The sequence below is a fragment of the Syngnathoides biaculeatus genome, chromosome 15, assembly GCF_019802595.1.
Source record: "Syngnathoides biaculeatus isolate LvHL_M chromosome 15, ASM1980259v1, whole genome shotgun sequence".
NCBI classification, from domain to species: Eukaryota; Metazoa; Chordata; class Actinopteri; order Syngnathiformes; family Syngnathidae; genus Syngnathoides; species Syngnathoides biaculeatus.
Window position 1 is genome coordinate 9,549,614 of NC_084654.1, and position 121,146 is coordinate 9,670,759.

The 121,146-nt window shown below is 39.6% G+C and overlaps 3 protein-coding genes across 16 annotated transcripts; 2 read left to right on the top strand and 1 right to left on the bottom strand.

Annotated features, from left to right (window-relative positions):
- Positions 1 to 22,693: 22,693 nt before the first annotated feature.
- fndc5a (fibronectin type III domain containing 5a) lies at positions 22,694 to 56,688 on the top strand. The gene is made up of 7 exons (XM_061844355.1): positions 22,694 to 22,722; positions 23,245 to 23,618; positions 46,708 to 46,823; positions 48,105 to 48,303; positions 51,426 to 51,515; positions 52,919 to 53,052; positions 56,505 to 56,688. The coding sequence occupies exons 1-7, from the start codon at positions 22,694 to 22,696 to the stop codon at positions 56,553 to 56,555; spliced, it is 993 nt and encodes a 330-aa protein (XP_061700339.1). The 3' UTR covers positions 56,556 to 56,688.
- An 8,837-nt stretch (positions 56,689 to 65,525) lies between these two features.
- On the top strand, positions 65,526 to 73,572 carry LOC133513180 (S100P-binding protein-like). 13 transcript variants are annotated; one of them, XM_061843687.1, is made up of 8 exons: positions 65,526 to 65,637; positions 65,988 to 66,045; positions 66,807 to 67,708; positions 67,798 to 67,847; positions 69,933 to 70,033; positions 70,126 to 70,216; positions 70,832 to 71,009; positions 71,645 to 73,572. In XM_061843687.1, the coding sequence occupies exons 2-8, from the start codon at positions 66,012 to 66,014 to the stop codon at positions 71,672 to 71,674; spliced, it is 1,386 nt and encodes a 461-aa protein (XP_061699671.1). In that variant the 5' UTR covers positions 65,526 to 65,637; positions 65,988 to 66,011; the 3' UTR covers positions 71,675 to 73,572. The 13 variants fall into 13 exon arrangements, 9 of the variants coding, with proteins under 9 accessions (XP_061699671.1, XP_061699679.1, XP_061699678.1 ...); XM_061843692.1 differs by lacking the exon at positions 65,526 to 65,637 and having other exon boundaries at positions 65,680 to 66,045; positions 70,832 to 70,886; positions 70,973 to 71,009; XM_061843693.1 differs by lacking the exon at positions 65,526 to 65,637 and having other exon boundaries at positions 65,680 to 66,045; positions 70,832 to 70,886; positions 70,973 to 71,013; positions 71,645 to 71,779.
- ldlrap1b (low density lipoprotein receptor adaptor protein 1b) lies at positions 73,115 to 114,965 on the bottom strand. Of its 2 annotated transcripts, XM_061843697.1 has the most exons (10): positions 114,693 to 114,965; positions 96,110 to 96,252; positions 94,892 to 95,004; positions 91,865 to 91,979; positions 91,262 to 91,334; positions 86,393 to 86,488; positions 82,637 to 82,770; positions 80,723 to 80,757; positions 74,357 to 74,388; positions 73,115 to 73,975 (listed from the first exon to the last, which is right to left on the bottom strand). In XM_061843697.1, exons 1-10 carry the CDS (start codon positions 114,775 to 114,777, stop codon positions 73,929 to 73,931), a joined length of 873 nt encoding a protein of 290 aa, XP_061699681.1. In that variant the 5' UTR covers positions 114,778 to 114,965; the 3' UTR covers positions 73,115 to 73,928. The 2 variants fall into 2 exon arrangements, with proteins under 2 accessions (XP_061699681.1, XP_061699680.1); XM_061843696.1 differs by lacking the exon at positions 74,357 to 74,388 and having other exon boundaries at positions 114,693 to 114,963.
- Between the last annotated feature and the right edge of the window lie 6,181 nt (positions 114,966 to 121,146).

Here is a 121,146-nt window from a genome sequence, read left to right on the forward strand (position 1 = left end):
TTGATTCCGCACATTTCACAACGCAGTTAAAGCTGACATTAATAACCCTGGCAAGAGAGTGAAATAAAATGAAACACTGACCAGATTAATTCTGTCATTCAGATTCATTCTGTAATGGATTTGTTGTTTTTGTGTTTTGGCACAGATTATGTTCAAATTTTAATGTTTCCGCCTATCCCAGATGACTCTGTGTTGAAGCAGTGTAGCCCCCATTCACACTTACATGCACGTCTACGGACAATTTAGAGTCTTCATTGAACTATACATGTACGTATGTGTTTAGAACACGGGAAGAAACCTGAGTACCCAGAGAAAGCCCACCCAAGCACGGGAGAACATGAAAACTCCATACAGGATAGCCAGAGCCCAGATTTCAATGCTCAACCTTTGAACTGTGAAGCAGACGTGCTAACCACCATGCTGCCCTACAGAGAATAATTATGTGTAATTTTAGAAAAGTATTACAAAAGAATAAAAGTAAAAGTTACGACTGTGACCCTCACAATAAGCATGCAATGCAGGTTGTGTTGATGTGTGTGTTTTTCTTTTTTGCACGGTTGGAGCTGAATCCATCACAATGAAGCACAATCAGGTCATCCTGAACTGATGTTGCCAGCAATTACAAAAGCTGAGTTAGATTGAATGAGAAGAAGGCTCGGAAAGGTAATGGGGTGCTGAAGTGCAGGCAATGTTAAGGCAACATAAACATTAGCTGACAGAAGGTTTGGGACAGTAGCCAGGTCCATTTGGATCACGCAGTACGTACATTTGGCTCCTCTCTCAATTCCGAAGTGATGAAGGTGACGTTTTTATGATCTATTGGAATGCACAAAAAATAAAACTTGAAATAGTATCATTAAAAATACGGACAACCTTCAAGGTTAAATTGTGACTGTTCATTTAAGAACTGCTCTTAAGACTGCTGAAGCAGATGCAGCTTTGTATCGTTGTAGGAGGCCGACATTTACTTTCATCACTTTTCTATAGCAGTGATACCAAAATTTATTGACCCAAAGCACTTATTTGAGATGAGAAAACTCTCACAGCACACCCATCCATTCATTTTTCAGACCGCCTTTATTCACTAGGGTGACGGGTGTGCTGGACCCTATCCCAGCTCTCTTTGAGAGAGAGGTAGGGTAACCCCCGAAACTGGTCGCCAGCCAATCACATTTCAACAAGCATTCATTCAGAGTCACACACACCTACGGGCAATTTACAGTTTTCATTTAGCCGAGTGGACCTGACAGTCGACAGTAGAATAGTTAGAATAAAAAAGAGAATAGACCCCACACACTAGCACCTGCACCTGCATGAATGTTTTTGGAATGTAGCAGCAGAGTACCCAGAGAAAACTCACACAGGCACAGGGAGAACATACAAACTCCACACAAGCTGGGCCAGATTTGATCCAAGGTCCTCAGAACTGTGAGGCAGATGTGCTATCCAGTTTTCCAATGTGCCGCCTCGCAGCACACCAAAAAACGAAAATATTGAAATAATCTCACCAATTGGTTTACTGAATCTGGGCCTTTTTAATTTAACACTTATTCCGTTTCATGAACGGTGACAGGTTTGTTGTACCCTCTACTATATCATGGAAGAGCATTTAATTAATTGTGCGATCTGACACTGTACCTCACTTGTATAAATATGTTAACAAGGATGTATTTGCAATTGAGAAAAAATAATTTTCAGGCAAATGAGGTGAAATTGGATAATGTCCAGGCTTATCACTGATGATCTATTAGAACACAACAGAGTGCCCTAGAACACTGCTTCGGATTTACTGTTCTTACGATTAGTCCTTATTAGGGTCATTGGTGAGATAAAGCGTAGCCCAGCCTGCTTTGCTGAAGCAAATATGTCAAAAATACACAAGGAAATTGTCTCTGGTAGATAGAGCCGCTGTAGTGCAACAACATAGATACATAACTAATACGGTGATAATCTGATCCAGTAACCATTGTGCAAATGGTGCAGAAAGTTCAATTAAGTTAAGCAGTTTAAAGTGACTGGTCGTCGCATACTCTGGAACACTATCAGTTGTGCAAATGGTACAGGTAGTTCTCAGTCAAGAGTGGCTAGTATTGGTCAACAACAATTAGGCAAGAAGCGGAGACGATTACACAGAGTGTCATTAACAAGGTTGGACCACGGCCAAGAGGGGCGTGGCCTGGCCACCGCTCTGACCAGTTTCACCTCTGACACCTGTCACCGCTCACAGCTGTGTCACATGAGGCACTGTATTGTTATGTATTTTATTGGAGTTTTGTCCCTGGTTTTTGCCAGTTTGTTGAGAATGCTTTCACGCATCCTTGGTTACTGCGCCACTGCGCCATTATAGTCAAGTCACGCTTTTGGTTATGCTCTTTAGTTGACTCATAGTTATCTGACATTGTTTCTTGTGTTTTGGATACTGCCATCTTGGACTGTGTTGTTGGGCACAATTTTCGTTTATAATAAAACCCACTGATCATCATGTCCTCGTCTTGGAGTCCTGCATTTGGACCCGCCCGTGCATCGTTGGTTCGTGACACTGAGTGGATGTATAATGTATAATTTACTTGACAAATATGGGAGAAAAATCTCAAAACAAAATCAGCAGCTTGTTGCAATGGAATTATAAATTAACTGTTTAAGAGGGAAGAAGCTGTTGGAATGTCTACTGAGTGATAGCAACTACCTGAAGGAAGGAGCTGGAAGAGGTGCTAATCAGGAAGTGGAGACTCCAAGAGGATTTCCAGAACCATTTTCTTGGTTCTGGACAGACCTCAAGTTCCCAAGGGTAGATTGGAGCGTACCGACAACTTCAGCAGTTTGGCCATTGCTGTCGGAGTTGGCCTTTTCTGTGTCAACACCAAACCAGACTGTGATGGATGAACACAGGACTGATTGGATGACCGCTGTCTAGAACTGCCCCAACTGGTCCCGTGGCAGGCTGTGCTTCCTCAAAAGCTTCAAGAAATAAATCCTCTGATGGGCCTTTTCGAGGATGGAGTCAGTCGATGTTAGTCAACCAGACCATAGCTCCAGCGGTCTGCTTCTTGTCGATATGCGGACTCTTCAGCGCTTTTGAAGAGGCCAGTGACTGTGGTGTCGTCTGCAAACTTAAAAGAGTTTCACAGCTGGGTACAGCCGTTCCCAGAATCTGATGCATGATCAGATCTTCAACAGATTGATATTTACTGTCAGACTAGCAATGCAATTTTAACGTGCATACAGAAATGGCACGTCTTAAATTAAAGAAGTATGTATTTATTTTGCTGCACAATCAAAATGGGCTTCTGGATTGTTCCTTCGTGTGCACCATACAATATAGAGGTAATGTCTACATATTGTCCAGCAACAGGGGTGCTTCATTTCATCTAACTCTCTGCAACTGTTCATTGGTTTATAAAATTGATGCCATGGTTACCGTGGTTGGAATCCAATGAAGACTCAAGCATTAAAGAAAAGCTCAGTTGGAAATGATCATCTGAGGCACATTAAAGACATATTATTGCAGCCGTGTGAACAGATAGCTATGTCTCAGACACTAATGCTCAGATTTTATGGTACTTTTGTTCAGCTTGGAACATTCACCCAAGAAAAAAAAAACATCATTCAAGCAAAGATGGAATGAAGTTGTCAAGTACTGGATATAGCAATTGTGGTAGTTAGTTTCAAATACTGGAGAAAATGATGAATCAGAAATACTTTTGCACAGCAAAATTAAGTGTATTTTCTTAACAAGAGTTCATATACAACATAGGTAGCATTTACCTTCCATAACCACATTACAGTTAGCTTTGTAAGTGCAATAATGTATTTCCTTCAAAGTACAGTGCTCCATTGAGGTTGACAACAGTCCTCTCCATGAATCTAGTGGACCTTTGTTGGCATTTTTTCATACAGGAAATATATGAACTTGAATTTAAATATTTTACTGTATAGCACCACTGTGATAATGTGGTCAGTAGATCTGCCTTACAGTTCTGAAGTTCCGGATTTAAATCTTGCTGTTGTCTTTGCCATATGGTGTATGCATATTTTTCCTATGCTAGCAAACTTCCTCCCACTCTCCAAAAGCATGCATGTGAGGGTGAATTGTGCTTTGGTGTGAATATGAATGTGAATGGTTGTCTGTTTATGCTCTATGATTAACTGGCGGCCAGTCCTGGGTGTACCCCGCCTCTTGACAAAGGCAGCTGGGATACATTCTTGCTTACACTCATCCGTCATGAGGAATATTGTAGAAAATCTCTAATGAGGAATATTGGAGAATAGATAGGAATAGGTAGATACAACACACCATTTTGGATCTGCTGCTTTCATCATGTTTATGTTTGTAGGTAATATGAGTACATATCACATCTCGGGTTGAAATATGTATAAACTTCACGACCATATGTTAATGTGGAAAAGGTTGCTCTTTCAGATGTAACCATTCGCAGGAATGTCACTGACATCCTCCAGTTAACCCTGAATATTTGCATGCATCCAGAACTTAAAAAGGTAATCAGGAAATAAAAGAAAGGAAAGTACTTCTGTGCATCAGTGCAACTCCAAATTCATCCCTTCAATTACAGTATTTTGATAAGTCACACGAATGAGGAAATTTCGACAATTTGGGTGGAGACTATGGGGATGGATCCCAGACAGTGTTAATTTAAACCCAACAGTCACTCCCTGTCTTAGTGTCCAGCCAACCATGAGAGGATATTTGTCTGCTTTATGCTGCATCGGGTTAACCGGAAAGTAATTAACTGGCACTGTCATTGGGTACAGGACAGGCAGGAAGTAACGTTAATGAACAACTTTGTTTAATTGCTTGGGCCACAACATTAAGTGCGTCTGTACAATCTATAACGATCTTGCGCTACTATTCTGCACCATTGTAAATTCAACCTATAATAAATGTTGAAAATGATCTCATTATATTTTTACTCTGCTCTCCATTAACTTCTTTCCCATTTTGTAAAAAAAAACATGTTCTGAGATTTCCCTTGCACGGATAGATAGATAGATAGATAGATAGATAGATAGATAGATAGATAGATAGATAGATAGATAGATAGATAGATAGATAGATAGATAGATAGATAGATATAGATAGATAGATAGATAGATAGATAGATAGATAGATAGATAGATAGATAGATAGATAGATAGATAGATAGATAGATAGATAGATAGATAGATGCAACCAAGGAGGTACAAATCGATGCAGAGTGTTCTAAAATCTTTACTCTCCTGCTCTTCAGAATAAGACCGCTACATGTTTGTACATAGTTTCTAGCACCAGAATCCTTAAGGGAACCATACTGCACCACTCTAGACTCCATTGAATGAGGATTCTGGAAACTCTGAATATTTCATACGACAGTATACCATACTGAACCTAACTGTCTGGCGCAAAACCTGTGGGAACTCTGCATACACCTACATGTTGCTCTCACTGGCTCTTACTGTGGCAACAGAAAGAAGAATCGTCTATTTTGTTTTTGTGAAAGTGCCTGCCAATTTCAAAACTCTTTCATCTGACTCTTTGACGGATGGATTTGGGAAATAATCCATCTGGCTTGTCAGGCCAACAAATTCTTAATCAAGGTGCCAAGATAACAGTCATTAGCTGATAAACCTTTGCAATTTGTTGTATATTCTGGCAACATTTATAACAATCGCACATTCGGCAACGTACTTTATTGAACTGGTTTCCCGTTGAAGCATTTGCCAGTGTCTTCTGGCAACTTTGTACTCATTAGTGAACAAACTGGTGTAAGAGCTTCTCCATCTGGCAGTCCTTAGTTGCACCCAACAAACTGAGCTCATCATAGCACAATTCAAATGAAATACCCCACAGTATAAACATTCAAACAATGCAGATTTACATAGCATAAACCAAAATGGCTTGGTGCAAATTGTTGTTTCCCCACTGCGATATTACTCAAGCTAAATTATAAGAGGAGTTTTATATTTACCAACATGAGGCCAACACCAGTTTTCTCATTACAGTCTCTGTAGGAAAGCATAATTGTTTGAATAAGAGCATTTCTCTTTCTCCAAAATACCTCGCAGGCAGAGTTCAGTGTTTTTACAAACTTGAATTTTTCAGTGCAGTGTGTTGATAAAAAAGAATGTATAAATCAGGACCATCTGTTAAATGTAGCAACAGCAGTTTTGAGTGTGCCTGAGGTGCCTGTTAAAACTTTCACTTGGCTGATTCAATACAGCCTTGCTGAATGAATAAAAAACAACCGCAATTTGACATTTGCATGTCCGCATTGAATGCTGGTGACTTAGCTTCATCAAGAGATATGGGTCTGAGTTCTTGGCTTGGGGGAGCGGAATGTGGTTGTGCAGGGACAATGGACAAAACACGAAGACCATAAAATAGTGAATAAAAAATGTGACTGGTTGTAAGAGGTATCACTTTGCTTTGTGAAGAGTGCTACACTGCCCTTGACCTCAATGTCTTCCACATTAGAATGTGTAGAGTCTAAAGGGTTACATTTAGAGCTATTATCCTGTATGAGATTGGGGACCACGACTCCTGTGGGGGAGCAGGGTTCCTGTCATATTGGTTGCGGGCTGCAGTCCGGGATAGCGCAACACAGATATCCAGCCAGACATAATGGGCCCACCACAGATGCCGATGAATGCAAGGAATGCTCACATCCCTTTCCTGCGATGAGAATGGTAGCCACATGCAATTTTCAATTGAGACACAGTGTCATACAAGAGATTTGTGGGTGTACTCTACTTAGGAGATGTGGGAAGACCAGGAAGAGGGATGCTAGTAGCAGACATAGTGCAGAGCTGCTTCAAAGACCTGGTTTGCTTATTCTGTCTGGCCGTTAGTCTGAGGGTGGACCCCAGATGAATGGCTGGAGGAGGCCAGAGGGCTCTCCAAAATACCTTCCAGACTTGTGAGTAGAACTGCGGACCCCTGTTTGAGACCAAATCAAAGGGTATGCCATTTCGTGGGGAAGATGTTCGTCATCAAAAGATCAGCAGCCTTAGGGGCAGACATAACTTGGGAAGGGTGACAAAGTGGACCATTTTAGAGATCCAATCCACCACGTCTAGGATGGCAGCGTTATAACATAAGACAGGGGAAGACTAGAAACAAAATCCAGAGTGATATGGAAACCTGGGTAGAAATGGATGGGAAGTGGTCAAAGAAGACCATCAGGCCGACAAGATTCTGTGTTGCACACAGGACAGCGAGCAATGAATTATTCAATTACTTTGTTCAGACCAGGCAACCAAATCCTCTGGGCAATGAGGATATTGGTCCTGATGACACCCAAGTAACATACCACCAAAGACCCCTGTCCCCATTGAAGGACCTCTGAGTGCAGGAGCTTCAAGAACTTTTAGAACACTCTGCATCGATTCGTACCTCCTTGGTTGCATCTATCTATCTATCTATCTATCTATCTATCTATCTATCTATCTATCTATCTATCTATATCTATCTATCTATCTATCTATTATCTATCTATCTATCTATCTATCTATCTATCTATCTATCTATCTATCTATCTATCTATCTATCTATCTATCTATCTATCTATCTATTTAAATACAGGTATTATTATTCAGCACACTCTACCATAACGTCTCCTGTGTTTATCTTGTTCCTCAGAGCCAAGTCACTTCTTCCTAACCATACAGGATTAGGTTTAGCCTGCCATTTCATTTTAGCTCATAAATAATTTGCTCTTGTATTTCTTTCTCCTCCTCTAAATGGAAATTACCAATGTTGTCAATGGCGGCACAATTATGTTGCATACAGTAAATCTTGATTATTAAAAGTGAATGTCATAGGCATAAAGTCAAGTGTCCCATTGAATTCAATGGGACACATTTCAAGTGAATTTTCTCCTGGGAACTCTGTGAGAAAGAACGAATGATAAAGTCTGACAAAGTTACCATATGTGGAAGGGTCTTCGTCAGAGGAGAGAGAAAGAACAGGAGGGTTATATTTAGAGCTACAATCTGGCATGAGGTGGGGCAGGATGTGTGGGCGATAGGGGTTATCTGAATGATTAATATGCTCCACTATAACATTGAAACTGTACTTTAAGTAATGCTCCTCAAGGCCACTTGGGAGTCTTGAGGCTCAGCTAATCACTGTTTCTCCTCAGTTAATTATTTTAATTCAATGACGCAATTAGGATAAATCTGAGTGGAATAAAAATGATGAACAATACGAAAGACTTTCGGTATGTCATGCAGAAGTTCATAAAATGGCCTCCCTTATTGGATGACTTTCCCAGCTGGCCCACCACCAACGCATAAAGGTATATTTAGCATGCAAAGTGAAGACCATGGAACTGCAGTGCCAATCAAGAAGGCAATGAATTAATGGAGAGATGAAGTGCTGACAAATGAGAGGAAACTTCTTCAGAAAGGGAGAAATAATTTTCTGGTATAGGTTTAAGCACAGAGCAGTAGCTGAAGTGAACGCTTCACCTCTGCTGTTTTATTGCTTGAGCGTGTGCACACTATTAGTAAAAGCAGCACTTATATTATGAAGAGCCTCTTCATTAGTGCTAAGGGCTTACTTCCTAGCTCTCATCCTGCTGATCTTGATTTCTTTAGGTGCTCTGATCTGTGGTATCCATATTGGTCCAGGTATGCACGTGGTACGGGAATGATGGTCGACTGGGAAGCACATAGTAATCTAGGCCCGATAGATTTCGTGGTGTTCAAGTACTTGACTTGACTTGAAAGTGAACCACTACAGCATCAGTGAGAGGAGAGACATGGAGTACTCAAATAAGGGCCAAAATGAATTGCTTTTACTGAGGTCCACTTACTTAGGTGTACCAGACCACATGTATAAAACTGTTATATTCAATGCAAATGTCCAATTCATTCAAAACAACAACAACAAAATCCAAGACAAAAATTACATTTTCATTGCCCTGTTGACATAAATTCAAATACATTTAAAAAAAACTGAGATGGGGGTATTTAGTCAATTTGAGCTGCCATACATTATTTTTTTAGTTTTGAGAATGGCTTATTTTGCTTTCCCAGACTGCACCCCACTTGCATTTTGTTGTTGTGTAATAGATGTGCCAACTAGAATTAAGCTTACAGCTTGTTATGAACATTTCAGTGCATTAATTCGATTTTCATATACTGTATTATATATTGAAATTTCTTTACATATTTCGATTTCGCCATCTCATACCGTCATTTCACACTGGAAATCCTCATCATGCTTGTAGTCTACCAAAACATTAATTCACCTCCATGGTTGGAGGGACAATGAATGCAAAATTTCAGTCCATTCTTCCTTAAATTGATCATTTTTCACTGTCTATATCGCAGCAAACTTGGAAGATGCCAGCTAGGCTCCTACAGCCAGTAAAGTGTCAATTATATGGCAATTGTTCCAAAAATGTAAGTGAAAATTAAACACCCAACTCGCACCAAAGATCTGTGTGTGACACAGTAACAGGCTGTAATGTTGACTTGGAGACACGTCCCAGTGCCCACATGCTGAGCCGATCGAAACACATCGAACTAAAGCTGGCTGGTTTTCTGGGCTCTTGCATTGTGTGTGACGCCCACTTCGAGCACAGTTGAATCGTTGCACCATGGCAGTACATACACAATGCCGATCGATCGCGCAATGTGCTAAGTGCAATTGGAAAAGCCTTTAACAGTTCGGGGGCTACAAATGGGCTGCCGGCGAGCTATTGGGAGGGACCAATAAAATTAGTTGTAAATTTGGTATAGTAGCTAAGTTTAACTAAAATGTACTCCAATTGTAATACTTTGTAGTAAAAAAAACACATACAGGTGCCAGCTCTAACGTGTGTCGCTTGCTTAAACTTTGTTCACTGCAATTTGACCTTTCAATGTTTTTGTTGGAGCAGCGTCACTCAAGCAGGCTAACAGCAGCCTGTTTCAGCTCCAGAATCAGGAACGTAAAAGAACTTCAGGCAGGAAAACACCCCTGTGACTGGCAAACTCCATTTTCCATTCCATTCCACATCACTCATCCACAAGTCAGCAAGCAGAGCAGTATATTTCAACAATGATGTTGACAGGTTGCTTTAGGCCGGTGCACCATTTCAGCATTTTGCTTTTTAGGCCCCATGAGTAGGTTAAAATACATCAAAGATTGATTGCCTGCCAGATGTACATCATATTTCTACTGTGAATGCTTCATGACTTGGACTGGTGGGAAATGAACCCCAGATAGTAATTTTTTTTCATTTATTGCTAATGAGGTTTTTTTTTATTATTATTATTAGGCTAAGGGCTAAATATTTCAACTTTCTTCTATGAGTCTGATCAAATCAATTTACTCATTTATACGAACATATCCTGGGATTTTTTTTTCATTATACAATTAAGTCTGATAAATCAATAGCAGAACTGCAGCGGGTTGAACTGGAAGAAATTGTGTTTGTCAGACAAATCTGTGGTGTGTGTCAGTTTTAGTAATCAGCAGCTCGAATCATGCAATAAGAACAGTAATTAAGTAAATGAATGGCCAAATAATAGCTGCCAAACACAAACACACATAGATACAAACAGACACACAAACCTAGTCACATTTTATATATATATCCTGTATATTCAGTCATGTCATTAAAAAAAGACAACTTTAATTAAAAACCTTGTTGGACATGAATGCTTGTTAGACCTCAGTGATTTTTTTATGTTTTCAACATTTATATTGGGCACCGACCATAGCACTGAGGCTGTGAGCAGTGAGCAGTGAGTTTTTTTGCTTGATTAGCAAATGTTGGGCCAACAGGTCTGCAAGGATTTGCAATTTTAACAGAAATACAATGTATCCACTGTAATTACGAGTGTACAGTATGTACATTTGCATGTAGAACGTGAGCATACTGAAAAAGTTAGAATTGGAGAAGCCTTTTGGATTAAATATGAATTATCTTCAACTGACAATAACAGTCCAGTTGCCTTGTTTCAACCTTTGAGATGATTCATCACCTTTTTTCTTCACCCTGCTCCCCAAATCTTTATTTTCTTTCATCCCTTTCCTCTGCGGCTTATGTCATCAATATATGTCACCTACGGAACAATTTCCATCCTCTCATTTTTCACTGGCACCCCCCGTCTGAGGACATCCATCACTAGCTGAGGATCTGTCTGTGAATCTACTGTGACCCTACTTTGGGGTGGGTCAGGGGAAAAGTGTGCTCCTTTTTTTACAAAAAAGTTTTTGGTCTGCAGAATTTTGCAATATAATCATCAAATTGCTTTCTCTCTGACTCACCTTTTCCACACATCATCCAGTTTTGAATGTAAAGAGACTGAATCAGCATGATTGCATGTGTGGGGGTGTCCAATCCTCGGTGACTGGATCAACGTGCAGAAGGCTGACATGCTGAATCAGGGCCAGTCGGAATATCACACTGAGGTGTTGGAACAAGATGAACAAAAGAAAAGAGGAAAACAAAGTGAAAAGGTTTTTCTATATACTGTATGTAGAATATATAGAGACCTTTTGTGAACCAGCACAGTAAAACTCTAGTCAAGTTCTATTTTTATTTTTTTTTCGTTTGTTTTTCAAATGAAGTGACAAATTAACATCGTCCACTTTGGTAGAAAACCCTGCAGATATAAATGAACAACAATCATCTGAGTGAAAATGATCAAAAGCAGATGGGAAAGAGACCTCAAAGGTAGTTCTGTGCCTGAGTATGATGGCGCTAGAATATATTTTTTTAATTAAAAGTGATACAGTCACTACATGTGATGGACATATTATTTAACAACTCAAGACATTTATGACTCTACTTATGGTTGATCCTTTTTTTCTTTCACGGCACATTTTAATGCCATTTTACAGACATGCTATCATTTATTATAATATAATTATATATAACATCTATTCATGATCAGATGATTGATTAATTGACAGTCTTAATTTACATTTGACTGTCACACAAAACAAACTTTATGGTAACAGGATATTATGATCATAGCAGAGCAACACCATGAGAAAAAGAGCCATAAATAAATGTTTAAGTAGCTGTACAGACAATAGCTTTTTTCTTCAAAGGATAAAAGAGAACAACATGAATGTGATAACAACCTTAAACACAAAACACCTCCACTGTAATTTTCTTTTTGAAAGATGAAAACTCTCAAATATTTCAGACAAATGAATAATAAATAGGATACAATAGGATTGACAATGTATATTAATTGTTTGTTGGCTGTCAGCTGCAGCCCTGCCGTGATAATGATGACTTCACAGTTTTGCATGATTGCACATTAATCGCAGCCTATAACATAAGTTGACTCGTGGTGTTTCACTTGCGGTTCCTGTTTTTATTTGAATGTATTATTGTTCCTGCTTAAACAATGAAATGTGTGAAGGGAACAACCGGGCATGCATCATTATCACAACCAAAACAACAATGACAGATTATAGCGCCATTGTTGTGTTTGTCTTGCTCGAGATAATGAATTTGAAAACCCTTCTCGACCAAAATGTACATTTACTGCGCCACTAATGTGACCACAGAGGCACATTACTAACATAATTGTAAACCGCATCTGGATAAGACCTGCTGCTGTGCGTGCGCCAATGGTGACAACTGCTAAGAAAGGAAGGTTTGGCTCTCCCAAAAGTCTGTATTTTCTAAATCTCATTTGCATGTATGAGTATTTCTTTTGGATGGTTAATGTCAGGGAGACAACCGGTGAATGAAATGTACCACAAAAGGCAGTGGACTAGGGTTGGTAGAGCAATTTACAACAACACTTCACCCAATTATAAGAAAATAAGCAATAATAAAGAATCTTTCATCTTTAAATTATGTTATGCAGTGTTGCCAAAACACTTGCACTACTACACTGATAAGTACTACCCAACAACAACGCAAATCGCAAGTTCAGTAGGCGTGTGAAAGTGAACTGTGACATCCGAGGTGGGCATTGCAGTCACACCTCTTCCTTCACTATTGTCATGCAGACACGCCGATAAAACACAAGCACACTATGCAGCTGCACTGTTAGCACTGGCTGCAAAATGTATCCAATAAAATTGCATGCAATGTAATGCAAAAAAAATGTATGTAAAATGCACTGTACGCATACATTGCATTTTTCACCATTTTGAAATTCCTTGCTTCACGAGAAATCTCTCCTTGGGTATGAATGACGGTGCTTAGAGGTCCATTAAGTTGAGAGAGATACTGAGCGACAGCTGAAAAGGATGATGATGATGAGGAGGAGGAGGAGGCAGCTGCCAGACTAAGATGGAAGTACAGGGAATTCACTCAGCTTTGGTACACTTAATTTACTGACCTGCCTCAGATGTGACAATGAGAAAGAGAGACAGAAAGAGCACATGGAATTCAAGCCTCGGTATGGTAGTCTTGTTGATCCATAGGGAACTATAATACATGGCATAACAAATTCTACACTCAACAATAATCCAAATGTAACACATTCATGTTTGCTCATTTTCAGTGAAATGTGTGACAGTTCTGAATCGATCTCCCTTTGCCGCCGCAGCGTGTCTCTGATCCGAGGGACCACCTCAGCCTTCTCTCCCTGACCGTGGTTTCTACCTTAGCATGTCTTACTTTCTGTTTGCATGCTCCTGTGGCCATTTTGTGTTTTGCTGAAATGACATGGAGTCTGAGTTTGCCCGTCTTGCTACGGGCGGATTCCTGAGCATTGAGACGCTTGCCTGTCCTGGCCCAAGAATCGCTTCCAAACCTGCAGAGACTCTTTATTCAAATTTTTATTTGAACCACGTAGATTCTCTCCTATTTGTCTGTGAACCTGTCGAAGCTGATATTAAAAGTCATTCCCAAATATTCTTGTGTATTCCATTTGGGAGCTACACACTTCTGTTACAGAATTGAATTGGATATTTTCCCCTAAAACAACAGCGATTGGTTTTCGTTTACATTTCACAGAATGTGCTGACCTCATGAAAATTGGGATTTGTAAAATAATATACAAAAAAAATGCACATTGCGTCTCCGGCCTGGATTTCAAGCAATTCAAATATTTCTAAGCCTTGGAGAAACTCTGCCATCTTGTCAAGTCTTTTTGCCATTGTTTTGACTTTGTAAGCGTCGTACAGAATGAGTCAGTATAGGTGTACATGATTGCAGCCCCAGAAATTAAAGTTAGACATCCTAATTTTTTATTCTGTTTATGTGCATGCATGTGCGTTGGAGACGGCGGGGCAGGTAAGTGGCCTCACTGCATGTACTATTCCGGGACGTTAAAATGACCTTTTCAATGTCAATTACATACTTTGTGTGTGTTTCTTTTGGCTTGTCCCTTTCGGGGTCGCCACAGCGTGTCATCTCAGATGAACGCATATATACGTTTGGCACAACTTTTTACGCCGGATGCCCTTCCTGATGCAACCCTTCTCAGGGAGTGGAGGCCCCAGTGGGATACGAACCCACAACTCCTGGTTTACCAAACCAGTGCTCTACCCACTGAGTTACGGGGCCTCATATCCTTCAATCATGGTTTTTATTCATTTGGGGATTTTTCCTTGAAAGAACGCATGCACACAACCACACACAAATTCTGCTTAAAAAAAGTTTTGACATCCTGTATGACAGCCTTGTCCTACCGTTCCCACCCACCGCATGACCCCCCACCTCACCCCACCATTCATATCTGACAGCCTGGCAACTCTTCTGGCTCTGAGAATATTCAGTACTCCAGGGTGTGCTGTAGTGTCTTTTAGTCACAAATGGGCTCAGGGATCTTGAAATGTCTGAGAGACTTCCTGGGGACTTGAGACATGACATCGTCAACACGGAGAAAACTGAATTTTTGCTGAGTTGCATAGTAAATGCGCAAATCTGCTTTTAAGACCCCAAATCTTTGAAGAGTTTAGCACATCACACCTCAGCTACTTTCGTGGTTATCTAATGATCAATTAAGGAATGCATCACTAATCCCGAAAGAATTTCATGTGCAGTTAAAGAATAATGCTCTGCCTCCCCTGGGATTGTGGTTCTGACCTCATCTATTACGCTATATATATATATATATAACCCTTTTCCTTATGTGATGATACATAAGTACTGTAGGCCATTCCCTTCACCAAGTAAGCATTAACGCTCCCATTAATAAAAGCCTAATAGTCTTGATTAAAGGCAATAGTGAGAAAGTAAGAAAAGCCCCCCAAAAGGAAAAAAAAAAAAAACAGAAAAAGACTAAAACACAACCAATTGAATTGACTTCTTCACCAAAGGGAAGAGCTATTCCCCCTGTAAGTGTAACTATTTCATCAAATCCAATCATTTGACTGTAGCTAACGTGAGAGTAAGGCGCCTGTGGCACTCATTTTAACACAAACAGCCCACACTATAATTTTATCGTCCTCTTAACCGAGCAACTCAGACCAGCAAGGTTGGTTAAAGGCAGAAGTGCTGACCGTGGTGCTGAATCCGAGGCCTGTCTCATTCACGCGCTGATTCATGATGTTCATTATTCGGTTGGACTGCCCGCCTGCCTGCAAGGACCAGGCTGAGCAGACATGTCCTAAGAACCTTCTCTAAATCTCATTCCCTTGTGAAGGCAAGAGCTTAACGACCGTAAGATCGCATCACACAGGCATTCTCTAAAGATTGCAAAAAGTGATTTGGAGGAAGGAAATAAACATGAAAGCGTTCTTAGATGTTGAAAACGATAACTAAAGGAGGAAAACAATATATGAAGATGTCTAAAATGAAATCCAGAATGTTGGCAATCTGTTCAGTGATGAGACAGGATGGGCTGTAACTCCTCAGGTTAGACAGACGTTGCGCTTCAGGGAGAGAAACCTGAGAGGGGAGGGAGGAAAATGACACACTAGTGGGGATGGGGATGATGGTTTCTCTGACCCAGGGTCAGGTGGATAAGGTCTCCTTGCTCAGGTCAAGTGCGGTGCTTCTGATGATTAACTGCCTCTTGGTCCCCGGACATCTGACTGCTGATACTGTAGCCATGGTCATATTGCACATTATCAAATGTGATAGGCTTAGCGCAACACTGCATGGGTTGGATGGGATACACATTCAGAGGAAGACGGTGGTAATGTTTTGTTTCACTGACTCTTGTGCAGCTGGCGTGGAATCAATGCCCACTCATTCTAGTATTCATAATTGCTCTTCCTCCAGATTCTGAGGAGATACTAGAAGGCTGGTGTCATTTGTGATGTGATTACTATAACAACAATAAGACCATGATTTAAACACAATACAATAAACAAAAGTCTACACACCTCTGTTCAAATGTCAGGTTTTTGTGACAGACAGTATATACAGTAAATGAGACTGAGATAAATCCTTTCAAATCTCCCCCCCCCCCCCATTTTTTTGGCCTACAACCTGTACAAATCAATATTTTTTTTTCAAAAAGAGAAGGTAAAATGTTGCTTAATTGTCCACAGCCTTTTATAACCAGGATGTGGATTTCTTGTGTCAATATGTGCCGTACAAGACCGTACAATTGCCTATAACGATATCCAAAAAGCTGATTGACGTGAGACTAAGAACTCAACCTTGTATGTCTTCCGCTTGTCTTGTTCAGGGTCGTGAGGGCCTGGAGCCATTTCCAGCAGACTGCAGGTAAAAGGAAGATTACATTCTGGACTGGTCACCAATCAACCAAAAGGCATGAAAACACAAACCTTTTACACTCACATCCACACCGATACTGATTGGGAACTTTGCCCAGGCAGCCTGTACAGATGAAAGGGAAGTAAGCCACAATGATCCAAAATCCAAATCTGGTAAACCTTTCTGTTCTGTTTGTTAAGAGGTTCGTGATTGCTAAGACCATTTGAGTCAAGAGAGCTGCTTCCATTTCAGAGTTCACTCATTTTCAGACAACAGCATTGCACTAAATATACAAATGCACGGACTCCATGTAGCTGTAATTCGACTATAAGCAAGAATGAAATCATCCAAGAGCCCAAGAAATCAAAGCTTACTATAACACAATATATATACTAAAGTCCAAGGAAACCAATAACAAAATCATTTAAGTCTGAGAATGATACACAAATAGGGCAAAACAGGCAGCTACATATGTGGCGTGGTTATTGCAAGTGCAGTCTGAAGGCATAATTGAGCAGTGAGGGATATGACTGTCATACAGTCATGCAAATTGTCTGATTAATTTGCCTGAATTTAGAAAGCTCTTTACAGTAGGAGGACATGATAGGTCAGCGTCGAAGCATGTGGAGGATGCAATTGCAGATAAACAGGCAATGTCAAACAGGAAGTCTAAAAAGGAAATTTAATACCAATATCAAGGTGCACAACAGCAAAATTTCATGTAGACTTCCAAGGGCTGAAAAACTAGGGCCTCTTTTAGCAGTTCCTCATTTGTATCAAATCTTTGTTGGTGTGACCTTAGACAAAAAGGTGACTGCATAGTTTGGTTTGCTATCTGCAGGCATGCCCTTTACTATGTATCTATAAACTAGGTTGTTAAATATCATGGGATGATATAACCCGTTTCCTTCATGCAAACACGAAGAACTATACCATACAAAAAAAAAATTGGTTAGCTCCACAAAACGGTGCTCTCTGTGCATGTTGTACTGCATTTTCACATGGGGCAATTTATAGAGCTGTGTTAGTTGAGTGTAACTTACATAGGTTTGGACTAATGTTCCATCTCATACTTCCTCTGCCTTCTCCTTTGAAATATTACCTTGGGGAACAGTCCGGTCCTTATTCCTTTGCCAAAGTCAAACATTACGTCTCTCACATACATACAAAGACAAATAAACTGCATCGTCTTTCACCAAGAACATTCACTATATGAACAAGGATTATAGATATCCAATTTACGTTTTCTTTTTTACTTGCTCTTAATATAAGGGAGGAGAAATGAAGATCTCAGGTAGGCCAAGTCTGAGAAATGGAATTCTTGCTTGGGCTGAGTTCTGTGTAAGTTTGCCTAAAGCTGGGAGGCCTTACGACATCCCGTGATTTTTACATGCTATAAAACACTGATTTGTTTCATAGGTCAAACTGATAGATTAGCCATAATATCTGTGAGACCTCTAGTTGCTATAATAGAATTTATGGACATAGCAGGCATATCTTTTGGAATAGGATGTAGTTATAGTGTATATCTGTGACCTGGAAATACATCAGTCCCTTTTTCTACCTGCACACTTTTAGGCCTACATCAGTGACCGGATGAATTGGTTGTCATGTTGTCTGGAGACATCTTACTGGTGAGAGCGCACACGATATTTAGGTCTCCCGGGTCCCAGAGTCACCGCAACTGAGCAGTCTTGGCAGTTTCAGCAACGTCTCTGGTCGTGAGATAGGGGTTTTCATCCACTGACCAAAATGTCTGCAGTCCGAATTCCTGTTCCAACTGTGTGTTGTTGAAGTGTCCTTGGGAAGGACATTAAACCCTATGTTGTTGTAAATTTACAGTATATTAACAATAATAAATTAGTGTATAGTTACACATTGAAAGTTGTAAAAAAAATCATCAGATATAATGAAACAAAACTTAATAGATTTGTGTTTGATATATTTATCTGTCCATCTTGTTTCTTCCATGTTATTGATAAAAGTTCAATCGTTGAGTCACCAAAGACAGAGCAAATCGCCACAGCAGAATAAGCTGCTGGATAATCGGCAGTGAAGATTTGGCATATTATACATTGTCACATCACACTGATGAAATGTTGGTCTGTGTCATTAATGTTACATTTTTAAGGCGCTTTATGCCGAACTGATTCATGGAGAACAAGGAAGCTGTTGTGTGTGTGCATGTGTTAGTACATGCGTGTGTGCACACGTTATGATTGAATGCAATGTGTGAGTGGAGTTTTTTCCTCTGGCCAAATAAAAGAGTTACGTTCGCGGCAGGTTACAGCCGACGGTAACCTACTGAGCGGTTCCAATAAACCTCATCAAGACAGCAGTACCTCTGTGTTCCTTTCAGGACCCTAAAATATGATACATAAAACCTCGCAAAAGTCTGACTATTATTGATCATTTAATGACAAGCTACTGCATATATAGACATGATAACTGAACAGTAAAAATGCACGTTTTACCCATTGATACGTACCTTTCTGTGTAATTGACATTTAATGGTGCATTTTAATGTTGGCAATTTACCGTACATCAAATAAAAACATGGGGCCATTGTTCCTTCCTTTGTGAGCTACGGCAGCTATGAATAATAATATAGCATACCATAATTATGCAGACGCCACACAAATACATCTGTACTTCTCTTACAGCAGGTGTTTATGGATCCACTGAATGACTTTGTCATTGCATCAAACAAATGAAGGGCTGGAAGCGTCAACATTGCCGCAAATTAAGACGAAATAAAACAGAGAGATTTGTCTTAGAAGAACAGAAGGACGGACGTAAGTAATGTTTGGCCTCACCTTCACTCCAGGACTCCCATTAGCCAGTGTCAAGCCAGAAATAGAGGCAGTACTTAAATTTCAACCGTCCAATCCAATGAATATTGTCAGTCTTTTATCACATCTAAGCAGCAGTAAACTACGGTGGGATAGCCATAGTTTGTTCAGAAAATTTTAGGAATGTGGCCGCACAGTGGCCAAATGGTTATGGCACGGATCGCTGTGATTATCCTCTCATCATCCTTTTTTCCGCGCAGTCGTCTCAGTCGAAACTATCAGTTGCGCCATATTTAAAGGGAATGAGAGGAGCTGCTTTGGCAGCAAATATACAGTAGCTGGCTGGAGACTCAACCAACACCCTCAGAACAGCCAGACTGTGTTTGTCTGAGAGATTGCCTACACTGATCAAACCCACCTCTGGTGTCCAGTTGCATTGTATGCCGTAAAAGATTTCTACAACTCACAAAAATGTGTTAGCAAAGTGTTTTAGTTTATTATTATTATTATTATTATTGTTGTTGTTGTACACGTTTATTTTTACACCTGTGTTACAGTTAAGAGCATGCATGTGGAGATATTTTTGGGATGAGGGCTCAAGCCTAAATAAGGGCACCCATCAACAAAATCAAGTAAGGAAAAAACAATTACATATGTATTTAATGTAGTTTTTCTGTTCATAAAATCAACAATCAAAAATAGCCCTATTTAAAAAAGGAGATGAAAGGAAGCTGCAGTGGATATAAAAACTCTTTACACCTCTGCTCAACCATCATGACACCCAGATAAATGATTTTCATACCTTTTCCTACAATTAGTCTACCTATAACCTGTACAACTCATCAAAAAAAAACACATACCTGTTACTATTTATCTCAAATAAATTAAGGTGGGACCATAAAGTTTCTTTTGGCTTGTCCCGTTAGGGGTCACCAAAGCGTTTGTTTGGTACAATTTTTACGCCGGATGCCCTTCCTGACACAACAATTATTTCAAGGACTTAAAGTGGGACTGTCATCCCTATAAACATTCTAAAATCGATATAGATAATTGAGTGTCCCTCGACATCCAAGTGGTCGTTATATTAGTCGAGTCCTCTGGCCTTGCCGTCATCGTCACTTCCGCCGTTGAAAACGCGCAGTGCCTGCTACTATGGAAGCCGAACAACAGAGATATTTGGATTTTTCTGACACCCATTCTGACACCGAAGCTCTTTTCGAAAAGGACAGAATGACACAACAGAGCGAAGTTACCGGGGCAATATTACACCGTTGTTTCAAGCCCTCAGGGCGATATTACACTATTGTTTCGAGCCATATTCAGATGATATCCAATCTCGGCCAAACCGCATCCCGTCCGATCCACTTCCGTGGCGGAGATGAGCCATCGCGGCTCATCGCAGCCGGTGTGGCTTATGACAGAGCCGAGTGGTGCTGCTTTAGGGGGGTGTTCACAGTCGAGCTGGGGCACTGTATGCGCACATGCGACTGAGTAACGCATTCTCGGCTGGGTTCTTCAGAGCCGCCCCCGTCGCAAAGCCCGCCGCGCAGCCTTCGGAGAACGCGGCGCTTCAACCGGTGTGGCTGAGTTTCGGCGCCCGTGGTGGCACATAAGGAGGAGGTGGAGCCGAGCTAGGCTGTTTTTAGGGGTATGTTCAAAGTCACCGCAGTACACGATGAACACCATCGAGACGAGGCTGAGTGAGACATTGTTGGCTGGGCGACGCACACAACAACACATTTCATACGCGGATCTTTTGCTACGTTATGAGAGAGACCAATTACGTGGTGTGCCCCAATGTATTGTTTTTTTTTAGCAGCTGTATACACACCTACCTGTTATTTGGAACCCACAAAGCTCTCGTCCTCTGCACCCGTGCAATCCATTTTTCACAACGAACAGGGTCTCTTTCAAACTTATGAAGGCTAAATCCATTCTCGCGAGAGTTCAAGCAATGTCCAGCAATGCAATGAGCCGGCATTTTGGGTAACACGAAGGAACAACGAGCTACCTTCCCGAGGTAAAAATAATGGAAACAAACGAGTCCACGAGGGGGCACCGCTGTCCTTTACGTCACTTCCTGCTTTTTCTTGAAAACAAATCCCTGAGAGGATTTTCATGGCGGGAGTTACAAAAAGCTGTATACGTCAAAATCATATTTTGTGGTGGAAAAAAAACACATCTGACTATATTGGCTGTGGCTTTTTCATTAATAATATACAAAAAATCATCCGTTTGACGACACTTGACCTTTAAATCCCCCCTGTCATGCTCATGGCTTCCTGCCCAGGCTGGGCGTGGCCAGCCAATTAGGCAGCACACACCTGCACCTTGTCCTGGCTGATGACTCTCAGTATATATAGGACCTGGGGGACGACTAGTCCTCCGCCAGATCGTTGCCCTTGATGCCTCGTTCCCGCACTGGCGTTTGCCTGACTTCTGCTCTCCGTGTACCGACCCACGCCTGTGCCTTGACTACCCTCGTAGGCCTGCCGTTAAAAGTACCTCTGCTTGTTTGGACTGTCTGCCTGATTCCTGACCTTGGACCGAATAAAGGTTACCTCTGTACTGCCTGGTTGTCTGTGGAGTCGTGCATTTGGGTCCGCCCTCGAGCCCCGTTCGTGACACCCCCAAATATCATTTTAGGATGAATTTATAACAGAGAGGGTAAATAAGAAAGAAAAAATGAGCTGCACTAAAAAAGGACACTTTTTCATCCCAGGCAAACACGCAGTTGCTTGATCAGCACTTGGGCTGTATGTGTGCATGTCCGTGGTTGGGGGAAAAAAAATGTTAAAACATTACTTTACAATTTTCTATAGAAGTTACTAAAGGCTCAAAGGTTTGATAATTTTAATTATTTCCTTTTATTTTCATTACAAGAAATTGGGAGCTGATGAGTGTCTGGCAAGAGATTCTGTTCACCTTCAAAGGTTCCACTGTTTTTGCAGTGCTTGTATTATTTCACACCTCCAGTCTAGGGCTTAACCTGTGTAAGGTCACGGGGAGGTGGAACCCTATACCATCTAACCCTGAGCCAGAGGTGGAGTACATAGGTGATTTTCATTTTTGGTAATGGGATGTTTTAGTAAATCTGTCTCTGTGAGACACACACACACACACACACACACACAGAAAGAGTACAAAAACGACATTCCCTGGAGCACGTCACAGGCAGCTGGCTTTGAATCGAGGTGCAAGGCAGCATGTGAAAAACACTTCTTGGAGAGCTACCCCAGGCACAGATCATCCAGTGCCCACCCCCTCACCCCCTCTTCCTCAAGCATAGGCGCTTACACACATAGACACACACTCTTCTAAGACAGCATGCTGCAGGAGATCAACCTGAGCTTCAGGTACGGTAGTGTTTGTAAACTTTTTTAACAGCCCTGGAAGTATGTGAGTTGGTGAAATTGCAAAAATGATTGTGCTTGTCTCTGTTTGGCGGTGGAGGGGGGCATTGGGATGGCGAGGTAAAGCAACTTGTAAGTAGGCACGTGTTTGATTTGGAAGAAGGAAAAACATCTTCAAAGCTGGGCTACAGAGATGGACTGCGTGGGTTGCTGTATGCATATTTAATATGTGAGTGGGCAGTGTTGTTTCAGAGATTGTAGAGCAGGAGAATGAGAGTGCAGATCAGTCTTGATAAAAAAGCTTCTGATGGAAGTCTTTATATGTAACCTTTACAATTTTGTTCATCAAACTTGTGTAATGGGCTGCTACTTGTATTATTGCTGAATGCAAACTAGTAATGTTGACGTTTAAAAGCTTCAAAGTGATGATTTTCATTAGAAAAATAGAGTAAGTTAGTGCCTACAATTATGCAATACAGCTGGTAGAGGTTCTCATAAACAACACTAGCACGTTTCACTCTGCAGCAGCCACCACCTCCAGCATCACAACGAACCACCACCACCACCACCGTCATCATCATCATCATCAGGTGCAGCTCGAGGATTCTTTGGGAGCTCCGCTGGTACACAGAGGAAGGAGCCCACACGCGACAAATGCTCGTGGGCACAGTCGAGCGTGTCGAATGAGGAAGCAGCTACGCGGACTCCTCGGTGTTCTGTTCCCATCCAGACGAGCCTCTCACTTGGGGCGGGGGAGGGGGGTCATGGCAGCCCGGCGCTTAACGGAGCCTCGTTGGCAGGAGGAGTAAATGGGAACGCACATCTTCCGAGCGTTAGAAAGATGGAGCGATTTTTTCTGCTCGTTCTCAGCTGCTTTGGCGTCTCGCGGGTCTCAGCGGGTAAGTTCATGATCAAGTGCGATTGGAAAGACGGTTGTTTCAGTGCGGCACCATCCGTGTCTGAGTGCCTTTTGGCGGTGCCGCGAAAGGTTCCACAGCGGGGCAGCGGCATTCGTGTGCATGGGTGAAAGAGCGTTTGCGGTGATGCGAGCATCGTTGTGCAATGTGGACCCTGCACGAGCACGCTGTGCATTGTCTTTGGAACCTGTGGAGAGTATTTACACCAAGTGGCAATTTATCTGTTATTAGTTAGTGGACTATATTACGATGGCCTACGTGGAATGGCTTTGATGGGCTTTATTAGAAATGTAATTGGCTGTCATATAACACAGTGTGTCCGCGCGTGTGCGTGTGCGTGTGTGTGTGTGTGTGTGTGTGTGTGTGTGTGTGTGTGTGTGTGTGTGTGTGTGTGTGTGTGTGTGTGTGTGTGTGCGCGCATGTGTCTGGAATTTATCAAATCTGTGCAAATGTTATTATATATTACTAAGACTTGAAGCTTATCAAATGTGTCAATTAGGTACAAATTTTATAATATACTACACTGTTGGAGTTTAGCAGGTCCAAAAGGTAGATTAATGTTCACCCCACTGGCAAACATTGTTCTCTGTAATCTGCAAAGACGTACTGTAGTTCATTATGGGAATGACAATAAACATTCTTTAAGTAGCCTAGAAATGTGATCCTAAATAAATCAGCATTATTCATACTGTATACAACACTTATGTACACGAGTTCATGCCCTCATCGTTAGAGCAAATAAGATAAGATATGATGCTACTCATACAACTTCAAATCAGTAATTTAAGCAGTATACTGGAGTGCCTACAAATCCCTGCTGCCGCACATAAAAAGAAAAAAAAAAACACTTGGTCAAACTTTTCACGATATTAAAATCCCCTTTACAAAGACATTAATTCTCTGTTTTGACTGTCAAAAAGGGTATCAATTTAATCACAGGTTCATGTTTGAGGTTGTAGTTTGCAGAGGTGAAAAACTATCCATATCACTGAAAGCAGTTTCTAATACTTTGGGTACCGGAGTCCAAACAATTGCATGACCAAACTTTATGAGATCATGCAAGTGCTCATTCTCTTGTGGCCATTACGTACATGCTTTACAGAAAGCGATTGTTTATAAAATATTTTCATTATTTTTATGGAATCATTAGTGATATACATATAACCGCTGCATGAAAATAATCACGTTTATTTAAGTTGCATAAATAATCAATGACATCACATCTCCTACAAACTAACCTAGAGAACACATAAATTGTATTGAGCTTCTTAAAAAAAAAAAAAAACACTTCACTCATTCATTGTTTGATAACCAACAAGCACAATTGGAATAACATTTCAAATTGTTCTGGCTTCCTTCTATATACCTTTGCATGAATCAGCTCATAAATATCCTTATCTATTATGTAATGGCCATATATAGAGATCCTCATAGTTAATCAAACATTCATAACCTCGTCATATAACCTTTGGATGTACATTTAAAGCATATACAAAATGCATCTATAGCCGCACATAGCAACATCAATTTTACTGTGTATTTACGCAAGGCCCATAAGTATCAAAAAAAAAGGTGAAGGCGTTTTGTTTTTTTTGTTTTTTTTTCGAAAGGCAAACACTAGAAACTCCAGGACGCTCTGGTGTCACGTCAAGTCTGAGTGTCGGCCTGGCAAGAGTGAGTGGGAGTGCAACTATAAAATTTACACCGCGCTGACGTCTTTACTGCATCTGTGTTTATAGGGACTCATAAACAGCTGGTTGAACCTGGGTAAGGAGAGGTAATGTTTCAATTTAAAATGTAAATCGCCTCCCTAACACATTCATGGCAATGAGTCTATAAATTCTCATGGGCCATTTTCCCAGGGCTATTCCAAGAAAAAAGTGGGGGGATCAATAAATCATTCAACAAATTGAACACTGATGCAGAAGGCAAAACGACTCCAACCTTCTCCTTTGTTTTGTCTTGTTTTTAATTAGAATGCAGGTTTATGAGAGCACAGTGATTATGTGTGTATGCTGCATGAAAATATGAACGGACTTTTGGGGCTCAGGATGATAAAGATGCAGGTGATACATATTCAGTCATCATATGGATTACAGAATTGAGAATGGATGTCCAGATCACAATATTATTATTATTTTGGATACGACTCCTTGATTTTACAGATTCGGAGTCCCAATCCGATACCATTAAAGAAGAGCGTGCATCCAAATTTTCTTTATTATATACATATGAGTATGTATATGGTTATACATCATATATACATACAAAAATATATACCAAGAACATATATAGCGTATGTATTACTTGTGCCATTCACAAACCTGCGCACTTAAAAGTTTATTTAAGTATACATTACACGTATTGATCAACTTAAAAATTGTATTGGCGCAACTCTGGCAACTTAACTATAAAAATAAAAAAGAAAGAAAGAAGAGTGGGTTTCGGAACATATTAGCACATTAATGAAAATTGGGCAGATAACATCCATGTTAATAGAATATTAACACTAAGCAAATTACAAATCAATGTGCAGGATGCTTCATAATATTTTCATGGAGCATTTGCACACTTCATTTCCTGGGGTCTGCAAATAGCACCAATTTCCGAGCGAATACATTTGCATCATTATTTATTAGTTTTGTGTGTGTGTTCAGGCTATAATGGAGTTGATGGGATACGTTGTGTGCGTCACTCTGCTCATCTATATACAACCCTATTGCCTTATGACCACGAGCTTACTTGTCACAAAATAATTGAAATGTGTTAAACTTCTTCCTCATGTTAAGTAGTTTGAATGGCACAATGGCTACCATGTCTGACGTTCTCTCGTCTTGTTGACGACGCCCTTCATACAAGGCAGATTTATTTAGAAATACAGTGCCTTTCAACTTGAGATGAGGGTGGGCGGTTGGTGTCTGTGGAATCAGATGTGCGCCAAAAAGAATCGCGCAAAACATATTCGGTCGCAAGCAAAAAACAAGAGAATCAAACAAAATTTCTTGAATTGCAAAAAAAAAAAAAAAGACATTGACAGATACAATCTAGCTTAAAACAATAATAATGTTAGTACTTGCAATATATTTGAAAATAGTGCCCGACTTTTTTGCTCAAGTTTCTATCTCTGTGCGTGGACTGCCTGCGTTGTTCCATTTTCTGTTTGGCATAAAGCTCTCAGGTGGGACAGGCTTTATGAGGATTGCATCCTCGTTAGATCATTTGTTTTGAGTGACAGTTAACACTCCCAGGTGTGATTTTATTTATTTGTATCAATTTTTCCAGCAACAAGAATGTATGATTCAGTTTGAGTTATCTTAACAGAGTTTGTCTTTCATATATGTTGTCAATGCCGTACAAGCAAGAAGTTATGTAACATTATGCTCGTAAGATGTTGGAAGCGTACAGCCAGGTTATCAGTAAGAGCAGCTAAAAAGGGTTAGATACATTGCTAACGTTGGCAACCAGATTGACTTAACAGTACTGTGTACTATATGGCCATTGGCCACATTCCTTTATTATCTTATGATGACCTGAAAATTACATTACTGAATACAATTAAACACATGACCAGTAAGGCTTAAAAATGGAATAAGCATACAAGGGAAGGACAAAATCCTAAATAACTCCTGGAAAACCTTGTTTATATACAATATCCATCCATCCATCCATTTTCTGATCTGCTTATCCTCACAAGGGTTGCAGGAGTGCTGGCAATCGCTGCTAATGATAATGATAACAACCCTCATGAACACTTCCTAGGTCATCAATGAAAGGCAAACAACTATTGTATCTTGTCATCTTGGTGACCCGTAGCGGACACAAATAGCACGAGTGCTTCAGCTGCCACCACGATCCCTCTGCAGCAATGTTTTGTTTACATGTCAGGAGTGGTACAGAGACTCAACGTGATACTGCACATATATTTCACTTGATATCGTGCTTTCTCTTCTGTTAATTTTTCATGGGTATGCCCGTCTTTGTTTTAATATCTTTTCTAACTGTTTTGCAGACTCGGGTTGTTTCCCAATGTTGACGTGCCCTTTTTTTGGGACTATTTAGAGTTCACCAGTCACTAGCATCTCCTCTACGTTGGGGGAAGTCTCATGGAGTAGAAAAAAGTACCGAAAATAATATTGATGACAGCCTTTTTCCATATCGAACCTTAATAAAATATTGATTGAATCCAGCTTCTCGACAAATGGTCCAGCACGAGCCTCTTATAAACCCTAATTCTCTTCACACAAGAATAGACTCCTCTGTTAGATAACATTCACCTGTTCTAACCTGCTTTGTTTTTCTTTTGGTTTGTTAGAGGGTGATGTCATACTTTAGAGATGCATTACCGCCCTCTTCTGTGGTGGAGTGTGGATCAGAAGACATGTGTCTATACATAGCAGGGAGCAAAATATATAAGTAAAAACACAAAAACTTCAAAAAATTGTTCTCTTTGCTAATCCTGTTTGATTTAAAAACCAAAACAAGGCTTTGATCTTAATTTCTTCAGTATTCAGTACATTTCTAATATTAAATAATATAACCCCACTTTTCTTCATGACATCTGTTAGCCTCCCTCTACTGATTTCATACCTTTGACAATAAGAAGTAACGTGTTTAACACTCTCCTCGTCAACTACACATTCACACGAACCTGCTTCCAATTAAACGCATTGTTCCATTTAGCCCATGATTTCCTAATCGTAATCATTCTAATTGTTTGTTCCCTTCTGTTCCTATCCATTGCCCCCATGCCACCCACCATCTGCTGTGTTTCATATAAATGATGCCCTGTGTGACCTCCATTGAAGGTTTTTGCCATTCTGCTTTGATTGTTTTTAATATAAGCCTCGACCTCACCCATCCCAAAAGATATTCCCGATCATTCTTCTCGTTTAAGTGCTTATTTAGCAAAGTAATCAACTTTTTCATTCCCCTTTCTTCCTTCATCTGCTGTAACCCATATAAACCTGATGCCTGTCTCTAATTTACTTAATCTATACGGTATCTCATGAATTTCCAATAACACATCTGACCTAATTTGTGATACCCTGTACTTTACGGACAACAATGCCGATGATTAATCTGAAAATACTAGAACCCGCTTTAAGCAAGACAATGCATGTGTATTTTAAAATCTCTGTCTGACTACTTCCTCCCAGTTTCCTCTTCCTTTATCACTGTGTACTCTTTGTTGTACTACATATGAATGAATGTTATGCCGCTTCCTAGCCATCCAAGCCTTTCCCTCACCTCCTTCTTCTGGTTCACTTCTTTCCACTGCCTCTCCCTTATTGCTGATTTACCACCCTTACAGCCTCTTCAAATTATTTTATTTTTCACCCTGACCTGTTGTACCTGTACCTCCTCTTTCATCACTTCACACCCCCCACACACCACGCCGTGATTCCCTCCGCAATCACAACACTTGGGTTGTTCATCATCCTTTGTACTGTACATATCATGATCCTCCCCAGACCTTGCACACCTTCTCTTTCCTTTACATGTCATTGCTGTAGGACCAAATCGCTGACAGTTGGTTAAAACACTTCACTGTTTTGGGCAAATATTCCCTCACACTGTATGTCATGTAGCCAAGTGACACTCTCTCTGGGAGTCACTCCTCAAAAACCAATAACATGCTCTTACTATTAATTCTAACATCTTTCCTTGATCTTTGCTACCTCCATGCCTCCCTTTGTGCTCATCACCTCAAATTTAATTCAATTTCCTCCAAAAGATACCTCCAACCCATAAGTCTTCTTAACCCCTACTTCAACCCTATTCCCACTCATGACCTTATCCCTTCTTACCTCCTTCATCCTTTACGCTTTTTTCAGTAAATTCCCAGCCGTTAACAATCTCACCATTTTAATATCTCCTAATTGGTTCTAGAAGTGCCACTGACACCAAAAAAACTTGAAATAGTGTGTTGTTAACCAAAAATAAAAAATAAAAATGGAATCATCCGTTTGTTCACAACATGTCAGAATGTTGCCGTCTATTGATTTTTTACTCTCGTGCCGTGAAAAATCTGTGGACTGTGTGGGGTTGTAGAAGAAGCCAGAAATGACGTATTTTGCATACAACTTCAGCTGCAGGATCAAGTGGGTTTACCTGTTGTACAGGCAAAAAAATTAGCTGTTTTCCTCTGCGTTTTTGCCAAAATGCTGGCTCGTTGTATTGCTGGATTTTGCTTGAACACTTAGGAGGATGGATTCCCCCTTCCCACGTTTCCAAAAGACGTTGTGGAAAAAATGGATTGCACAGGTGCAAAGGACAAGAGCTTTGTGACTTCCAAATGACAGGTAGGTGTGTATGAAGTTGGGGGACTAATTTGTTTCACAGTTTATAGCATATGTTACGTGTGAATTTCGAACAAATCCCGTTGGTGACACCAGCAAAATATAAGAAAGTACTTGTATTGTGTTGAAGACAATTTAATCACACACAATATAATACAACACAAAACAATAACAAAATAGTACAAAGTACTAGTACAAAGACAGTTTAGTAACGTGTAACACAAGCTAACTAGCGAAACAACGTATAGTCACCAAAGTCAAACAAATGTTCCAAATAGGCGAATGTAATTTCCAGCGAATGTTCGAAGTCAAGGCAGAAGACAGCGTGGCGTTCGTGTACTTGTGTACTTGTCTAAAAGCAGCAGTGTTAGTAAAGAAGCTCCGTCGACAGCCATCCTCCTGAACATTCCAGACATCTGATGTTAGACATCAACCCTAAACCCTAACCCTAACCTTCTCTCAGAACGTGACAAAAGATCTGCGTCATAATAACTTAATAAAGTACGTAAGTCAGGGGTGCTCAACGTGTTGATGCGCACGGGCCACCGTCAGCGTTGGCGCGGGCCCCCGTTTCCCCCAACATGGAGGTCGGACGGGTGGGGAGGCGGGCGGGCGGGTGTGTGCGGTCACACCAGGGGCGGGGAGGAGAAAAGAGCCCCCCCACCACTGGTGTCTGGGCACCCCTGACGTAAGTAACAAAGTACGTTAAAAAGGAAAATAAAGAGAAGAATAAAGAATGAATAATATCAATAACAATGTAGACACACATAGCACATAACTCTAGATTAATTTCAATAACATCCATGATATTTATTTTGCCCAGCATGGGTCCTCCTGAGTACGCTACATACACAAGACTTGTAAAAGGGTTAGGAAATTGAACAGTTACAGGCCAGTCATTTTGAATATTTCATAGGGTCATTCGTCCTCTTCGTCACCCCACTCGTCTGTCTGTCGGGGTGTCTGTTGTTAGTGGAGAAGTGATCCACATATCGTCTAAATATGGCTCAAAATGATATGGTAAAATGGCCCCAGTCGCTTCACTTGCTTCTGAGGTGTTTTCTTCCTCAAAAAAAGCTTCAGTCTCAGAAGGGGTGTCAGAAAAATCTGATAATTGCTCTCATTCATCTGCCATTGCATTCAGCACGGTGTGTTTTCAATGCCACGGCCCCAGTGTGATGCCTACACATGACGTCACAGACAAATATCGCTGCCACTGGGATGCGCGTTGTGTCGAGTCAGACTTACACAACTTTGAGCTTTTATAAAACACTCCCAGCTCACTTTTTCCGACTGGTGTTATCATTAAAGTGATTAGTATTATTTGTAGTTTTGTTAACAACACCTATTTTAAAATGTGATTTTTGGTGGCACTTTAAGGATCAAATTCAGTTTAACAGACAAAAAAACTCTTTTCTTGTCACTAAACTGTAGAATCCCTTTAAATTCCCTCTCCACCACTACATTGTTACCATTTCCAACTTTTTCAACCTTTGAAGTCATCCTTTGATTTTTTTTGTACCTTCTCCCTCAAAAGGATTGTCCCTTTTCCCTGCATTCCCATTACTGTCATACTTCACATCTATGTCATCGCGACTGTCGTTTACCCAATTCCCTCACTATAACACATTCACAGCACAGTTAAGCCTACCCACCAACTGTTTCTTGGACTTGCAGACTTTTTTTTTTTGTTTTGTTGAGGATCGATCCTCGGCTCTGACCACCCGGACCTGGCCGAGGTATTGCCTGTATTCCACCCGTGGGCTCTTCCATTCGCCTTTGTCCAATATCTTTCACCATAACACCATGCTGCTCAGTTCTGCGCTGGACCGAGACAGCTGAGCTCCTTGCTGTGACACATCAAGCAAAAAAAAATAGGCAATGTTTTCATATAGTATCACTTCACTTCTTCTGTCGCAGTTTCACTTTAGAAATGGTGGCATTTTCAAGATGCAGTCATGGATGTCTTTTAACTACTAACTATTTGTTTTTTAGCTAACACACTGTGTTAACATAGTATCCATAGTTCTACTTGTTTCATATTCATCCACAGATATGAAGGTGAGCTCTGTCAGCGCTATAGCAGCCCCGCAAACGACGTGCCATCAAAGTCAATGCATGGACATTAAAATTCATCCATAACTTGCTTATTTCTCAAACAATTTTCATTAGGTTTACTTTTCCTCAATGCAAAAATGTGTTTTATTATAGCATAACATTTGGGGGAAAAAAGCCTCCCAAAATATTTGTACTTGTTGAAAAGTCGCTTCCACTTGCCTTGTTGTAGTTCTGCAGCATTTTAGATAAATGTATGCAGCACGATGTACCAGCATCGTGGCTTTTGGTTTTCTTACTGTCCAAACACATGCGCTGATGACTTTGACCTCACTAGCTTAGTGTCACTGTAGGCATACAAGCGATATGATATGATATGATATTCATCGACCAGACTCAACATTGTTCTTCATCTCTTATTTCTTCTCCATCACTTACGAGTATCTATGTACTATTTTTACATAGTGGCCCCTAGTGTTTGGACTGAGACACTACAAATAAAATGCCTTATGTTACAGGCTGTATTTAAATGTGTGGGAGGACTTGGTTAATAATGTAGATGGATGTTAAAATGTCAGTAATGGCAATTTGTTACTCTAAAACATGTATTTTAGTGAAAGACTGTTGAAGAAAATGTGGTACTTCTTTTTTAACAATACTAGGTTAACAGAAAATATTTTCATCACAATCGCAAAGCATCCTGGCATTATCAAGAATCAATCGTCAGTGTGTGTGAGTACTCTAATGTAAGTAGTTGTACTTGGTCTCAAAAAAGTGGTACAGTATTGGTGTATACGTACAAATTAAATTGACAGATTCAACTATTTACACTTTTTTTAACCCATCCATCAATGACTGATAAACTCACCTATTCGCCAAAGTATAGTATAGAAAAGCACAGTATGTCTGCTGCCACCCTGTGGCATTTCAGTGCAAGTAACTCCAGGTAAGTAACCTGAAGACCTTAATGTAGTGCTTTGCCACCATCTTTTGGTATCTTGGGACCAAGGAACTATATTGAAGTGAATTGAGAAGCATGGTAAGTACATTGCCACCATCTTGGGCCATCGACAGGCAATTTTAATCCTTCCTAAAGTGGGTATCAATTACTCGATAACGTTCGCTATTTTGACAGGGCTCGATCCCTTGTAGCATTTTTAACCAAGCTTACCAGACTTTAGCCTACGAACTCAAATGAAGCAGCATGACTTTGTTTAGGCCTTAGTACAATGAACCAATAGATCATCGAAAATCAGAATGGATCTTAATTAGCACTTGATGAGTTGAATTAAAGCAGAAGAGAGGAGAGGCCATTTTTTAAGCATCCTTTCAAATTCCAACATACTGTAGATGGTTTGTAACATGGTTGTTCTTTTCTGAAGCACATTGTCACCATTCTCTGCACTTCATATAGAGTCCTTAAGTTGTCCGTTGAGCTCATAGAAGGTTTAGTGAAGCACACTTGAATGGTGAGAAGACCTTGTGTTTTGTGGAGAGGGCTTGTGTGCTCATGGTAGCGTGACAACTGAGGCCAGGGGATATTTTGGGCAAGACATTATCAAAGATTTAATCACATACAGTCTTGCGATGATACATACTGTATGTAGAATGTGCACGGCGCTGCTTGTGGTATGACTGCCTAAACATTTACTGTATACGAGGGCTTGTGCGAGATTTACTACTCCACAATGACATCTCGAAATTAACTAGTTGCTGATCACATGTTTTGAAAAAGATGAGTCCATCAATCCATCCATCCGTTTATCCTCACGAGGGTTGTGGCAGTGCTGTAGCCATTCCCACTAATCGGGCAGGAGACAGGGTGCACCCTGAACTGTTTTCCAGCCAATCGCAGGGCACATGGAGACAAACAGCAGCACTCACAATCACACCTAGGGCCAATTTACAGTGTTCAATTAATGCACGTTTTTTGGATGTGGGAGTGCCCGGAGAAAGCCCATGCAAGCACAGAAAGAACATGCAAACTCCACAGGCGGGGCTGGGATTTGATGTCCTCAGAACTGTCAGGCTCTACAGCTGCTCACCGTGCCGCCAAAGATGAGTCCACTGAATGAAATTATTGTGGCAGTCCAATTTGTCTTTTATTTCCAAATGCCAGGAAGAGAGAAAACAAGATAAGCTTTAGCAGGATTTTGTACCGCTTTTCTCCCCACAAAATCAAAATGAAAGGAGAGCGGAGAAATTGTTGGAAGTTTTTTTTCCTCCTAATTCCTACTTTAGTTTATTATTTTATTTTTATTTTATATATTTGTTTTATTACTGTACAGAAAATATACCAAAGATGTGTTCAGTGACGAGTCAATGTTGACTCAAGTTTCATCATTACTGTTTAAAAATGAATAAAAAAAAACAAGAAAATCCTCCACTGTCATACAATCAGGGTTGCAAAGATTATTTTGGAAATGTAGATGGTTACAGTTACAAGTTAAACCTGTTGAAATTGTAATAGTAGCGTAACTGTTTCATTTACATTTTCAAAGTAACATAATTACATTTGATAACATTTAAATTACTTTTCATAATTTTGAATGGCTGCATAACATGTGTTTGTTGCATTTTAATCTTTTTCTATGAAATTTGTGAATCACCAACACTGCATACAGTGTAACTATAGCATTTTATATAGTATTATGTGAGGTTGTGAAGTCTTCTTTCTCACCAAAGGATCTAAAAATTGATATGTGCTGCTCACCACTCGTACAAAAATTGCAGGCTGGTATGGGATTCTTTAGATGAACGCTCATATTTGTTTGGCACAGTTTTTACGCCGGATGCCCTTCCTGACGCAACCCTCTGCATTTATCCGGGCTTGGGACCGGCCTACAGATTGCACTGGTTTGTGCCCCCATAGGGCTGCATTAGGCTATAGGATTCAATATTGGATTCAATTTAGGTCAAACTAGTAGGCTGACGTGATATTAAATGTAAACTTGAGGAGCATGAGGCACCGTATAAGGCAAGGTAAACAGGAGCACTAATTGAGTTGAGAAAAGTGGACAGAGGCAGGAGAGCCTGGACAAAACTCACGTAAGCACTGGGACAACATACACGCAGGAAGGCCTGAGGTGGGATTGGAACCGCAAAATCAAACTCTCAGAGGTAGACAAGCTCACCATGACACCACCATGCTGTCCAGTTTAGGTTGATTTGATTTTGAAGATAAGGAAAATCATTGTACAAATGGTTGAATATAAGTGTGATATTTGGAATTAAGGATAGATTAAACATGGTATAGAGGTCGTGCAGCTAAAAAAGCTAAAAAAAAAAAAGTGGTATCGGTGTATCCTTACATTTTATACTCACACATTCAACTACTCAAAGATAAAGTATATTTTTAACCCATTATTCACAGATAGATTTGCTGAATTAAAAAAAAAAATACTGAAGGAGAGCAGGACATGACCCTTGAATCAGTTGTTTTGCACATACTGCCACTTTTGTAGTAAAAAATCGACCGAATACGTACATATACTGTCATAGCCCACTACACCAAGCAACATGGCTGAAACCAACATTACTGTTGTGCAGTGTGTAGAGTTCTGCCACTAGTTTTCATGAGCGGTCGACCATTGACAACTGGTTTTGACGGCAATTCAAAATTAGAATCGGCATTAAACGGTGTTGCGGCGTTGCCGTGGTAACATCTAATCAAAAATCCAGCAGTACAGTTTATCAAATGTCTGATGAAAAATAGGTTTCATACTGAGAAGTCACCAAATGCACCACAATGCGTTCCTTGCAAAGCTGTCGAAATTTTTACACTCTACTCAATGTGGCGTCTGTACAGTTACATTTTTATTCTGATGGGCACCAAAATGTTGTCACCAAAGGCATATTGAGACACTTTTTAGAATGACCTTTTAAAATTGCATTTTTAGATGCAATAAAACCAGACAGACGTCCTAATGTTACAATGCAATAAATGTCACACAAAGGCAGCATTCAAACACGCATGAAGGAGCATTTCTAAAACTTTCACTTGACCATTCAAATGAGATACATTAATGCCTCATGTTTGCTTCATTTTCAATCATTCTGACTTTAGTGTGAGTGTGCCGTTGACTTTTGTTTGTGTGCTTACGTGTGTGCCCATATGTGCGTAGGTGCATGCGTTCATTTGCCCCTGCATGCACGCACAAGGACGAGCCCAAATGCTAAGATCTCTTTTGACACACGTGAATGCAATCTCCAGGTCATAAAGGCCTGATGGTTCTATCATGGCACATCAAATATAAATGAGGTGAGCGGCCCTCTGCACTGAATGTGTGTTAACCGCCAAGCGCAAAGAGCAGCTACAGCCCACAGGGCTCTCACACTCACAAAGCTGTTGGTGAGGTGAAATAAGTAGCCCTGTGATGTCATGGGTCAACATTTAAAATCATCAACTTGTGTTAATTTACTCCTTGTAATTTGTACTGTAATCCCTCAAACAGAATAATAACGCTATTTCTTTAGTAATTAGCATGTACATGGTCCACTGGAAACAAACGAGTGCCTTTTTTCCTTTGGGTAAAAAGAATAGTTGTGTGGATCCGTATAGTCTTTATTATATTATGTTTATGCTATTTAGTAATGTCGGAGTGCAGGCAAGACGTGAAACCAAACACAGGGAAGCAGGAGAAGCAAGTCAGGGAAGCAGGTGTACTCTCCAAAAAGTATGTCTTGAAATAAGGCAAAAAAAAAAAAAAAAAGGTTAATGGAAAAAGCTGAACACTAAATTCACAAAGTCCCCGAAAATGAACAAAGAAAGACAAAGAAACAAAATGCTCACCACTCCAGGAAACAACAATGGCAACAACAATGTAGCCACGCAAAATGCAAGAACGCAGGGAAGTACCTTCAAAGAAATTGACGAGAAAACAACGCACTAGTGGCTAGAGGAAGATGATTGGTAGACAGAAGGAGCGCAACTGACGGAAACATGACAAGTTGGCAAGACATGAACAAGGGACACAGAAAAACATGACATAACATGAAACAAAACCAAACTCAATGACAAAACCAAGCATTCTATTTAAAAAAATCTATATTTAATTTTTTTTTTAATCTGCCCTAGTAAATGTCTGAATCCTTTTTGCAGTTGAGCACCCAACTCTTTACTCACGTCACAAATTGTCTCCCATCATAAAAATTTATTCCTTTTGCAAAGATTAAATATATTATAATAAAGGAATAGCCCTATTGTTTTACTATCTTGCCAAATATCGTACTAGACTGTTGCGTGGAACCAAGCAGTTACTTTAAGAATTAGGAATTACAACTTTGCAGGTTGTTTGGTTTCAATGAATGGGTACCAAAAAGTGGTACATATATTCTGGTGCACTTTTCTCAGCTAAAAAAGCAGAACCAAACTGTAATGCTTAGTAGAATTTGGGTTTTATGAATTAGGCGCACAGTGATGCAGAAAGTAAAAGGAACCATCAGGAGATGTAAACACAAGAGATTTATTTCTGCTTCTAAATATAATGGACAACACGCAGTTATGAAGCACTTTTCCTTGCAGGTTTATTCATTAGCATCCCGAGGAGCAGAACCACCATGACTTTGACTAATGTTTTTCCAACGCTAGTGGAGCTGTGACAATCCGCAATAGCTTCTCTTGGGGGCTGATAGAAGCCGGTGGAGGGAACCACCCTGCAAGCTTTTACGGCTCCTCGGTCTCTCAAACTCTGAGTGGGTATTAAAACACAACCTCTTTCACCCTGTGAGCCTTGCACTGTAATCAGTGGGGGCAACAACAGATTTTTCATTTACATTAATTACATTAAAGGGTATGGAATGTCGAATTTCTAACACAAATGATCCTATCTAGACAAAAGTATATGTTCAATTGTTCCATAAAATGCATATTTTGTTCGATACTTTTACCAAAAATATAAGTGTTTATGACTTAAGTTCCGCAAACTTTGACCTAGTTTCTCTTGCCTGCAAAACGACTGATTTCATGGGCGGACCTCTGATGTCACAAGTTCTGGGATGGGCTGTTTTGGAACGACGATAAACTGGGAATCTTTTGTATTCAAGCTGAAGAAAAACCCATCCGTTTCGAGAACTCCTCAGTGGTTGTAAGATAAAACCAATCCATAATAATGATTTGTTGTTATTTTTATTTTCTTTTATTATTATTGTTAAAACTGTGCCAAATAAATATGACCGTTCATCTGAGATGACATGCTGTGGCGACCCCTAACGAGACAAGCCGAAAGAAAGCAGGATGATAGTATATTATTACTTAGTTGTGAAAATATGCCAACTTAGACTATGTTATCAACTTCTGTGTGTTTTGGTGCAATAAGCATTTTACACGCAAAATGGTCACAGTTGTCCTATATCAAATCACTAAATACACGGTTTGCATAATTTCAAAACAAGACCGAAAACTGTATACATTCAGGATATCGAAGCCTTTACTATTTATCAGTTTATGACAAACTAAACCAAATGAGAACTTCAGAATCACTTAACATTATGGTTAATTGAAGACTCTAATTTGTCCGCAGGTGTGAATGTGAGTGTGAATGATTGATTCGATGAGCCCTGTGATTGGCTGAAAACCAGTTCAGGTGTACGCAGCCTCCTGCCCAAAGCTAGCTGGGATAGCCTCCAGCATACCCACAACCGTAGTGAAGATAAGCGGTGTAAAAACAGATGGATGGGTGGATGGATGGATATTAATGACTATTTCATTGAATTCCTGTTTTCACAAATGTGTAATATACATCCAGTGGGTTCATTCTTGTGGTGAATTTCAAGGATTCTGAGCAATCCAAAAGATCAATATGCTGAGCACATTGTCTAGGATGGCCTTTAGAAAACAGATCTTATTGAGGACGGGTAGCTTGATTAATTAATGAATGTGGTAGGAATGCCAAAATTATAGAATATTCCAGATGTGATTAAATTACTTGACTGGTACAATTGGTTATCACATCTGCCTCGCAGTTCTAAGGGTTTAAATCCCGTTCCCGGCTGTGTGGAGTATGCATGTTCTCGATATACCCGCATGGGTTTTCTCTGGGTACAATAGTGACCTCCCACATCCCTAAACCACGTATGGCAGGCTGATAGAGCAACATAAATCATCAACATGTGTGAATGTGAGTGCAAATGCTTGTCTATACTGTATGTGCCATGAGATTGGTTGGCAACCGCTACCCTGCCTCTCGCCCAAATATAGCCAGGATAGGCTCTAGCACGCCCATCACCCGAATAAGGATTACCGGGCCGGAAAATGAATGGATGAAATTCCATTGTTACTTATTCCAAATACCGTGAATGCACATTTCCTGACTAAATGTCTGGGGTCCAGTGTGCATATTAAAAAGAACTATTTAAAGTGGATGTTCAGACATTTAAAAATATTTACTCACCGGCTACATCATTTGGTATAACTGTGCAATCTAATGAGATTCAATCCAAGAACTGTATCAAAATTGCTACCTTCTTAAATGCATGAATGCTCAATTTGCATTCATTCTATGACTGATGTTGTAGGGTCTAAGAATAATAATGTGCATTTCACACAGCCACAGTAAGGCAATGAAGCAGACTAAACAGGAAGCGTAATCCTTTTTAAATACCTAGTTACATTGATTTGTTTCCTTCAATTCAAACACTTAACAATTCATAGCAAGGCTTAGCTATTCCTTGGCACTTGTTTTTTGTTTTTGTTTTTGTTTTTTTTACTTCACCAAATCAGTAGATGCAGGTGAGCTTTTCTGCTATTCCACTGCATGGCTCAAAATTTTATGCTTGTGATGCGTTGTTGTCTGTATGTAAACCGTCCATTGTCAAAGTGAAAGCCAAGAAAGATAGAAACAACCACAGGGGAAAAAAAAATGACAAATACCCAAATTGAAGTAATAAACCCAAAGGAGTAAATGTATAATGCGTTCCCATGTGGTCGGCATAAAAATGAGGAAGATGTTCATTAAATAATGATGAGCCAATACTGTGTTCATATTCCCAAGGTGTGTTTGGAACTTCCTTCCCCTTTGCCGTCTGTAGTTTCACACAAACACTCCTTATTTTCGTGGCTTCTCTAATGAACAGAGATATTGGAGAGTTGTCACCCTTGACTCCACTCAGTATACTAGCTTCTATCTATAAACAAACACACTCTCACCAGGACATCCAGCTTGGCTCAAAGTCACAACCATATCTCAAAGCGATCCACACAAGTACGCTCACAGAGACTTTATGAAGACATATGTCTGCTGTTTCCTTAGAGCCAACTGTCATGAGTATATTTAAAGTCTGTGGTCACTGGTGACCCTCAGTGTCTTTTAAAACACAATGAAATCGAAGAAATGAGGTGAGTAAAGACATGAAAGCAATGACCGGAAGCTTTCAGATGTGATGATCGCGAGGGTGGTCGCTAGAGAACTATGATGGCTACTGTATACACAGGCATGGCCATTTTATACAGCTTAATTCTGTTCTCAGGGATTCAACTCAACTTAATTTATGGAGCACTTTAAAAACAGCCACAGCTGAAACAAAGTGCTGTACATTTATATTCCTGTAAATATACTTGTCAATCCTGCACCACCTCTTCTGGCTTGTAACCAAACTGTCAGTCTTTTGCCGGCAGCCTGCTGTTGCACCAGGGGCCTGTTAGTGGTCTGGTGTGAATGGGTTCAAGGTGTATCAAGTTGTGGTTTAACAAGATAAGTGAGAGAAGTGCCTAATCTCATTTGATTTTGGTATACTGGAACTCCTGGAGGTTGCAGTTTGACTGGAAACAAACTACTGTGGTTTTGTAATAGCTGTTAGTTCATCAGTTGTCACGTAACCTCACATTCCCTAAAATTATCAATGGAAGGAATGGTACAAATCTCCAGTCCTTTTCAGGCCAATCCCAATTCTACCCCTTAGCCCCTCCATTTCAGTTTACCCCTTTCCCTTCGGCCTTCTTCTAGAGAGCCAATATGAAGGGGAAAGATAATAATAATTCAGTAGCGTGTGATCGAATGTGAGCAGAGTAGAGCCATAAGTCACAATTTGTGTTTTTAATTCTGTTATTAATAAACACCAGTAAGCCTGTTTCCCTGGCTATATACCCTGGTTTTGATCCAAAGTCTGCTGGGATAGATTCCAGCTCATGCAAGACCCAAATTGGGACAAACAAAATAGACAGATGGATGGAGGCCTGTGGCCTTAGCAACGCTACTCCCGTATTCCGTAACACAGTCTCCATCATGTTTGACACATATTATAATGCGCACTGACATATAAACTGTACATTTCCCTCCTCATACTTCCCATTAATCTGCTAAATAAAAAAGGTACAAAATTAACTTTCATCTGTCGTATAATGAAAATCAGATTCCAGATTCAACCTTAACGTGGATGGTTTCCTCCTCCATCCCAAAGACATTCATGGGTGTTTATTGAAGACTAAATTGCTTGGTACGAACATGAGTGCAAATTTTTGTTTGTCAATTGGCTGGCGATCAATTCTGGGTGTATGACGCCTCTGATCCAAAACACTGTGGTTTGTATGGCTGTGTTGAGGGTATTTTCCCACCCACGTGCACAATTCCACGTGAGCAGACTTGTATAATGCAGTGAAAACTAGATGGGAAATGTGTCTGGAGGTCACTCATTCCCTATGCAATACTAAAAATAAAGATGCAACAACAGTATGGGGCAGGCGGGTAAACGCACATAATGTCAATTAACATTCACATTGTAACACATATTGAGGCATTCAGGGGACTCACTCCCTGACTGATTAAAAAAATATACAAAATGACGCGAGGCATGCTGGAAAATCATCTAACAGCAAAGCTGCCTTGTCTTGACAGTGACGAAGGAAGGAAGATTAGCTTTTGTATGTTGCAAAAGCAGGGTCCAAAAAACAATGAGCCAGTACAGAGCATCTTAATATAACTGCTTAGAATTGATTAGAAATACAAATTAAAAGTGAATGACTAGTAACCTTTACAGCAAGTAAACTTCAAAATCACAGATGCACATTTCATAAGGTTGGAAGACTTTGATCTGTGGGGTGCGCAATGTAATTAGAGGGTATTATATATGATAATTAGGGTAATTTGGTCCCAGCCAAGGTTTTTTCTATTACTATTCTCGATGTATGGTTCGTTTTGAGCGTGATGACCTTCACTTGCTTTGAGAATTCATTGGACTTTACATTAGCTGCTCCTGTCAAACAGTCGCCAAATACCCTCCTAATAGCTGATCTCAATGACTTCTACCTGCTTTGTCTTGAAAATAATAATAAATTGAATCCACTCAGTTTATTACTTTTTTGTCAATTGTCTAATAGCTTTGAAGCCCCTGGAAACAGGAGTATTCTGCATAAAATGGGTGTATCTAATTAAATGTAAATGACATATTTGTGATAACTCAAAGCAAAACGGTGAGTTGAAGTTGATCCTTTTCATTTTAAAGTTTTCATGGTAGGAAAAAAAAATCCCATACTTCTTTTTCTCATGATCTTAGGATAGGTAGGGTGGCATCCAGACTTGTATCAAAATCTCGGAAATGAATCCTTAGCCTACTTTTAACCTGCCTCTAGTAGCAGAGAGACTGCAGAGGCAGATGTTTATCTTGCTGAACGCAGCAGGTTGGTGTTGTCTGTGTAACTCATTGATCCAGAGCTGAGTGAGATTTGAGCAATCTATGGCCCACAACCCTGACTGGAAATATCTTCAGTCTCGCTTGGTAAAGTCATACCACAGACGGTGGTGCTGAAATGGCACATAGATTTCCAACCATATTTATCAAACTTACAGTATGTAAATTATATCAACTGAAACAATAAAGAGGTTCCATCTATCTTATAGTGAGATGGAAAATGGCAGGTACTTTAAAGGTGCGTTTTACATTCAGGGCCTGATTTACTCAGATCCCAAACAGCTGTCACTCTTTTACCAAGTTCCCAGATTTATATGACAGTTATTGTCTCTGAATTGTAAAGCTTTACTTTACTCTTGCATTACTTGTTTTGTAATTTCACCAAAGCAACTGCTGAATTTAAAAAAAAAAAAAAATCTTCAATACACTGATGGGCTTGTAACAAAAAAAAAAATCACAACGGATTAGAAATCCAATTGTTTTAATAACATTAATTTTGAATAATCCTACTCTTGTTCTTATGCAATTTATTGGAATAATTTGAGTTAATTCTGATTAAAGTGCATCTGTAATCAATTTGGAACATCCCCTAAATTGTCCGTAAGTGTGAATTGTTGTTTGTTTATACAATATGTGCCCTGCGAATGACTGATGTCCAGTTGAAGGTGTTTTCAGCCTCTCGCCCGAAGATAGCTGGGTGTCACAAACATGGGACAAGGGGTAGAACCCAAATGCAGGACTCCAAAGCAGTGACGTGAAGTAAGCAGTCCAAACAAGCGACAGCACAAAAACCCATGGCAAAAAGGCAAGGTCCAAAAATCATGAAACGAGGTTGGATAACTACAAGGCCAAAACTTGAAACATGAACAAAACGAGTCTTGACTATGGTGGCACAGAAACATCGGGACATGGTAACAAGGCAGCTCATACAGAAGCTCGTTTACTCACGCAGTCTTATACAACCAAGTGGCCACTAATAACACAACACACAAGGCTTAAAAACATGGCATAAAGCCAAAGAGGCGCAGGTGAGGAGCTGCTGCAGGACGCAGCTGCTCACAGGGCAGTGCCCTGGCTACGCCCTTGACACTGCGATAGACTTCAGCACACCCACGACCCTAGTGAGGATCGGCGATACTGGAAATGGATGGATGGATAATTCAATGGATAAAAACCCTGTAGATGTTCCAAACTCCCAATTAACCAGGTGAAATGAATTCATTCATCATATTTGTTTTGGCGCTATAAATGTCAAGACAAGACATTCTATTTTGACTTTATGAGCAACACTGTATTTGTTTCATAACCAGGCATCATGTGTTACATTAAATGTTTAAACTATCTTGGAAGGTAATCATTTCTGCAGCATTAAAGGATTAATATGAGTGAAAGTCAGTGCTGACAAATTAGGGCTCTCTATTCCACTCACTAATGCATCAATAGTGACGCTACCTTTGGTGACAGCTCGGATGAAATACATTGTAAGGATTATCAAAATTATAACTGATACACACTCTAGATTGCCCGTAGGTGTGAATGTGAATGCGAAAGGTTGTTTCTTTCAATGTGATCTACGATTGGTTGGCAACCAGTTCAGGGTAACCCGCCTCTGATAAACATGTGGATCAACTATGTTACTGTATTTTAATGTTGGTCATTATTTTCCTACTTGGAGATCCAAGAATTTCTTGATTTGGTACTTTGTACTTGTTGTAAAAGGATTCAGTAGTACTGAGCTACACAGTCGACTGCAAATGGGTACATGACTTATGACAAGGTTAGTGAAAGGATGGAATGGGTGGAATATTTAGATGAAAAAACAACCATAATAACAGTATTCATAGGGAAGTGGGATTTTGAAAGATATGAGACACAAACGGTCCAGTATGTAGGTACACATTGATTCATGAATGTCTCACACAAGGTGGCACTGGTTTTCTGCAATAAGAAACAGTAAATGCTATTTGCAAAACTATATTTGTATTCTGTTGCATATTAGTAACAAGGGAACTTTTTTTCATTAAGTGGTCCAACACTAGGGATCCTTCAGATCAAAAAAAAAAAGTTTTAACACTGAAAAGATCACGCTATCGCAATAGTAAAACTTTTACTTGAGGCATGGCACCAGACAGCATTTTATTAAGGCTTCCAGCGTCAATATTCTTCAGGAATTGGGCATATGTGTGCGTTACTTTGAGAAAAGGCACCAGTGGGGAGAGAATCAACAAAAGAATCTGCAGCCTGCAATACTAAATCTACAGAGTTGGCCTTTAATATTACATAAAGTCCCTGTTGGAGTCGCAGTCCCTCAGAGGAATCAAAGGTTAACTCGCTGTGTGTGTTTTGAGATGAGAGCACAATATAGAAAGAGTGAAAAAACTGAATGAGTTTGATTTGGGACTTCTTAAGTCCCCTCAGGCTTCTCCCATTTCTGAGTCTTCAAGGGGGATGACCGATAAATACTAAGTAGAGAGTAAGCAAAAGAAAAGTATCTTCAAACATGATAGTCGCTGATGATTAAGATATAAGATTGGCCCCCTTCCTGTCATCTTCTCTAATGCAGGCTACTGATCACAGGTTCATCCGCTGGTACCGTGGAAACAAGTAGCACTGAAACGTTGGGGATTTGCTGGCAAGAGTCTGAATAAACAGTGTGTGAGTTCATGAGCAACAGCACCCCGCCCATCAATTATCAGGAGTCCAATTTGTTCACCTGCACAATATCTCATGTCTGCACTGAGCTGCCTGATTACATTTATATCTATAAAGACAGCAGAGTGGTATCATTGAAAGCAACCACTTTTTTTGTCCCTATTCATCTTATTCGGACCTAGAGTCCAAATACTGTATCTATAAATCCTGAAGGCCAGACTCATTCATAAGTGTGCTGCAACATGAAGATGATTACTCTGTGGATGCATGATTTAGAATATGACGCTGCAACAGTCTCATAATTTGTTAAATAAAGTTGCTATTCTTTAAAAAACACACACACACATACACACACTGCTGTCAGCCTAGATTGCTCTCTAGATGTATTTTTAATCTCATCATGTTATTTAGTTTTGATTGTTTGAGCAGATTGTCAATACTTTAAGGCAGCTCACAAGACCTCTGACAGCTGAGCAGCTCTTAACGTTGTTAGAACTAAGTTGCACCCAGAGGCGTGCAAAGCATCTCCATGAAAACCAAGAGCACAGTCTTGGAGCCCTAACTGATCAAATTCACATACAAATGTGATCAATTAGTAAGCTCTTTAGGCAATAATGCCATATATTTCTGTCACAGATATCAAGCCATGATAAAACACTCGTGCAGTCAGGACATCAGATTTAGACCAATTTATACTTTCTGTTCTTTTTCGTTTGTCCACTTTGCACTGCCACAAGAATAACTGTGCCTCGGAGGAGATGGTGAATTAAATTTCACAGTGTTATAGGTTAGGAAAAGAGATCAAAGAAAAGTCACAGCCTGGGTATAATTTCCCGGCTGTACAATCCTCTATTGCCCGGTTCTTTTATTCTGATCGAGGTCAAATTGTGTGTGGGCACCCCTGAGCTAGACGGATATGACACTAGCTCCTCAAACACTCCTCAAATTTTCCTAAAGAGACGAGTAGCATGGCTGCCAATGACCGCAATAGAAAAGGAGGGGGCACTTGTTAATTTTGACTGACTGCCATCACAGTAGCAAAGCATTCTGGGATTTGTAGTATTAGCAATGCATGCTACTGTATATACTGGTGTGACAGCTCTAATCCACATTTGACATGATATTAAAGGTCAAATATACTATCATGGTCCAAATTAAATCTAAGTTGATTTACAGGCTGCTACGAGTTTTATAAATTAATTGAAAGTGATTTTAGCTACGTTGGATACCAATATGCTGTTGCGTGTGTTTTGGACTACACACCAAGCAATGGATCTTCCATGTACATTTTAAATTCAGGTGACACAATTCAAAAGCCTTTTATATGTTTTTTATTTTTAACCATGAAATGTGTGGTCACTTCTACAGCAGAGATGAGGCAAAGCCACACTTTGCATTAATTTTACCCCTCAAAAGTCACCCTTTTGTCTCTCTTTTTGCAGATACCCTGTCGCCCCCTGTCAATGTTACCATTAAAGCAGTGAAAGCTAACTCTGCTCTGGTGACATGGGACATCCCCGAGGGAGACCCTGTCATTGGCTTTGCCATCACACAGCAGGTGATGGACACACAGATACTATAGATGCAACACACACAACATTTTGTTTGAATAAATACTGTAGAGGCGGAATGGCAGAGCAGCTGTAGAGCATTAGCCTCACAGTTCTGAGGACCGCGGTTCAAATCCCAGCCCCACCTGTGTGGAGTTTCCATGTTCTCCCCCTGCCTATGTGGGTTTTATCTGGGCACTCCGGTTTCCTCCCACACCCCCAAAAACATTCAACATTAATTGGACACTCTAAATTGCCCCTTGGTGTGATTGTGAGTAAACTGTTGTGTGTCTCTATGTGCCCTGCGATTGGCTGGCAACCAGTTCAGGGTATACCCCGCCTCCTGCCCATTGAGAGCTGGGATTGGCTCCAGGACTCCTGCAACCCTTATGAGGATAGGCTGCTCGGAAAATGGATGGATGGATAAATACTGTAGAATGTGCACATGCATGTACAAACTATTCTACTACTAATATTATAAAATTAGGTCATGTTTCATAACGGTAGGTTGCTGCCATTTCCTATTCTTCTTGCTACGTAAGCCTCTTCCTTTAGCCTATAAGATTCACTCTGAGAAAAATCACAGGATTTGAGATCTTGTTTGACTGCTCTCAGAAAAAAAAAAAGATCAGCATAATGGGGTTACTGTTTACTGACATCAAACATATGTAGTAACTCAATTACATACAAATGCATGAATTTCATCACTTTGCTTTATTTCTCCTCTATTGGCTATTATAATGCACCCAAATGGGGAGAAATATGCAGACTCAGGGCAGGTATGGCTCAGTTGGCAGCAGTAACTGTAAAATTTGTGTAAAATGCTACAAAGTACAGCAGCAAATATTCTCCCTCAAGAAGAAGAACACTGAAGTGTTACACAGAAACTGTAAGTGGAATAAAATTGTAAGTCTGAATGACAAATGTTGACTTGCTGTAAGATTTTGGAATGCATCTTTGAGAATTTTCACACATCATTTCATCAAGATGATTATAAGGAGGTTTGAGGTTGCTCCTGTGAGAAAAGGGGCTCACCATCATCATTCTAAAGCATCGGAAAGGTGTTTGATGGCATGAACATCCCTAAAACAATCCAACCATGCTTTTATCTTGCGCTGTGCACTGCGGCACAGTCATGCTGGAAAGGTTGGTATGCTGAAGAATTAAGATTCAGGGAATCTCAGAATCCTAACCTTGCCCCTGATGTGCATGTTATTAATGTGCTGTGCAATTTAGTCTTCCATGTTGAACACTCTTCACCAAAACTCTACTGTTTTGTGCACGAACAGAAAAAAGACGTGCGCATGCTACGATTCATCCAGGAAGTCAACACCACCACACGCTCCTGTGCATTATGGGACTTAGAGGAGGAGACAGACTACATTGTACATGTCCAGTCCATCAGCATGTTTGGGATGAGTCCTCAAAGCGAACCGTTACGCTTCCGAACGCCAAAGGAGGCCGATACGCAGGCTTCTAAGAATAAAGGTAAAATGAAAAAGATAACTTGAATCAATAAAAAAATGCTTGCACTGCTTTTTTTTTGTTTGCTCTCCACCTAGTAGGTGCAGAAAAAAACTTGGCCTTTTAATAAAAGCTTGCCTGATTTTGTCAAAACACCAATAAAAATCAATATGCAAACAAAGCGTGAAATGAAATTTCACAACAGAGTGCTCTACACAGTCAAGAGGGTATATTCTTCATTCTGTATTGATGTGCCTCCGCAGGCCACCTTGCTTGCAATCAGCACCACTGCACAGTAAACCAAAGTGAGGGTAAGGGGGGAGCATTTATCAGTTGCCGAGTAGAGGAAGCCGGAGCTGCAAGGGACGGTAAATCAATGTGCTCTTCATGGCTGAAGCCTTATCTACACAATTCCGCCTCATCCTCATGTGTGACACTGCAGGATTCCTCCCTGAAAGTGGAGCCACAGAGAGTCTGAACTTCTTTCACAGTGGAAAGATACTGCAGTGTAGAATACAAATACAGTATACTTGCTGCAAAAGATTGAACATGTTTCCACCACTGTAACCTAATTACCTCTGGAAGTGTCGTCTCAGGGTTGTTGCAGCAAGCAAATACATTTTTTTAAAACAATAAAGGGACAGGTCTGGGTACAGGTTTAATGTACTGTACTCCCTTGGGCTCATTTAATTGACATTGATGACTTTTTCTTCCAAATAAACGAGAGTCTTAAACTGACATTTTGATATTGAGATGGAAATGTACACACAACAACACGTTATTGTACCTTGAAAATAATCTTATGAAGTGTCTTGAATACTGTATTGATTAACTTTTTGAGTAACCAGTACTGTATTACACAGTTAGTGGAACCTCCTTGATTTCTCATGTTTTGTACGTTTTCCAACCCTGTTGTTGCTGTATTGCATACAGTCGTATTTGTAATTCCAAATCACTTTCTTTTCTATACTGAAACCTTCACAATAGCTTTGGATTGATGTTCCAATGGGTTATTGCATTACTCACAGCTCGAAAAACCACCCATTAACGGAAAGATTAGTCACAGTTTTACATTAACTAAATGACATGTGCTGCTTTATAGGTAAATCAGTCAAAGAGAGAAATGTCTGCATGAGAAATATTGGTGCTATTTGCGCAGCAAAGTGTAGGACCGCTTTCATTCGTTTCGTTGACGCTTTGTCCACATGACAGGTGAATATATAGAGAAGAAAGGCTTTCTCTTTTCTTCTCTTATCTTCAAACTAATGTGGCAGTCTTAATAGAAACAATAACCTAAAATTAAAACATAAACCTGAAAAGTGTGCATGTTTTTCTTATGTTCAATCTTGAGGGTACCAAATGAGGTTAGAGGGAGTTACTGAAAACACAAATTGAACAATATCTACAGAAAACATGATCATGTAATGTTGATAATGAATCTGTGAAATCTGTGAGCAGACAAAGCAAATGCGTGAAGAATCAAAGGTTACGACTCACAAGAGGATTGCAACAAACCTAAATAACAATCCTTATTTAAATTTTAAAAAATGGGAACTCACAGTTGGAGAGTAAAATTTCTGATGTCCGTTCATTCAAATTAATCCATTTGCAATATGTTTGGAATGGTGAAGTTCATCCTGGACTGGTTTCCATCAAATCAGAGGCCACAAAACAAATAGTCTGATTCACATCTATTGGAAAGTTTAGTCTTCAATAAACTTAAGATGCATGTTTTTGGAATGTGTGCGGTAAGTCAGAGTACACAGAGAAAACCCACATTAGCATGAGGAGACCATGCAAACTCCAGAGAAGCTAGGAGCCTAGATTCAAACCAAAACAGTATATAAATACTGTGATACAGCCCTCCCTGTGTGGAGTTTGCATATTCTCCTCGTGTCTGCGTGGGTTTTCTCCGGGCACTCGGGTTTCCTCCCACATCCCAAAAACATGCAACATTAATTGGACACTCTAAATTGCCCCTGGGTGTGATTGTGAGTGCGGCTGTTTGTCTCGATGTGCCCTGCGATTGGCTGACAACCAGTTTAGGGTGTACCCTGCCTCCTGCCCGTTGACAGCTGGGATAGGTCCCAGCACTCCCCGCGACCATTGTGAGAATAAGCGGCTAAGAAAATGGATGGATGGATGGATGGATGGATGGATGGATGGATGGATGGATGGATGAATATTGAACGATGCTCTAAAAACTGCATTTACTAATTTGATTCTCTTTAAATAAATGAATGGGACGTTAAGATGAAGCAATGGAATCCCCACATTCAAAATTAAAGATCTGTGAGTGAAAGAATTTAAGTTTAGTTTCTTCTTTCTACTGAGTACGTTTACAAGCAATCCATTTGTAAACATTGTTTCATTTCAATTTTACCTTATTTTGAAGCACTTATCAAACTGGAGTCACATTTGAGATCCAATTCAAATATATTTGTTTTTCCTCCCCAGTGGTAAATGCATTATTATGTTAAAGATAATTAAATTAGCAGTAGGCATTGTTTTTAAGTGGTAACCATAATAAGGGGCAAGTGGAGACAAGCTATGGAGGCAGTGCTGTACGTGAACAGATGTGGTCTTTAGTTGCTGTGCAAGGAAGTGTGATATTTGGCAAGTTTAGGCCAGTTTAGCCAATAGGATCAAGGGCCTCAGCACCCTCTTGGGCATTTGTCCTTTGATTAGTTAAGAGCGGGCAATGGGTCAATCGATCAGCAGAATTGCTTGTTTTTGAAAGCTACTGGAGCATGGAGTGCATTCCTGCATGCTGGGGCCTCAAAATGTCACCCCATACATCTAATAAAGTATGTGAGGGCCACTCGCTACACAACAGTGAACTTTATATCAAGCCTGTGACTTCCATAACATTTAGTAAGAGCAGAAAAGTGGAGGTTTGGTGCTCATGGGCGCCTCAACAGTCAACGGAATGCAAACATCATTTCTACAACAATCAGTTTCAAACCCTGACACTCCCTTTCCAAAGACTTATGGATGATTTCTTCCCGTCCAAGATCAGTGCAACTCACCAAGAACTGTCGCAAAATGGGAAATATCAGAGACTCCTTCGCATTAAGGTTGATTTGAGTAAGTGCATACTGTCAGAACGATTCCCTGACAAATATGTTGCCTTCTTACTCTCACAGACGAGGTAACAATGGAGGAAGTGGGCCAGACCAACCAGTTGAGGGCGGGGGAGCTCATCATCATTGTGGTGGTGCTTATCATGTGGGCAGGTGAGGATCATGTCAAACACTATAGAATTATAGATATCACCTCAGAAATTGTGTGAGAATGTTGAAAGATGCTGGGAAAAAAAGTTATAACTTTTATAAATCACAACATACATTATCATCACCACATTTCGATACAATGCACATGCCTAGGGTTGTTAGCAGCACAGCGAAGATATCATTGAAATCTATTACTGTAATTTTTTTAAACCTGTTCCAGTGGATGTTGTAAGAAACAAGCCTACAGCGAATAGCAAGAATCTGGGAGTAATTGATTCCCTCAATAAACAGGTTTATCATTACAAATAGATGCCAAAAGATGCGAACTAAACACTACGTTTACCTAAATGAAGCACCTCAACTCACTTCAACATAGTTCCTTGGCCCCAAGAAGGTGGTAAAGTGATACTTTTACAGTGGAATAACATAGGATAACTTCCCCCTCCCAAAAATTTAAGAAACTCAAATCAGTGTGTGCTGAACCATGAATATGTGTTGTTCACTGCAGATTATTACACCAGAACTTCTCTTTTTCAATTGGTCAATATTTGAACTCAAATAACTCAATCCAGTTATGAGAAATAACAGAACTAGATATGAGTCATTCCGCAGATTGAACCTTTGCCACGAGAAACACTTCAGTAATGTAAAGGTCATCTTAAAAGCAACATTTGAGCTAAATTGATTCCTTGGAATTCAAGAAGTAGTGCAAATATCAGTTACACAAGTAAATGTTCCACATTGTGCGTCACAAACCTTTTTTGAGTGGGCGCAGATAAATAACTTAACTTCCTTGTTCTTTGGCTGTTAAGAAATACAGCGTAGCTCAAACTTTGGCTAGCAGACATCATAGCAAGCAATATGTCTTTGACAGTACAGTAAACTCATGAAATGGCATTTACAAATAAAACATACAGTACATATGTTTTCAGAGACTATTTTTAGACGACACTATTGTTTTAAATATCTTTGAAAATGGATCATGACTTTGCAACAACAGAAAAATGTAGGTCCCTGGGTCACAAGCTTGATTCAAATCATTTAAATTAATCCTAAAATCCTAATTATTCTGATATCATCTTAGCGGGTTTGTAAATTGATTAATGTTTTTTCATTTTTTTACATCCTAAGCTGTCATACCTTCCATGTAACAACTCAAAGGGAGGCAAGCGTCACATGAAACTTGCTGGTGTAGATTGTTCGAAACATATTAAAAAAAAAAACAAAATGAGCATTTTGTCTTATAAGTAACTTTCATCCAGTGAGAAATTCCCCTTGCTCATACTTACAGTAAATGATAAAGCAAAAATGTATCATGTTTGATGATCGGCATCCACGCAATTACGACTACTGCTCAAAGGCTGATCACCTGTATGAGTCTAAGGTTTTGGCGCTCTTCTTCCCAGGTGTGATCGCTCTCTTCTGTCGCCAGTATGACATCATCAAAGACAATGAGCCCAACAACAACAAGGACAAAGCCAAAAACTCATCAGAGTGCAGCACTCCTGAACACCCGACAGGGGGGCTGTTGCGTAGTAAGGTATAACCTTCCCGCCCCCTCCTCCCCCAAGGTGCCTCCCCCCTCAGCGGCACCGGGCAGGTGAATGGTGCCGCCCGCTACGAGACCTTTTTCACTTGACATTCTTGTGGACTCATACAGTGTTTGTCAATGTCAAACAAAAACTTGCTGTTATTGTCATTAGTGCTTGGGGGTCCTACAAATGTCTATGCAGTATATTCTCTGCCCCCTTCACAATATATAATAATACTGATAAAATGGAATTTAAAAATTTCTGCATAAATTGGTTATGAAATGTTATTTGATCTTCACCTCAGTCACAACAATAGACAAACTTTTCTTAAAGCAATTCCACAAAAACTATTATATGTTTTCATGTTATTACTGAACACAAGTGGAAAAGGTATTGTATGTGAACGTTTGGATTTTTGGGTTGGTTTGAGGTTAGGACTCAAGACTGTCTGTCATTTGTGTTGTTGCCCTGTTGTATCACTCATCGTCTGTTACACCTAGATCAGACTACAGGATTTTCGCACTGATATTTGCCCAATTAGCTATGGAAACCGAGTTCCTAGATCAGGCCCGACATATTTTGTGAGGAACGACAAAACGTCTTGCAGTGTGACATAATCCACGACCAACGAATTTGCCCTACGATAGCCCTACGACGCCAAAATGAAAAGTCTAGCATGTGGGATTTTTGGTGGGATATCTTCGTGTAATGTGACATGTCAACAACAACTGTCCGACAGCGACCGATAGGACTGTGCATTGTGACCAGTGCATTGCGCCCCATGTTTTCAGTGTTCAACATACCTGGTTGTGACTGTCAACATTTCTTTAGATTTAGAGCATGATTTAATAGAAAGACGATGTGTTTACATACAACCATTAGTGCCAGCACTAGTTTGCTAGGCTAATAACATTTTGTTGCCTTCTTGCGTGCCATATCATATTGAAAATGAACATTAACATACATCAAGCAATTCTTGAATTAACGTCATCTCACAAGTATTGGTGACGGCCACCGCACATTTTTCTTAATTTTCACACACGGACAATATATTGGCACAGTACGTGGTTGTCATCACCATTGTAACAACTGTATCCGGTCGCCTTGACCAGTGTCACGTTTTCTAGTTCCGCCGCTGCAATAGGATTTGAGATGACAAGATACACGAAAAAGTACACAGGTTTTCCCACACATAGCACTTCATGAAACTCGAGTTTCATTTCATCTCTATTATGGAACGCCCAGGCTTGCTTTTGCATCAGATCTGGAACAATTTTTTTGTAGACAGCAGATGCTTTTGTGACCCATTCCAGCTTCATGCAAGTTTAAATATTTTTAATTTAGCTACTTTTTTTATGAGGCATATTGTACTTCTAGCAATGCTTCTTTAGCAAACTCAAAACATGATGTATTTTGTATAAGGCAGAGAAGCTTTAACCTCCAATCTTGTCACATTGGTTGGCTCTGATTCAATCTTCTTATTTGTTTCCCATACTTTTACCACCCATACACAGTGAATGTTGATATGGTGTATCTCGTAAAAATATGATATAAACATGATATGGTTTAATCAGACTGTGTTTGGTCTATTGTTGTGACTTGAATGAAGATCAGTTTGTGTAGATCACAGGTGGTAGTAACACGCTACGTTTACTCCGTTACATTAACTTGAGTAACATTTTAGATAAATTCTACTTGTGAGAGTCGTTTGAATGGACCATGCTTTTTACTTTGACTTGAGTGTGTCTAATAAAGAATTGATACTTTTACTCCATTACAGTACTCAAAATAGCACTCACTACTTTTATTTATCAATTAGTATGTGCATGATCTTTTTATCTAATCACAAGTGTTTAATGACTTAAATTCACCAATCCGACATCACAAGACAGGAACACATACAAACTCTTCATGGACCAATCAAAGTAAAATACATAAATAAAATTAAAACATTTATATATACAGTGAAGAAAATGAGTATTTGAACACCCTGCTATTTCGCTAGTTCTCCCACTTAGAAATTGTGGAGGGGTCTGAAATTTTTCATCATAGGTACATGTCCACTATGAGAGAGATAATCTAAAAAGAAAAATCCAGAAATCACAATGTATGATTTTTTTACGATTTATTTGTGTGATACAGCTGCAAATAATGATTTGAACACCTGAGAAAACCATTGTTAATATTTGGTACAGTCGCCTTTGTTTGCAATTACAGAGGTCAAACTTTTCCTGTAGTTGTTCACCAGGTTTGCACACACTGCAGGAGGGATTTTGCCCCACTCCTCCACACAAATCTTCTCTGGTGCTGTCGCTGAGAAGCATGGAGTTTCAGCTCCCTTCAAAGATTTTCTATTGGGTTTACGTCTGGAGACTGGCTAGGCCATGCCAGAACCTTGATGTGCTTCTTACGGAGCCACTCATTGGTTTTCCTGGCTGTGTGCTTTGGGTCATTGTCATGTTGAAAGATCCAGCCACGACCCATCTTCAATGCTCTGACTGAAGAAAAGAGGATGTTCCCCAAAATCTTACAATACATGTCTGCGGTCATCCTCTCCTTAATACAGTGCTGTCGTCCTGTCCCACGTGCAGAAAAACACCCCCAAAGCATGATGCTTTTAAAGGCAGACTAACAGGTCTTTGAGGGTCAGAATTCTAGCTGATAGACAGGTGTTAAAATACTTATTTGCAGCTGTATCACACAAATCAATCGTTAAGAAATCATACATTGTGATTTCTTTATTTTTCAGTTTTGAATTATATCCTTCAAAGTGGACATGCACGATGAAAATTTCAGACCCCTCCATGATTTCTAAGTGGGAGAACTTGCAATATAGCAGGTTGTTCAAATACTTATTTTCTTCACTGTATGTACTTGTATATCCTTATATATACATACATCAACCTTCAATATCTCTGATCTTCATGCTTTGAGCTTGGTCTAGGAAATGGTATTGTTCCTGTTTGTGTTCTATTAAGTAAAGATAAGATTATGATTTTTGGCTCACTTCTACATTATTTTAAATAGTTGCATTAAAGGTTTTCAATTCTATATTCCGGAACAGTCATTTACCCGTTTCTGTTCTCCAACGCTAAGAAGGAATCAAACATCCTTTCGAGGACCAAGTAAATCGTAGCGGAAAACATACTTGACATTGACAAACACCCACAGTGTCATCTGAACATCAAAAATTGAAATATCGCTTCAATGGGGTCCCATTTGTGCATGACCGCACCATTCAGCACCAAGAAGCAAACACGCTCGGCGTCTTGTAATCATTGCAAACACCAGTGTTTTAGTCCTTTCACCAATGTATTCATAAGAGAAAAGGCAAATGAAGCAAAACAAACAGCCTTGACCATGCTGTAAATTCAGCACAGAGGCCCCCACACCCCATGCTCGTTTTATTCCTGAAAGCCCGCCAGGATCTTCAATCATTTCATCTTCTCTACTCCCACAGTTCTCCAGAAACAACAATAGGATGCCATCTGTCAACATAATTGAAGTGTGACTGTCTTCTCTGTATGCTAAAGACTTGGTGTTCTCACAAAAAGTGGGCCCTTTTAAGCAAATCTGTTTGTCAGAATGTTTTGCTTACGTCTCCTTTGCCGCGGGCCTGCCAATGAACCAAAGCTTGCGGGACTCCAAGGGATTCAGGAATAACTTGGCCAGCCTGAGAAGACATCCCACAGTGGAGCGACTTTAGGGAGGCTTCAGCGGATCTGCCGTGCTTAACAACCAACGTACCAATGGGGGAGGTAGAGATTTGGGTCAAATGATCCTGGCAGTGGACAAACTGCTGATAAAGCAACCCCAAGGACCAAAGTCGATAAGCAGAGTCGGAGACTTTTTCATCTACTCTCCGCTTTCTTCTGTCTTTGTGTGGGCTTGTTATTTGACAACACAATTGTGGGTACTTCACACTGTCTAAATATTCCTTTGTGGTGTGATATAATCCCATCATCATCATCATCATCATCCAGGTGTTGTTTTGTCCTCACATTCTCAAATCCCACTTTCTTTGAGTGGGGGTGAATTATTTATCAATCAAGCATTGTTTTGTAATACAACGTACTGCTAGTACATTCCTATTGTTCTGGTACTTTTTGCACATCATTAAGGTTCTGCCATCCTGTAAAGAATATACTGTGTCCAGAGAGTTTGTTTCCCCCCTCAGGGTATCCAGACAGCACCTGGCTGAGTTAGGAGCAATTTGTAAAAAGGAGCTGTGATGATGCCACTGCAGCTTCCGTGGGATCGCTCACTGCCGAAGTTTGGCGTCACGTTTGGCCACATTTCCATGTTGACATCTTTTCTCATTCATGTTTTTAATAGATTCTGATTCTTTACATTCCGACATCCCGAAGGAACTCTTTATTTATCGTTGAGGGGGGATGGAAATATCAGCGTTCTGGGTAAAAAAAAAAAAAAAAAAAAAAGTGGACTGGACCCAGTGTGCCTCATCTAAATAATGAATTGTAAAAGACGTTTGGATACATCTACAGAGAAGTGGCCTTTGTAGAGACATTAGAGGAGATTCCTTAAGCAATAACAACTCTAAGCCCCGGCATATGGAGGCAAGGACTTCATGTGCAATGAGGTCACATTCTGTAGGGAAGAAAAAAAAAACACACGAATGTAACCTCCAGGCATGCAATGTTGAGACACATCCACATTGTGGTAAAGGAGTACGACGAGCCACAGATGTTTGCTTGCGTGTAATAATAACATTCGAAAACAGCATTTCATGCATTCAACGTCAAGACTTGTGTGATGACCAGATTTCATCAAGGCATAAAGGGCTTTACATGACTATTTTCAATTCAAAATTGGGTATTTATCCATATAAGGTGACAATGCATACAAATACTGAATGTTCTTAAAATAAGTTGAAAAGAAACTACAATTGCAGTATTTAGCAGTGTCTTTGGGGACCTACTGTATGATGTTGTGCTTCTTTCAGTTCAGTTTCTGGGCAGGTGGAATAGTTGAAAATTCTTATCATTTAATTAGACCAGTACGTATAAGACGTTTATTCAACCCCCCAAAAAATTGTTCTCTTGATTAGCCAACTTCTGAGTGTCACAAGTGTCCTCTTACTCAATAGTCAAGATAGTTTGCAAAAGGTTACTTATAATCGAAGTTTTGTTTTTATGATGCAGGATTTCAAATGATAATTTATAATGTAGACCAAAAAAAAGTTTTTAACTTGCCAATTCCGTGGCGTACTAAAGGCCCGGTCGCAACCCCAAAATTCTACAGTATGTTAAAAATGACATTTTATTTATTTGGTGAGGTAGATAGCGCTCTATCTTATATTAATCAAATATCGCATATACTGTACCTGTAGTTGTACTTCTCAGATTTTGTAGTGTGTATATACATTAAACAGAAAAATGCAGGTGAATGTTCACATTGAGTAATCCCTATAATATTTAATGTGTAAATAAATTGAATATTGTTGGAGCCAGAAACGAGTTATGACAATGTCACAAACTACAGTACTGTGCAAAAGTTTTAAAGGCCAGGATTACCTTTGCTGATTTTGTAATGCTGCAATTGTTGTAGAAAAGAAAATGTACCCAAATGGAATGGACCACCCTAGTTTGTACTGTATGTAGGGGCACCAGATCCCTGGCAGCTCCCTTGTTCATACAATTCATAAAATCTGTGTCAGTCCGACCACTTAATGTTTTATTATGTGAAATTTGCTTCTTAACTTGAAATGGAAGCTACAGGTGGGCGAAGACCTTTGCAAAGTACTGTGCATTTTTAACATTACACGGTGGTTCTCCTGGTCATCTTTTGTGTTATTTACTGTTTGTTCATGTAGGTTTATTAATACTCGTTTTGTAGCACTTATTACCCTTTGTGCTTATATTATATATTTTGTCATTTAGCTATTAATGTTAAAAGAAATGCTCTTTTGTTGAGGTAAAAAAAACATTTTTAAACTTGCCCAGATATAAGAGTTTAAGAAGTTATTCAGAAACTCGGAACTCATCTTAATTTTTAAGCAATTACATTGTGTTTAGAGACAAAAACAATTGTGGATGCAAGAATAACACTTTTTTTTTTACCCTTATTGTTAGCATATGTTTTATATTTGAAGAAACTTACTTACTTTTTCCATTTCATTACAAAACTAAGACGTCTCCTGTTTGATGTTGGCCATTACTGTAAATTGTTTGCAGGATTCTGCACTATTACAGTCATTTACCTGAGCAGCAAACGCCATGTTTTTTTATACTGCAGTGGAAGAAGGAAGAGGCAAAATAGTCTGATGGTTACACTTGAGCAGACCCACATTAGACTCGATGGATGACTACAGCAGTGACAGCCTTTTATCAGTCCAGCTTCTTCTATTGTTTATTGGAAGCAAAGCACAGGAATCTGACAAGCGGTAACTTATTTTCTGTACAGGCCAACACAGGAGCTCCAGTTGAAGGCAACATGTCCTTAAAACGGTGTTCTTCCTACACTTGCAGAAGTATTGGCGTTCTTTACCTTTGTGGCGGAAGACTGAATCATTTTTTCCCTATTGCAATTAATAAGAATCCATTCAGGTATAAACAGCAGCCATTTTGTGTACCAAATGTACTCACTGTTGTTATGTTGGGATGTATTTCCTTTCCTACCTAATAAATATTGTTACATTAGCATCTAATGGTAATAGGTTGTTTTAGATTTTCAGCTCAGTATAATCAATTTAAATGAGACTGAATCTTCAAGACAGCTTGTACACTAGAAATCACTGTTAGAGAATTAGGGGAAAAAAGACAATGTGCTCAAAAATATTGGTAAGACCAACAAGATAATTCAAAATTAAGGCCAAGGATTGAGGATGTAAATCATTTTGAAAGTGTCTAAAACAAATAGTTCTCAATTTGTATGAACAAAATAATTTGAACTGTAGAAAATTAGTGCTACAATATTGGTTTTCCATGGTGGGCTCATGAATAATGTGCGTAAAGAGGTTCCCCACATTTGTTGTTGTGAAGCATAAATATTTCCTCTTTGAGCCTGTTAAAGATCACAAATCACTATTTATATTCACTTTCAGCTAATATTGATGTATTTGGCTTGAGTAGCTTCCAAATAGACACGATATTTTCCTCAAACAGAATCAATAATTTTGTCCATTCAAGAACTAATTCAAACTCTGGTGAAACCTCTTCTTGAGATTTTGGGGACTTTACTTTAAATGCAGCCAGCCTACAATTGGTCTTTCGTGCTTCTTGCGCTACACGTTTATTGTATTGTATAGATTTGAAAATGTATTCCGCAACAAAGTCACCATTGAACCAAATCAGCCTGTTTCAGTTGTGAACAGAGATTGTGGACAAAGAAAGCTGGTTCAAAGAAAACTGATTTATTAATCCCAACATTTTATATTGATTGTATAAAGTGTAGAGCAGTTGTTGCTTAATGAGGGCTAGCATGGTTTAATTAACTATTATGCACAAGGTTCCACAACTTCAGTTACGAAGTATATGGTGTGTGCTTACTTGTGTTTGCTTCAAATAAAAAGTATCAAATATTTTCTCCAAAATAGTTGTCTCACCTCTTTAATGCGGACCAAAGTGGTGGTAGAATGTAGAATTTAATTTGATGTTGTCTAAATCTTTATGTTTGTAAGGGAACAGTTCTGGTGCCAGGGTTGCAAGACAAAAGGTGGATGAGTGAAAAATGAATCAAAGAAGATTTACTCAATAATCAATTTAAACCTTGCGATACACTTTGCATGAACTGTCAGACTTCTCAGAGCAACAGAATCTGATAAATAATAAAAATGTCAACAAGTACTGGCCAGACGTGTTGTCCCGGAAGTATTTTTTGGGTCTCAATAATCCTATATTTATTCGCCAAGAAATTCCAAGCATTTAGGGTCAAGGCATATTCCTTGAACCATTTTCTATAGTGCGAGTCCTCTTTCAGGTCACGGGTGAGTGGGTGACCCTTTCACAGCTGACTTGGGGTAAGACGCAGGGTAGGTATACCCTGGGCTGCTTGTCAGCAAATCAGAGCATATATACTGTAGACCAGGGGTGTCAAACTCAAATTCACAGTGGGCCAAAATTTTAAATTGAATAAAGCCGCTGGCCAAGGTTGAACAAATGAACCTTTTAATATGGAACCAAACAAGTGTGTGATACTTGTAATACTGGCGGGCCAGCTCTAATATTAATTTGAAATTGCCTCGCGGGCCAAATATAATTACACCGCGGGCCTATGCTGTAGACAAACAACCATTCACACTCACATTCACACCTCAGGACAGTTTAGTCTCTAACGTGCATGTTTTTTTAACTGTGGAAGGAAACAAGAGTTCCTAGAGAAAATCCATGCAAGAACACAGAGAACATGCAACGTACAACGTACACAGGAGAAGATTGAAACTCAGAACTTCAGAACTATGAGACTATTAGAGGTTTGTCATATGTGCAATGTGCGTCGGCGCGGAGGATGGCATTTCCCGTGGGAAAAAAAGGCCACCTGATATGAAATGTTTTTTATTGGGTCTTCAGAATTGTAATGGGAAGTTTGTGTCCCCTTGTGGAGACATTAACAGAGATTTTCCAGGATGGATGGATTGTCAACTTTGAAGTGACAGGTTACGGTAGTCAAGGAAATATGCCATCTTTTGGCTGTATGTTCTTGTTTTACTTTATTTTGTGGGATGCACGTTCTTGCTTTGCTGAGTGATTAATTCAAAATGCAAGGAAACCAGCGATGGATGTCCCATTATTGCTTGACAATCAATAATAGCAAGTTATGATATTCTTTAGTATTCTCTCTTCAAATGAACTGACATGGTGTCAAAGAAAGACTAAGTTAGCATTCTTATAAAATGTCGGTGGGGGTGTAGCACAGAATACGTTCGAGCTCGGACCCTCTCACTGTGTGAGGCAGCCGTGCCAACCACAAGCTTACCATGCTGTTTTATATACTGTATACAGTACATAGTGCCACCAAGAAGTATTCACACCCCTTCTCATTTTTCATATTTTACTATGTTATAGACTAATTCTAAATCTTATTTGAGCAGTTTTCTTAAAAGAAATCTACGTAAAATACTATATTTTAAATATATTTTATATTTTTGTAAATCTATAATAGATGTAAACATTCAAACATAATATATACAACAGTATTCACATCCTTTGCTATGAGACTCAAACAGAAGCATCTGATTTCCACTGATCATCCTTGAGGGGCTTCTATAACTTGAATGGAGTCCGTCTGCGGTCAATTCATTTGATTGAACATAATTTGGAATGGTACATACCTTTCTCTTTAAGATCTCATAGTTCGCACTGCATATCTGAAGTGAAACCAAGCAATGCAGTCGAAGGAATTGTCTGGAGAGCTCCATGACCGGATTGGATCAACGCAAAAATCTGGGTAAGGATACAAAATAATTTCAGCTGCACTGAAGGTCCTGAAAAACACAGAGGGCTTGATTATTCTGAATTGCAAGAATCATATCTGACACTGCTCATCATTTGGCTCACATGATCCCTATTGTGAAGCATGATGGTGGCGGCATCATGGTGTGGGGATGTTCTTCTGCACAATTAGTCCTCATGGAAGGTAAGACAACAGCTGCCAAATATAGAGAAATTCTTCAAGAGAGCTTCTTCCAGAATGCTATGGAACTCAATCTAGGACATTGCTTCACCTTCGAACACAACAATGACCTAAAGCACACAACCAAGATAACAAAGGAGTGGCTTCAAGAGCATCCTGTGAATGTGCTGAGTAGCCCAGCCAGAGGACCTGACTTGGACTTGAATCCAACTGAACGTCTCTTGGAAGGACCAAAATCTGGCTGACCTTGAGAAGATCTACAGAGAAGAATGGGTGAAACTGCCCCAAAACAAGTCTGTGCGTGGCATGTCTGGCATGCATTACATTTACAAGAGATGTTCTCTCCAAGTGAAGAACAATAGGAGGGCAGCCAGCAACCTGAACAGCATTTACTGCACATTTGAACACCTTCACACCCCACACCCACCATGCTGCTACTTCAACACCTCTGACTTCTGTGTTGACCATCCACGAGCAGGGCGTGAGACGGATCTTCAAACAACAAAAGAGCTAAATCTCTAAGAAAATAATGTAAAATTTTTCAAGAAATTCTCTCTTTCATGATTGTGGCATTTAAAAAAAATGAATAATTCTGGTGATTCTGACTAACTTAAAAAAGAAGGGTTAAGTCTTTTCTGACTTCTGACAGTGAGATGAAAAATGAAATGCCAGAAACTTGTATATATGTATGTGTGCTTGTATAGATAGATAGATAGATAGATAGATAGATAGATATAGATAGATAGATAGATAGATAGATAGATAGATAGATAGATAGATAGATAGATAGATAGAGATAGATAGATAGATAGATAGATAGATAGATAGATAGATAGATAGATAGATAGATAGATAGATAGATAGATAGATAGATAGATAGATAGATAGATAGATAGATAGATAGATAGATAGATAGATAGATAGATAGATAGATAGATAGATAGATAGATAGATAGATAGAATTTTATATATTGGCAACCAGTTCAGGGTGTACCCCACCTACTGCCTGATGATAGCTAGGGTAGGGTCCAGCACACCCGTGACCTTGTGAGGATGAGGATAAGCGGGTAGAAAATGGATGGATGGATGGATGATGGATGGATGGATGGATGGATGGATGGATGGATGGATGGATGGATGGATGGATGGATGCATTGAAAAATGTCTTACAGATAGGACCTGAAAGAAGGGCTACAAGAATTTATGATCTAATGTGGTCTTACAGCTCCCCCTACAGATATTAACATTTACTACAATGCATACAATGATCTGACAATACTGTATGTAAACCTCGTATAGCAGGCCTGCTATCCTTGGTCAAAGGGTGATGCTGGTGAAAGAGCAAAATGAGATGTGCTCTGAGATAGAATGACACTGAATATATTTGATGAAAAGATGACAACAATCAGTATTTTCAGTGTCTGTTGCCAGATTCATTTGGTCACAATTATGTTGCTGTTATTAGAAGCCTAAAAATCCACTGGTTATGAGTTGGTTAGAGCATCTGTCTCACAGTTCTGAGGGGTTCAAATCCTGGCCCCAAATATGCTTTAACTGGGGATTCTAAATTGGCCTTAAGTATGATTGTGAGTGGGAATTGTTTCTATTTACATTGCGACTGGCTATTTTATATACTGGCTGGCAACCAGTTCAGGGCATACCCCACCTCCTGCCTGATTATAGCTAGTATTATTCTATTTATTTGTCATACTTTCCTGAATCCAGATGAGTTCATGCTCAAGTCTTGAAGATGCCACAAGACCTTAATTTCCATCCATCTACCCACTTCTTATACAACTTGTCATCATTTGGGTCTCAGATTAGCTGGAGCCTTCACCAGATTTGACTTTATGTCAGGCTATAGCCTCCAAATCTCACCAGCTGATCGCAGACAACAACCGTTAACACTCACATTCACAATGGGCATTTCTGACTAGTCTTCAATCGCCGAAGATGCATCTTTGCAGAATGAGAGAGGAAGCTGTTGCATGCTGAGAAAATGCACACATACACAAGAAGAACAATCATACAACCTTGACACTTTGAAGGCTAAACCCAAGATTCAAAATCCGAAACTTCATAACTGTGGCAGACGTGTTGCTAACCACTACCGTGCCTTGCTGACCAGGACCTATTTTATTTATTCATTTTTTTTGTTTATGTCATAAACTGCTGTAAACGGATAAACAGAAAGGAAGTTGAAAAGAAATATAGAGTTGGGGGTACACACTCTCAGCTATTAAATAATGGATGCATACTTCATGCAGTAGCCCATTTGTGAGGTCAGAGGTGTTGGGTGACAGGGGTAGACTTTCAATTTCTGTTCTTGTTCCCACAAAAGAATTTGATGAGCAAGTACAGTTGTGCCTTTATTAAACTTGCACAATAAATTAGGACAAAGTTACGCTAGATCACAAAAGAGCTCTAAGTCTACTGACCTGTGAAAACCAAAATGTTTCCTGAACTGTAGGAAGCACTGCACTTTTGATTTTTCCAGTATCTGCATTTTACTTGAGCATCTATTTTTCTGGTGACTTTCCTTTTGCCTCTTCCAGTTGAAAACAGATATCTTTGTATTTTCTGCTTGAGTATTTATTTTCCTGTTGACTTTTAATCCCTGCAGTTGAAAACAGATATGAAAGTACTTTCTACTTTGCCAAAATAGACTTGTCACATTTTTTAATCCAGCATTCTATTTAGTCACCCAGTTGTCGTATTTAGTTTTGGTTATCCTGTCAGAATTAAGTCAGAGGAAAAACTGTATCCTACAGAGGCGTATTGCTGTCACACACACACAAAAATTAATGTTTTTCGGGCTAATTTTTTTCTATTTTTCGGCTCGAAAAAATATATATTGTGTGTGCGTGTGCGTGAGTGTGCCTGTGCGTGTGCGTGGGAGTGTGCGTGTGTGAGTGTGCGTGTGCGTGCGTGACAGCAATACGCTTCCGTAGTATCCAGTGGGGGTTTTTTGGTCATTTGAAGCAGTGTGCAATAAGAGGGAAGTAAGTCTGAATAAATCTCTCTTTACATAGCCCTGCACTTGTTCTTTTCTACATTGTCCCACTCTTCCGTCACATAATTTAGCATCACTGTCCCGTATAAAACTCAACTCCAATGTTATTGCACTATGCAGATCATGCTTTGTTTTTTTTTTTATTTCTCCAGTCCTGTCTTTCCTTCTTTATTTTTTCTCTGCGTCCTCTCTCTTTTTTTCCCCTGTTACTTAATGAGGAATATTAAAAACGGAAATAAAATTTGGCTTGAAACAAAGCATTTGAACAGCGCCCCCACATCTAAACGTGTTCGTGTGGGTGGGCTACCTGCCAGTTGAATCAACTCGTGTTCCAAACAGGATCGAAGAATCCTCTTCGTTGGAATGCTGCGACAAGCTTGTGGAGTGTCGACATCGTGTAAGTTGAACTCGCCACTTGCGGTTGTCATTGCGAGCTGATTGTTTATATAAATTAGCTTCGAGCTAACTTCGCCGTTGGCTGCTAGTTAGTCTCAAAAAAGCGCGCGAGGCACTCGAGTTCAAAATTCAAATTTCAAAACAAACTCCCGTCTCGTTTGGAACGTCAGCTTCGCCGTCGCCAGGAGTAACGAAAACCAAAACGTAGGTTTAAATAAGGAGATTGTTGGCCTTATTAACTTCATTAATATAAATACTAAGTGTGTTCCTGTAACTTTTAGCTTTTTTTCCTGTTAGTGAAGACTTGTATATTTTTAATTTATAAATATTGGACCTAAAATTGGTCATAGGTTCAGTAGTTTAGTTAGTAAATCTTAATGTCTATAACATTTTTTTGTAAAAATTAAGTTAATCTATTACATCTTGGACATGTGCCAAGAAGATGGAGTAAATGTTATGCAGTTTTATGTGAACGTGTCAACAAATATCGTGTTGTTTCCAAACCTTGATTGACCCGGGGAGCATATTTTACACACAAGGGAAACTCACTTCACAGCACCAAGCAGATTTTACATCCTGTATATTAGTAATCCATTGTGTGTCAGTTGAGCGAATAATTTCTAACAGCACTCCCAATGACGTCTCACAGTGGTTTGGAACCATTGTCTGAAGTATATACTGTACACACCTCCCAGGCTGGTTTATTGATTGTACTGGTTGAAATAGAAATTTCACATATTTTCCTTTATTGTGATTTAACAGATTTAGGGTCGAAAATGCAGTCCAAGCGCACCTCTTTGAGAGACTTCAAACCTTTGTCAGCATATGCAAGAATTGCAATTGCTGAAGGGAGCCAGCCCAAGTTTCCGGAACGTTTTATCCATTTTCAATCCATTTTTATCAATAGTGCAACCAAGCGCAAATTAGATGATTCGAATCAGGAAAGCCATGATGAGATGCCAGCAAAGAAACCGTTCATTTCAGAGGTGTCAACGCCAGATGAAGGCTGTTTTCTTTCCTTCTGTAGTCCTCCAGAGGGACAACAATCCCGTTTAGTCCCCTCTCCGCCCTCACTGTTTGCTAAAACGCTGCCAATAAAAGTCAAAACCAGTGATTCTGTGAGCTTGGAACATGTGGCATGGAAGTCTGCCCCAGAAGCATGCAGTCTCACAGGGACTAATTCATATTTGTTGGAGTATGAGGTCTTTCATCATCAGCCTATTGTTGACTCTGATGTTGATGAGGTCTTGTGCCTGAATTCCTCTGATCGCCATAAGGGTGCTGATCCTAATGTAAAAGATGATGTGGATAAGGGTTATTCATCCATGACCCTCACACACTCGATCCAGTCCCCACCTGCATGTAGTCCAATTCTAAAAAGGGTCGAGTCCACGATCCATCCTCCTTCCAAAGTTTCTCACTCAATTAGAAAACCAGACCCTGCTGTGGGCCTGTTGTCATTGGACTCCCCTGTAGAATCTTTCGTGGGTGATGTGGAGGAGGCGTGGAACATCGGCTTCCCCATTTTAGAATCGTCAGTGTACGGAGAGGAGAGTAGTGGTGGCAACCAACATGGAGAGGAAGTCCAGCCAAATGAGACAAAACCTCTCCCTAATTGTTACATCTTGGATGACATCAGCTCGGACAGCAGTTTGAAGATTCAGGTAAGCAGTTGCGTACACTCTTACAGTTTTGTCATGTGATGCTGCATTATTTTTTTTAAACTGCACCTCATGCAAAATATCTCCTCCAGAAGCAGTTCTCCACTTCATCACCTAGTACCAGTAAAGACCATTCCAGGAGGTTAGCACTCTAGCATCTTACAGATCACCACAGTAATTTGGAGGTTGTTTATAATCCTTCTGGGTTGTAAAGGGGTTGTAAATTTGCAACAAGTTTAATATGATCGAAAATTTTAAGTCCAGAGTATCAACATTCAGAAAGTATCAGATTTTTCTCTCTGCAAAATTTTATTTGGTCCAGAGAAGGTTAATATACTCATTCACTGACCACTGTATTCGGTATATTGTACAATCCAATAAGGTGATTCAAATAATGGACATCAGGGAATCACAGTTCTGAGGACCAGATTTCAAATCCCAGCCCGACCTGTGTGGGGTTTGGATGTTCCCCCTGTGCCTGTTTGGGTTACCTACGGGCACTCGGTTTCATCCCACATCCCAACAACATGCATTACTTGGAGAGACTAAATTGTCCTTAGGTGTGATTGGGAATGGATCTGTTGTTTGTCTCTGTGCCCTGCAATTGGCTGGCAACCAGCTCAGGATGTACCCCACCAACTGCCCAATGATTGCCGGGATAGGCCCCAGCACTCTTGCGACCCTTGTGAGGATCAGCGCCGAGGACAATGAATGTGGATGGATGGATTTAGGGAGAGATGGTTTTTTTCCTCCCCCGCAAGCTCCCCATGACCCTTAATAGGATCAGAAAATGACACACTTGGACCATTAACAAAGTCAGAAAATGGGTGGGGAGAAGTCACAGCCCAAATTTAACGTGAATACTTTTCTGAGTGTCATAAACTGCATCTATAATGGCAGGATTTTCATAATACTCCCATGTTGAAATTCAAACACTTGTCCATAGGTGTGAATGTTTGGAAGTTAATATGTACCACTGGGATTTGAATTAAACATCCATCCATCCATTTTCTTTGCCGCTTATCCTCACGAGGGTCGCGATTAGTGCTGGAGCCTATCCCAGCTGTTAACAGGCAGGAGGGGAGGAGAGTACACACTGAACTGGTTGCTACCCAATCGCAGGGCACATATAGACAAACAGCCGCACACCTTGGGGCAATTTAGAATCTCCAATTAATGTTGCATGTTTTTGGGATGTGGGAGGAAACCAGAATGCCTGGAGGAAACCCAGGCAGGCACGGGGAGAACATGGAAACTCCACACAGACGGGGCCGGTATTGAACCCGGGTACTCAGAACTAAGGCCAACGCTTTACCAGTTTATCCACCGTGCTGCCCTGAATCAAACATGCCACTGAAAATTTTAGGTTGTAAAATTCACATTGTTATTTCAAAGCCATCACATTTCTAATAGCTGTATTTCAGTTTAACTTTTCAATGTTAACAAATTCGCCATGTGAAAAAATTCAACCTTTAAAATTCAAACGCAATATTTTCAGTCTCCTGAGATTCAACTGGCTACAATTCGCTGTCAGAAATTCACCGTCTAGCAACCAATCCAATCCAATTATGCTTTCTTAGTCACGTGACGTCACATACTAAGAAAACTTAACTGGAAAATATTGCGTTTGAATTTTAAAGGTTGAATTTTTCTACATGGCAAATTTTGTTAACATTGAAAAGTTAAACTGAAATACAGCCATTGGAAATGTGATCACATTGAAATTACAATGTGAATTATCCAACATGAAATTTTCAGTGGCCTTTTTAATTCAATCCTGGTGGCACATATTTACTTCCATATGAATGTGAATTGTCGTTGTACTATGAGATTGGTTGACATCCAGTCCCACCGCGTTCCAGTCAATTTAAAATCACCTCTCACCAGTAACTGTAATCTATACAATCTAGATGGCTAAACACTGTAAACGGGGCTCCCCGGAACTACTCACACCGACGTAATCACGCATGGTATGTGAAATGTTTATTATCTGGGGCCACTATTTAGTCAAAAGAATTGGGACACACCTGCGGTAGCTCAATGTTTTAGCTAATCAAGCGCCTGGAATTGACTGTCGGGAAAATTGGAACATTGTGAACAATTCCAAGCTTCTAACAATGGGGGCACAGAACAGGAGACAAGCTACATTTTGTTTAATGGCCACTATTGTACATACACAGTGTCCCAGCCAGGTCACAACTGATCTCCTCCATTTTTTTTTTCCCAGGCACGTGGTGTTAAATACTGATGAGGATTGGGAGCGAGAGAAACGGAGCTACGTCCAGTTAGTTCGCAGACACATCAATGAGGCTTCAGGTGCTGCTCAAGGTAATGTCACTGCTTGCTTCAAGCCTCCACATAGGGTGCACCCTGGTCACGACGAGTAGTCTTAACAATGCTGATTGATGTCTTTTCTAAAGATGTTGTTAGTGAGCTGTGGGGTCTTATGAGGCTTGTGGGGCATGATTCATCTGGAAAACCTTGGCAACACCCCTCAGACCTCACGTGCAGGTACACCTCTACGGTGGCGCTTTTAGGACTCACTTAAACTTAAAAGAAAGCTTTGGTCATTGCTTACCTCGACGAAATGCCCTTTACCTTGTTAATCCATTATAAATATCAGAAAAAATCTGAAAAATTATTGTAAAAAAATTGCAAATAATAACTAATGCGTTTTTTTCTCTGAGTAATCACATTTTTTTACTATCGGCACCATTTTGACTATTTTTACGAGATCACATGACTTAAAAAACAGGAAGTGACATATCCTGTGGGTAAACAAAGGCTTGGTTAGAGATCAATTCCTACACAATCACAGCACTGATTTCTCTGATTTATCTTCATCTGATGAAGAAATAACAGTATCGGTTGATGAGGAAAAACAGAGGAATATGTCCATACAGATTTGAACCTGTGGCTGTAAATAATGGTGAATATTTGGATGGGTCTTCGGACGGGAATGATGCGTCTGATTACTCGGAGGCAAATGCACGGAACACAACATTCATCCATCCTATCGATTTTGGAGTGCGTTTAGGCCAGTTACTATGATGCGGATATTTGTGATACGATTTCCTTTCATACTTTTAAGTTCAGTTGTTATGACGCGGATCCTTTGTCATGCAGAATTCTGGAATGCTCCGAGGAGTGCCTATATAAGGAGGAGAAAGATCGTCCACTGGTTGGGACAAACTACACAGCCTTCTGCCTTTTGTCTTTGAAAGTTTGGACATTTCTGGAACATTTGCTATTTTGGAATATTCGCAGGAAAGAAGATTTGCCTGTTTGGGAACATTCATTCAACGTTGGTGACTATTCGCCGTTTTGGCTCAACTACTCTTTGAACTTCTATTTTGTGTTCGTCATTTAATTGTGTTTGTGTTGTATGTGTGATTAAATTGTCTTAAATGCAACCTTGTTGCATTTTACTGGTTTGCGCAAAGGGGACGTTAGCCTAAATTTACACGTAACAGTGCACAAAATGTTCACTACATACCCTGGCCTGTTTGTCGTACAGCTCAGGGGGACCATACTTCGCTAGCCACTGGGTCCTTAAATGTTTCTTTTTCTTACTGGGCAGAATATGCCACCAAGCCTTCCTCGGATTATTTCTGTCCGAATTATTGCAAAATTTCGCAATACAGTTGGGCATTTTCACGTGTCCGATGGTGGTGGTGGTACTGCATGTGATGACAGACTACAAATCGGCCATGATTTCTTTGTTTACGCATAGAATACATCACAAGTAGGTCATGTGAGTCGCCAAAATGGCATTGCCCATGAAAATTCATAATTGCCGATAAAAAATCTTATCAAAACACCATTAAATGATATCGGATGAACCTCAAATTTTTAAAGGTACAGTACATATGACATGACCTATCTTATTAAGAATTCTCATTGTTGAATGACCGGAGCTTTCCTTTAACTTCCTTTCAGAAATTACAAGGCACACATAAGGAAAGCTGAACTGAAAATGTCACTCCACGAATGGCAGGCCAAGAACTTGGGAACTCACAAGCGCTTTGAAAATGTTCTGAAAGTGTTCAAAAGAAGTCAATTTCCCTAAGTATTTTATTCATTCAATTGTTGTAATTGTAGTTCCTGTTCAATTTGACGTTTTATATGCTTGCACTGTCTCTTGCACTTTTTTTCAGAGTTTACACTTGGTTACAATGCTTTATTTTAGATGTGAAATTGAATGCATGTTTGCTGAATTTTGATGGGAAAATTATTCTGCTCAATGAGCAATATCGCATTTTGAGTATCTTATTTTCAATTTTACTTGAATTCTAACTGTACTTCTTAAAGTATGTTTTTGTACTTATGTTGCACTTTTTTATATATATATATATAACCTTTTGGGTGTAACATCTGTATTTGATTAATATAAGTGCTGAGTAAAACTCATAAATGACCAGCATTTGCTTCCCTTATTTGCTGATGAGGTATTGCATCATGGTGCCAGAAAAATAAAATTGACAATTTATCCATATTCTGAGCCGCCTAGCCTAACGAAGGTTGCGGGAATGCTGGAGCATATCCGACCTGAGGGCAGGAGGCGCGGTACACCCCAAATTGGTTGACAGCCAATTGCAGGGCAGATAGAAAAAAAACAACCATTTGCTCTCTCAATCACATCTACAGGCCATTTACGGTTTGTTGATTGATTGCATGTTTTTGGGATGTGGGAGAAAACTGGAGTGCCTGGAGAAAGCCCAGACAGGCACAGAGAGAACATGCAAACTCCACACAAGTGGGGGCAGAACTCTGAGGCAGATGCTCTAACCAGTGGCTCCACCATGCTAACATTGAATAATATAGTAAGGACAAAATGTACTCATACATATTTTCACTTAATTGGGATGTTGCTTATTCTTGACAAATATGGTCTGGTTGTTGCTATAGCCAAGTTCTAGAATTGACTACACAATGCAAGCAAAATATCTGAACACTGTATGGCAAGAAGTTAAAACTCAACTGTCAAATATTTTACAACTTTCCCAAACACCATCAAACCATGTTAAGGTAATTTGGCTTTTTAATTAACAAAATCAGTAACAAATCTACATGAGCAAATTTACTCTATATTGTAATTCATCAAATCTCTTAAATTAAATTTATACATGAAACAAAGATGTACAAAAATAACACTGAAGCGTGAACCCTCTAAAACTATAGCAACACTGTACATTGAAAGAGTTGAATAAAGTTCCCTCCAATTTTGTGAATGGTTCTTGCTAAGAGAGTGTGGCTTCAGGGGTTTGCAAAGGACAAATTAATAAAGCAGGGCTTTTTTTTTTTTTTCATTGGAAATATAGTATGTAGACCAGCATAGCACCAACATGTCTCTGTGGTAGACTTATAGTGAGCTTAAGCGCTAAAGTTATTTATACAATGCAAGTAACAAAAGGTTATTCCCCCTATTTAAGGTACAAATTAGTATGGGTTACAGAAATCATTTTTGACATCAAATTCCCTTACATGAAAGATGTGCTTTTAAACATGGACACATGCAGTGCAAAAATATTTTGCATTTGAAAAAAAACAAATAGGATTGTCAATTTCTTTCTCACAAAAACCCAGACACACACACTCACTGACCAATATTCATCCAGTTCCTTAAAGCTTGTATTGCCCAGCAAGAGGCAAAAGCTTTGATGCACACAGGTAGTAACTAGTTTTGCCCCATGTCAGAATATTGTGGTGACACGCTCCATTGAGTAAAACTAAAACACCTACACCCTTAACAGTACAGTTTTAGACATTGACCTGCTGTGATAAAATGAAGTTCTAGTTATTTTGCCTCACATAAAACCTCACTCTTAAACATTGTGTGAGGTGGGGGGGGGGGGGAGCACAATCCATACAGATGTGAAAAGAAATACACTGAATGTAACAAATATCAAATGACTGCACGTTCTTGTTGAAAATAAATTGGTTTCATATTGCTTTGGCCTGTTCAGTGCAATCCCTGCTTGTGTCAACCTTCCCTGGTTGAGTCGATGCAGAAGCACCTGAGAGCCGCCAATGTGAACCATCAGGGGAAGTCAGTGGGCTGCGGCAACCCCTGAGCTGTGTTTGTCTTTCTCCCTGTCAGTCTCGATCGTGGCAGAGGCTGTCAATTAGAACCCTGGAGAGTCTTTTTGTGCTGGGAAGTCTGTGTCTTCCTGGTCCCATTTGCCTGGGGACAGGCACTCATCAGTGGTGAAATCCTGAGGGTTTACCCCAATGTCCAGGACCTGGGGGTTAGTGCGAGACTCAGCGAGTCTAAAAGAGAACAAAGCAAGAGACATTTAAAGGAGAACAAGACAGATGCACAGAACTGAAAATGCTTGGGAACAACCAACATACAGATGTAAAGATGAGCAGGAGACATTTTCTAAAGATTAGCCATGTGACTATAGAAGCGTCTACTACATGAAATGTTCGTGTCCACAAATTTACAATAAGTTAATCGCAAAAGTGTGATTCTCTAGCAGGCAGATGGGAAACAGCATATGATGATGAGCAAGTGGACTCTATTCTGTTTTTCATCCGAGTTCTGAGCAGTGTTAATGGTTGGTGACATGTTGGAATGAATCTGGTGAATGAATGAAGACCCAAATTAATGAGGTGGATCGAACAAGAGCGACTAAATGACATTGTTACCTGAGCAGGATTCAAAGCTATCCAGACTGCGGCTGGAAAGGGGTGTAAACATAAAAAGTGAAGTAACAGTTGAAATTTGTTCTGAATAGATTAATTTGCACTACCCATTTCACTGGATACCTAGATCTTTGATTGTTTACGAATTACGAACAGTGTTACGGCCGTAACAAGTCAACATTCAGTGATTTGCGGAAAAAAACACTGATGTTCTGTAGTATTTTCCAGCTCTGCTACACAATTTGGTTGGCTAGATCTTCCCCGATGCAATGAAGTGGCTAAAAAGTGTAATTATTTTAACTAATAGGGAAGTTAAATAATTACAGTTTTCATCCACCCCGAAACTGCAATAGAATAAAATGTAAGAACAGCATATGTGCCGTACGTCATCTCACTAAGTGCCACACAGTGTTAAGAGAAAATAGTGGGCGTACAACAGATTCACATGCATGCCAGGTGCATGGAACAAGCAGGACCAATTTTCTACTCCACAACAACTTGCAGTACAAGCCCCTTCTTCCTCTTGGACAACATAAACCTGGCCCTAAACAAATATTCAATTATAGTCCTCATGCCAGGAGCATTCTCAATAAACAGAGAGGGGAAGATTTACAATGTTGGGGTTTAATTATGCTGTGTGGAAAATATAATTGCCTCAACTCAAACTACAGTGTGCCCTTGCCCATTCGTGGTTCATTGCTCTCCACCATTTTTTTTTTTTTTAATGTACCGTATTTCACGATTCTAGAGGCCTTAAATTCTCTTCCAAATTGACGAGGCCCCACATTTGCAAATGTGTGGTTTGTCCAATAAAGTACACTTAAACACACAGATTATACTTTTAGCATGCATGCTAGCATGTGTTTTAGCGTGTATGTAAGCTACCATATGATGCCGCGCACGAGGCAGTGAGAAACAATTACATTTCACATCTGTAAGAACAAGAAGCTTACACTGCAGTAAGGAGGTCCTTAGAGCTGCAAAGCATGCTCAGGGATGTAAATAGCGTTTAAAGTGCACGTTTTGTGTCAATTATTTCTTGAGTCACTTTTATTTTTATTTGCTAGTTATGCTATTCTGTTTGCTGTAGTGCGATAATTTTAGTTTCAATGTGACATTGTGAGACATTGTGAGTGTGAACCATATCGTCAGTAACGACTTGCCTGCACAGGCAGTGTATGGTACAGCTCATACATAAGTATATCAATCCATTATTCACGGATTTTTGTTTTTCGTGGGGGTGTAAAGAACGTAATGTTCGCAAATAACAGGAACACTGTACTTGTTTGCATATTCACTCTATACGAGGGTTGCCCAGACTTTTTTACCCCAAGATCTACTTTAAAAGCAGCCAGCCTCTCGCGAGCTACCGATGACGGGGGACCATTGGCTTTTTTTTTTTTTTTTGGGCCACACCGGTCGATCACAATTGACGCATTGAGCACCCCTGCTCTAATGGTTGGAGTACAGAGAGTATAAGAGTCTAACCATTGAGAGTCCAACTGTTCAGGGAGGATTCTATTTATACATTCATATACTATACATTCATATCCCTCCCTAATGAGGGATGAATGTGACTTAATAGTGGTCTGGAAAAATAATCCATAAATATTAGCACCAAGCACACTGGCAGTAAACCACTTAAAGTGTGATAGCTTCGGCCTCCATTTATTTTCCAAACCACTAACCCATACAAGGGTCACTGCTGTGCATTGAGACTAAGATTACATAATGCATGGCATATACCAGCCAGCCAGGTAATTCTAAATCAACCATCCCTGTATAAAACACCAACGACACACTTTCAAAACTACTCTAAATTATTGATTTATTCGGGTCAGTTGAAGTGACAAGTCAGATCTTTGAACACAGCACAAATTGCATAGTCGTGTGTAGCCTGGAAGACAAAACATGGAACCCAATTTTCACATCAAAATCAAGCCACTTCTATAAATGGACAGAAGTTTGAAGCATATCGGATATCTGCAGAAAGTAGTACATTGTAAAAGCACAGATTGGATTTATGTCAAGAAGAAGATCTTGACAAAATTAAATAAAGACATCTAAAAAAATATATATATATTACTCCACCCTTGCTTCTACGCAAAAGATTGAAAGCACATGTTGGGATCAAGGTGATGAGTAGGATTTTGATGGGGCGCTGGTGTCACAACATTAAGTACAGCCACCATGCCTTTGGTCAACTTTGCTGCCGGATGCTGGGCTCCTGTTGGTGTTGCAGTCCTCACACTCTCCGCACTGGCGGAGCTCTTAACGATGTTGGGTGTTTAAGTGACTGGATGCCAGTCTCCCACTCCAAAGGACAACTTGTCTGTTCTGGCAGACATCCAACCAACTGAGCTCCACCGCAAAAGAGCCACAATGTCTCTTGCTTGCCACACATATGAACTTCAAGATTTTGTTCATGACGGGCTCGTCTCCACCTTCCGTAGAGCATGTTGAATGACTTTTAAGAGTCCAGCAACAATGCAGTGCATTTGGTGGATTCCAAAAAGGAACATGGGAGTGAAAGACGAGATTCTATGCTTTCATTCCTGACAGTCATGCACCACCAGGGACGGCTCTTCCTTGACCCACCTCGAGGAGGCTTAACAGCCTGCCCTTGATCTGGCGTTGGCCTATTCTGCTCGACAATGCCGATATGGGGAATGGCTTGGGAGGTCTGAAGTATCCCGCAGAGGTTCAAACAGCACTGCATCATAACATCTTACTCCCAGTCTCCCAAATGGGCGACATGGTCTGGCAACACTTGTTGGCAATACTGTGGCCTGACTGTCCAAGACATGCCCAACCAACAAAAATAGCTACTGAGTTTAATTTCAGAGCTAACATCTAGCCATTTTCTAAGGTTTTCTTGATAACTAAAAATCTCTGGAAATACAATAAATCATAAGTTCCCTCGGTCAGGGTCTCCATGCAAGATATCCCCCTGTGGGGTCAAAATCATCACAAGGATGAGCAAAAATCCCAGAACCACATGAGGGCATCGAGGTAATGACCTACAGAAAGTTGAGATTAAAGTAACAATGGCTACCATCGGTAATGCATGATCCCACCAGGGACTCAAATCATACAGTGCCTGACGTGCCCCTGCTTAAGCCAGTACATGTCCAGGCCCATCTGAAGTTTGCTAGAGAGCATTTGGATGATCCAGATGAGGATTGGGAGAATGTCATATGGTCAGATGAAAACAAAATGGAAATTTGGTGGAACAACTCAACTTATTGTGTTTGGAGGAGATAGTATGTCAGGTTGCATCAAAAGAACACCATGTGTTACTGAGGACCATGACAGTGGACAAATCATGCTATTGAGGCTGTTTTTCTGCAAAGATACCAGGAAGAGTCATCTGTGTACAGGGTTCATACTCAGTCTGACACAAAAAATTTAAGGGATTTTTAGGGGCATTCTTAGAGGCTGACACGAAAAATTTAGGCCCGACACGGAAAAAAATTAGGGGTGACACGAAAAATTTAGGGCCATCGTGGGAAATCAAGAGTAAGGAAAAAAGACTCACCCAATGGTGCCATCAACCGTTCTTGGTTCATCAAATGTTCCAGTACATCAGTACCTTTGACAGTGATCACCTGTCGCCCCTTGTTTGTTTGTTTGCTCTGCCTCTGAGTGCATTGGCCTCAGTGATAAACCTCAGATTCCAATTTTCTTCTGCCTCCTCACACAGCCTGTCAGCCTTCTCAATAACTATAGATATGTCAGTCTCTATTCTGGCTTTTTTGGCTTTGAGGCAGTAGAGATGAAAAGTGGGCAGCGATGCCAAATGTAGCCAGGTACGAAGTCTTCCTTTCCCCACAGTGGTAGTTTTTACCAATGTCACTGTCTGGGAACATGAATGCAAACACTTTCAAATTATTTTCACAAGATTTGTAACTATAATGGCTGCAGATCACTTTTAAAGTCTACATGATCGCTGCATTTAACGAGTCCGTCTTCGTGTATTGAACTACATTCATAAAGCCTGACTTCCGTGGTTGAAGTCGATGACTGGACAACTGTAGGTGCGCATGCACTGCTAGTACCACTGCCTGAAGTTGATGCTTCACTATCTTGATATTTTAGAAACAGATTCATACCAACGGAAGATAAGAGAGTCTTCGCCAAATCAGCGTGTCTCCTGTTTTTCCGGTGCGACTCCAGCGCTTTGACGCCCATCTTTTCAAGCTGGTAACTGCTTGCACAGATGGCAGTAAAACATGTGCCGATCTTTTGGATCTCGACGAACCCAGCTCCCGAACTCCTTACTTTCAACCCAAGCATATTGAAAAATGCACTTCCCCATGATACAAGTTGGATCGATGAAAGAACTACGCTACGTCGTAACGAAGACGAAGTGAAATGCCTACTCACGGAAACAAACAATGTAATATCGACAAGATGGCAACAAGTTGTCAACACGGTGACTTCCGTTGACAATTTCTGGCTGTTTTGGACGCCAGACGGATCGCTATTTTTTTTAAATAAAAGATATATTTTTTTTTAATGGAGAATTTTGGCGGTAGAGGCCCTCCCTTTGATTTTTTTTAATTTAAGGCCTTTTTAGGGGCTTGACCGGTTTTCGCAGATTTTTAAGGACTTTCAGGAGCCCCTAAATGCACCTTCGAAAATTTAGGAGTTTTTAGGGACTTTTAGGGCCGCGTGCGAACCGTGTGTGTATATGGCAGAATGAAGGCCATGTATTGTTGAGTGAAAACCTGCTTCCATCAGCAAGCGCATTGAATTGTGGCTTTCTGCATTACAATGATCCCAAACACACCAACGAAGGACTGGCTTCATAAAAAGCATTTCAACGTCCTGGAGAGGCCTAGCCAGTCTCCAGATCTCAACCACATAGAAAATCTTTGGAGGGAGTTGAAAGTCTGTGTTCCTCAGTGACAGTCCCAAAACATCACTGGTCTAGAGGAGATATGCATGGAGGAATGGGCCAAAATACCAGTAACAATGTGCGAAAACCTTTTGAAGACTTACAGAAAATGGTTGACCTCTGTCATTGCCAACAAAGGATATAGAGTATAACAAGGTATTACACATTTTTTTTATTGACCAAACACTACTTTTCCAATATAAATTCCAAATAACTTTTGAAAAAAAATCTGACTGATTTTCTGGATTTTCTCCCCCCCCCCTCATTTTGTCTCTCATCGGATATGCCTTTGATGAAAATTACAGGCCCTTCCTCTTTTTAAGTGGGAGAATTTGTACAATTGGTGGGTTAGACGTTTCTGCTCCACTGTACATGTAAATTTGGATAAGCCGGAGACTAACCCATCTAATTTTGGCCAAGGGGCAATTGGTTGCCAGCCAATAGCAACTGAACAATTTACAGTCTTCAATGGACCTTACATAGATGCTTTAGGAACAAAGTGAAGAAACCGGAGCAACCCGAGAGAACTCTCACAGCCAGACAGAACGGGAAAAAAGTGAAGGGCACCAAAAAAATTAAAACCCAACACCGTGAGACAAACTAGTCCACACAGTGCACTGACAGAGGTATGCAGTATGCATGAATTGTAATTGAGCTTTCATGAATCCAGTTAAAATATTACTAAATGTACTAAAAATAACGACCACTAGATGGCAAAAAATGACTGCAAACGAGGTGTCAATCGAAACACTGATAATAGTGCACATTTATTTATTTTATTATAACACCACGCTAATAATAAAAAATAATTCCAATGAAGAGTGGACTAATTTATCCAACCACATTCAATGTAATGCACCATAAAAAGGACTACAGACTAGCTAAAACTGTCCTTTATTCTCTCACAGCATCTTTTAAGACCAAAGAGACACACTGCAGGAAACTCAGAAGGGTTTTGTAATATTTTAGTCATTATTTTGGTCTTTGATAAGCAACTTCTCAAAAAAGTTTCTTTTTAAAAGCAACATCTCTGTTTTGGCTCTTCTGTTGGCTGTGATTAGATAGTTCAGAAGTACCGAACGTTATACCTGGTGAAATTAAATGCAGGTCAAAATTTCAACAAAATAGGTGCATTAAATTTCAAATATATTACTTTTGGGTTTGTACCAAACCTTCCTTAGCAATGTCTCTGCCTAAAAAACATTCAGAAACATAAATTGTCTGAAATAGAGAGTATGAAATCATCATGTGGTACTGAGACGATGTCGGGGGAACTACAAAAGCAGCATGATTTAAGGAAGGTGCCTGACACGTCGGGACCCTGCAAAATGAGCCTTTCAGCAGGAATTAGATAAGAACATGCCCACACCATTGCTACTACCAATTTGCTAACCCCATTAGGTAGTGTTTTGCTCAAACTAGAATTCATTAGTTTTAAACAAAAAACAAAAAAAAAGGAATCAGTTTACCTTGAAAAGGCCTCATCCAGACCATCCTCAAGCTCCTGACAGACAGAGCATAGGTTAATTTCTAAATCATCCCAGCAACAGTTTCATTTTGTAAGCATAAACACTACATACATTCATCTTACTAAGAGTACAATTATGTAGTCTATAGTAGTCCAGATACTTTCATATATCCATTCAAATCTAGATGCACATGCACCTCATGCCATTCTCAATCTTAAAAAGGAGAGTAGATGAAATTTCTCCTTTGATCTGAAACTATGTAACAGGGAGCATGGATGTGGTTACTAGGCAATTGTCCAGCTCTTCTTAGAGCATGTTGGCAGCGCTTCACTGTATCCACATTTTATGTTACAGCCTTATTCGAAAATGAATTTCATTAATTTTTCCCCTCAAAAATTCTACTCACTGCACCCAAAGATGACAATATAAAAAAAGGTTAAGATTTCTGCAAATATTTTTCAAGCAAAAAGCGAAGAAATCACATACACACAAGTATTTACAGCGTTTTGGCATGAAGTGATGCCATTTCCACAGATATTCCTTGAGGGGTTTCCACCACCCAATCGGGTCTCCAGATTGTTAAATGCAATTGACTGGACATGATTTGGAAAGGCACACACCTGTTTAGAAGTTCCCAAAGGTGAGAGTGTAGGTTATGGCACAAACCAAGCACGAAGTTCAAGAAAGTATCTGTAACAGACCTCTGAAACAAGGCACATTTCCAGGAAAGGGTACTGAAAAATGTCTGTGGCTTTGAGTGTCCTAATAAACACAGTGGCCTCTATCACAGGTAAATGAAAGAAGTTCGGAGGCACCAGGAACCTGCCTCAAGCGGGCTGCTTATCTAACCTGAGTAATTGAGAGAGAGGGGCCTTAGTCGGAGGGATGACCAAACCCCAATGGTCACTCTGTTGAATCTCCAGCATTTCTCTGTGGAATTAAGGTAACCTTCCAGAAGGACAACCATCTCTACATCTCATTAATCAGGCTTCTGTAGTAAAGTGGCCAGATAGAAGTCACATCTTAGTAAAAGACACACGGGATCCCAGCTGGACTTATCCCATCTGAAGACCTCCCAATCATGAGACAAAACTCTCTGGTCTGATGAGACAAAGACTGAATTCTTCGGTGTGGTGTTGAATGCCAGATGTCCTTTTTGGAGTAAACTGAACACTGCTCATCACCTCACCTATACTGTACCTTCAATGAAGCATGGTGGTGGCAGAATCATGCTATGGGGATATTTTTTAGTAGCAGGAAAGAAAATTTGACCCAGAATGCTCTTGATTTGACACCAAGCGCACAGCTAAGATGCCAAGGGCATGGCTTTAGGACAAGTCTGTGAATGTCCTTGAGAGGCCTGAAAATAGATGCATATGAACGCTCCCCATCCAAGCTGGTGTGGCTTGAGAGCCACTATAAAGATGAATAGGCAAAAATACCCAAAGATAGGTCAGTAAAGCTTGTAGCAATATTGTGAAGCTGCAATTTCTTTCTTCACATTTAAAATATTGAGTAAAAAGCTGTCAATTCTTAAGTATATCAGCTGTCAAATGTTTGTATTTTTAATAAATTTGCACCCATCCATCCATGTTCTGCACCACAAAAAAAAAAAAAATCTAAAGAAAAAAAAGTTTTTCCTCTACGTGCTCACTGCGGGGTACTGAGAATTTTGAGGGGAACATTTAGTCCATTGTAGAATAAGGCTGTAAATATAGGAAAAGGGAAGTGCTGTGAATAATTTCCCACTAAAGCAGCAGCGCAGAGTACAAAAAGAAATCCCCTCAGTAAGTACAGCAGCATGACAGCCAATCAATCAAAGTTTCCCTTTCATCGGTAACATGCAATTCCTGTAGTTTAATTGTATCAAAGCTGTACAGCTGAAACTAATTGATTAGTTGACTGTTGTCTTACCCATACTGTATTGTTGTTCTCAGATGCATGCTTATGTACTGTAAAGGAATTCAAATCCATTGGTATTGTTCCTGAGCTGACCAACGTAACATTGGCCCCTTCAGCCAAATCTAGGAGTTTTGTTGTAGCTACATCTGCAAAAAAAAACCAACAGAAAAGAGACAATTTTACACATTTTTAATATACACCTACAATTGCATTATGTTGTGCTCATCCAACTGTAAATAGCAGTGTGTATTGTAAATTTTATAAATGCTAACCAATTTATATTGGGGCAGCTGTTGCTAAGGTGGTAGAGCAGGTTAGGTCGTCTAATGGCCGAAGGGTCGTCACTTCGAATCGCAGCTTCAACTGTTTGCTGCCGAAGTGTCTTTAAGGAATTGAACCCTAATTTCTTCCAAATGCAGCGACATTAGCCGCCCATTAGTGTAGGAGTGTGTATGTGAATGGGTGAACGTGAGGTTTTTTGCAAAGCACTTTTGGCACTCTATGGTGTAGTTAAAGAGCTAGATAAATGCAATACAAAGAACATGCAACATTGTATATAAAGATTTAATTCTCATGAATATTGTGCATCTTAATATTTCATTGAGTTTGGCATCTGTTCAATATATGATGAGTGAGGTTGGAATAACCCAATGGTGCCACATTGACACCCTGGACCTGAAATGAGATGTACTTGCAAGGTGATTAATGTGCGTCAGCGTCAGCTAATGGTGACTACTGAGAATAGTTAAAACGGAACTCTCTAAAGCTAACATTGTTCAGTGCTGCAGTCTCACTTTTTAAAGTTGAAAAAAAAATCTTTAGTTGATCTTCCAATTACCTGTGATTTGTAATTGAAAGCAAACCACATTTGTGTGCCTATAACACAATTGCCATAAACCTCTCTCATTTCTGTCTACAGAGGATTTAATGTATTTACAGAAATCTGCTTATTTGCAAGTATTATTGATAATTGATGTGTAATCTGTTAAAAAGATATTTAGGTGCTTATGACTTCATGTAGAAAGAGTAATTACACACAAAAAGGTGGCACATATTGTTTTCACAGCAAAGTTCAGATTTGTCTAGAGTGAAATGAGCGTGGAAATGGGCGGTGCCTCACACAAACTTCATGGCTGGAGTAAACAGGTTTCTACAGTTTTTGGTGATTTGGCAACTCTTAGAGGTGAGGCTGAGAAATTGTTATAATATATCTGCACATCAGAGACATGAACAATTTGCAGTAATTTACAATTCATGCCCAACAACATTTGACTTCAAAACTGTAAAAGAAGCAAGGACTCTGAATTCACTTGTTAGCCAGTATGTTTAATGAATCACTGATATTTGTGAGGACACCTACAAATTTATCAAGGTGATTTATGTCGCCAATTGTTCTCACAATCGCTTCTTGTGACTCCAGCACATGCATGGAAAAAAATACTTTTGAATTTACCTAATTTGAACATGTACCTTGTTTGCACAATATTAAAATGTGTTAAAATAAAAATTAATGTTCTCTTTTTTTCCAGGAGAAGAGGGGTAAATGTCATTCTAACATTTTAATCACATGCACCCGATCTATGTTCAAATTGAAAGCACTCTTTTTAGCAGTCTGCACAGGTGCAGGAGCAGTTGTTTGTGGGAGCGTAATTGCATCGGAGAGGCTGGGGATGCCGGAGGAGTCGCAAAAGAACTGTGAACAAATCTTCCTGGTCAGATACCAGTGATGCCAGGCACAGTGGACGAATCCTCCAAACATGTAGCACAAAGTCCTCTGAATTTTCTTAATTTGAACATGTACATTGGTTACATATGCTTAAAATATAAATCACAATTTACTCCTCTTCATTTCAGAATCGGCTGTATTGGCCAAGTGTGTAAAAAAACAAGGGTTTTTTCTTTTAACACATTTTAAATCATATGCATCCAATGTACATGGATCTTACGTAAATTCAAAGGCCCTTTTTTAGAGTGTGCTTGCCTTCTCATGTGTATTAAACTAATAGACAAAAAAGGTTAAAAAAAAAATGTTGACATCGTCTTTGATATGCTGATGTGCTTCTATTTGAATTTAAAATATGTATTACAAATAGACAACATTTACACATGAAACTTGGTCTCAAAGGGCTGAGTGTAGGTTACTGGATGAACATATTTGTTGTGAGTTATAAAAATAGAGGGTATTAAACCTTATGGGGTAGGCAGAGTCAGCCACATGTGAGAGGCGTGTCACCCATGATTCCAGCAACTCTCTCCTGGAATGGGGTGAGGCCCTCCGGGGTGGTTCTGCCGCTTGTTTTGTTGGTGGGCAACTGTCCCCTGCTTCACATCTACCTTTATATCTGACCATTTCTTTTTTATTTCAGCGTGTGCACACTGTTCCAACCCCACAGCATTAACAGCCGCACGCACGTCATCCCATTTGCTCATCTTGCCGTTCACCCCAAATGACAACATGCCAAACAGGATTTTTTTACCGCAACTCTATTTCATTTAGCAAGGCTCTCCACTACACAGTCAGAAAAATGTTTTTTCCCTGCCCTGCTCATTTTCTATTTCTTCCTATCATGAGGAGATTTTGACGGGAGGTCCGGGGTTCATTTAAATATGATTTGCATATTTAAATATGGGCGTGGACAGGGAAGGGTTGGCTACTCCATGTGTGCTCAATTCCACATTATTTGGGATGTAGGAAAGAAATGTGCTTGGATTACGTTGTACGCACACTTTCATACATCCGAATATTTTTACGCGTACAATGTTTACTGGGTTTGAACGTACACCATGATTTCGTAGCAAATCCACCCAAGTCTTTGTACACGAGGCCCCTGAAGAGTATCGGATTTCGTGGCAAAAGCGGCCTAAGTGATCCAGAGTCTTAGCGACTCAGTGGCATGCTGCGTGATCAGGCAGAGTAAAGGGGGAATAAATATAACCTTGTGATGGCACCAATACTGAGCTATTCTCAACCTATGCCAGTACTAGCACAGAGCCTTCAACAGTGTTTAAATGATGCCAACTGTATTTACAAGAATCAGCTCCACAATGTCTGTTTAGATGCATAGTATAGAATCCAAATGAGTCTTTCACCCCTAAAAAATTCTATAGGCCTACTTTTGTCTGTCTCTTCTCCTCCCAAATAAAGTGTCAGAACACATTTCAGAGATCCCTTTATAGCTTTGGGGCATTTGGCTGGAAGCACAAGTACAAAGCTGATGTCAGATGTTCCTGGACTTGGATCAAGCTAAACCCTCCGTTATCAAATGGATCAGAAAAAACGCGAGCATTTAATATTTGATGTTCCCCACGTGACATGGAAAAGACATGCACACATGCATGCGAATGGGTGTGCATCCATTGTACCACTGGCAGCAGGCTGTGCCTTATCTCAAGGACAATACCAGCAGCTAATGATGCCTTAAAGGATGTCAAGCTCAATGAGATGTCAATAACTGTTCACCAGGCATGAAGAGTAGATTCTTACAATGATTCACAATATTATAATATAATATAATTCATAAACAATGGGGTCGTACAAAATATTTACTCTAGTAGTTAGTAGACAGCTGTTATTCACTGTTTACAAATGCAAGAAACCATTCTTCCATTCACTATCACTGTGTGCATTCACCTTTAATGTCCTTTTCTGTGCATTACAATGAAGGAAAACCTAGGCTGTCAGCTGAACTACGACCTAATTGTAAGCCAACCTTTGACAAGTGGCTGATTTCTGTTCCAGAAAGCATGATGTTAGGTGACACGACTGACCTCCTTCCTTCAGGCTGCCAAGGCTCGCTGAGCTGTCTGACTGGGAGCTGTTGACTCCTTCACCATCTGAACCAGACTTCTCTCGCTTTTCCTTTTCTGCATAGGCAGCAACACAGGAGTCCCAAAAGATGTGGACAAAGAGAAAGAGCTGTTATAGAAAAGGTTATCTGGCTACGACACATGAAAGCGGCAATAATGGGGTGATTTGTCCTTGCACAATTACTCATCTAGTGGCTAGGGGAAAAAAAAAAAATCTTTCATCAGTCATACATACAATAATTTGTTTGAACACATTAGTGGGAACAATTGGCAGATAATTATCATAATTATTGGAGTTTGGATGAATTGTGAGGCAGTCGACTGCAAAAATAATAACATCCAGTTCATGCAATACTGATTGGAGTATTGAAATTTAACAGGCAGTGTATCTGTTTAACACCCAAAAGGCTTGTATCAAACATTCCCATGTTAGTTTACCATTGCACAATTCATCAAGGACAAAAACTAATCTGCTAATATTCCTTGTGTCGTCATATGTTTTCATGTTCATTTCAATTTGGTCTCCTATGCAAATAGTTATAACATGCACACACATTGTGGTGGTAGTAAGAGTGCTAATAGCAGCAGGAGTATTAGTACTAGTACTATGAATGTATGGTTCGCTGGTTGTATCATAAGGCCAGAAATCTTAGTGTAAGCAGTGTGACACGTGTCACCTTGATTACGGTCTAGATTTGTCTGTAACAAACATGGCTCCACCTCAAGATATGCCTTTTTGGAGTTACCAGTAGTTCTTTGGTGAATATTCCATAAACTTCACTAATACGAATTGTAGTATGCAGAGTAATGCAGTTCAGAAGAGTGTAGTCAACTGGGGGTGGTTGGAGTGTCATGCTTTGATACTCTGTGGTCCCCCCCACCCTATTCTTTCCTTGCTTCCTTGGCCACAAGCGAATACTTGTACCTGCACTTGTACCTTGTACCTCCGTTATCAAATGGATCAGTGAGAACGTGAGCACTACGATGCCAGGGGTGGCGTGTGAGACCCTGAAAAACGTGATTCGATCCATCAATCCATTTTCTAAGCGACGCATTCTCACAAGGATCACAAGATTGCTGGAACCTATCCCAGCTATCATCGGGCAGGAGGTGGGGTACACCCTGAAGTGGTTACAGGCCAGTCATAGGGCACATGGAGACAGGGAACAGTTGCACTCACAATCACACCTAGAGGCAACTTAAAAGTCTCCAATGAATGCATGTTTATGGCCTGTGGGAGGAAAATGGACTGTCTAGAGAAAACATACAGAGGCATGGGGACAACATGCAAACTCCAAACAAGCGGGGCTGGGACTTGAACCCAGGTCCTCAGAACTGTGAAGGCAGCGCTATACAGCTGACCCACCGTGCCACCAAGAACATGTTTAATAACATTAATCAATTTATTCTTGTAAATTGCTCTATATCTTTCTTTTGCACGTTCTTTAATGTTTATAACGATTACATTAGATAATCCTTGATATACAATGTTATATAGACGTGTACTCGCGGAGGCTGTGGGACCAGGGTTGGCAAATTTTTTCCTTCTCCCTGGGTGTGTGGTAATAGAAAATTGAGAAGCAGTGACACAAGCGCTTCACACAATTAAAGCATTTTAAAAAAAAAAAAAAAACAGCTGATAAAATTCAACCCAAGAAAAAAAAAATAAAAACAGCATAGAGAGCAAGAAGGATCATTTAAAAGTGGACATGGTCTAAAAAGCATGGGGGGTTGGGAGAACCTGGACTTTAAATCATTCATATTTGTGTTTGAACTCAACTTTGTTGGTAACCTACACTATATACGTCAAGTTTAGCTAAAAGCTGCATCACCTGGACTCTGCAATTGGACTCTGTGCTCCACTATTTGACCAGAGTCTGTAGATCTCAGAGCCACACTGGGTTTATATTCCATTATAATTTCTTTAATATATTCATGACTTAAACTATTTAATGATTTATAGGCCAGTAACAGAACTTGAAAATGAATTATAAAGGTGACTGTGAGACAGTGGAGAGACTTTAGAATTGGAGTAATATGTTCTCACCTGGAGCATTCTGAATAATGAGCTCGAGCTATTTAAGCCTCATTTGGGGAGTCCAGTCAGAAGACCATTACAATAGTCCGGTTTCCCTGGGATTAAAGCATTGATGAATCATTTGTGTGTTTTGGCCAGTGACACAACAGCTCAGTTGAAATGCAGTCATTCAGAAACACTGCTAGACAACTGTGTTTCATCTGTATACCTATGATAGTCAACACTGAGGCTGTCAAAGGGGTCCAAGAACTGACCCTTGAGGGAGCTCATAATGGTTAAAAATTAACTCCTTCCCTTTAGGTAAGACCTGAACCACAAACACTGTTCGATTTAGTCATTCCCACATTTCCAACCTGTTCAGCAGTATATTATTATATCTTTTATAAAAAGACACACTGAGCTCCAACAAGATCAGATTTGATCCCTTACCAGAGTCAGAAGTCAACCTTATATTATTTAGCACTGTGAGATGATTCTGTACTGTGACGAGTTTGGAAGCCTGATTAAAATTTGTCAAAATCGAAGAAAAAAAAAAAAAAAGTTCTACTAGAACATGACTGGAGGGTAAAAATGTCAGTTTTCAAATCAAATCCCAGTTAGGGCTAAATAAACAAGCTTCCCTTTACATGAGACAGATCAGTAACCAACACTGATTTATCATGTGCATTTTTCTTTCCTTTCAAATTCCCCTTCCCAACACACTTCACCCTATGCCACCTCTTCTTCATTTGGCCTCTTTCCTGAAAAACAGTTGCACCCGCTAGGGCAAAGTGCCAAAAATAAACCTATACAAGTATGAGTGGCTCACAGTGCCTTACCAAAAAAAATATTAGAACATTCAAAAAATATATTACAACAACTGATTGAAAAGGACAGCAATAGACACACTAATGGTGAAAGTAGAAAATGGTGATGCTGATGCAAATCTGATACCTTCCTTGCCGCCAATCATCTACAGTGAAGTACCACATGCAGTAATTTACATGACTGTTCCGCTGAGCTGTGTGAAAAGAACAAGAAGCTGTGTGTCTGTGTGCGTGAGAGAGACAGACAGAGAGAGAGAGACCCTCTTTACACAGCAATTTGGATTGTCCACCATGTCCAGAGGAGTGGCTTACATGCATTCTTTGAAAGGGTTGGTTTCTTTGGCCCACAAAAATAAAAACAGTATATACAATGAAAACAAAACTCCAGATAGGCTGTGTTCCCTGTAGAAAGGAAATGGCAGGTTCACACTAGTCAGCCCACCTTCACCGGAGGGTGTAGCCTTACCTCCTTTCTACCTCTCCTCATTGTCAATAGTCTTTAACCAATATAAAATCCCATTCTAAAATAGGAACTACTAAATATGTTTATTGATAATAATTTGGTCACTACGTATCCAAACAAATTGAACTTTGAGTTGATAGGTGTTTAGGAATGCGGGTTTACAAAGATAATGATGCCGTTATAATTGACATTGTTATAGATGAGTGGGTGTGTAGAAACATGCTTTGTAACTCCCTTATATTTACTTTTTAGTGTTATGACTACAACATAGTTTTTACTTTTACTTCAGGATATTTGTCAAGAAGATTTGCTACTTGTATCATGTTCTTTTAGCTAGCCCAAGTCATTTGTTTCTCAGCTTTAAGTTTATTAAACATTCCACACAGAAATATCAATATTCAATAGCTGTGCATGCATAAAACATGTATAGAACACTGCATAAAACAAGATAATGAAAAATAAAAATAAACTGAATTTGTAAAACTAACCCAAAATTAAAGAAAAACTAACCTCAATCCCAAATTATTACAAACCTGCGTACAATTGAAGTGCATCATAGTGAGATGTGCTTTCAAAAATTGTGTGCTGGTCATGTGTTAAACAATTTTAATTAACAACTACTGGACGCAGCCCTTCTGTCAACGTGTTAAAGAACTTTTGAAGCCAAGCAATGTGTGGTCATAAACGGGAAATCTCTCTCACGGGGGTGGATTGTCTAAACTGGAGAGGCACATCAAAAGAGAAATCAAATCCCACCAATGTTGTGTGTCCTTGATATAACACTGAAGAAATGGTTTGGATGTGTGACAAATTACTACAAATATGAAAAGGTTCTCAGACCTTCCAACCAATAAAAATTCACTTTGATCATTTGTCCATAATTGTCAGAATGTCCATACAAATAGAATTGAAAATAAACTCAAACAGGTTTTAAAGTAAGTGTGGATATACGGATCTACAATAGACAGAATATTACACGTTATATCCATAACGAGTCAACATTGAGTGATTCGTGTACTCCTATCTACGTTCTAGAACGGTTTATCTGTTCAGGGTCATGGTAGCTGCAGCCTATCTCAGCCTACTGATTTAGGGTGAAAAACAGGCTCTTCCCTGGACTGCTTGGGAATGGGAACATTGAAACAGGCAACAAATTTATACTCAGACCTTTCTTCCTCCCTTCACCAAGTGGAAAATGAACCCATCCTGCCTGCAAAGTCAGGGGAGTGAACCATAATGACTGAAAAGGTTTTTCAATAATATTTTGACTGTCATCAAAACTGAGCATTGGCTTTGCTTATATTGGGTTGCACAATTGTTAAGCCATTTTTGAGTGCGCAATGTTGGTGCTTACATTCACTATGGAGTCGTTCTGTGACCAAGATTAAATGCAGTGTGAACATAAATAGGTTAAAAAACAATAATGCTCAATATGTTAAAAGGAAAACATCAGAAGAGGAAAGATGACAGGGTTTTCCACTCATCTGTTATACTGATCTTGAAGTCAAGGGAATCATGCATACCTTCCTTGGCAGCCTGCCAGAATTCAAATGCCACTCTGAAAGCCTGGGCTACTGTTAGGGTTACTGCCTGTGCCTGTGGGGGGAAGCACACGGACAAGAGAGAAATGAGTAAAGGAAGACAAATGACAAATACCAAATGATAACTCACGGGCTCTGAATCCACAGAATCAATATTAAGTCACGGAACCATGGCAGAGTAAAACTAGATGTGACCATTAAAAGCAAAATAGAGACACTTCAAAAAGGAGGAAGAGTCACCATGCACTATTTATGTAGCTGGGAGGCTGTGTAGTGTTTTGGCAAGAACTAAATTAGCGAGAGGAAGGAAGAGGAGGGTGTGGTTCACTGATTTGGGAACCCCACGGGAAGGAAGGAATGATGACAAACCTAACCTCAAATGATCCGGTTCCTTATCCTACTTCAGTTCTACGGTAACTTAATGTTTGAATGTTAGGTTGTCAAAAAGACCAGCTGATTACAGTATATACTACCAACATTGTTTTTGTGGATAAGCAAAAAGCATAAAAAAGCCGATGCAAAGCTACTTTGTAACTGCTTGGCATTAAAGAAATACACAATTCTAATTAAAACTGAATTGCTTACCACTTTTCTTTTTGTGCAGAGGAAGGCATGACACTCGAGTGCCTCATTGTGTTGGCTCTGGACGATGTAAGCAAACACTTTGTCATGCATTTTATCCGCTGTACAATAGGATATTCTGAAAAACATATGAGGATGAAGGAATGTAACAATGCACTGTGAAGATAATGAATTTAGCCAAGCTATGCAATCTATGTGGTTCAAGATAGTACTATACAGCATTTTTTTTTTTAATAAAGCCCAAAATGTGCAGCTGTGTCATTGTTGCTTAATGGGGTTAATATAATGAGCATGTACGATACAGAGAAAATCTGTTTCCTACTACCTCTGCAAAGGATACATATCCTGGTTAATTAGATTTAAAATGGTGGAGCGATGTCTTTATTTAAACATTGGATTTTTGTTTTTCCCCTGAGTTGACAGAGTTGTGGATATCAATATAAGTTAATCAAAAACAAATATATCAAGGTGAACATAAATGTATGCAAATCCTTCATGAATAAGCACAAAGGAAAAAAAAACGAGATTAAGTGGCAACTGTTTGCAATGAGGGTGTAGGGAATTTGGGTGTCTAGTTGTAAAATGAAATCTAGTTTCTTGATTATCCGATTTCCAAGATAGTAAAACTCCAATGGCAAGGTAGATACAAGCTCCTTTATGTGTTCACACCCTGTCGAAGAGATTGCTACACACACCTCAAAGTTTTAAACACTGTAAAAAGATCAAGTTGATGAAGATGACTGTTTAGTTGGACTAAATGTCATTCAAAGTTCTACTGAGGCGGTTAGACTGGTAATCAATGAATAGTCAGACCCTGGGGTGTCTGAAGGCACTTAAATAAATTGGATCTCACTCCAACGAAGGGACGTTTTTCATTTTGCCTTGACCCTCCCTTCAGTGTGAAATGTTATTTGGAAAAAGCCCAACACTACAGAGAGAAGATTTAATAAAGACAAATGGTGTAACGCTCTGGCATTAACGCCGTGATAGTCACACAGTGACATACAAATGAAGGCTTTGCTGTCAATTACACCTCGCCAGGATTCACATTGTTGACCCATGACTGTGTGTATATTTGCACAACAAACAAAACAAGCCTCATGTTCAGATGACCAAATTGCACAATTTATACATAGCTACATAGGTCTCAACGCCAGAAGGTGATAAAAAGAATCAAATGATGCTAAACAAAAGATAAAAAGATGAAACATACATGCCGCTTAGTTGGTCCGGACTGACTTTTAAGAACACCTTCCTTGATTTAAATACTACGTACTTAAACTACTAAGGAAACTACTGCCGCCTGTTGTTCTGTAATGACTGACAAACAGACTATCAAGTAGTCTATTAAGTCACAGTAAAATCTAATTTAAATTGTGCCACTTAAAAACAGCAAATAAATAAATAACGGGTAAATCACTCTGTCAAAATTTGGGGTCTGGTTGGAAAGGCCACCTCAACCAGAGAATTTTGAAAATTAGAAGATGGGTTAGAGAGAAACTGAGCTTTTATGTGTGGAAAAATATTGCCGTTTGGGGAATGTTTTCGTGCAATGTCGCCCATAAAGAAAAAAACAAAAATCTGCTCATAAAAGTCTTCATATCAGAGTGAAACAGTAAAACATTTCGACGTATCTCCTTGACGGTTTCATTTCGTCTGCTGCGAAGTGAAGTTCTTCTCCGACTGGCTGACCATTTTCAGTTAAATATACTCACTAATTGGTTGCATGGACCGAATTTCTTAGTTGTTGATGCATCAAAATTATTGTGCCACTTCAAGTGGAATAATTGCCCTGAAAACACGACTGAAAAAGCCCAAATGGAACATTATTGGTGAGATGAGAGTTTGTACAGTGGAATAACTCATGTAATCAAATGTTTTTTCCTTGAATATTTGTTATGGGGAACTTTAGACGCGTAAAGTACTCATTCCATGTTTTTATAACATTTTGTGAAGATAACGACCAACTATCAACATTAAAAAAAAGGTCAGGTTTGACTAACAAAATCAGAACTAGTGCTTCAAATAGTTTCTCAGTCTTGTTGCTGTTAAAACAGTCCCTGCAAAATATTTGAAAGACCTCTAATACAGTAACTTTAATGTAACAACCGTGACAAGAATTTTCATTATTTACTGTACAATATCTTGAAATGGCTCTCAATTCCCACCATTTATTTAAAAAAAAGGTCAGGTTTGACTAACAAAATCAGAACTAGTGCTTCAAATAGTTTCTCAGTCTCGTTGCTGTTAAAACAGTCCCTGCAAAATATTTGAAAGACCTCTAATACAGTAACTTTAATGTAACAACCGTGACAAGAATTTTCATTATTTACTGTACAATATCTTGAAATGGCTCTCAATTCCCACCATTTAATTTTCAGGTGTTACAAAGGTAACCTACATTACTAGAATTTTACATATTTTTTAACAATAAGAAACATACTTTATCCAGGAAAGAGGAAACTAAAATGTTATTTATTGTACATACTTTCCAAAAGACTCCCAATCGAGCTCTCTTGGTGCAAACTGGGAAATCATTTGGGCATGAATCTTTAGCCTGAGGACAACTAAGGACATGCAGCTCAAAGAACACAGGCTGAGACAGGCAAAAGTGTTCTATGGCAAATGAAGGAATGTTTTATGTCACTTGGGTGTGAGAGAATGTGTGCATGTCAGTCGGTTACACCTCCATGAAAGCTCAGACATACAGCTGTTTTGTTGTTCCTCATAGAGCGCGAGAGAGCGAGCGAGAGAGAGAGACATACTGCTGACAGACACAAATAAGTTACACCTCTCTATCCCACACAAAAATCCAGTGATAGATACACCTCTCTATCCCAACAAAAATCCAGTGATAGATACACCTCTCTATCCCACACAAAAATCCAGTGACAGATGAGTAAAGGCATGTGAAGAAAAAATTTTGTCTTAATCTGGGAGTTAAGTCAAGCTAAGGCTAAAAGAATGCAATAACTGGGGCCTCCCATTTTAACCATTAACTAAGTACATGACAGAATGTGGAGAACTGACCTGTAAATGGAAATGTTTTCTATCAGCTGGTTGGAGGCACTGTCGTAAAGGATGATTCCACGGGGGGAGACTGTTAATGTGACTTTCTGGAGCTTTTTTCCACTGGCTTTGGCCTGAATGACCACAACATGAAGTAAAGTAAAAGACAGGTGCAAAACAGACCTATAAATCAAGCTACAACCATTTTAATATTCAAAAACATGAAATCAAGCAAATACGAAATGTAGTTTTCAAATGATCAATTCTATCCCTATTGCAAAAAGTAATTGCTTTTCCTTGTTCAATCACGAGTTAACTGTGATTAACTGCAATTTTTGGAAAGCCGCGTTCCATTTCGCTGGCCACACAAACACAGGCCTGCTCAACGGCCGATTTGTTGAATTAAGAAATCACTTCAATAGTACCACTGAGTCAAAGTGAAGTAGCCACACTCCGTAGAAATTCAAACAAATAAAAATATTGAATCTATCACATCTGATAAAAAAAAACAAATCCATTTCCATTTGGCTTAATTATTTAAGGTTGATAAATGCACAAAAAGAATTAAAACAAGGACAGAGGCACTGTATAAAACATGCAAATGTGCATTAAAAGTAAATTACTAATTTATTTTGAGATCTTAAAACATTTTGGTAATCTTCTTTTGATATTTGTGAGCGGGACCAAGTTAGAAGTATTCCATAATTACAGAAAAATTTTGGTTTGATCACATTCCGACCCAAGATTACTATCACAGATGGCATAGCAAAATATGATACAAAAAAATGCCACCCACTTCGGGTATCTTGCATAACTGTGGGTAGCTGGTGGATTAGGAGCAATCACATTCTTCCTCCTCCTTCTCCATACATCACTGTGTCCAGAGTCCCACCACTGTTTCACCACTCACTAAATTATCCCCTGAGCTGCCAGATCCAATAACATTAAGTATTTTCTAGCATGATACAGCCGATTGAGCCATATACTGAGCAAGAGTGTCCAAACTAATTGTATTTTTATTAAGATGTCAGCCTGGACCTCCAGGGAGTCCAGGCGAGCAGCCAGTTGGACAGAACTACTTTAACCAAATAAATGTGTAACTCTTCGTGCCTTTGTAAAGACTTGATCTAGAAAAGCATTTTTAAAAATCCTGTCTCTTAATTGTGATTTAGAATGGATTCAGTGTTCTCATTATGTGTGTGTGCTTGTATGGAGGTATTTGTGTGCACGGCATCTCACTGTGGCTACTATTCTCTTGACAGCAGCTGCTGACAGCTCTTCTCCTTTAGGCTGCTCAACCATTGTGACCCCCAGATACTTGAGCTGGAATACCATGCCCTCCTGAAGGGTCTCCCTCGTGTCTGTCCAGTTCTCTGGAAGCTCTGTCAATGAGGACAACACAGATAAGGGAGTCAAATTATTTCTCAGACTCACAACACAAGTCATCAAATTCCAGTAAATACCAGTTCTCATTGAGTAACTTGAGGATTAAACTCCCAAAAGAAACACTTGAGCCGCTCTACAATATCATAGTTGAAGTTAAAACGACATGTCTTGCTTTGTATTTATCAGTTTACGTCTCCATAACCATGCCAAAGTCTCAGCAAGGGCTGTGGATTCTTTACACTAACCAAAAGTAACCACCTTTTTACCTTTTCCCTTAATTATCATGGGTACAGTGCATCTGTTGTGGCAACATTTACATAACACTTGTAATTGTTTTTCCAAATTAAAAAAAAAAAATACTGAAGAAAATGAATGGTGTATCTGCAGCATAACTTATTGAAGTATTCTCATTTGTCATTTTGGTAAGAGCATTTTGATTTTTTTTCCCCCCCAAATATGAATTAGAGTGTCTGTTATTTTCACACTTGTATCGCTCTTAAAAATGCTATCACTTTACTTAACATCCTCCTGTCCATAAAATGAAGCTTGTATGATTTTACCTTTGAAAGGATTGCAAAATGAGGTGAGGTGAAAAGGAATGTTTGGAATATTTTGTGATTTGCAGTTTTCCCAAAATGGATTAATAGGATTAATGTCAGTGTTAAGCATGTACCCGATATGTTAGAAGGTTCTGAATGAGTGTTGAAATTAAATATCAAGTATAAACACGTTAAGATTGAAGGAATCAGACACAGGTTGAATGACTGCCCGTAATTGGCCATACATCACTGAACTGCTTTATTTAAAGGAAGACAGTGTGAGACTTGTTGTATGAAACACATTGGCTCTTCGTCATTTGTGATTTCTATTCAATGAATATTGTATAATTACAGTGCCAATTCTTGCAGAAAATTCCCTTCCAATTAATTTATACAAAATGAAAAAAAAAAACAATTACCAATTGGTGATCCCCCAATTACAAATATTCCACATCTCGAAATCTAACGGTCTTGTGAAAAATATGAGAGAGCAAGAGAGAGAGAACACATTAACTAGGTGAACAAAATGTTACTGTATTAATAATTAGATATCAACATTCATGATAGTAATACCACAATAGCAACAATATAGCTTCACATGTACAACTTTGTGGCAAAGATCACTTTTACTTATGTACTTAAGGGATACGATATGAATATCAAAACTACTGTCTCCAGTTACCTCTGACTAATCCTAGTTCACAAATCCATCAAATTGCTTATCTTCTGTATCCAAAATAAACACCTGGAAAAATTTGCCATCAAATACGCCAGGTTCCCTCTCGTCATTGTCAGAGTCAGTGTCGTTGCCATGCGGTCTTCAGATTTCGATTTTCGAACAACAGTGGAAGCAGACACGTTAGCCCAGGCATCCACAAATTATTCACAAATTGTGGTGTAACTCTCCCAGCACTGCTTCTCAGTCTTAATAAAACTGTGTTCGCCATTTGTCATCCATCGCTCCTACACAGCTCACAACTTCACTTTGTACAGCCCGTTTACACCGATGTCCAGCAGTTGAAGTTGCTTTGTCAAACCTCCTGGAATAATAGCAAGTTCTGAGCCATTTGCTGTGCTTGTTTTTTCATGGCGGTTGTTTGTTCTTTGATTATTAATTCATTGCTCGAGTTGCTCTTCCAACTCGAGCCACCTTGCCTTGTTTACACAGAAAGTCAGCTTTGCCTTTTTGACTTGGCAAAGCTCGTTTTCCTGCTTCCTCCATTTTAGCACCATAGTTTTGTTGCTCTTGAATTCTCTCGCACCTGCTCGATACCCATGTTTCTCCACATAACTGGAAGCTTGCAGTTTAAACTGTGCTTCATAAGCGTGTCTCTTTGTTGGTCCCATTTTTGGGGGGGTCCTTAGCCAAAACGATATTTGGCACAAAACACATAGCGGCATTATTATTATTCTTCTGGAGGGTTTGGCTTTAGTGTCCTTACCCCTGTAAACTCCCCATGCTGTCCTCTCACACATCCGCTTTTCCTCTGTATAAGCAGCGTGTCAGCAGGACTAGTCCGTTACGGATGCACACATTAGGAATTCCGCATTATAAGGCACCCTGTCTATTTTGGAGACAATTTAATACTTTTAAGTCCGCCTTATGGTCATGAAAATATGGTACAGTAAAACCCTTCATGAGGCATACTGCAGTATAGCCTTTTAAATTTTGTTTTTATATGTTTAACCTCTGCCCATTATTGTAAAAATAAAATTCCTTATTTGCATGTTTTTCTTTCCTTGCTGCTAAACTGCAAACTTCAAGATGACTGAGATCTGTGGCTGTTAATTCACATGAGATATAGCACAGTCATCCTGGACAAATCAATGTTTAAATCTGTGACATAATAAAGATTAGATTAGAAAAATAAGATTGGCTAGATAAATACAAAAGAAGAACAATATTGGCACGCTAGATCGACAAGATGGAGACAGACAAAACACTTTAGATGGACGAAAAATGCTTCTGGTTTATTCAGCTGAAAATTACCACAAAGTACAACCAGGCGTACTTATTCATACATAACATAAAAAGGAGGAAATGTTATGTAGCCTATGTTTCGTGAATAGAGTGGAAAAAAAGGGGAAATATATTAACATCAGTGCATTCGAAAAAAATGTAAAATCGGGCAGCGCCTCTTGAGTGGGTGCTGATCTTCCACCAGAGAGCAGTAATTCACCCAACAGATGGCTTTCCAGTGGCCCCACAAGATCACCACAAATGAGAAACAAGAACCCCGTTTTGGAAGAATTACTCTTGAATTTAAAGAGGTTAAGGTAGAAATTTTGAGATGGGTTGCGTCAGGAAGGGCATCCGGCGTAAAAATTGTGCCAAACATATATGTGCGTTCATCTGAGATGACACGCTGTGGCGACCCTGAAAGGGACAAGCCGAAAGAAACTCTTTAAGGTAGAAATTTTTTTTAAAAATAAAAAACTATAGTGTCTGAGCAAATAGTTAATTAGTAAATAAAATGTGAAATTACTCAATATTCAATGATGTGTTTTCGTAAAACCATGGTAATGTTTATAAAATTTCAGACAGCAGGTGCATGAAGTCAAGTAAATCTAAATTCTACATTTTTTTTAAATCAAACAAGTCTTTTAAATTAAAAAAGGTTTAAATTAAGTCGCTGGTAAGATTTTGTTTTATGATGTATTAATTTCAGAAATTGGATGAAAAAATACAGCCTGCTTTTTGTGTGCGCAAGTACGTGTTTTAGATTACACATAAAAATGTGCCATTGATGATGCTTTGAAAGGGATTATGGATGGGAATTAAAGTGATACTGAGCAGCTATGGGAAGATGATGTTGAAGGGGAGGAATAGAGTAGTACTGCAAAGATTAGAGAAAGCACAGATAGTGATGAGCAAGACCAACAAGTTCCAGGTGAAGACACAACGGAACCAAATGATGCAATACAAAAGCAGCTAGCAAGCGGCAGAGTAAAAAGGAGGGAGTATCAGTTGGGAAAAAAACAGTTTGAACCTCCAATTGTTGACTTTTGGGAAAGTGTTAGGGAAGACTTTGAAGATGGGTTTGATTGGTCTCCTACATGTACAGTATTCCTCAGACTTTGCGTATGAGGAAATGCTTAAGGAAAAACACTGCTGATGTGAGAAATGTTGCCCTTAATTATTTCCAAACATGGAAAACTTGACGGAGAGGCAAGTTCTGCACAGGCCACTTTGCCTACGTTCAGTGTGAGAAGTACACAGTCCATCTTTGCTTGAACAAGAACAGAAACATTATTCAGCCCTTCCACCATGCAAAGTAAAAGCTTTGTGACTCATGAAAATAGTAAAACATATCCTAAATGTTCCTCTTTCAATGCCATTCTGAATTCCATATATGAAGTTGTCAATGCTGCATGATAGCAATTATACTACTGATAATTAGTGGGAAATGTTATTCTTATGTTCAGAAATAGTAAGATGTTTGATATGACCATTATCATTTTAGCTCGTTATGAAGAGGCTTTACATGATTACGATTTTTGGGGCCGATCACCAATCAGCAAGTTTAAAAAAAACCTACAACCGGTCAAAAGATGGAGAAATGAGCATTGAAATCACCTGTTCATTTACTGTATATACTATTGTATCTAATTGTTCAAAAAATAAATATTTATTGGCCGTCAAATATTTACAGTACTACGTCAACAGACACAAAAAATATAAATAGTACTACATAAAAATAAACTGGCTTTTGGATTCAGATATAGTGTGCACGACGGTGACACAGAGTACATATCTGTCTCAGAGGCCATCAATGACATAACTGATCGAATTGGCCAAGTATGACATCAAAACCAATCGGAAAAAAATGTCCATCCAATCAAATCGATGTAAAGACTAGTTATGAAAGTAAAAATCTTGAGTTATGACTAGCTGTATCAAATATGGTACATATTCAGTAATTTTATTTTACCGTTTGTTCAAAAGGACCAATAAAGGCTTCAGTTTCAAAAAATTACATTTGTCTCTGTCATTTCATTTTCAAGCTTTACAGGGCTAATGATACAGATGGAGTCCAAGAAACATGCAACCGAATACAATGATGACTACAAGGTCCCATCTCTGTGGTACTTTGAAGTGTGACGTATAAACGGAGTAGAAAAAAAAGAACCGAAAAGAACCGGATTTTTCACATTTAGATTTGTATAAAATCAAGCAAGTGGTGTTTCATGTGGAAAGCTAATAATCCATGCTTATATTGGTCACATTTGCATTCATACGACCAACCCCCCACCCAGCAGCAGCATCCATGGCAGCTCGCTGGAGCCACAGTGTTGATGAGAGCAAACTTCAAAGGATTATTGGCTGGGCTAGAGCTGTGACTGGGTGGTCAGTCTGCACTGCACTGCTGCCTTGAAATAAGATTCTTATGCAGCAATTTTTGCTCAGTAAATGGGGGATTGCATTTAAATAATGTACTGGGAAAACACCAAGTTTTCCTCTACTTATCAGGTCTAGTTTAGTTTAGTTTAGTTTAGTTTAGTTTAGTTTAGTTTAGTTTAGTTTACAAATAGTGGTCTTGTACTGGTGCAAGCTTTTTGCAGTTATGCCAAAGCCTTGATCCTCTTTTAGAACTGCTTACCTCACACCACCTCTGCACACATTCAAATGGTCTCTACAAAAGAAATGTTCTTGCTAAGTACAGCGAGGATGAAGGGGAGACACACAGATCGAACTTCAAGGAACCAAATACCTTAATAGGACTACAGTATTGTTTTAATACGTTATCCTGGCACCAAATTAGTGCATGTACAATTCAAGTTCCTTTTGTGACAATAACACAACAGCACTACTAATGAGTCATCCTTCTGTTAAATAAACGTGACGGACTCCAACACTTCCTTTAATTTGTCAACAACTTGAACTATTAACTCAGACATTGGAGCCTCCTGTGAAGACTGACCATTGCTTGATCACGAGACAAGACACAACTGACGTTGTTCAAAACGTTCTGCAGTTCTTTTTATCTCTTCTGGATTTTATTTATTTCTCCAGATAAGAAGTGGGACTTATTTGAAGCTTTTCCTCCAGCATTAACATTCATCAACTTCTTCTTCTTTTCCTTTCCCAATCTTATGTTATTAATGTTATACATTACACATTTAAAATACAGAATTTGCTTTTTCTGCACTGTATTTTCTGTGCTTTCATCTTGGATAAGGCTGTGCCAAGGTGGAATTTTAAAATTACACACCATCTCATCATGCATTTTCTACTTTGGCTTCAGACCAGACCTTTCCCACTCAAAAAGAGAAAATCTCATTCAGTTTAACCACTTTTTCTTTGATTATTCACATACTCCAAAAATATTTGCCTCTTAAAACAATAGCATTTCTTCTTTAACTTTCTCCATTAATATTGAAAGTAAACATGAGCCTTTGCTCTACGTTGCCCAGACTGTGTTGCTAACTAAAGCAGCGGTGGTGGACGCATAACATTTGTAATTATGATTGTACGTCTTTAAGAGTGGGGGCGGTGTGTGCAAGGTAAATTAGGAAAAGAGAGCGTGGCGGAGCAGCGGTCGTTGTTAGAGAAAGTTCGATGTGCTGCCTCAAAGAAACCAGTGGCTTCTTTTCATTGTTTACAGTACGTATGTGAATTGTGCCATCGGATGTAACAAACAGTCGTACCTCACTCATTGAAGCACATTGTAAAATGCCACAAAGGAAGGAATACAGAGGAATCCAAAATGAAAAATCTCAAATTTAGAAGTAGAAGTCACTCGCTCCACGCTGCTGCTGCTTCCTTTAGTCACCAATTTGTTGTTGTTTGGTCGAGTGTGGCTTCAGTCAATACAATCCGAATCGCATGGAAAAGCGTTCGCCACTGGCCATGAGGTGACTCAATTCAGGATTTGCTGAATCAATACTGAATTGTGGGGGAAGTCATGCAATGCATTGATCAATCAATATGATTACCCAGCCCTAGAAAAGAGGCCACCATCTAATCTCAGTCCAACAAATCCAAAAGATATTCCTGCATTACAAGACTCCAATTAGGACAAGTGGTTAATTTAGAAACTTCTGACTCAGACAATGAAAGACACCTGGGGCCATAGACAATGCACAAAGTAAGAAAAGATTTTAATTATGCCACACAGAGTCTCACATTGTATATCAAAATCCTCTGTGTTTGGAGATTATCTAATTATATACGAATCGCTAATGCAAATGCAGGTCAGAAATTACTACATGCATCATCGATACCAAATATGAAAATCAATTATTTTGAAAAAGGACGGCATTGTTGAGGATAACTTGTGTAAATACGCAATGAGCAAATTTCTTTGTGCAAACTCTAATCTCATACAATTGTCCCTCCTTGTAACAATAGATCCTTGGGAATATTTATTGCACAAGTATACAATAAATCTTTCACATATAATCTAAGGATACAGTCGACATCTCTGTGAGATTTTCAGAGAAACCAATTGATACTAAGAGGCACCAAAATGCTGCTCTTTTTAGATTAGCTGCAAAGCAACATGATATGAAATGTAAGGAAAATCCTGTGAAGTCAACTGATTTTTAGCATGCAAAACAATATAAACAAATTCCAGTCTAGATGAAAAGATTTACAGACAAAAAATTTGCTTTCCGTCAGTATTCGTCAAAACACTAGGACACGTGTCTCTCTCAGACTTAAATCCACTCAGTACTAACATGAGGAGAGTGAGAGAAACAGCCATCTGAAACAAGTGCCTGCCAATCAAGGATTAGACCTTTTAATCAAAAATCTAGAATCCTGGTTATGAAATAAATAGTCTTCGCACCCCTTTTGGATATGCCAGGTTTTGGTGATTTAAAAATGAAAAAGATAATTCCAAAAGTTAGTTTCATCTGCCCAAAAACATTATCCATGTTGTTTGTGGTGCCATGATGAATGCCTGGTAAGAGCAGGGGTCTAAAACTCAATTTACTTAGGGGCAGCACAGTCTGGCGGACGCTGGGCTGCAGCTTCATAAAATGTGCACGCACATGCAATTTAAATCAGAAATGTAAAAAAAAAAAATAAAAAAACTTCTTTTCAAACATCTATTTTATTAAAGACAAAATAAGAAACAAGGATGCTGGTGTAAACACATTGTGTGCAAAAGTACTAATAAAACTCATTGAAAAATGTTTATCTGCTTGCATCGAGCCTGTCACGCCCCCGAGAATCATATACCGATACCCCCACCGTGATTACTAGGTTTGTCAGCGCTGCACAAATACAATGTAAAAGTACCATTGATATAAAATTTGAGGAGCGCACTCACAAACATTCATATTAAAGTGGGGGCCACATAATATCTCGCAAATCGCCCACGGACTGCCAGTTTGGGATCCGTGGGTTAGAGCGTCTGCCTCACAGTTCTGAGGACCGGGGTTCAAATCCTGCACCCACCTGTATGGAGTTTGCGTGTACTCCCCCTGCCTAGGTGGGTTTCCTTCAGGCACTCCAGTTTCCTCCTACATCCCAAAAACATGCATGTACATTAATTGAATATGTGAATCTGAGTGCGAATGGTTGTTTATTTCTGTGCCCTTCAATCGCCTGGAAACCAGTTTAGGGTGTACCCCGCCTCCTGTCCAAAGATGGCTGGGACAGGTTCCAGCACTTCCACGACCCATTGTGTTTGGGAGATTTCAACCGTGGGTTCCCTCCATCCGCCCACCCTTTGTTAGATAAGGATTCTATCTTGAGACCCTACCCAATAGCCCAGACATACCAAGAAAATGGGAGATTGTTTTTACAAGTACTAAACAACCAGTACTTGGCATAAATTTCCTCAATGTCCATGACCAGTTTTATCTTTTCGGCAATTTTGTAGGGTTGACCACTTCTTCGGGTATCTAGTACTCTTCTCAAACTGCAACTACAGATGCACCACAGTAGAATCAAATAAATAAAAGTCACTCACTCGAAGTTGAAGATGTGTCCACTAACATAAAAATAATTTGTAAAACAATCAATCATAAATAAATCAACTTAATTCTCCAGGACTGATGCATATTGTGTATTGCTCATTAGTCTTCCTACTTCATGGTCATTGGTGTATATTTTAATTTCTCACAGCCTTCTGTCCTTTCTGACCACTGTCCTTTCAGAACAAGTATCACAAAAGCCACAAAATAGCTAAGGGAAAATGCAAAATAATGCAGAATTCATCCTTTGATGCTGGCTGAAAGTAGGTCTGCTAAGGTACACTGATGGCTCATGTGATATGCTTGTGATATATTCCTTTGTTTTTTTGTCACCATCATTTCATTTTATTTTACACAATAACACCCCAGTTGTATCTAGGACAAGACTCTAGAGTCAACAACTAAACTGTTATTGTGTGTCTGTGTACAAATTAAAATGTTTTTTGGTGAAATATTTTGTGGGAATGTGCTAAAAATAGGAGCAGGTTGCCTCCTCAATTGTCCTACCCGCTGGCCAAACGTGCCCACCTTGACTAACATGATTGAGAAAAGCACTAAGGCAGGGGTCACCATAGGGCTTCACAGTAATTGAATTTTAATTGTGATCACGATTATGGCTGACACAATTACAAGAGACTAGTCACTGACCTAAAATTGCACTGATGTCCAAAGTAGTAAGATAGAGCAGCTGAAAAAAGTATTTAACATGTCACCATTTTCCCAAATATACTTCCAAAAGTGCTTTTGACCTGAAAATTTCAGCAGAGGGTGGGAACAACCCAAGTAATCCAAATATACAAAGAAATTGGAACAAATAAGATCAAAAATTACGTTGTGTGTAAGAATCTGAAATGAAGGGGGGAAAAAGTACTGAACACAAAGAAAAGGAGGTGTAAAAAGGCATGGAAAGCAAAGACAACACCTAAAAATGAGAACAAAGCAGTCTCAAGATCATCACAAGCTAATTGTTGCAGCCGGAGTACCAAAGCGGAAAAAAAACACCAGTGTTATAAATATAACACTGGCTCATCTGATAAGCACAAATGTTGCTTAAATGTAAGAGTAGTAATAGAGGATGCCTACTCCAGAAGTGAGAAGTGTAGCCAAAGTTACTTAAGAGTAAAAAGTAGACAATTCCTCAAGTGAGTAGCTTGATTTTTTTTTTTTAACCACAGCATGAACATCAATAAAGTAAAAAAATATTCTATTTTTCTAACTTCAAAGTATTTTATAAAATTATAAGTGGGCTGAAATATCTAGGTTAGGGCAGACAGTGTCAGACAAATACTACACGACACGAAAGCTGTTTTCTAAATGTAAAAATGGAGTCGTGTGCCATTGCCTTCACAGTAACAACGACCTTCCCAATATGGTGGTCCCTTAGCCACAGATTAATAGTCAGAAATTCCGGTGTGTGGGTGTGTTTTGGGGGGAGGGGTGTTCAAGGAGTATGAAACAGCCAATGACAGCAGCAATGTCCCCTCCCAGGAAAAAAATTCATCGGCTCTATACAATTGACATAAATAGCCTATTTTGAGTTCAAAAGAGCATATTTTGCTAAAATGCAACAGGTCTGCATGTATGTGAAAATGAAACAAGACTTACATTTCGGGAGGATAATGATCGAAAACGTATGTCCAAGGAAACTTTCAAATGGTTTAAAAGAAAAAAAAATAAGTTACTCGAATGACCTCTCCAATAACAGACTTAAATACAATTGAGCCTTCAAGATTTGAAGTCAGCTTGTGGAGTGGAATGGGCCAAAGTCTTACCAGAGCAATGTACGTGACGAGTTTCTCCATACGGGAGGAGTCTTGACCGTGTCATTGCAAACAAAGGCTTTTGTATAAAGTCTTAAATACCAGTTGCCAGGGCGCCTCAGGGGGCCAGCAGACCTCTCTCAATCCCTCGGTGTGGGACATGTCCCATCCACTGGGTTGCTCTTGGGTGTACCCCTGGGCTCGATCCCGGCATTCAATTGAGCTGGTGTGGTGTATCACCCCAGTTAAGTTTTCGTTCTATCGACCTCTACAATTTAATGTCAGTCAGAGCACATTCCAGTTACGTAGCCGGGTTCATGATCCTTATTTTGCATGCTTCCTCTCCTGTCCTTATCCTGTCCAATCTTGTCCTGTTCTTTATTCACAGGGTGTACCACTACAATTAAAGTAACATCTTTTTTTTTTCTTTGTTGTAAATATAGAATGATTTCGTTTTCGCATTCTGTCCACACTTGTCCACTCCTTCTAGAAATTGTTCTGTTTAACAGATTGAGTCTGAAACTCAATAAAACGTCAATTAAAATACAAACAAATCACAAAGGAAGCTCAAAAAACTCCACTGTGACAGTAAAACTGTTCCGTCATAAAGGGGATGCAAATTCTCAATTCTGATTGATCTAACAGCAGAACAGAAGAATTGGGGTTCTCAGCCACAGCGGTGCAGGCACAGCAATTACAGGACATTTCTGTCAGTATTTGTGTATGTAAAACAGTGTCCATTCACTTGCATGTGTCCGCTGGCACACACCCGTGGGACTCATTCACTGGGTGTGGGCCCACTCACTTATTGCGACAAACAACTCATGAATATGCGAATTGCTTGTGTGTCCTCTCATTAACTGCATATTCTCGTCGTAGAGATTTATAATATACTTAGTCAATCCCACCACATGTCAGTTGCTAGCCGGGTTTACTGTGCTTGTCCTGCATCCTGCTTCTCCTGTCCTTTCTTGTCCTGTTCTTCACACAGGGTCTAGCACTACAGTCCCTTGGAAAATCCATATTTAATATTTTATTGTTGTAAATGTGTCATGATTTCTTTTCTCATTATGTTTACAAATAGAGCTGTGTCTCTTTTTCCCCCTCTCTCCCTTCTTGTTCTGTTCCATTTATCGACTGATTCTCAGTCAACATATGATAATAAGAAACCACAGAGGAATCTTAAAAATTCCACTGTGACACAATAAAATTGTGCATAGAAGGGAAACAGATCCTCAATTCTGCTTGGCCTAACAGGACTGACTGACTAAACTAAATACCAGTTTGTTCCCCAGTGTCATTTCACATTGTTACACACAACTTAATATATGATTCTACTTTCTTTGAATGTGTGGAGTAATTGGATTATTATTATAACAGTTGGCGAAATGCTCATATCAGGAGCACATTTAGAAATATATTTAACAGGAAAAATTGTGATGCGTTAAATATATATTTCAGTCGCTGTATGAAGCTTCTATTTTGAACTTGGAGCTCTCAGTATACTGACAGAGGTGCCAATAGTAGCAGCAGCCTTGACTATAACTTTTCAGTTGGTCTGACTGCAATGGGAAGAGGGGAGTTAATTGAAAGGTAAATCACAACTGTCACGTTCTTTGCAGTTTGTGACCATGCACGACTGACCAATGTTCAAGGAGAACAATGGAGACATACCGTCATTGACAGATTTTCAAATAAAAACTGAGTGATTGCAGCCTAACGTTGCCTTCTATGTATTAACTGTATTTATTTCCATCAAGTTGCAATTTGTCATTTCACTTTGTAATAGCATGTTTATTCAGTTTGGTGTCAGTAAAGTAGATTTTTTTGTGGGAACATTTATTTCTCCTAATTATCCATCCTTTACTCTTATTTACAAAATGTAATTTTGAAGTGGAAATTGTTAGTTTGTGAAAAAGTACTGCAATAAAAATGAAAACATTTCCCTGCTGTGAGGAATAAAATTGATTAATAATCATGATTACATCATGATACTGATGAAACTTATCATTATTATTATTTCGGCTATTATCATGCAGCCCTAGGTCACCAACATGGTGCTCGCGGACACAAGGAAGACCCAAAGGGCCACGTGGGTCGCCTGTGTGCCTCTTCTAAAAATAGATAGAAATAAAACGTAGGAGAGCTGCAGCTGTTATCAGTTTGCAATGGGATGTAATTAACAACATACTATACAAGAAAGATTTTTTTTTTTACTAATGTCAGGATAAGCATCTGAGAAAATGAAATAGAATGTTCAAAATATAGCAATGACTGGGGAAAAAAAGTTTCACCTGGTGATCTGTTTAATAGCAGTCCTGTCTTCATGCTGCACATTTAAGCAAAAGGATAAAATTATCATCGCCGGTTGTCATTGGACTGCTTAATATTTACGTCACCTAAACAAATGTGTCAAATATGACACCAACTGGGGAAAAAAAAAACTTAAATGCACTTGAAATCAGACAACACTGAATGACAAACATGGGAGATTCTTCATTGAGGTGATTTACAAAGCCTGTGCTACTTTATTGGCTTGTTTGTCAGTGAGAAAGATTATCGATTTGAACAGCAGAACTAACAGAGGAGTAAAAACTCCCTTGTTGGCTATTTGGGTTTAGTCCCAAAGCTAAGCAAAGCCAGCCAACATCAACTAAGCCATGTAAGCCATCCCCCACCCCACTTCAATTTGTAGCATCAAAACCATAAACTCAAATCGGATTTATGGTTAGGTGTGTTTAACTTAGCACGTTGGTGCTATACAAATGTGTGATCTATAGGTCCTTTTCCTGGTGGTAAAAGTCTCTGCTGTTTTTCTTTTTTCTTCAGTGACCAACATATTATTGTGTAAAGGGCACTTGAGACCACACTGACCATATGTCTGGACATATGGCTGAAGAAGCTTACATGAATTATTTCTAAACAGGACGGCAAACTGGTTTTCCACTGTATCTCTTAACCAAAACATCAATTTCATTCATTAATACATAAAATCAACAAATACAGTTAAAACAAAATGGGTTTTTTTAGATATTTAATCACCGTACGCTGTTCATTTAAAACACTCCATCCGATTAGGTCTGACTCATGACTCCTGGTAAGCATCCAATGATTCTGACAGGCCTCTCTTGGTAAAGTGCGCAAAAGTATTATGTGGGCACATTACAGGAGCCTTTATCAATTTTGTTCCCCTGCTATTGAGTAGTCACATATCCACAATAGCCCAAGTTAAAAAAATATATATACATTCAGTAATATTTTCTCAGATGTAAAAATTGCAAATGCTTAAACATACTGTATAACTACTTGGCTTGTAACAAGTACAACGGGTTCAACCCACTCTAGAGAAATTCCAGAGCAGAAAGAAGAATGATTGCCACATAATGTGGAGGCAGACAGTTTGATCAAGGGTTCAATTACACAAACAGGGGAGATTAACTGAGGCCGAACAATTGGTTATGAAAAAAAAAATGGAGAGAACTATTAACTATGTAGGTAACACTCTTTGTGCATGTAAAAGTACCAATTAACTGAAAGCATGACTAACCACTAGTAACACATTATATGGAACACACAACCAAAAGCCTTTTGGAGATACATAGGACCCAATGGAGCAATAAAATCAACGAGAACTTTGTCACGACAAAATAATGGTGAAGACAACAGGGACCTGCATTACTGCTTAGAGACTCTTTTCGATGCAGAGCTCTACACTTTCGCATCGGTTGCACTGGTGGGACCAACTTTTTCAGTTTGATCGCACAGGCAATTTATTGGGTCTCACCCCTTTTTTAGGAAGGTAGAGCATGATCATATATGGTGATGAATCTTTGATCATGATCATTTTAATTGCTGTACTGTAGTTTTATGAAGTAAAGCTTGATAGTGATCATGGTATATTTGCAAAATATTTTTGTGACATGGCTTCCCGGCCTATCAAACCTACCATATTTTCATGACCACAAGGCACAATTAAAGGTCTTAAATTTTCTCCAAAATGGACAGGACGCCGACGGGAGTGCCTCCCAGCATGCAGTGAGCAGGAGATAATGTGAGTTGCATGATCTGACTTCAGGGAGAATACTGGGAGGGAAAAAAGTGGAGACAGATCGATGTCATTATGAATCTGAGTGGGTACCAGTACCATCTGCGTCCTCATTGGCAGCACCTCCTTGCCCCATGTCAGAGGGGGCAGCTTGGCAACCACACAGTTTCTTCAGACCGCGACCGCTCTGTCACGCGAAGCTCGGTCACATCCGTGGCCAGGGATAGTTAGCTGTTCATAATAACGATACAGTGGTCTCTTCAAAACAGGAGAGCATGCTAGAGGAGGAACTCGAGTAAAGCAATGAAAAAAGCAATGTCTTTCAACCACCATGTTTGAGGAGACTGTTGAGAGGAAGCATCAAACATGCACTCATTCAATTGTGACCAGATGAAATGTTTACTCACGCACACTGGAAAAAAAACAAACTTGCATTCACAACTGGAACAAAGAAAAGCCCAAAATAGAAAGCCAACTCTTTGACCAAGCTATTTGCAGAGAACACGCAGTCTTCCTTATAACACGTTCAGGTCGGTCATTAGAGACTCCGCTAAACTCAACTAAACACTATAAGACAGTTCTGAAAATGGTCAATTTGGGCTATAAAGAGTGCAGCAATCGGGGGGAAAACGGCAACTCAGCAGACTGCCAAAATCCGAATGAGCATTTGAGAAAAAAAATAATGCAGGAAATCACATAGTTGTTACATTATTGACCACAAAGAAACCGGACCATGCTCAAGTGTCAAATTAAGAAATGGGAGATATCATGGAAGAGTGTAGTGATAATAATGCTAGAACCAGCTACAATCCCACTTACAGAGGAACAGAAGCAATGTAGTGATTATGGATGCAGGCCAGAGAAGGGAATTTTCTTCAATGACAAGCTCACATACAGGGTGGGGAATGATGGGGGGAGGGAAAGGTGTCAGGGACTCTTACTCAAGTTAAATCCTTTTTTTGTTGTTGTGGACATTGCAAGTTTCAAGAAGATGAGATGTTACAAATACTAGTCAAAACAAAATGACTTTTTTCCCATATTCAAGTTAAAAAATAAAAAAAAAAGACTGAATGAGGCATATGTAAAAGCAGGTGCTCTGTGAGGAGCACCTCACTGACATTGCAACGTGGATTGATAGAAGGGTGTTCTCTATTGAGGACATGTCAATTCACCAGAACTGAGAAAACAAAGGAAGTCAAAATTTCAAAAATCGGTAGTAGAACTGTGGAAGGATTCAGACTTGTGTCACGATTGCATTATCCATCTGACACATCACATCTGTAGTCTTCTGAAAGTTTGTTTTCCACAACCTTTTTAGGTATGTCCTTTTAATAACATAAAATAAATATATCGGCAGACAGATTGTCATTGCAAATGAAAAAAGTTCTCAATTGCCTGACCTGGATAATGGGTTGGATTTAAAATGTATCAAAAATATTTGAAATTTAGATTAAGCTATAAAATAAGATGACGAACGCTAGAAATGCCAACATTTTTTACACCCCATAGGTGACATTAATGATCAACATCAGTCTAATTTTCTTAAAGGTCAAGTGTCATGAAATGGATAATTTTTGCTATATTGTTAATGAAAAACCCACAGCCAATATAGTCACATGTTTTTTTTCCCCACCACAAAATATGATTTTGACGTATACAGCTTTTTGTAACTCCTGCCATGAAAATCCTCTCAAGGGATTTGTTTTCGAGAAGAAGCAGGAAGTGACGTACAGGACAGAGGCGCCCCCTAGTGGACTCGTTTGTTTCCATTAGTTTTACCTCCGGGAAGGTAGCTCGCTGTTCCTTCGTGTTAGCCAAAATGCCGGCTCATTGCATTGCTGGACATTGCTTGAACACTCGGGAGAATGGATTTAGCCTTCATAAATTTGCAAGAGACCCGGTTCGTTGTGAAAAACAGATTGCACGGGTGCAGAGGACGAGAGCTTTGTGGGTTCCACAAAAACAGGTAGGCAGTAATGCGCCCTGGATCGACGGTGTTCAACAAGTACTGCAGCGGCTTTGAACATACCCCTAAAAGCAGCATGGCTCGGCTCCATTATATACCACCACGGCGCAGAAAATCAGCCACACCAGCTGAGACGCCGTGTTCGGCGGTCACTGCTTCTGCGAAGGCTGCGTGACGGGGATGAGGTTTGGCCGTGATCGCATATCATCTGAATATGGCTCGAAACAATAGTGTAATATTGCCCCGAGGGCTCAAAACAATAGTGTAATATTGCCCAGTTAACTTCACTCGGTTGTGTGGTGTTCTCCTTTTCAAAAAGAGCTTCCGTGTCAGCACGTTTGTCTCCCATAGTTCGGTTGCACCGCGTGTTTTCATTTGCAAATGTCCGGGTGACGTCACAGACGGAGGACGCAGCCAATCTGGCGACCACTTGGATATCGTAGAATGACACTTCTGCAACTTTGCGCACAGATGACGCGCTCTCCACTCACATTTATTTTTTCGTATGGACATTGAAGTGAATAATGTTGAATGTATTTTTCATTACAATATCTATTTTAGAATGTTTATAGAGATGACACCCAGGCTTTAAGCGATGCTGAAATATAAGTACGATGCAAACAAGAACCACATGAACCTTTTGCTATCAAGAACTCGAAGGTCCTGGGGTGGTTGGTGGAAAAGTCCCTACAAAAACAGCTTGAAGCAACTTTGTTTTGCTCTTATTTTGAGAACAGTGCACAACAGAGTAAGAACAAGTGTTAAGGAATACTTTAAAACTGGGTTTTAATGTAAGCATGCTTTATAATTGTCTTTGAAGCATGTGAAAGGCGTAAACGATAAACAAATGTATGTTTTTAAATGGTCTCTCTATCACTGATTTTGGGTCATTGGTGGTATGATCCTGAACATCCCATATATGGGGTTCACTGTACCCAGTAAATATTTTTAGGTATTTTACCTTACCCTTGTCATGCTGACATAATCTGAAGAGATTCCAAAACGAAATACCTGACCCAAGAGAACCTCAGTTCCCATGTAAAATGTACAGCTCATTTTGGGGCATTTTGGTTTCATGTTACAAAAACCCAGTTTGTGTATGAACAAGACAAAGGGATGGTGTCTCATATTTTCATTTAGTCATTTTACCCCAAAAAAAAAATAATCAATACTACGTACTCTTCTGCGTCACCCCGTAGGACTTTGAGCATCTCCCAGCTCTCTGGTGATGCAAAACCATTGGTAAAGCAGTTAATTGTGTTATATGTTGGTGCTGGAAGAATGTGGCTTTCGTCCTGGTCATTTGTGGATGATCCTAGCTGAACTCATCATCAAAACAATGCATTGATCGCACTGTCTAGGCACGTGTGACATTTCGTTGCCAAGTGCACTATTGTGTTTGTGTGCGTGTGGAAGGGGGCCAAGATGGGGACACCCTCTTTGTGTGAGAAAATATAAAAGGCTTGAGGATGCTAATGTATGCATGCTTTCAGAGTCATGCTGAACCTTCTGTGTGATGACCGTACACAAGAAAAGACAAAAAAATCTCAAAGGCGCCTTCCATGCGAATGAAATCACTGAATTACAGTATGGCGAAAAAAGACCTGCACTTAAGTCACCCTCATTTTTGTTTCACATAGTGAGTGCATCGCCTAGCAACAGTGGGTTGCTCGGATTTTGGAGCCTTGCTTGCCAGAAATACGACCACTAATTTCCCAGCCTGTACATCCTCTGTTGTAAATCTCGACGTGACGTGGCAGACAACACCGGGTTTTGGCACAGGGCCGCCAGAGTTCTCGTCATCTCCCTGCACGGATAGCCAAACGTGAAACGATTCTCGCCTAGTGAGCCATTGGGGGGGGGGGCGCTTGGGGGGTGGGTGTTAGTATCATTTCAGCCGCTGTCCGGATGTCCACTATTGATCTACGGGGCGCTGCTGTCAAGAGTTCCAGCCAAGTTCGATACGTAAATGTGCACATTTCCGACTTGAATTGCCCACTTAAGTTTTATGGTCGTGCTCTTTTATTTCCACGGGCTGTCAAACACTGTTAAGTTGCCCCGAGTCCACCTAAACGAATTGTAACATTTACGGCACAAGCCGGTAGTCGCTCATCTGCTGCTAGCTTAGTGTAGCCAAATTAGCTCACGCTGGCATCTTGTATTAATGGGTGTGTGCGGAGCAGAAAACAAATGTACTCACTTTTATGTCTGCCGCCTCCCCATGATTGTTTCGCGATGCTGGGACTTCGAATTATCGCCCTTCCGGCGGATTTCAAAACGTCCATTCCGCGGTGTCAAAGTGGGGCAAACCCCGGTGAAGCCGTGTAGTGCGTGTCGAAACGGCCCGCCTGTTTCAAAACAGCAGTCCCGCTGAACTTTTCGCATCTGTTTTCGTCCTTTCCCTACGGGTTGTTCAATCCACGCCACGGCGGGCGGATCAAGATGCCCCGCCCCCTGGGCGGTGTCACGTTTGCAAATGAGGCATATCAGTTCCGTGACGCGAAGTCAGAGGAGCACTTGGAGTTTTTATGCTTGCGTCCCGAGCGGGCGGTGCTTTCTAAGTGAAGAAACCCACTGCTTTCATAAAGAATAAATCAGCATAGTCACAAATATAGAACAATGACGTGAGTTCAGATCTGTTTAAAAAAAAAAAAACGACTTGTAGAAGTACTTATTAAATTCCTTCACTTAATAAAAGACTGAAATTTACTGGAATACAAAGATAAATTCTGTTTTTATGTCAATTACATAAAATATGAGGGTTTTCAGGGGGTGGCTGTGGACATAACTACTATTACTTTGCTAATTGCTAAAGTTGCGAATGACAAAAATCCTAAATTAGCTAGGAATAAAAACTGGGGAAAAATACACTTTACCCAAACATGTTTGTACAGATTAGACAGATTAATTTATTTTTTAAAGACAAAAGATTGTGGTTTTCAGGCTGCTTACATTCACCATGACTCATTCCTGGAGTCGACAACATCAAACAATTCTCTTAAATAAGGCTAGGGATGGTTATTAGCCTAATAATAGTGTCAAATTTGTTGTGTCCTTCTGAAAGCAATTCCTGGTTCCTCCATGAAGATCAGCAGGTATGTGCAGTCAGAGGAGGTAGGCTGAAAGTATACCTATCCATCCATCCATCAATTTTCTGAGCCGCTTATCCTTACAGGGGTCATGCGAGTTTTGGCGCCTATCCCATCTATCTTCAGGCAGGATGCAGGGTATACCCTGAACCAGTTCCCAGCCAACAACAGGGGCACATATAAACATACAGTCTTCAATTAACTTACTATCCATGTTTTTGGTGATGTGGAAAGAAACCAGAGTGCCTGAAGAAAACCCATGCAGGCAGGGGAGAACATGTAAAGTCCATAGAGGAGGGGCTGGGATTCAAACCCCGGTCCGCAGAAATGTGAGGCAGAGAATCTACCGAGTTTCTCCACCATGCTGCCAAATATTATCACCATCATTATTATTGTTATGATTATTATTGCAGTAAAGAGGAGCAGGTGGTTGGAGCGTCTGCCTCACAGATGATCTTGTGTGGAGTTTGCATGTTTTTCCAATGCTTGTGTAGTTTTTTTCCGGGCACTCTGGTTTCCTCCCACATGCCAAAAACATGCAACATTAATTGGACACTCCAAATTGCCCGAGGTCTGATTGTGAGCGTGGCTGTTTGTCTCTATGTGCCGAGCGATTGGCTGGCAACCAGTTCAGGGTGTACCCCGCCTCCTGCCGGTTGACTGCTGGGATAGGCTCCAGCACTCGTGAGGATAACGAGCGAAGAAAATGGATGGATGGATGGATGATTAATATCAAGCCATGAGCACCGCAACTCACCGTTGGTGTACCGTATTTTTCAGCCTTGTATATAAATGCCAAAGATCACCAATCCATATGACCAGGGTTGACTTCTAGGAATAAAAACAGCAGATACATGGTTTCAAATGTCTAGAATAAAAGTAAAAACTTTTCAGAAAATACATAATACCCAAGTGAAGTTCAGTAAAAATATAAATAATTCAGTACAGCAACAAAGTGGGCTTATTGGTAACCTCCCACCACTGACAGCAAATAAATCATTGCAGGCCTTGGAGTAAAAAAAAAAAAAAAAAATCCAGCAAGACTGGATTTCATAGGAGTTGACAAGCTCAGAGACAAAAGATACACAGACGAATAAGTCCCCAGGACATAGAAGCAAGTATTGCATAACATCATTGGAATCCACTGTCAACCTTAGGTTGCAGTGACTAACAGTGACATAATAACGACTTCATTCAAAGACAAAGTCATGAGGACATCATTGAGACTAACTGTTGAGGTTTAAAAAATGAAAAAGGCTGCTAGTGTTGTGTTTGATGGCAGTAATAACAACAAAATGACTGTACACCTGTGAAAAATTGTGAAATGATGGATGAAAATGATGAAGCTGCATAAATTGGATTCCGTTGCCACAAGTAATCACAGTGAACTGGCACAACGGTGCTATATGTGGAAGTTGATGATGATGAAGTCGAAAAATACATCACTAACCCAATAGATAAATAAAAGCAGAAAGCGGCATGTCGATCATTGTTAAGTAGAAGTATCGATTCTTCTTCACATACATATTTAAGTCACAGTGAAAAGTCTAGTTCATTCAAACTACTCTCAAAAGTACAATTTATGAGAAACGTTACTTGAGTCCATGTAGCGCATTGCTACTACTTCTTTTATCATGAAGTTATGTAGTTATAGAATGGTATGGTGTCAAAGAAACATAAAATGAAAACCCTTAATTCAAATGAAGTTGGGACTTTGCTTAAAACAAAAACAGAATACAACAATTTGCAAATCCTTTTCAACATTATATTCAATTGAACACATGACAGAGACAAGACATTTAATATTCAAACTGATACTTTTTTGTTGTTGTTGCAAATATTGACTTGTTTTGAATTTGTGTGACATGTTGAGGATGAAGGCATGTTTAGCATTTGTAGATTTTTTTTCTTTAAACAATATTCAGAAGCATTTGGGAATTGACGACACTAATGGTTGAAGCTTTAATGGTGTCTTCACAGAATCGCAAGCCACCCATACACTCACAGACACTGGCTTTTGAACTTGGTGTTGATAACAATATTTTTTCTCCTGGGCCCAGAGGACACACGATGATTTCCAAAAACAATTTGAAATGTGGATTCATCAGACCAAAGTGCAATTTTTAACTTTGCATCAGTCCATCTCAGATGAGCTCTGACCCAAAGAACCCACTGGCGTTTTTGAGTGTCCTTGATAAATGGCTTTTGTTTTGCGTGATAGTTTTAAGTTTTTCTTTTGTACAGCTAGCAAGAATTTGTGTCAACTGATGGTGTTTTTTCAAAGTCTTCCCAAGACCACAAGGGACTAACCTTCACACAATGATGCTGGATTTTAATACAGTGCTGCCTGAGGGATCAAAGATCACAGTCATTCAGTTTTGGTTTTCGCACTTCTTTTCAGAGATCTTTTGATGATGTTATGGACCGGAGATGATGAACCTCTAAATTCCTTGCAATTGTACATTCAAACACGTCCTTAAACTTTTGGACTAATTACTCACACAGTTGTTCACAAAGGGGTGAGTTTCACCCCAATGCCTGCTGGTGAAAAACTGAGCCTTTCTGGCTTGGTCCTTTTATACTCAATCATGACATTCGCCTGTTTACAATTAACATTTTCACCTGTGGAGTGTTCCAAACACGACTTTTTGAGCATTCCTCAACTTTCACAGTCTTTTGTTGCCCCCGTCTCAGCTTTTCGGGAATGTTGTGCAAGTACTTATTCATATTTTTGAAAAACTAAATAATGTGGCGCCACGGTGACTCAGCTGGAAAGCATTGGCCTCACAGTTCTGAGGTCCAAGGTTGAAACTCAGACCCGCCTGTGTGGAGTTTGCATGTTCTCCCCATGCTTGTGTGGGTTTCCTCAGGACACTCCGATTTCCTCCCACATCTCAAAAACATGCAACATCGATTGGACACTCTAAATTGCCTCTCGGTGACATTGTGAGTGCGGCTGTTTGTCTCTATGTGCCCTGCGATTGGGTGGCAGCCAACTCAGGGTGTACCCCGGTTCCTACCAGTTGACAGCAGGGATAGGCTCCAGCACTCCCACAGCCCTTGTGAGGATAAGCGGCTAAGAAAATGGATGGTTGTATAAAAAGGGGATGCAGATTCTCCATTCTGGTTTATCTAGGAGCCAAACAGGACACACAAACAAATGTATAATATTCCACAAAAAAATATAGAGGATTAAATACAAAATATAGATATGAGCAGTGCAAGTAGTCACTGCAATATATTGGAGGCTAATGCGCTTTTTAGATTTCTTTTTTTCCCAGTACTGTAACTTTTGTCAATCTTCATGTGGCAGTGCTGAGCATGACATTTCTCATGCCTTGGCATTGTTTTCCTTATCGTATTCAAGTGCATCAAATTAGAAATCAGATTTGAAAGTATGCAGCGGAATACCTCGATCCTCATGCAGTTGCACCAACGATTTCAATCTCAACGCAAATTCTCTGCTGGAATGAATGCTAACAACAGTATAAATATTTAAGCCTTGCAAATAGGTCCTATTTAAACTTCCGATTTGTGATTTGTTCTTTTCATGTTTAGTTTGTGAGAGGCCTTTCTGATTGGACTAGTTGTATCGTGGCTCCTAGCGGTTGTAACGTGTAAATGCCTTTTATGAAGGCACATTTTCAGATTTAGCTTTGCCCAATTGTAATCATTTTATATTTGGTAATTGGGTATCTTGTATTTGTCAATTAGTCATACGTGTCAAAAGACTGCAAGATGTTGAGTTTTCTTTTTACAATTATATATTGATACAGGGGTATCACGTTATAAATGCAATGCGAATTACAAGAGTATAGATTTTTTAAAAAAGACATACCTGAAACCCTCAGTGGTCCAATAGATCAAGTTTCCTCAACATTATTAGGTAAAATCAGGTACCCAGATTAACGATTTACAAAATTTAAGGAGTGGGGGTAACAAATAATATAAATTTAAACAATTTATTTTCTCGTGCCAGTTTCATATTCTTTCCAGCCAGATGATTCGACAAATACTTTGGCCGAGGTAAGAATTCAGGGCCTTGTTACATATGGTAATGGTCCTGGAGGGTTACTTTTTAAATTAGGGTGTAGTGTAACGCAAGTTCAATTCCAAAATTGAAAGGATGCTTCTTGTGCAAGTGCAGTTTGCTGATTTCTGAAATTAAGTGCCGTGTGTGCACTGCTAAAATCAAATGTACTCCCCTCTCCCCTGAAATAGTTCCAATATAACGTGTATAAAATATGAGTGTGTGGGGGTCTGAACACTTTCCATACCCACTGTCATACAAGTATTATGAGTCAAGCAAAAATTAGAGACAATTACTCTGCAAGAAAAAAAAAAACATTTATTCCTTGTAAACCTCACAGAGCGAGAGCGCACAGCCAAGGTCAGACCTGGATGGGGAAGAGCAGTGACTGGGCATAGAAAACAAAAAAAACAAAACACTTTTCTATACTTTCAACAATCAGTTGACCGACTGGCTAGACTTATTTTCACAACACTTTTTTTTCAAGAGCCAATGACAGAAATCGAGCCAAAAAACAAAAAAACAACTCAATTTACTGAAGGTGAAAACCACATACACAACAATGACCATTGCCAGACTCAAACCATTTGTCAGAATTTGTAGTTCAGAAAACGGCTTTGAAACCCTTTTGCAAATACTGTAACATTCATGAGAAGAAATAAGACGTTTGAGTCCATTTGCTGGCAACTACTGTCTATTCCAAACAGGTCACCACTCTCGCTACTTGCGCAACTGAAATATTCAATGCAATTTTTCGACAAATCTGTCAGCCAATAGAATTGCAATACATTCTTGGACGCACAACTAGAGAAATTAGAATTCCATTCTTGGCACACAAACTGAAGAGGAGGTTCAATAGTCTAACTCCAATATGAAGATTTGGCATTTCAAAGCTCTCTAACTCTCATTGCACAATCCATTTAAGGTATTTCCCTTTCAAACCTGTATTCTACATTGCAAAAAGTGGAAGTTAAAAAAAAAAAAAGTGAGCTGCAGCTAAACCGACAAGAGTTTCAACAGCAGCACATAAGCTTTGTGGTGAAACTGAAACCAATGTGCAGTAGACACATGGGAAAATATTGGGTGGGATGACCAGGATTTTTGTTCCTTTTCAAACTGAAATCATGAATTTAGTCAAAGGGACAGGCTGCATTCAAGTGTTTTTGAACAGATTCTGGTAACACAAGGTTCAGAAAATAAACTCCGCGCGGAAGGTAACATTTGTGCCAGTTCACAAAATGGGGTCAAATTGTCATTCTTGCCATCTTACCTTGATGATTCAAAACTAAACTACATAATTAAATCTTGTACGTATAATTGATTTTCAAACTCAATATCTCCTCATCGTGAGAAATACGGACAAACATTCTCCACTATAACTTGAAGTGTTTTCAGAAACAGCACTCAAAACTGATTCTATATTTTTCAGTCAACTGGCTCCAAATTGAAAGGGAGGAGGAAGTGCTTGTATATTATTATAGTCACCTTCAATTTACACAGATCTTTCCCTCATTTCTATCTTGAATCTTGAAAAA

Excerpts from the sequence above, each read along its gene's own strand:
- fndc5a (XM_061844355.1), top strand. The coding sequence starts at position 22,694 with ATGCTGCAGGAGATCAACCTGAGCTTCAG. Across the intron at positions 23,619-46,707 it reads CGTCTCGCGGGTCTCAGCGG|ATACCCTGTCGCCCCCTGTC; the intron begins GTAAGTTCATGA and ends CTCTTTTTGCAG. Across the intron at positions 48,304-51,425 it reads GCAGGCTTCTAAGAATAAAG|ACGAGGTAACAATGGAGGAA; the intron begins GTAAAATGAAAA and ends TTACTCTCACAG.
- LOC133513180 (XM_061843687.1), top strand. The coding sequence starts at position 66,012 with ATGCTGCGACAAGCTTGTGGAGTGTCGACATCGT. Across the intron at positions 67,709-67,797 it reads ACAGCAGTTTGAAGATTCAG|AAGCAGTTCTCCACTTCATC; the intron begins GTAAGCAGTTGC and ends TATCTCCTCCAG. Across the intron at positions 71,010-71,644 it reads TTTGGGAACATTCATTCAAC|AAATTACAAGGCACACATAA; the intron begins GTTGGTGACTAT and ends ACTTCCTTTCAG.
- ldlrap1b (XM_061843696.1), bottom strand. The coding sequence starts at position 114,777 with ATGGACGTTTTGAAATCCGCCGGAAGGGCGATAATTCGAAGTCCCAGC. Across the intron at positions 91,335-91,864 it reads TCTGCACAAAAAGAAAAGTG|GCACAGGCAGTAACCCTAAC; the intron begins GTAAGCAATTCA and ends TTCCCCCCACAG. Across the intron at positions 73,976-80,722 it reads CTGGATGAGGCCTTTTCAAG|ACTCGCTGAGTCTCGCACTA; the intron begins GTAAACTGATTC and ends GTTCTCTTTTAG.